Raw genomic sequence first — 144,179 nt, forward strand, 5'->3', positions numbered from 1 at the left:
TCCCAAACTATTCCCAGGCATGGTTCAAGCTTCCTGAAGCATGAGTCATCGTCTGCCAGCAATGGTTACTAACAGGTAGCCTGCACGTAGCCACACTGTTCTAGAGGGTCAGAGGGAATAATATGGGCATGTGCCAGGACCTCAGTGTCAAAGAACAGTCCTGGGTAAACCTAATGTACAAGTATGTTTTGGTGACAAAGGGAAGACTAGGAAAAATACAGGCCCATTGCTCAATGAGATGGAAGCCCTGGTTACACAGGACATGGTAAAGGCTGAGGTACTGAAGGCCTTCTTTGCCTTAGTCTTTACTAGCAAACGGGCCTTCAGATTCCCAGGTCCCAGATCAGGAGGAAAGGCTGGAGCAAGGAATATGTACCCTTGGTGGAAAAGGTCTGGGAATACTTAAGCAAACTGGATGTACATGTGTCCACGGGCCCTGATGAGATGCACCCATGAGCACTGAGGTGGATGTCATTGCGAGGCTACTCAATAATCTTTGATCAATCATGGTGACTGGGAGAAGTGTCTGAAAACTGCAGGAATGCAGACGTCACACCTGTCTTCAAGAAGGGTAAGATGGACCCAAGGAACTATAGGCCAGTCAGCCTTACCTTGATCCCTGGGGACATGATGCAGCAGCTAATCCTGGAAACCATTTCTAGACACATTAACAACAACAAAATCAGGAGCAGTCAGCATGGCTTCACCAAGGGGAGTCTAACTTGATGAACTGCTACAATGAAATGACTGGCATGGTAGACAAGGGTAGAGCAGTGGATATTGTCTACCTGGACTTCAGCAAGGCCTTTGACATGGTCTCCCAGAAGACAGAATCACAGAATCATAGAGTCATTTAAATTGGAAAAGACCTTTGGGACCATCAAGACTGACTATTAACCCAGGACTGCCAAGTCCATCACTAAATCATGTCCCTAAGCACCACACCTATGCATTGTTTAAATACCTCCAGGGATGGTGATTCCACCACCTCCCTGGGCAGCCTGTTCCAGTGCTTAACCACCCTTTCAGTGAAGAAATTTTTCCTAATATCTGATCTAAACCTTCCCTGGCACAACCTGAGGCCATTTCCCCTTGTTCTTTTGCTTGTTTCCTGAGAGAAGAGACCAACACACACCCTGCCTACAGCCTCCTCTCAGGCAGCTGTAGAGAGAGATCAGGCCTCCCCTGAGCCTCCTCCTCTCCAGGCTAGACAACCCCAGCTCCCTCAGCCGCTCCTCACAAGACCTGTGCTCCAGACCCTTCACCAGCTCCGCTGCCCTTCTCTGGACACGCTCCAGCACCTCAACGTCCCTCTTGCAGTGAGGGGCACAAACCTGAACCCCGGATTCGAGGTGCAGCCTCACCAGTGCCCAGTGCAGGGGGACGATCACCTGCTGGCCACACAGTTTCTGATACAGGCCAGGACGCTGTGGGCCCCCTTGCCCCCCCGGGCACACTGCTGGCTCATGCCCAGCCGGCCGTCACCCAGCTCCCCCAGGGCCTTCTCCCCCAGGCAGCTTCCCAGCCGCTCTGCCCCAGCCTGCAGCGCTGCCTGGGGCTGCTGTGACCCGAGGGCAGGGCCCGGCACTGAGCCTGGTTGAACCTCCTACAACTGGGCTTGGCCCATCGGTCCAGCCTGCCCAGATCCCTCTGCAGAGCCTCCTGCCCCCCAGCAGAGCAACACTCCTGCCCAACTTAGTGTCACCTGCAAACTCACTGAGGGTGCACTTGATCCCCTTGTCCAGATTGTCGATAAAGATATTAAACAGGACTGCGCCCAGAACTGAGCCCTGGGGAGCAGCACTTGTGACCAGCCACCGACTGGATGTAACTCCATTTACTGCCACTCATTGGGCTTGACGATCCATCCAGCTTTAAAACCAGCATAAAGTATGCCTGTCGTGCAAGGCATGAGCAGCTGTTTTCTTCAGGAGATGCTGTGGGAGATGGTGTCAAAGGCTTGACTAAGGTCCAAGTAGGCAACATCCACAGCCTTTCCTTCATCCACTAGGCAGGTCATCTTGTCATGGAAGGAGATTAGGATCATGAAGCACGACCTGCCTTTCATAACCCCATGCTGGCTGGGTGTGATCCCTCGGTTGTCCCGCACGTGCCGTGTGACAGTGCTTGGGATGACCTACTCCATAACCTTCCCCAGCACCGAGGTCAGGCTGACAGGCCTGTAGCTCCCTGGATCCTCCTACCTGCCCTTCTTATACATGGGCATCATGCTGTCCAACCTCCTGTCTTCTGGGACGTCTCCAGTTTGCCAGGTCTGTTGATAAATGATGGAGACCACTAGCTCCCTCTGTATCCTCTTGAAAGATCCTCATAGACAAACTGTTGATATATGAGCTGGATGGGCACCCAGCTGGGTTGTAAACTGGCTAAATGGCTGGGCCCAGATGGTGGCGATCAGTAGTGTAATTTCTAGTTGGAGGCCAGTAACTAGCAGATACCCCAGGGGTCAATACCGTGTCCAGTCCTGTTTAACACCTTCACTAACAATCTGGATGATGGGACACAGAGTGACCTTAGTGTGTTTGTAGATGATGGTGTTATTGTCCATCATTTGTACAGATATTTTTCCCGTGGTGTACGCACAGTTCTTATTGCTGGATTTCATCAGTCATTTTAAAATGTAATCCCTGAATATCATGGTATGTTTCTGCTTATCTTTGAAGCCAGTTTTACTTCTGATTGCTTTTAATTATTTTGTATAATTAGAAAATTTTGTTGCTTTATTATTGAGTCACTTAGGACTGTATTGAACAGCATGGATCACAGACAGATCATTGTGAATACACTACTATCCCATTGGTACAAAACCAGAGCTATTATTTCTATTTATTTTTTCTAGGTTTTATACAAGAAAAGTAACTTGCCTTTTATCCTATAGCAACTTAGCTGTTTTGGCTTTCCAGTTCTAATATTTTGACCAGTCAACCTTAGCCACATTTTTAGGTGACTTTTTCAAAGGACTCTTTAACAGATGCAGGAGGCATGACCCTCATCCTCAAAAATTATGGGGTATCCACCCCCATGTGTGGCATCCATCCAGTTCTATTTGCTATTGTAGTTTCAACTGTTTTCTCTGGTACCTAAGTCAGATGTGCTGGTCTGTAGTTTCCCAGCTCCTCCCAGCTGCTCTCTGTTCCTCACTTCCCCATTTGTAAAACTGTGATTCTACTATCCCTTTATCTTATAGACTTGCAATGAAGATTAATTAATTTTTATTTCTGAATCACTCAAATATGAGTGACATGAATGGCTATAAGGCATTTAAACTATTGAGAGAAGTCTACTACGTAGCAAATAAAAAAAGTGTGCACACAATGAACAGCAATAAGAAATAAAACACTATCTGATTTGTAGCGTGCTGAGTAGAAGCATAGAGAGTAAAGTTGAGAGGGATGATTATCACCCTGTAGTTTGTTTTACAGCTTCTCGAAAGCCTTGAGCCATCCTCAGTGGAAAAGGTCTCCTCTTCTGAGTGGAAAAAAACACCTATTCAGTAAAAAAATGGAGAATTCAGCATAATGCTTAGAAAAAGCATGTGCTTTCTTTCTATTCTCATTTTGTTGAGCTTGAACTCCCAGCTATTAGCTCTTTATATATATTCTTTCTACAATATATGAAGGTTAAGGAAGCCTTTGTTACCAGATTTTGGTTGCTCAGATAGCTTTTCATAGATGGTGATCAGATCGTCCAGTAAATTTCTGTTGTTGCATTAAACAGACAGGTTCACAAGTCTGGGGTCTTACAGAGCCCCTTTGGCTGGATATGCAAAGGGACTTAGACATCTAACTGCTGCTTTAGGTGACATTCACATAAAAATGAAGTCCAACATTTAATTGTCCCTTAGACACTGGACTCTCAGAGAGTCGCTGCATCTTCATGCCAGTTTCATGGGCATGATAGCATTTGGTCAGTTGTCACTCCTCAGGTCACACCTTACACAAAGTTTTCCAAGAACAGGACTCTTCAGGAGAAGAAATTCCTGTTTTACCTTGCAGTCCAGAAGAAAGGGCATTCAGCTGGTGGGAATTGCTTTCAACCCCTCTTTCTGCTTCATTGGAAATAAAGACTAGATTTCAGGTCCCCACACTTCCCAGGAGAGGGCTCCAAGGATTCTGCTGTTGGGTGACTGAGTGTATCAGGAAAAGTTCTCTGTTTCTCCTACAAATGTGTTCAATTATGTATTAGCTAATGAGATAGTAGTGTAGAAAAGCGCATAACTCATTTAAGGCACACATCTGGGATGGGAGAGAAGTAAGTCCAACTCCATACTTAATGGAATATTTCATTATTCATACAAAATTGAGGAGATTTCTGAGGGAAACTGAAAACTGTATCAACCTGGCAATTTGGGCCACTATCCTGCAACATGGAGAACATGGCTCCCAAACTATATTACAAATAATTTATAAAATTGTAAACAGGTTTGTTTCCTGGATGACCACACTAATTGGAGGCAACCCATTTCTTTGGTTAATTTCGGCATGGCAGAACCCACATTCATTCTTGGAAGCTGAGCTTTTCCTCTGATGCTATAACTATTCTATTGATAATTATTAGGTTAACTTTTTAAAAAGAATAAATAACAAAAATACCATCACAATGATATTGGAAATATGTGATTTTTCTCAATATGAAATGCATCATTGTAATTATGTAATTAAATCAGTAAATATGAAAATTGTCTCCCACAACACAGATGACAGGTGTTCAAGTGTAAGGACTCTATGTATTACATAGAATCATATTTCCAAGGACTGTATTAGAAAAAAACATCATACATTGTTACTAATCTTCAGTTAGAATCAGGACATGCACATATATATATATATATATATATATATATATATAAAATTATTATTGAGGTATGTGAGGATGTTAGAGTGCCCAAATTCAGTTTATAACAACAGACAATCTTTACCATACAGGAAATCTACTAATATTGTAGAATATAAATAAGGGTGTGCATGTGTGTGTGTTACTCTTCAAGGTCCCCAAACAAATCACAGCTTACCTCTGTCTTGTAATAGGGCCTGTTCCAAAGACCTCTGAAGTTTCCAATTGACTCAACAGGCTTTGGATCTGGCCCTAAAGTAGTAAAACCTTTGCTGAATTTTTATAGATAACCACTTAGTGCTGGCTTAAGAAAAGAAAAAGGAAATAAATTAAATGCATCTTCCAGTGACATAAGCCTCATGAAGAATTAACTAGGATAAGCACTTATTCTAGTTGGTGCACTGTCGATCTGAACAATGAAGACAAAAATAATAATTAAAACATAGCTTCATGCTGAGATGAAACTTTCAAGAGTGTCTACTGTGTTAAGCTTATGATTTTTCTGGTTTTGTATTTGCAAGCATAATTATGTCCCAGAGGCAACAGGAGCTAGTGCCTGTCAGTCCCCATTTCCCCCTCCGATAGGAGATTAATTTCTTTACACAGAAATCCAAAAGTTGATGCCAGAGCAATAATAATAATGTAAACAAGTCTTTTATTCTTTTAATCTGGAATGCATAATTTAATGGCATAGTTGTATAAATAATGAAAACACCACATCTACTTTAGACAATTAAGGGTAAACTGATGGTAACATTTAATGTAGTATTGATTGACTGTATCAACAATATGACGGCAGACATCTGTATGGATGATAGCAGTTAGGAAAACGCTACCAAGTCTATCGATACAGATTAAGTAGGGGTGGAATGGAGCAGTCTTGATGGCTCAGAGTACTGGTAATGGAATATGGAGCCTTTCACCCCCAGCACACTGATTTGAGCCAGCCTAGGTCAGTCTGTGACTGAAAGTCATTACCATCAGATGGTTCTTCAGTAAAATGTTTGTCCTAATGGCAGGCTGTCTATGTCACAAAATACACCATCTATCATGACTGACACCGTGTTGAGATTTTCAGCTGGAAGGCTGGAAGGAAAAGGATGGGGTCCGCATCCCTTCTACCCTTGCAGGGAGCAGGGGTAAGGACAGCTGTCTGGGGCTGCTCTGCTACAGGCTATGCTGCAGAGGTTTTAGGGATGTCAGATTTTAGGGACAGTGGTGCTAAATACTTACCAAGCAAAAAGCAAGAGGAAAGTACTGAAATGTAAGACAAGAGATAGGAACTAACAGACAGAAGTAATAAAAATGAGAGAAGCACAATAGGAGTAGGCTCAGCATACTGGCAGCAGCGTGTTACAGTAACTATCCTGCCATGCTTGTCTTTTGTATGGATTTGAGAGTAACAGTGTTACACGGGGAAAGCAAAACAGGTTTGTTAAAAAAGAATCATGAATAAAAGCACAGTGGAAGCTAGTATCCTAGGTTAGTCAGAGGTGAGAAGCAACATATCAAAGATAAGTGAAACAAGTCAGGATAGGAATAAAGGATTTCAAAATGAAGGCAAAAAGCTGGCACGGAGATGGGAAACACTGGAGAGATGCAAAATAAGGAATGACATGGACAAAGAGATGAACTAAGGAGATGCTTTCAGCAGCAGTTCTGGTTGGATACAAGCAGAGCAAGACTGTATTTATCAAAGCCACCAGAAACTACATTGTTAGGAAGCAACGGAGCATAAAGAGAGTTTTAGTGTCATGGTTGGATGGGGAATATTGTACCTTTTGAGGTTCTGGAGTAAGGTATTAATTGAAAGATTTAATGATGGCCTGAAGAGTAGCCCAAATCAAATAGCTGTTTCAGTGGCAACATTCAGGCTACAGGTGCAGATTGGAGATGAGGCAAAACTCTTGACTCATAGTGATGGCAAAATGAATAGAACAAAAATAATTAAGAACATTCTTTCACAACTTTGAGCTTAACCTTGTGGCTAGACATAAATGAGGAGACATCAGGTTACACAGTAGACAAGTTGTTGCATTTTTGATAGTGTTCTGTATGTGAATTTAATCTGTGTGGTCATCTTGGAACAAAGATGTTGAGCATTATTTTCCAATCTTTTATCTACTGAACTCCAAAAGCTCAGGGACTGCTTCTAGGAGCTCTGCAAAAGATAAATAAGAAAAGGAAGCCTATTTTCAGTAGGCTTAATTTAGCTTCTATTAAAAATTTTTTTAGAAATCATAAAGTTGAAAAGCACTGCATAGGAGAACAAAAATTCTTGTCAAATTGCCAGAGTAAGTTTAAGATCTTGTGAAGTAATGAAAAATAGGAGGAAAACCAGGAAAAGACAGTCACTGAAAACAACAGCCAATACCTTTTCTTCAAAATTTTGTGAGATAAAATAAAACCATGTAAGTTTAAAAAGCACTTTTGGATTTTAAAATTTGTCTGCTGAAGGGATATGGCACCAAATTGATGAGTGTGGCAACATCAATAAAATATTCCTCTCTGATTGATATACTCTTAATTTATAGTTACATATTTAGTAATTGTATCCTTTGTGTATTTATACCTGTAAGAGACAGATTATAAATATCCTGACATATATACTCCACCCAGGCTGCTTCTCATCCTACAGAACACATCAAGCCTGTCAGCTATACTTTCTATCATGTAAATGTCAACCGCCCTTCTGACCATTCCACCAGTATGCATGCCTTCTCTGCAGAAGAAACCTCACAACGGGAAATAAGCATTTTTCCCATAAAATGAGGATTAAGAAAGAAAAAAATATTGAAAACAGTGAAACTGAAAATGGTAAAAATTTCTCAGTGGTTGTACAGCTCCTTTTCATGAAGTCATAATTCCTTATGACTTCTTTATGGATTCAATATTGAGGCTGCTGGGCATATACAGGTTTATTACTTAGAAGAATATAACTTGGTGGTGAAATTAATATTGTCATTAGGTGAAATTAGGTGAAACTGAACTAGAGCCATATGTATTTTCCTACACGGACTCATAAGGACAAACTCCTCAGCAGTGGTTCAGATAACGCAAAATCTTGCAGCCAGGTATACGTATTCTGATATTCCTTCATGCTTGTTTATTTTGATTGTGATTACACAGTCAAAAATAATGTGTAAGAGCTATTTGAATGTGATTGAATGCTATTTTGCACATAACACCATATTCAAATATCCATGAGCATAATCTTGTGTTTAACCACATCCTATTAAAAAAAAAAATCAAAATAAAGTATTAAAATATTTTACATGTATATGGTTTCTGGCTTATCATTAGGAGTATGAATGAAATAAAACACTGTAAAATTCTGTTAGAATTTTACAATTAGAAAAATCAAGAGGTGGTACCCACAGTGGGTGTGACACCCCCCATCCCACAGGGGACAAGACGCCCTGGGAAGAAAATGAAAGGATGCGTCCAGTGAGCTGCCATGTTCAAAGCAGCTAAATAACCTTAATGTGAGATTTCTTGGCAGAAAAGGTACAAAAAAAGCTTTGGGTCTCATCATTCAAAATCAGGACAGGCTGTATTTCTAAGAAAGCTGTTTCATTTTAGCCACTCATTAAGCTTGGTACAGAAATGACTGGAGAAAATTCTGTGGTTTGGTACAAATGCCAGACGGAAACTCTGATTAAATCAACTTTGTTGTAGGCTCATTCTCCACTCTGTATGCATGTCATCTAGAAAGATGGGAAAGTTCAGCTGGGTATGGCTTTCACTTCCTAAGTTGCAGAGGTAAACAAATGCAAATATTTTTATGTGTGTATCTTTCCTTACAGGGGAGTGTTACACTTGGTTATCAACTGCCATTTTGCAGGAAGCAAAGCATGCACTTGCAATACTAAGCAGTGAGCTGTTCCAAGAGTCAGTAGCTTACTCCTTGCACCGAAGTAAATGAATTATCTGTTGCAAGCTATCATCACCTCAAGGTGGTGAAAAATTACCGGGCAAGGTTAATAACTTTCTGTTTTAGGACCTTAAATGTAAGTTCCCGCTGAAGCAGGCTTTTGATGGTGATGATGTAAAGGTGGCCAATTGCTTTTCATCCTGCCCATGCGGAGCAATAGCTCTGACACAGGTAGGACTAAAAACCGAGCGGGGGGTGCGAAGGGGGGATGCTGAACTGCTCCACGGCTGAACCTTCAGCCTCCCGCAACGCGTCTCCCCTGAGCAGCCCAGCCAGGCACCCGAGAGGGCAGGCCGGCGGGAGCGAGGCACACCGGCGGGCGGGCAGGCGCCGCGGGGCCGAGCCGGAGGCGAGAGCGGAGGCCGCCGCTGCCAGAGAGCCTCCCCCGGCCCACCTGCGGGCGCAGCTGCCGGGCTGTGGGGCGCGGGGCCCGGGCAGGTGCCGCAGGTCCGGGGCAGCAACCTCCCCGGTACAGGGCGCTGCCCGGCAGGGCGGGCGGGAGCGGGAGGCGGGGACGCTCGGGCGGGAGGCGGCGGCAGCCCCGCCAGCACAGGAAGTCGCCCCGCCAAGAGAGGAGGGAGGAGGCTGGAGGCGGAGCTCTGCCGCTCGGCCCGAGGTACCGCGCCGCTTCCCGGGGTGGGCGAGGGGCCGCGGGCGCCAGGGCCAGCCGGCACCGCCGGGCTTGTGGTTGTCACGGCAACCGCCCCCCCTCGGGGCGGCAGGGGCGCGCTGCCCCGCCGCTCCTCCGGCGCCGCCATTGGCCTGCGGGCAGGGAGCGTCCGCACTGGCGGCGCGCTCGGCCGGCCCGCTGTCCGCCGCGGGCCTCCGCTGCCATTGGCCGGGAGAAAGCGCTCGCCTCCGCGATTGGCCGGAGCGCGCTGCCAATCGGGGCGGTGCCGCGGGCGCCCGGGTGCCGCCCTAGGAACGTGGGCTGAGGGGCTGGCAAGGGTCAGCGGCCGCGGCCAGCGCGGCCATCTTGGGTGTGGGCGGGAAAAGCCGCCGCAGGCTTCTGCCCCCCGGCGGCGTGCGCGGTGCCCGGGAGGCGCGGGTGGGCGGCTGCCCCGGGGGCAGGGGTTGGCCGTGCAACCTGACGGTGTAACGGGGGCTCCTCGGCTGCCCGGTCTGTCAGCCCTGTGCCAGGCAGGGTCCCTCACCAGGCTGCGACTGGCCATTTTGGAGGGAAATAAACCCCTTGCCGTGGGGTCTCCTCAGCGAGGGCTCTGTTCGAGGCCTGGTCCGGCGGCTGTCAGGCTGGCAGAGCTGACAGAAGCCTGCAGTGCCTCAGTGTGAGGACACCCCACGGCTTTCCCTCATGAGCCCAACTCCTGACGTGCTGCCCGCCAGCTCAGTGTGGTTGAGTATGTGTGTGTGAAACCCTGTCTGTGTGGGGTTTCCGGGTGTCTGGGAGCTGGACAAACAGCTGCTCTCGTGTGTGTGTGTGTGTGTGTGTGTGTGTGCATGCGTGCGTGTAGGCTGACCCCCCACACAGCAAGACCAGGACACAGGGCTGCTGCACGTGCGGTGTGTAACAGGGCTGTATGGGGCTGGCCGGCTGTGTGTGTGCAGTAAATCTGATACAACCTGGCCTTGTTGAGCTGGCTGTGTTTACCTGCAGGTGTGGTGTGTTCCGGGTACATTGGACTCCTTTGTGTTTTCTGTAGAGTGTGCTGCTCATGCTTATGCTCTGAAAAGCCTGGACAGAAATATGGGAGCTGCAACATTTCAAAATGTGAAGTGTTGGCAGGGATTTCTGCCAACATATTCGTGTGGCTCTCAAACTGCGCTGCCTTACATCAGCCTACATACTTAGGAGGATGGAGTGTCGTACCAGCAAGTTCCCTTCAAAAAGCTTATGCTATAACTGGGCTGTATGTACAGCACACACATTCACACGCAGTAATAAGGCTCAAGCTCTTTGCTGTTGGGGGCCAGGCTCATTCCTAAAGAGCTAATCAGAATGGAAGGGTACCTGTTACTGAACACATGTTGACTTTCTTCCAGCCTTTGCTGCTGATAGGTGACTTCTGTAGTGGAAAGCTGAAGAAAATTATGTGTAAGGGATACACGTAAACCTACAAGTATGGGGAAAATTGAACCATTTCTTAAGTAGTGCTATTTGGCCTGTCTTCCTTGGCTGAATCACTTCACCTCTTGGTACAAAATGGGCTAGGGACAAACTTTGTTGTTCAGAAAATAGTTTGTTTACTAAGGAAAAGAATTGGGAGATGCTTTTGTTGGCATGATTATCTTTGATCATGAATTAGTAAGATTACCCTTCTAGGACTTTTTTTCTGTCTTGATGTAAGCCTACTTCAGTCAATACTGTAAGTGTAAGCATAGAGAAAACAAAGAAGAAGTGTTGACTTTGAAATAAATTAATCACATCAATACAAGCAGTTGACATATTTTTTTAGGAAAGAGCAATTGCTAGCTTTTTTCTGTTATTGTTGGTTCAACATGTAAATTCTTTTTGTAATTTATTTTGTAAGTTATAGTTATATAATTTATGTATTGTCTTCTAGCTGAACCTGTTTGAGCATGGGTAGATGAGCCCAGGTAGATAACTTCAAGAGGTCCCTTCCAGCATCAACATCCTGTAATTTTGTGAATTTGATTTATTAATTTGACCAAGTAGGGGTTACAACAATATTCTACAATTGCCCTCTTAACCTGTCTAAAATAGTATTTTGTATCTGCAGAAGCGATATAGAAAATACTCGGTTGTTTCAGCACAGATGTGGAAGTTCTTCATACATGTTGGGTTTGAAAGATTACTTCAGATCAAATGACTAAACCAGAGGTTCCTGTTAGCATTGGTGAAACTCGTTTTATAATTAATCTTGTGTTGATCTACATACAAGCACACATACGTGCTTCTGTTAAGTTCCATAAAACCAGGACTAACTCTTCCATTTCAGATGCAAGCAGCTGAGTTCCTGAATTCAATTACTGCATCATACTGAATGAGCAGGATTTTTCAATACATCATTCCTTAGAAACAGACTTTAGCAAAAGGTGATATGCAGCAAGATACATACTTTTCTTTGTAAGATCAACAATAAAGGCAGTGCTTTTATTACTCTTTTTTTTTTTTTAAATAAATTTATGAACTTGAACTATACAGTGTAAGTTTATATGCATTGGAAGATTCTACACGCAGTTCTGCCGGTTCCCTGTCTTCATAGCTCTTGCTGTTACACTCTGCAGTCTCTTCAGAAAAGGAAGCCAGTTTGTGTGCCAGTTTTATAGCATAGGTATGGGAAAATCTTCTAACTCACTGTTAGTCACAAATACAGAATGAATGCTAGTCATATCTAGGATTTACTTTGGTCAAGTATTTCAGCCAAATCCTGCAACCCAGTCTTAACGGATGACTCAGGCTCAGTGTACTTTATGGCAGTAGTTCCAGGAAGCATCCAATTTTAGTAGACTACATAGAGAAGAAGGTGAGGGTGGGTTTTTTGCAGTGCAATGAAGACATTTTCTTTGGATTTTTCTGTTAAATTTGTTTCTTGAGACCATGAATTAGATTTGTTTCTTATATAGTTTTAAGTCTTTCAAAAGAAACCAGATATGATAAATATTAGTTTTAGTTAATTGCAGTTGTAATTGTAGAGTTTCTGTGAGATTGTTGGTTTTGTTTTCCTTTGGTATATTTCCATATTAATCTGAATTTTTAATTAGGCAAGACAAGCTGTGAATTATCTGCTAGGGTAGGATACTTTGGAAGGTCTTTATACATTGCTAAAGCAGGCTGACATTACAAAATGGGGTTACATGTTAAAAAACCTAAACCTGTTTAATATCCCCTTGGCAGAGCCAAGTCACTCTTAATTCTTCATAAGTAAATTGTTACATTTACATGTTATGAGATACATAAAGAGAACGAAACATAGATGACTGTAAGGCCTAGACAAAGAAGCTAATGATTTTCATTTATAGTAGAAGTCTCCCTCAATCCTCCAACTGTCTTATGATACTATTGTTGTAATACAGTTGCTCCCTGGAAACAGGACTGCAAAAGTATATGTTTTCTGACACAAACTCTGCGTCAAATTTTTCTGCTCTTGCAGATTTTTTTGATTTGCTTGCAGGTTTACTTTTTATTGAGGAAAAAATGTGAAGAGATTTACAGAATGCATACTAGCTGATCATTTTTTAAAATAAAAAATGAAGTGCTTTTCAGTGAATGGCTATCCTCATTTCAAATGAAGTCTGCAATGATTAAATATTAAAATGATCGATGGTTTAAATTAATGTAAAAACTTTTCAGGAGATTATTACAAAGATTAACATTTTTAATGTTTTAATACTTCCATAGTTTATCAATCACAGGCACAGTGAAACTGTTTTTAGTTAGCAAGCTGATGATCTCATATATCATTGCAGTATTATGCACAACATAAACATCATGGTATCGTTGGTAGAGGAGATGAAACACAATTTGTGTTAAGGCTCTTTAATAATCAGTTTCAGTCTCAAAGTATTTTTTCACACACAGAAGAAGCAGGTAAGATATTAATATATTTTTTCCTCTTTGGAAAGAAGGTAAGAAGGAAAGATAGTTCCAGGAAAACTGTGGTGGTTGCCATTTAGGAAGCAACTCTGTTTCATATAATGGCAAACATAGATGGTCAATGGTACTGCTACAGAAGGGAGGAAAAAAAGCACTTGTATGTGTTTTTCCAAGTAGGACTTGCATAATGCAGCTTTAATATCCCAAAATTATCTGCAACAGTCTGTGATTCCTGATAGATTTTTACTCATTATAATTATGTTTTGAAGGTGAACAGAAAATGTCAGTACAGTGCTTTTGTATCACTAGATACCCCTGTAATTCAGTGGGCTGAGTAAACAGTTCCTCCAGGCACTCTTAACATGGACTGTGCTAATCCCTTTGTTTCCCATTTCTTCTGCTTTTTTTTTTTTTTTAGCAGCAAGGCTAAAAATCAGCATTAGTGATTCTTAAGTTTGATTTTGCCCCTCTAACCACGTATTGCAATGATATAATAGAGCTTTATACAATACACTGTATTGTGTCCTAGGATTTTTTTGCAGTTACATATGATAATTCATACATCAGCAAAATACTCTTTATTCATGTGTTGCCATTGTTCTTGGTGTTGTCCTTCATCCAGTATGTTTTACCGTCAAAAACAAGACAGAATTGGAAAGACATGGTGTGATGAATTAGCCAATGTAAACCCAATGGCAGCTGTAAAGAAGGATGGGAGATAGTCAGGAGAGGAAGGGTGAAGTAGAACTCCAGGAATAGATGGTGAACTGGTGAAGTGAATAAATGGGCAAAGACTGTTTTGACAGCAGAAGCTTACAGTGGAGAAGTCACTTATACCAGAAAGGGCAGGTATGAGAGAGGGAAAGAGCAAAGGTTAGCGCTGGGTTAATGTTGAGAATAGTATTGGGAAGTTAAAATCCAGAGGGCAGACGGAAGGACACCATTTTGTACAGAAGTTTGTTGTTGGCTACTAATGCTGTTATTTCTGTTATTAAGACAGACAACAAAATAAAAGATGGGGTTACATTGCCTCTAGTCAGAAATCCAAATTTATCCTCATGTATTTCCGTGGAAATAAAATAATGGAACAAAATAACCTTTTATGTTATGAACTGTTTTTTATAGTGAGGAAACAGATTGGGTTGGAAATGTGGTAGATTTCAAAGTTTCAGTTGTTTTCTTTCTGGTTGTGCTGTGTGGTGTAAATGCAGAAAAGGTTAAGTTTACCCATGATAATTCCCTCTCACATTTACATTATCAATCAGCCTTTGTAGCTTTTTGTGCTTTTATCTATTGTGTTTTCATTGTAATCTTTACATATGAAGTTCTCAATTCTACAAACTCTTATGCTCAAATTTATTCACGAATGGCTCTGACAGATGTGCTCTGGAAGCCTTAGATGCTGTGTTTTAAGATGCTGCCAGCTGGTTGCCTTCTCCCCACCCCTCAGGCTGCAGTCTGTGTGCAAGAGCCAGCAATATCTGCACCTCAGTTCACTTCCCTCACCTTAACGCACGTTTATTTTTGGGTGGCTTGTGCTGATGCATCAGCTGGGAACGGGGTCCTGGGGGCAGAACATACCCCCTGTTGTTGCCCTTTCTTACAGGCTTCTCACCCTGGCAGAGAGGTGATTAAACATCTGGGGTCAGCAACACCTTAAAGCCTCTCGGATACCCAAAGCTTGTTTATGAGACTCCCCTGTAGTTACAAGTCACAAGCTGAACAGGTTTTAAACTTTAAAATAAAAAGTACTATGTTTTTTTCAACTTGTTACTGTACCCAGTCAGTGTGGAGAACATTTCACTACTTGACTTTGCTGTATCACCATCTCTACATAAACTGTAACTTCATGGTTTTGCCTACTCTTAAAAGTGATCATGACTAAAGGCTCACATTAAAAAACATAATCTTTCTTTCATTTAGTATGTATGCCATAGAAATTTTCCAGTATGCGGTTTTAGTATTGTAAGCATTGTGTGTGGAGCTGATTACACTGCCTGCAACTAAGATTACATCACTTACTTTATTGCTAGACTGGTTTTGTATGACTTATGTTCTTGCCAAAATGAAACAGTTAACCTGAAGCAGTGCATTACTTCTTTTGGTTTTGTGTCATGGTTGTCAAACTGAAAGTACACTATTTGTATAGCTAACATTTACATTTGATTAGGTCCTTGATTTACTGTTGCTCAACTAAAATTAATTTAAAAATTAGTACTGTACAGTACCAATAAAACAGATAAAGAGCTGGTGAGCTGCCAGCGCTCAGAAGTAATGGCTGGAGGCCACTGTCAATGGAAGAGAGCTTGTGGGGACTTTGCCCAGTGTTTATGTCAGGTGTGATGCTTTTTGCTGTTTTAGTCAACTGTGTGGAAATAGAAAAGCGATAGTGACAAACAATGGATGGTTCAGTGATTGCTGGATGATGAAGAAAGGATGGAATTTAAAGCGTGGCTGAGATCATAGTAACATGAGTCCGTTAAAAACTAGTTTGCATGTGTTGAGGAAGAATGAATGCTCTGTGTGTGCAGAATGGAAGATTTTTATTTTGTAAAGCTGTGAGTGCGGGGAGACACAGGGTTTGTGAGGAAGCTCCGGTAGCCAAAGGGAATTCAAGTGCACTGTAGTGTCAAGAAGGACTGGTGCTGCCTGGTAGAGGTGCGGAGGGGAGAGGTAGGAGGGTGATTTAAATCCCTTGAATAAGACCAGTGCTGGAATGTTGAATCTAGTTCTACATACATAATGTTGAGTGTCCTAGGTAGGGGTATGTTGAATCTGTGTGAATTTGTCGTTTCTTCCTATCGCAGAGGGCATGGAAAGCATTGTTTCTTTTTTGTTGTATATAAGCATCATGGAAAACTTTCTATAATATGTTTTCTTAAACTTTAGACTTTGGTGTGATTAAACTTAAATTTGGTTTTAATGGAACCATAAAGAATTGCAGCAGCTAATAATTTGGGGGTTGCTTTCGTTCTGCAGTCAAAATAGTCAGAGCAAAGATGGATGTTGATTTCTTTGGAATTTCTTTACTTATGCTATTTAATTTATGAATATATCGTTCTGTAATTTGCAGTGAAAAGGTTAACAAAGCATTCTTAGATTGCTGTTTACCTTTTTATTCTGAAAGACAGGGTAATTTGAAAGCCTGGATTATTTTGGTGTCTTTCTGGGTATACAAAGCAGCAGACCAACAAGCTAAATAGGAAGAAGGTATTCTGGTAAAATGATTATTGTAGAGACAAAACCTATTTTAAAAAGCTTCAGACTGTTTTCATTTTAAGTATACCAGTGGGGTTAAATAATATTAGTAACTTCTGTTAGAGTAACAGATCATAATAATTTAAAACAAAAGGTCCCAGCGCACTTGCTAATATCCTTTATGGCTTCAGTAAAATACATCTGAAATGATTTACAAAGCAAAGCTTCTGGATGAATTCTTCTAGTTCTACATGGGAGGAGGGCCTGTTTTTCTTCATGCATGTTTATATAGACCCATGGAAATTATGATCTAAATGTGGGTACCATACTAAAACATAGCCATATATGCAGAGCAAAGAATTCAAAGCCACTTGCATTTTGTCATTTATTGCACACAAGTAATGTATATTGTATAGGCTTGGTTCAATTCTGTATCCTGACCATAGAAGGACTCTATAGAATATGTACTGTACCTTGAGGAGACCTTCAAAGGGAGGGAATGGTGTGTATAGGAAAAAGCTCAGGGCAATGGCTCTCTGACCAAACTTGTCTCGTGTCTGGTTTTGAGCCTTTGTAGATGCTTAGTGCTGGAAATACTGAAAACCTGGAAAGATGTTTTCCCTGTGCTATGTTGGTATACATCTTCATTAACTCACCTTATAAAAAAATAAATGTATCAGTATGAAAACAACTGGGATGGCTGTAAAGCTGAGTGCACGGGAGAGTGTATTTCGAAAGCTAAAAGCAGAAGCAACTTAGCTAAAGTCCTTATCAGAGTTGACCCAGCTCTCTTTAAACTTAGTAAGTTTGGTTACAGGGTTGTACAGTTTTGGTACAGTAGTGGCTGCACTGAGCAATTGTAGCAGGAAGAGAACCTGCACCTTCTTGTGATGTTGGTGTTGGATCTGTTCTTACAAAAACCAGGCTGACCTCATTTTACTGTATGCTCTAGCAGGTTTTTTTTGTTGTTGTTGTTGTATTCAGTCTACAAGACTAGATTTCAGGTGGTATGTCCCCCTCCTGCTAATAAAACTTTACGGCAGAGCTGAGGCACACATTCTCCTTTGACTCTAGCCATGGGCATATGTAAACACCTAGTGCTTAAGAGAGATGCATTCAGGAAATTAGAGTGAATGGGGTGGATTGTCATCTGCCATTTTATCTCAGGTTAGCGTTTCTGAAGAAATGCTTGCAAGCTTATACGTACTTAGTAAATGATCTCTTTTAGGAGTCTCATAACTTCCATTCCATTCCTAATTAGTTTGAATCTCTCATCAGAGGTATCTCTTAGGCCAGAGAAGGCCAGCCTTTCACATGTCAGAACCCAGGGTCTTAAAAATCTGCTATCTCCAAAAGCACCAACCCATGAAAAAGTGTTCTATTTTGTATTTCACTAATATTTATTAGTAAATACTAACCTAATTACTAATCTAATCAGTAAATAGAATTTCACATGTACTGTGTGACTTGAAACATCCGAAGGAGTACTTTTTTTCAGTGCGTTAACCTCCATTGGAATTTCCTCTTAGTGATGCAGGCACACTGTTCAGGAGCAGTGTGAATAGATGGGGACACAATCTCTTTCAATCCTGTGATCTTATAGGGAAAGCTGTGAGAAGAGCCCAAGCACACATTTGCAGAAATGGGTGCATCCAGGACCTTCAGACATTCACATGACTGTTATTTCAACTGATAACTTTTCTGCTGGTTGACAGCTTTTCTTGCTGCCTGTTCTTCCCAGCTGCGCTCCACATTTGTCTCATCTGCCTTAAAATGAGGCAAGGAAACAGTTTGCCACATTTTCTGATAGCCATCAAAGCTTTTTTTTCTTTTTTTTTTTTTTTTTTTTTTCATTTGGTGCATATGAAGGTTTTAGCCTGATTTTGATCCATTCCTTTAATTCAATTTTTGTTTAAGATTCAGATTTTTGATAGATACCAATGATCTTGCATTCCCTTTTTGCCCAAATAGAACATAAAGCTCCTCAAGAGATGGTATCATGTACACAATTACTTTATTCTTTATCTTAAAAATCATTGCCTTTAATGGAATCTCTAGTTAGGTTTCAGGAGCCAAGGCCCGAGTAATTTAGATACAATCTGCAGAGAGTGTGCTTGGCCTATTGTTTTGAACTACTTTGGAAACTGGTGAGCCGATGCTGTTTAAGCCGTATTAAACTCTTCACCCAATTATGGCCTAATCCTTCAAAACCAATTGAGTAGGACTTGGTTTTGAAAATGCTGCTGCTAACATCTATGGGCCTGTTCACTAAGCCCGACTATTAAGCTAATTATTAAGTGCTGTAGGGCTGAACTTTACATTTGGTATGTTAACGCCAAGTTATCTACCAGTTTATCTACTGGTTTTGGCCTCAGACAATTAAAAAAAAAAAATACAAAAATTTGATGTATTTCATTAAGGCTAAAGAAATGCATGTCAGCTTTATCTTCTTATCTTTATGGGAAGTATTAACAGGTCATTCTGTCTTTAAGCAGTTATTAAGAAATAGAGAAAATGTAAATGCCAAAACCACCAAATTAAAACTCTTTACATATATTTCTTTTGCCCAGTGACTAGTATAGATTATTTTTTTTTTAAGCTGAGTTGCTTTCCTGAATGCCTAATACAGCATGTGAGACAACAAAAGTGGCATAAAACTATTTTTTTTTCATTCATACATCAGTCTATTTAATACTTATCGAGCTGCAGTAGTTTCAGAGAAAGGAAGAAAAAACCCACATTCATTCTGAACGCTGGATGGAAAGATTACCTTTTAAGTCCTTTCGAACAGCAGGTTTAGTAATGGAACTAATAATTCAGTTTTGCTGAAGTGTTACGATTAGGTGTACATGTGCTGAAGTGTTATTTGCTGCTGTCATTTGTAGCCTGCTTTCAACTTTTGCATGCTTGTGCAAGGTAGAGAAATACGGCAATCATTAGACTATAAATGTGGTGACCAGTTTTAGCAATTACTATGACCTGAAGTCATGTGATAGGACATCGTATTATACTACGGTGAAATATCTAACAGAGGGGAACATTTGTCTGACTCCCGGCTTTGTGCCTGTGTGGCTTATTTGTGACTGTTTTCTCTTCTTCAGGTTTTAAGTTTTGTTGGTTGTCCAGCAGGAAGAGATTGTTTGCAGAGAGCTTCTTATCTTCTTGAATAATAGACATTTAAATGAAAATGGAGTCAAAATAGATTGGCTATCAGTATTAGAATTAATGTGGGAAAAATCAAGCTGAAACCTAGCCTAACATACTTTAAAAAGCATTTTTTTTAAATTGGGGTGAGACGAGAGAAAAAATTCTAGCAGTTTCAGATTTTCTTGTTTGATATATTACTTCAAAGAAACTGTTTCAATTTTTAAATAATTCACTGAAAAAATTTATATTTGTTATGGTCCAAGGTAATGCAAGCAAAAAAAAAAAAAAAACAACCCAAAAAAAGGCACAATAGAAACAAACAAAAAAAAAAAGAATATGGAATTACTTATTGTTCCTAATTAATTTTTGTTGTTGTTTGAATAACTTCAAAAGTTACAAAATTTATTCTCACTGGGGGTTGTTATCCCATTTTACAATATTGATAATGTGAAACAGACCTTGTGTCCTCTGGATGGTGTTGAACTGTAGTTTAAGATGGATATGCTAAAGGAAAGTATAATTACTCCCTAAATATTTCTTCTCACTTAGGGAAGAAATAAGAATTTAATATCTATCAAAAATGAGCCTAAGCTTAAAATCTACAGATGAGGAATTAGCAAGTGTATATAATTAAAGCACCCAGGCTTATAGCAAGCTATGTCTTGCAGCAGTCCCAGGAAAGGAGTGACATCTGGAAAAAACCCGAATTTTGGTCACTTCCCAAAACTAAAGAGAGGGGAGAGTAAAGGGGTTATTTTCTGATTGAAAGAAGGGAAAGAAGTCACTCTTCCTCAGCTGTAACACCTACCAAGGCAAAACAAAGTTTCTGAGGTTTTAGAGTAAGACCTCGGTGAAACCATGTGGCACTCTATTACAAGAATTGTAGCTTCATAACATACTAGAGGTGAAGTGCTTAGGCAGACTAAGCTGATTTTGAAATGTAAGGTCTATGACCTCTAGCTTTATACCTGTTATTTAAATTATTCCCTACTTCATTAAAGGAAATAAGTGCAGAATGGGCATGTGGTGGGGATCAAAGACGGAATAAAACTGCCTGGATTTAACTGAACCGCAAAATGTTCACTGCTGATGCTCCAGTTACTGAAACAGAGCAAATAAGTGTTTTCTTGTGGTTGCTCTTGACTCGATGAACTGTTAATTCATGAGGCAGAGAGTGTGTTTCTGTTTCTGTCTTGTGCGGTTGTCACCCTGGTGGAGGTGTCCTCCGTACAGGCCCTCCGAGGGCAGGGGTGGCTGGACAGCATCTGCCGTCACTCCTGTAGAAGCTGCACCCATCCTTCATGATGCACCTCCGGGCATCGGGTAGTCTGGATGCCCATTCTCTTCCCACCCTCTTTAGCTCTGATTTCTACCAAAGTGTTCCCCCCACCTAAAAAAAACCCCAAAGTTTAAACAGACTCTGTTATTTTGAAGAATGTTATCCTGAAATACTGCATATGGTGTCACTTATCGTGTAATTTTCCCTTTAGTGGCTATTACTCTTTCCTCTGGGAAATCCTACATTTTTAAGTGTCTGGCAAGGCAGAATCGAACCACATTTATGCTTTTCTCCTTCATTAACTTCTTTAAGGATATTTTCTTGACACACCAATGCTGTCATATATTCATAAAAATGAAAAAAAAAGTTCATCTTTGAACGTTTGGTATTTTAAATTTGTTCAGATGAAGATCTGTCTTCATATTAAAATGAATGTATGTTTCACAGATGGTATAGCTCTACTCAGCTCTGAAGTGAGTAGGGCATTTGATTCTGAAGACAAATAACAAACCTTAATAATGAAAAGTAAATGTGAGGTGCCTATAATTGCTACATTTAGGAATATTCTGCAAAATGTCGTACTGTTTTTGTAAGAAGTGTAACACCAATTGGTAAACAGCTATCTTCTGTGTAAGTAATGTTTTTATAAGTGAGTCTTCATGTAATACATTTTTATTCTTTTTGCCATAGAAGCTGTAACAAACTGTACTCTACTGGGAATAGATGGAACCTTTGACGTTTTTAATAGTCTCTTTTTGTTTAAAAACCCAAATTTACATAATACAAAGTTAAAAAAAGAAATCTTAGGTTTTGCAATCCTTGAAATTTTCACTTTTTTCCTGGCTGTCATGAATACACTTCATGATAATCTTTTCAGCTCTTCAGATATTTAAAAACGTTTTACATCTAGTAAAAGTAAGTAGTCTTTTTGCTAGAGGAGTAAATGCAAATATTTTGGCATAAGTAATCCCATCAAAATTTAGGTACTTAGGGGAGGTTTAGGAGCATAGCGAGTAAGAGCAGAGGCAGCCTCCTGTATAACTTGGGTGTCTCACCTTCCTGAAATTATGTGGAACTGATTGGGTGGGTGCTGAAATTTATTTTTCATAATATATTGCCTCAGGATTTTGAAAGATCCAAGAGAATATGCTGAGTATTCATATGGACTATTACCTGTGTACTACTTTTAAATAAATTTTGAGCTAATTTCATGGGTTTTGTAGGCACTGTATAACTAACAAACAACAGTGCAGCTCCTTTCCCTAGAGTGTAAAGAGCACTTACTAGAAGTGACAATGTGTGTTTTATTCCTGCTACTTACATGAAGCTATGAAACAGCCTGATATTTGTCATTATAAAAGTTGTAATTCCTAGATGGTCTTGATGATGGGATATGGTGTAGTGTTTGTTATCCTTACGTGGAAAGTTAAGGTTATTTTAGAAATATTTGTTCCAACTGGAGTTAGAGATCTGGTGTTTTGATTAATTTTCCCAAATTTAATTCAATTTGAATCACCCCTGATGTTTTCAAGGTTAAATCAAGTAAAGAAATTATAAAATCCTTTATTAAAAGAAAATGAAATAAATCCCCAAAGTAGACTAGATTCTGCAGGAAGTACCATGGGCAGGTACTTTTTCCTTTAAAATAATAGTCTCATCCTTTGAAAGGGATTTTCCAGAATGGTAAAGACTACTGTAAGACTTATCAATAGGACATGAATGTATTTTTTTTCAAATTTTTTGTTTGTTTGTATGTTGTTTTTTTTTTAATAATAGTAGTAAAAGTTTTAAAATTCTTTCTCATGGCTAAAGTATAGGTAAAGAATTCAGCTGCATTTTTCTTGCAATTTTGGCTGCAGGTTACTTCCACTGCATTTCTTAGTTACTGTACTTCAGCAGTACACTTGAGCCAATTAAACTAAGGAACAGCAATGATTTCCAAAATACTTGCATGCAGACAGCTTCCCACTCTAAATGCAGTGGTAACACATTTTTTGCAGTAATGGGTAGTTCGCAGGGGATCTGATGTGTTCCTTGGGTTTTACCCGAGGAGGATAAAAGGCTGGTTTTGCTACCTTGTACCTTGTAAGGGTTTTAGTTTCCATTATTTATTTAACTATGAACTATGGAATTGACTGGTAAAAGAACAGCTCTGTCACTACCATCAGTAAGCTTTTAATCATATTAAAAAATAATTTGGGTTTTGAGTTCAAATTATCAACCTTCATTGCATCCAAAGAACAATTCCCCCTAACCCCTCAAAAAAAAAATTAGAGTTAGATATCCATTTGCAATTAAGGATAAGGTAGTTCTGCATATATACAGATACTCACTGTGTATTCACCTGAGTTTTCCATTACAGCTGAAGACTTGGTCAAGTACTTCCCCATTCTGTAGTGGTTCTTTTCTATCCTGAAGTTTTACTTACTTTTCTCTCAACCAACTAGCTGTATTTCAGGTACAAACCCAGTAATTTTATTGATTATTTCTTTAACGTGTCCTCTATTTAATATTTAGGCAGCTTATTGTTGAAGAATACAGACATACAATCGAATATCATTGCTAAGAAAGTTTGTACGTGTGCACATACGCATATCTTTTGAGTGTTCACTGGTTTACACTTTAAGCCTTTTCACTATTATTAACCATTTGTATTGCACCATCAATGCACAAAGTGCAGTCTTTGTGCTATGTAGTCCCTGTACTTATTTTTTATTAGTATTTCCAAAGTCATTCATGGTGTGTTTCCATTTCATTAAAGTGATTGCTTTGAATTGTTTTTTATTGATACAAGCTGCATATGCATCAAGAATAGTGAATTGGGATCTAAACACTCCTGTCGCCAGACCTTGAATGGACATTCAGAACTGATTTATATTTCATAAAATACTATTGACAGTTGGAAGTGATAATGGGCAATTTATTGTGCATTTTAATTATTGTCAGTCACGGCTTATGAATAAAAGAGGAGGAAAAGAAAAATCATGTGTTCTTCTAAGGGTGCAAGCCTTCAAAAGTGAATCACTAGATGGGAAGAGAAAGAAAGTGAAAAAAACAGTAAAGAGGACCACAGAAACAAAGACTTATTTTGACCTTGCAGTATCTCTGAAATAGCAATAAACAAAAAAAAATATTCCATTGGGCCTCTCTTCGTTTTCTTAAAATCTTCTTTTGTAAAAGCTTGAAAGTTGAAGAGGGCTTGTGTTGCCTTCAAGTGATCTGAAATTACTCTTGAAGAATTTTTAGTAGCTTGTAAAAAGAGCAGCAACAAACTCCATGTTTTTTAAATGGTCATTTAAACAGTCATTAAAATTCGAGGGACCTGAATGCTGCTCAGGGTGCATTTGGCAAAGAAATATAGGAAAAGCCAGATTGTCTACTTGCTGATGTTGGAGGCCATGGAGTGGCCAGAGACAGCTGGGAAAGACTTGAGTGCAAGTTTTGTTTACAGTAAACCGATGATTCTAGGACAACCACTGCTATTTTAAATGGGGAAAAGGCACTTTTCAAATTGTTTCATGATTCATAAAGATTCCAGGCTTTTCCTTTATGGAAATGTGATCAGAAAGTTATGTTGGAAACCACTCCTCAATAAGGTTCATAAATAATAAATATTATCTCTTATTAATCCATATTTTAGTTTAACTCTGGCTCATGGCAAGTTGCTTCCTCAGGGAATGCAGTATTCTTTATAAGAGAAGGTGATGAGCCACAGTCCCCAAGGAATTAAATTGTGAAAACAATCTCGGTTTCGTACATGCTAATATAGATCTGTTATTCCCTTTCCACATCTATCACAACACATTCTAAATTGTGGCTGATCTTTTATGCAAATAGCTGTCTTATTAGACATTGCGGCTGTATGTGCTAATGTCTCCATGGGTTTCTTGGACGTTTGCTATCTAACCATCAAAGCGGTGGAAATGAATGATGATTACTGCATCCCTTTGAAGAACAAAGAGGAGTCGAGGTTCTAGATGCGGGAGTCAGTGATACCGAGCCACACAGGCAAACGTGAGCATCTCTTGTGGCTCATACGAAGTCGGGAAGTAATTTTTGCCTGTGTTTTCTTCTTGTGTTTTATTGGCACTGCTAAAACTGCAAGCATCTTTCACAGCTGACGTTTTGTTACAAAAGATTAGTAGGCTGTTGAAATTGAAAAAAGCAAGTCAAAGAGTTTCTAGCAGTGGCATAAAAAAGCCAAGAACTAGTATTGTGGTGTAAAAATGTATCTGTTATTTCCTCAACTAGCTGAAAGTTCAAATGAGACTTTAATTTTTCACTCTTACGAAGTTATGTGAAAAACTCATGAAGTTATGTGAAAAATACAATTCAGTCAGGAGAATAGCTGGGAAGCATAATGGGCGGGGGTGGGGGGGTAGAGGAACCCCAGTGGGTTACAGTTCACTGCTTATGTGTTTTACGTAAAATGGGAATATTCTCTGAATTAAACAAAAATAAAGTATGAAAGCATTAGAATACTATAACTGAGTTTTCAATTTGGGTTGAAAAATATTGGTAGTCTTCTATACCTTGTTATTATTCCTGAATACCTTTAAGAAAGGTTGAGTTTTGAGCACCTAAATTCATTTTATACCATATCCCACACTTTAAATTAGGGAGCCTGGATTTCTCACTTTACATTAAATGCCAATAATTCTTACATGACAGATAAATACAAAAGAAAAAAAATTTGTGGTTTTAAACTGCACAAATAACTGGTGGGATCATTCCTGCAGCTGTACCTTAAGCCTTGTTTGAAGGTAACAAAGCAAATAATGGTGGATGTTTAGGGCTGGGATGCTGATGTTAGCCCATCCAGCAGTGCCTTGGCATGCTTTTTGACCCGTGGTTTGGCACTGCAGTGCCTTTAAGGGCTGCGCTTCCCAGACAGAGTGCCTTGGCAGAGCCTGGGGAAGTTCATCTTGCCGTAGCACAGCTGGTTATGGCTAACAGAAAAGTAAAACTCCTGCAGATACTCCAAGGCCATATGTGCACAATCTGCGGGTGGTTTGTGGCTACCCACAATGGTTCAGCCAAAGTTTGCCCTTGACACTGTGCTCACCAAGGCTGGCTGGAAAAAGGCAAGTGTTGGCTGTTGTGTGTCTTCTGTGCTCAAACGGTAAATCTGACACTTCTGGAAAATGTCAGTCCTCTTGTGAGCGCGGGGGTTGGTGTCGTAGAGGTGGTCAAATGGTGGGGCTTATCATCATTGTGATGGGTGATGCCTTCAGCCCAGCCAAAATGGTCAAAAAACTGTTTTGAGCAACAAGAGTGGCTATAAAAGTCAGGTGTTTTTTTACTATGGAAAAAGAGATGAAATTAGCACATTTGTAGAATCTTAGTGTATCTTTTGAGTGGCAGCTTAGTGAGGAGATGAATAAAAGACCGTAACATTTTGCACATTAAATGGATACTTTGAGAGTTTGCTAGAACACTACTCGGATTATGCTTGTTCAGTTACACAGGTAGTGTGGGAGCACCAAAGAACCAAAAAGAGCATCTTTGGATGAGTGATAGTGCAGCTCCCTTTGCACTCCTAGTGTCACCTGTTTGTGTTGTGCATTGTGAGAAGCCCATTAAAGAGGCAGGATGGTTGTTACCTAAATGCATTGAAGGTGGTTTAAAGTCTCGATATGTTGGCTGAGAGGTGTAAAATGGGCACAGCCCCAGCTCTCATTTTTATTTTCCGCTTCCTTTTCATTCGCAGATCTCTAGAGCCCATGCCAGGAAGGTAGAAGAGTGTGGGGTTGCTGTGTTTTAGGTATCTGTTTCTCTCTTTTGCTCAAGGTGGCTGCAAGGCTGCATCTGCAGGTGGGTTTTCTGAGCAATTACACCTGTAGGTGCACACATGCCTAATCCTGCCTCAGACTCCTGCGTGTAAACATGTTTGCCAACAATAGAACCTGCTCACAATACTACATTCACTCCCTGGTTTACTAAAGAAAAAAATTATATAGGAATGTAATTCAATGGTACCAAATGCTGAATTACAGTGCAATCAGTTTAAATACTTTTTTTTAAAAAAAATTATTCAAACTAACATGCATTCTGTAGTGTTAATAACCCATGCAATGGGGAAGAAGGTATGTTTAGAATTTATCTAATAGTCTTCAGAATAGTGATGATTAACTCCAGTGTCTCATTGTACTCTGGGAAAGCTTTATGTCTTTGTGTATAATCATGTAAATGTTGCTTGTTACAGTTTTTTCTGATGTTATAAGTCAGTGATTTCCTTAGTAACTTATATAGGAATAATGCATTTATTTATTTTTTTTTCTGATACTGACAGTGATTTTTGGATTGAAAACGATGGGTAGAAAAGATGCCTCTACAGCAAGGACTCCTGTTGATCAGTACAGGAAACAAATAGGTAAGAGATATGAAGAAAAGTTTGTGTGCTTCAAAAAAATCCTTTTTTTTCAGTGAGACCAGTTTGTGTAACAAAATGTATAATTCCTCTTCAAAAACTTTGTTTCGCTGGTGAGTGGTGCAAAATAATGAGCACTCCAATGAAACTTTTTTTTTTGTATACTGTTGACTAATTCATTCAGCAAAACCTTTTATGAAGACGGTGTTTCAAGTAACTTGATAAATTCTATGTTCTGTGTTTGGAAATACTAGTGGGATACTGCAGTGCAGCGGCTCCATGATGTTTCTGAACTGTTGGAAATTTCCTGATTTTCTTGTTTGTCTCCAGTTTAAAATATGGGTATTTCTGACAAAATACTCTTCCTGCTTGTAACAGTTTTTTATACTGAACATTACAGACCTTTACACTGTATAACTGCATTTTTTCTCACACTAATGCAATACTTTTAACATGTGTAATAATTTATTTTCCTAGGTCTTTTTCTGTTCTTACCCACTGTATATGTAGGTAACTTGTATACAAAGTCCACACATGCACACAGATGAATGCATACATGTACACATGCACACAGATGCCTACGTAGCAGACTCAAATCCCTATTTCTTTGCTTAAATGCAAAGGTAAGTGACTTATTTTTGGAATACATATGTGAGCATTCTGTCTCTCTAGGTGTTAAAATACTGTATTTTTTCTATTATTTAAAAGTTCGTATATAAGATGAAGTACCTTAATCTATACTCAGTTACTTAAGTAGATTACTTTGTTTTACAGTTGCTAAGCACCCACATCTGTGTTTAAATATGCAGAAAAATAGCAAGTGTCTGGGAAAAAAGGTTGTTTATAATGTACATCCTCATGGTGAAAGAGCTAGGGCTGTGTGAACAATCTTATTTTTATCATGTCTTAATTCTTTTAGTGCTGCCTTATTATTTTGATGTAACTGCTTTAATCGTCTTTTCTGCATTTAAAGTTGGAAGTAAGGGACTACTTTGTCTTTTATTTGTTTGGGATAGCTGTGGAATGCTCTGTGTTTCCTAATCTTGGCCACTTTGTGTGGCTGGCTTCCTCGGTTCATTCTCTGAGATAGAAGTGTGGCTGAAAACTTCTGAGTTCCTTTGTGGATGAGGAGCAGATATGCTGGAAAAACGTTTACATAGATGTGCTCTGTGCTTTTGTGAGATTTGGGTTTTGTGCAGAAAACATTGCAAGGAAACTATTATTGAGCAGAAGATGACACCACAAATATTTCACCATGGGACATTTGGGACAACTTGTTCCCTGTAACTGGATGTTTGGATAGAGGATGATTGCATCAGCTTTCTGGCATTTTCTCCCCATGTTTTTCATTGCGGTCACTTCTTTTTCAGCCACCTCCTTTAGGGTTGCTTTTCTTGCTTTTGTGAAGCCTTCAGGTGGCCATGGTGGGAGTTGTTTTATGAAGTCCTCTGCAGGATGAAAGAGACTGGTGATTTCCAGTGGAATCCCTGGAGAGGAGGCTGGGCTGCTGGAGGACCACAGGGGTATGAAGCTGCATCTGAGACTCACAAAATTACCTCCTGCTCTTCCACAGCTTGGGCTATTACTTGCACATTTGTACCATGGGGCACCAGGGTTGCACATCTCATACCTGTGAGGTGCCAGGACTGATCAGCTGTGCCTTGAGCAGGGGAGAGGGCACTGTGCTGTAGCGAGGGGGCGAGAGTATTTGTACCACAGCCCAGCACTCAGGGGGATCCTGCTATATTGCTGACTCTCCAGTTTCGGGCTAGCCTGTAGTCTGAACAGTTTGACACCTTCCCTGTTGTTCAATGCAGCACTGTGATCCACTGAGTACTGCAAAATACAGTGTCTGAGGGGACTCATAATAAGCTCATTTTCCTTAGATGCAACGCATTGCTCTTAACTTGGCAAAAGCAAGCGTTAAAAATTATTGTAGGGAAGAATGTCACACTGGCAGGCAAATGAACTGTATAACCCGGGAGGTGTTTCTATGATTGTAGTATTCCTTTGAGGACAGAGCGCGAGGACTAAAATAGACTATCCACTGCCTTTTGCTCTGGTGATGGTTGTTTAAGCTCCCACTTTGGTCATTCACTGATATAGCCATAGAGTTTGCCAATGGAAATTAATTCTCTGAACTTAATGAATCTGAGGGGGTTGAAAATTTATGGATATGGTTTTATACTTTAATGTTGTGGGCGTGTTTGGGTTTTATGTATAAGCATTTGGGACTAGCTTTAGGTCTGGTAGCTGAGCTTAGTGGAGCAATCCCTCTGGTCTCATTATGCCTTTAGGTGTATTATAGGACAAATAGGTGTATTACTGAGAAATATTGTCCAATAAAGAACTTTTCTTGCCATAGTGAATATGGAAATCTTTTTTTTTTTTTTTTTTTGCCATTACTTCTTGATTTTTTCCTACTTAAATAGTTTTGCTGTAAGTGATAATAAGTCACTTTATTACTTTATTACAGAATCACAAGATGGTTGAGGTTGGCAGGGACATCTGGAACTCCTCTGGTCCAACCCCCCTGTTCAAGCAGGGCCACCTAGAGCCAGTTGCCCAGGACAGTGTCCAGATGGCTTTTTAATGTCTTCAAGGAGGGGGAACGTCACAACCTCTGTGGACAACTTGTTCCTGTGTTTGACTACCCTCAGAGTAAAACGTTTTTTCTTACGTGTTCCGGTGTGTGCCTGTTGCCTCTGGTCCTGTCACTGGGCACCACTGAGAAAAGCCTGGATCCATCCTCTTTGCACCCTCCCTTCAGGTATTTATATGCATTGATGAGGTCTCCCTTGAGCCTACTCCTGGGTAAACAGTCCAGGTCTCTCAGCCTTTCCTCACAGGAGAGATGCTCCAGATCCTTAATTTTAACTCCTCTTGATCTGGTTCTTCATAATCTGATTTCACTCAGATACTTATTGGAAATTATGCAGAAAGAATTCCAGTTTTTTTTCTTAAAATTCATTCATCAAATAATCCCTGGATTTGGCAGTTTAGGTGCTTTTGCAGGGATACTTTTGTGTGAGGCTGTTCAGTAGAAGACCCCCCAGAATACAGAACACTGTCATGCTGCAGGCTCATCTGTTTTGGAGGTGGATGTTTGATCGCCCTTTCCCAGACAGGTTATATCTAGAAACAATGGGCAAAGGGAGGATACTTGGGGCCTGTCTTTAAATACGTTTGATAAATAAATGTTTTTAAAGTTCTAAATTCATGCTTGGAGTGATTGCGGTCCTTCCTTTCCAGGTGTTCAGTATTTATGGATTCTTGAAAATATTATGATGGATGCTGGTTGAAAAGCTCTCTCTTGCTGACTAATAGTGTGGTGTTATTCTTTAGCTTATGATTTAATGTTTTCTAGCCTTGCTGGATAGAAGGTAACCAGATTGAAACATTTTTAATACCTTTTTTTTTAATGGAAAATGGCAGTCTTCAAGGAATAACATGTCACAAAGTCATGTCAGCTTCAGCACAATTTTCGGTTAGATGTTTGGTGGAGTAATTTGAAATAAAAGCAGATTTTTAATTTAATTTTGTTCCAAGCTTTCTGTTTTGTTCCGAGTTTCCATACGGCATGCCACATGTTTGCCCTGTGCCACAGTTCAAGTTCATGTTGATCACTTCGCTTCAGCTGTTTGCCTTTTTCTCTCCTCCATGAGTGCAGGATCGCTCATGTCTTGTTTGCCACTGTGCCGTTAGCGGTTGCTTTTCGCTTCAGTAGCATTTTCAGAGATTCCCCCAGCACAGAGATTGATATTGCTCTTCTTTGTCAGTTGGCTTTCAGCCATCTCTCCAGCCACCAGCCAAAATTTCTCTGTAATGCCTCTTGTTCAGCAAGTGCTCCAGTATCCGACAGTGGCAACTGCCTTTTCCGTGGGGAACAGAGGCAGCCTTTTAGTTATCAGAACAAACTGGCACTAGCTTCGTGAAGGCTGTCCCCAAGTGGGACAGGGAGCAACAGCAGAGACCTTTTCAAACTGTCTTAGACTGTGCCTGGAGGAGGGAGGATGGCACTAAGGGAATCTCTCCCTGTTCAGTTCCCCATGAGCAGCCGAGGCTGTGGAGGAGGCGTGAGGAAAAGTAATTTTTATGCTCTTTATTCAGCTCTCTCTCACATACCCAAACATATACCTGTAGTGCAACAGCAAACAGGGCAGCTCTTCTGCATAGCATTTCCTTCTCACTGCTGCTGTTTGTGCTGCTGTGCTTAATTTGCTGGGATCGGAGGAAAGGTGTGAGGCAGTTTGCGTCTTTCTGCATTTATGCAGCTTTGCTCAGCAAATGCTGTGAAAATAGCAACAGGTTTTGCACCATATTTGCTTTGTTTACTGTTATGTGTGCTTTAAGTTCCCAGAACAATTCCACATGTATATTTTCCATCCGTCTTCATCTGGTGTGTCGCTTGCTCGGCATGGAAGCCGCAGGATTTGTGGGTAGTGTTCATGACTCGTGTGATTGCGGGATCCTAAGCAGGCATACTGAGAGGATTATAGCATAACTAAAACCTGGTCTACAAATCAGGAATAGACATACTTTTGGCTCCCGTTACTATTGTGTTGCTGTAGCATAATTTTTCATGAGGAGAGGTTGTTTGCCAATCATTCAACCTCCAATTTGTAGACTTAAAGGTCTGCTTATTGTCTGCTCTGTATCTTGACTTGCTGGCTTGATCCTGTAGGGGCTGGAGCTTGTATAGGCATAGCCCAGGGTATCTGTGGAGTAAATGAGGCTCCTCACATCCCCTAGGAAGGAGTAAAAGTTATGAATGAAAATAAATTCTCTTTTTGTTTTGGAAAGCACAAGGTGCTAGTCTGAGCACAAATGGCTGGTGGTGGAGGTGGAGCTTGCTGGCACAGCACACGCAGAGTGATGGGGGGTGGTGAGGGGGACTGGGTGGGTGTCCTGAGCCCCTGGCTGTAGCAGCGCAGGAGAAGAGAGAGAACTGCCCACCTGAACTAACAGATAAAACTGTGGGTAAAACTCACCCCTTTTAAAACTCCTCGGTGTGAGGAACTGGTGACTTGTTCAGAAGAACAACACCTCATCCTAGTGCCAAGGGTTACGGTCCCACTGTAGCCCTGATGAGAAGGAGAAGAGCTTGTCTCCCAGCGTGAGCATGGTGGCCAGAGCTGGGCTCCGTTGCCTCCCAGCTTCCTGCACAGAGTAGCTCAGCTGGGTGATTGCAAAGGAAAGCAGTCCCAGTCGCCCAAACCAGGCACCGTTTGTGGTAGTACCGTTGCACTGGCAATATGAAGGAATAGACCTTGGATGGACGGATGGGTGGGTGGGTGGATGGATAGATGGGTGGATGGATGAGGACTAGTGGCAGCAAGAACATCTCTGGTGTTCCCACCTTCAGCTACAAGCTCAGGTGTGAGCATGGACCTGTTGGCTCCCTGTCTCCAGAGGGAAGCCCTTCTTGTGGCAGATTGCCACTTCCACTTGCCCTGCTGCTAAAAGAAGCATCTTTATTTTCTACCAGCTCACCTTTTTCTCTCTTTTCTGTTATTGCTTGTCTTCTCTTTTTACAGTTAATATCCCTCCTCCACCTTCCTTATCTTAAGCCATTATATACTCAAAGCAAACTGGCCACTAACAGTCTTCCTTTTTGGCTTAATAAAAGGAATAGTGTTACATTTTGATACTTTCTTCTGAAATATATTACATACTTTGAAGTGAAATGTGATTGTTTTGCTTTGGATCAGGAAATGTTTATCAGCATGAAAATTTTAGATTTCATTGCTGAAACAACAGCAACAGCAGCAACAGCAAAAAAAGTTTCGACTGAGTTTTTGCTGAAAATTTCAAATTTGTACCATTTGTCACAAAATGGGAATTCCTCTATCTTTTGTCTTTTAAGAAAAGGCATAGGACCAGAAGGCAGCATTTGTATCATCAAGATTGTTCTCCACTGCCACAGCCAAAGATGTAGCAGGACTGATGTTAATGGAATGAAAATTCTCCAACCTATTTTTTTAATTAGTCATCTCCACCCCCACCTCTGTTTGATGTCGGTCACCTATTTATTGGAGGAAAGGCAGAGAGAGGAAAAGTACAGAAACAAATTCTTGTTATTCCAAGTTGAGACAAAAAGGGAAGAGTCCTCTCCTACTATTTAGTTAGAGTGTAAAAACAACCCAAGGAATAGGCAGTTCCAGTGCGCGGCATGCCTTTTTTTTTTTTTTTTTTTTTTTTGCATGTGGAATATTACATTTAATCTCTTGAATTCTTCTAGTAAAAATGTACTATTAAGCACATAATAAAGAGAAGTAGGAAAAAACCCTCCTTTTGCTATTACGTGTGACTGTTGACAAGTTTTACAATCTTTTCCTATGCTGAACTTCATAGAATTTCAGAGTGGTGTGCTACAGATACCACGTGTAGTCCCTTTTCTTTTGTTTGGGAGGAGGTTTTATGAAGAATTAATTTCTTTGCCACAAAAATTGAACTAGGTATTTGGTCAGTGGTTGCTGTTTTGATTTCAGTTTTGTGCCAGTGGCATCACTTCTTGGAAACTAAAGCAGGAGCAGCTGAGGAAAACACTGCTATGAAGTGAAGCCTAGTCTGGCTGTACTAATTTAATCCACATTTTGTGATGATTGGGATGTCTTCAAATATGTTCTGTGAAGGCTGATGATGGATTTTAAGCACATACAGTATGTGATCACTTATTTTTTAAAGTTCAAAGCAGTAAAGCTGTATTTTATTGCCTTGGCTTGAAGCGTAAAAGGTGGTGGTAGATCTGGATATGTACTACTGTTTGCGTGGGTATTATTTAGGTTTTGTTTGCTGGACAGATGCAGCCCCAGCCTGAGCAGGAACAGGAGGGGCAACTGTAGAGCCAGGGGGCTGTGGGAGCATGTGCACACACCATGCAGAGATGCTGAGGAGTAAGGTGTTGTATCTAACCCTTGTCTGCCATCTCTTCTCCACAGAAAAATCCTAATTTCTTTGAACTTGTTTGATTATACTACTTTTACTATATATTTATGCTACGGTTGTTTAGTACTTTTATACAGATGGAGGTTCATAATCTGCTCTTATTTTAATCTCATCAACAATATCACCATTTCACTCAGTGGAGTTGCTACAAACTCTTTATAGGTGTAAAAGAGTGAAATTCGACATGCTGTTTCCAACTGCTGAACTGCATTTCAGCATGGTGTTATTTCAAGCACCTGCAGTTCCTGTAAGGTATGCGGTATCTGCAGGGCTCTTGCAATGATCTATGTTTGTGCTTGTACTTTCAGGTTCTGATCAATTCTTCAATGGATTCATTTCTGCAGTCAAAAAAAATCAACCTAAACCAACTTTTTTGCATCCTCTCCAAAATACATAAAAAATTCATTATAGACACATCAGCATGTATAAATTACATTCAGAGGCAGAGCAGTTTAACATTTTTAGAAATTCATCAAGCTTTGAAAATCTTAGCTCGTATGTGTGAAGGGTGGACTTCAGAGTACTCATATCTCAATGTGAATCTGTAAATCTAACTTTAGACACCCATTTCTAAAAAAATCTCAGACCTAATTCTTCTGTGTATACAGTGTTCATATATATGCATTCTCTGCATGCGGTGCATGTGCTTATATATGTAGTTAATATTATGTCAATATAAATGCAAGGAGAATTGGGCAGTGAACTACAATCTGATTTCCTTGTATTTCATCATAAGGCAGCAGTGCAGAAGGCTAAGAGTGAAATGCCCAGTGCACATGCATCTATCAAGATGTGCTTGATAGATGTTTAAGGTGGACATAATGCATAGTTGTAACTGTATTTCTCCAGTTGCAATGCTATGAGATGTAGTGCTTTTTTTTTTTCCCTTTTGGTGCAGTTCAGTTTTGTCCAGCCATTGTCCCCCAGCGGAGGGTGGCAGTCTGTTAGACCTGTGCTGCTCATCTGCTGTGTGGACTAGCAGAAACGAAGACAGCAGGGAGTCTGGCGAGCATTGCAGGGGTCGCTGGTCTAAGGAGAAAGACATAGAATCCCATTGGCTCAATTCAAGAGATTCAACTGAAGGAACTTTTGTATTTTCAGGATATGACCATGTGCATTATGTAGTTCAACAGGTATTGCACCTATTTATGGCCTTAAAAAAATGCGTTGGATGTCTGTGTTCAGGGTAAGCATGATCATGGAACAGTCATCTGGCTTTTGTAATGAATTTGTTCACATTGGTGATTGCTATCGTGTGGTCCATTAACTGCACATTGTCAGGGATTTCTGTAACTGGTTTGTATTAAAAATATTTTTTTCAGTGGAAGTTTTTGCTTCTATTATGCCTTATTTTGGAAGAAAGTTAGGAACTGGCTACATTGTGGTTTTCGAGGTCTCAAGCTATTTATGGGATTGTCTGCTAGGCTCAACATATTACTTGCAGGCTTTAAGTGTTGGATGGGAAATGAAGTAACGGCAGCAGGAGGATGATCTCAGTAAGATCAAACTGCTAGAATGAAAATATAAAAAGGCGGTTGCTTAATCTGAATTAGAGTTACAGAAATCGCAAACATCATGTGACTAGCTTTTGCTTTTGCTCGATGGTAAAGGCTGATTAAAAATAAGCAGTATTGAAAGTATTCACACATTCAAAGTTAGAGATTTTTCATTTGTATAGCAGTTGGGTCAGTACAGCAAAGTACCACAAAGTGAACAAAGAGCTCTACAATAAGAATTGGAATGTGGGAAGTCAAATACACTGCTCTGACTGAGCGCTCTGGTTGCAGTTAATTTACGGATAATATAAGGCAAGTAACTAATCTGTTGTTTAATCTCTGAAATGCTTTACTTGAAATCTGGTCCTTGTCATCATCCCAGCTACACAGATACCATATTTACCATGGGACCAATTGAGTTTTGTTCTGCTAAGCTACTGGTACTGTTCTAAAATTACTCATATATTAAATAATATTTTTAGAATTTTGACTGCCTGTTAAATAGGAAAGGTGGGAAAAGCCTGCCTTTTCCTTAGTTTATTTTCTGTGAATATCTTACCATTATTGCCATATCTGCATTGGTGCTGTAAGATTTGTAGCAATGGTGATACCCTTGATTGTGATATTTGATTTTTCATTAACAAAACAATAGTAATTTTAGAATGCATAGTTTTTTTGTTAGAAATAATTTTCTTATGGTATTTTAATCAAATACCGGTGAGCTTTCTTGTTCATAAAGATTGGGGTTTGGATGATCAAGGGTGTGATAGGTAAGAGGATGTGATACAGCTCATCACTAAATCACTTGTTCAGGTTCAGCCTAGGTGATAGTCATGGGAAGATGGTAACTGCCTGGCAGATGTTGGGTGGCATTTATGATGCAATGTTTGTGCATTCAGTTCCTAGTGGAGAAGTGTTGAAAAACATCATTATTTGTTGGCAGTCAAAACAGAGAGGCGCTGAATAATGAACTAGCATATGGAGTGAAAGTGTCTCAGCATTAGCCATGGTCCCTTCAGCTCAAGGTTACAGCACACTGGTGAGAGTGTGCCCCAGATTCACTGAAGCTGTTGTAAGTCTAAACTCAGAGGGTGCCTTAAATCCCTCAGCTTTGGACCTCCTGAGCATAGTGCTCGTGCTGACCTGCCTCTTAGCAGTGCTAATTAACTTTGCCACAATGCTGTGTGTTATAGCAGTGCATCTCCTGCTTTGAAGCTGGCTGCTACCTAACCAGTTCAGACAGAATGAGCGTGCAACTGTTTGTGTAGACATGACCTGAGGGATCTTCAGGCACTGTCACTGAAGAGCTGGAACAAGTTATAAATTGAAAATAGAATGCAAGTGGGGCCTCCTAGGAGTTTCACAGGCATTGAGGGAGATGTGTAAGAATAATCTCTGCAGGCTTCTGTTCTAATGGGTGAAAGGTATGAGTTTAGGCTGGTGATTCACATCTTCACTTGTAGGTTAAACAAGGTTGGTACTGCTTTCTGGTACAGAGGCCAACTGGCATCAGTGACCCTGAGCATACTGTTATATTCTTTTATCCTTAAAAGAGAGTGGCTGCTGGCAAACTGCTTGTTGAAAATTGTTCTAGGTGCATGTTAACTCTTGAGCCATGTGTAGGAGTTGCTTGGGAGAGGGTTGCTCTGGACACAGACTGTGCCAGGGACTGTTCTAACAATTGCAATGTGCGTGCCATTGATTTCCAGTTCCTATTGGCATGGTAGAATACATTTGGACACCTACAACCAGATAGCCAGAGGGTACAGTTTGACATTACAAAGTAATCTCTAGCAACACTTACCTGTCTCTACTTGTTCCTGTTGCCATGTCGCAGTGTATACTATACCATCCTCTGGGGTGGCACAGTGGAGCAAATATGCATTGGAGAGCAGGATGGTGCACTGTAGTGTGTGGTAAGACTCAAGTCAACAAGTGCCATAAGCCAGTATTGCTGTTGAACATATTGCAAAGCCAAGTGTGTCACACAACCTTGAGTGAGTCTAGGAAGAGTCTTTATTCCATGTAACATGCGTAACGAACAGATTACGAACTGTAAGAAGGGTTTGCTTCCTGTGTGGGTTTCCCCCGGCTTCTTAGAATCACTTTTGATTTCAGTCCAGTGGCCTCTGTAGGTCAAATCAGTACTACTGCCTGAATTACTTTATGAATAATAACTATGATAGTGTAAATCTGTCTATTTATACAGGTATTTTACGCTGTCTGCAGTGAAAAATGATGTCTTCTATAGTTGAGGAAGGCACACCAAAACCTGAATGCAGTTCTTTTTTTGGCACAGCCTTTTCCATAACGTTCAGGTATAGGTACAGTGTCTTTTGCCTACTGAACATTAGAGAGAAATGGAGTGAAGTAAGTACTGGTATTATCTCTGAAGAAATAGTTTTCCAGAAAAGATAGGCTGCGGTCTGCTGTGTCTTTTCTGGAATAGACGGGGACTGTGCAAACTGGAATGCACTGCACAGGGAGAAACATTGAATAAATTGCAAATCAAATAGAACTGAAGGTACAATCCTTAACATACTTCATAGTGTGAAGTGTCTCAGAAAATCAACCTGCTAAGTACAATACCAGATGGAAACGATTGGTAGAGTTACAAGAAAATCAGACTCATGTCTGTAACACAGGAGGCTCCATGTATCTTGATAGGCAGCTTGGAAAACCACAGACTCCATAGCATATATTCCACGGAAGAGTTTCTGTCCTAATGGCTTCATGGAAAAAGTGAATATGACCTGTTGTGTTTGTGCAGAAAAAAGTATCAAATTCTAATGAGGAATTGTCATGAAAAGGACAAAGAGGGGAGTACTTTCATGTACTCCTCAAAGAGAGAGATTAAAACATTCTGGTTGTGGGCAAAGCAGAAAGAATGTAGTCCACAGAGGATTGTCTTCCCTATCTTACTTCTGTCACTGATGCAAAAAGAGAAATTAAAAAGCGTAGTTCATGGTTGACTTTTTTGCTTTATCCAACTACCTTTCAGGTAATTTTTTAGTCTGAAGAGAAACAAACACTTCCTACAGTCAGGAGGCCATGGTAGGAAGGTTGGATTTTACGGTGGTGGAGATTTGGACAGGTGTCTGACACTACTGAATTTAGCAAACTTACTTCAGATGCTTATCCTTGTAACGGGGAGCAAAATCCAATCCGTAAGTATGAAGATAAAACAAATAACATTTAGGTACTGGAAAGGCTTATTATGGTTCTTCACGATTTGTTTGTTGACTATTGTCAAAATACTATCAGAGAACCATGCATGCTGCTAACTTATAAACATAATTAAAAATTATATATTAATAATTTTGGAAAAGTTTCACAATAAAGGAGGCTAAACACCAGTGGAGGTTGCCTAGAGAAGTTGCAGAATTTCCATCTCTGGAATTTTTTTGAAACTGAACTGTATGAAGACGTGAGTCATGGGATCTAGCTTTGAAGTTAGCCTGGCCTAGCTTCTGGTTAGAGTAGGTAACTTCCTGAGGTCCCTTCCATCCTGAATTATTCTGTTAATTTGTGCTGTTGTTCTCATTTGTTTCTGAAATGCTGGGAATATTTGCTTAGAGTGGTACCGGCATAGAGTCCTACCACAGAAAAAGTTCTCAGAGCTGCTCAGTACACTCCTGTGCGTGGGCAGGTGGAGAAACAGAAAACTAATTATATGGTACTTGTTATACATCACTCTATGGGAATATCACGGTGGGTTGCATCAGCATCTTAAAATATGGCTTATATCTTTACTTTGATGACCAGATATCTTCCTACCAATGCTGTCATTTCATCAGCTGAAAACCTTAGAGTAAATGTCCCCTTGTTTCTGATTATTACCTATGGTCATGAAAAAAATGGGTGTTTTATCCTTGTATGTATTTGAAGTAGAGGTAAATATTAAAGCTATTAAATAGTGGACTGGAGACTGCATTTGAAGTACAGCTGTGCTCATCCACATTCAAGAAAGATGAATTGAAAGTGAAAGAGGTGCTGAAAGAACTGCTAGGGTGACCAAGAAGAGCCTTGTTTAGCACAGCTGAACACTAAGACAAATTCGGTTCCTGTCAGTGAGTGTTTTGGGGGTAAACATTTGGGAAGGACAACAGTCCATATATATCCAGTCTGTAACTGTGTATAACATGTCCATAAAGAAACATACCTGGAAATTAGAAGGCAGTTTCTTACCAGTAGGATATTGAGCTTCTTGAGTAATGTCCTACTGATAGGGCTGAAGATAAAAAAATTCCCAAAGCTTTAACTTGTTTTCCAACTGATCGTTTTCTATGATCAGTTTTGAACAAAACTGAATGATGTGGGTGCCTTCACTAACAGTGCTGGATTTCAGTTCACCAAGTCCTTTCTAGTCATATGTTCCATATGGACAAAGTTTCACTGTGAAGTGGAGCAGCTTTCAGAGATATTTAAAGCTAGAAAATGCATTTGGAAGGATTATCATAACTTTGACTGTAGTTTTACTTGTGGAAAAATTAATACTGAGTATTTTCACCAAAATCAAGATTTCAGGAGAACTGAAAACATAATCTTGAATTTCACAGGCTCTTCCCTTTTTTGTTGAAGAGAATATGAAATTCCTGTTGAAAGTCCAGGCTGCAAGGAGGGAGATGAGGGAAAAGAGGTACATTTCGATTGTAACATTAACCTTTGTTTTTCAGTGCCTGTGCTGTCAACCTTCAATGTGGTGAAACTATCAAAACATTTCCACAGCATCATCTTCTCCTGTTTGTTTTGGGGATTTTTTAATAAACTACTGGGTGTACATTTGGTGTTGCTGCTCTTTTTGTTCTTTATATTAAAGAAGTGCAGTACTTAGGAGAATCTAGTAGTAAGTATAGTGTGCAATTTCTCAGGGGATCCCCAGTTGTATATCTTTGACAGGGTTCTCCTGTGTCATCCCTTGTCTCTAGCTGTTACAGGATGTCCTACTGGTACAAATAGGATGTGACTCAGGCATTCTTGTCATCAAAAATGTCAATGGAAAGCTAAAAAATGGTTCATACCAAGTACTTCTAGCAATTGGCTCATCTCTAGGGGCAGGAGGGGGGGACAGAAAAGAGAAACACATGGTATTTGTAGGTTGTCAAGGAACCTGGGGTTGTATTCAGTGTGTGCATAGGAAGAGTTTGGAAACAGTTTACAGCAGGTGCCAAAGGTGGTGGAATAAGGGCATAGTAATACGGGTTGTCTCCACTGCATACATCACTGACTGAAGGGCTTTCTAAGGGAGTTTTCCTGCTCCACCTATCTATTTATTTATTGAACAGCATATGCAAGATCAGTCATTTACCAAGAATTATTTTAACCTAGCATAGCACATTTTGGAAAACATTCATGTGGGTGTGCAGCACTAAGCATTACTGAAGTCTTCAGCACAAAATTACTTGGATCTTGGAAGTGCATGCCAGTACAGGGCATATTGGAAGAGCTTCATTCTCAGTAAATCTTGGAAGAAGTTGATATGTTGGCTAGAGTGGGTTATACTTGAGTAAACACTTGGACTAGAAAGTGGTCAAGGCACATGTATTTACGTGGACTGTTGGTCACTAAAATATCACAGGGACATATCAGCTAAGGCTGCCATTTGGTCATGGTGTGGGATGCTGGCCTTGGAGAAGAATGAGGTAAGACTGTTACCATGTTTTATCTCATCAAATCTCTGCAATTTTCCTAAGTCAGAAGAAGGAAGACTGTTATCTAGGACTGCTTGCACATTTGATGAATCAAAACTTGAATGTCTTGTCCAAGGTCATACTCAAAACATGTGACTGAGAGAGGAAAAGATATTCTGGTCCTCATCTATTATCCTAACCATAAATGCACTTGTCATCTTCCATTGGTCTCTTGGCTCATTTACTACACATCATAAACTTGGTCAATGAGTCTTATTGTCCATATTTACTTAGCTACTGAAAGAGGAAGGGGCTTCTGAACAACATACATTATCATAAAATAACAATAATTCAAGAAATTCTGTATTCTGGTACACATGTTAGGACAAGAGAACTTTGTATTTATTCCTTGACTTCAGTGCTTGCCTTTGAACTTGCTAGCACTATATTAAAAGTACAGGTGGATACCTAAATATTTTTCCTATCATATTTCTGTGGAGAAACACAGTAAAAATTAAATTACTAGAACACCATGGAGTGAACTATCAGTGAGACCTTTTGCCACACTCTATAGCCCTTTTATCATAAGAGAAAAGAATTACAGATTAAGACATGAGCATTACATTAGCATTGTACTTATGCTACAACTTTGGGGGTTGTACCGAAAGAACTAAAGAAGTAACTTGATGTAAATCTTCATTACATGCACGTTTCACTCAAATGTTACTTGCAGTAATTTTTTTTTTAATAATTTAGTGTCCTCTATTCTGCATATGCAAAACCCCTTTGCTAAGTTCTTAGAACTTGGCATAATCAGATCTACGGGCTTTTTCTTGATCTAGGAAAAGTGTGTCTGTCATAAAGGACTGGGTTGTTACTGAAAGTGAAGTCGTGTCTCTTTTCTTCTGAGCGACTGAACTGTTGAAAAACAGGCTTCAGGGAGGGTGCGTGGCTTTGCTTTGTTCTGTGTTTCCATATCTATCTATGAAATGAGACGTTCAGAAAAACAATTCACTCTCCGAATGTGAGACACACCTCTGGGTTGTGAGGAAATGAAAAATCACTCTGAAAATGGAGTGGATTGACTGTTTTTCACTCTGCATGCTATGTATAATAAATGTGGCCTTTCTGGTATGTTTAAAGAACAGAATCAATCAGAGCAAGAAACGTCAATAGAGGACTGTTCAGACAGTTTATAAATAACCTCTCTCATCTGTCCTGAGCAATGCCTGTCCTGTCTGCTGGGAGCCCATCACCACGGGAGGCAGGGCGTTCTGTCTGCCGATGGCTGCACATCAGGACTCATCTGCAGGACATGCACTTGGACTAGGACCACTGGTCATCTAATGGTGCATGGCTGAAGTTCTGTGTCCTGTATCGCGTGCTAGACCACACTAGGTGACCCTAGGCACAGGGACTTCTTCAGCAAGGGAGGGGGGTGTGGGGTTATCAGATCAGAGCAGTATCCATGTAAACAGCTTGTGAGGAAACAAGCATAGCTAAAAGTTAGTTTTCTGTTGAATTCTGTTGAATTTTGTATGCTGTTAATTCCAGAAACTGAAATTGCTTTGTGCATGGGTTTATAAATATTTAGCATGCATTTTTAATGAATAAGAAATTGACTTTAAGGGTCAGTAGAAGATCCGGTTACTTTTTCAGGTACTTTTTTTTAATTGTTTCTCATTATATTTGTAAATGTAATTTTAAAACCTTTAAAAAGAAATTAATATAGATCATCAGAGAATCATCTCTAATAGATAACACTCATGAGTGTTTTTCACTTCTATTATACTGTTAGACCAGGATCTCAGAGTTTTTGATGAATACCAAAGTCTTGCAAGGAAAAGAGATTTCCCAAGGTCATACAGTAATTTTGTGGAAGATTCAGGAATAGAAAACAGCTCTGTGCTTTATCTGCTCTATTCAAATAGTTTTCCAGATGGTAGACTATTTTCCTCAGCAGTCTCTCCAGCTTTTGTATGTTTCCTACAAGAGACAGGGTACTGAAAAGATCATCCTGTGGAGTAAAGTTTCGGAAAAAGTGATGCTGGGAGCAATCTTTGTTTCTTTTAATAAATTGCCCTAATACATGCCTTTCACTATTTAAGTTGTTTATAATATAGTCATGTTCAAAATAACTATTGCTGAAACCCACTGACTTTGATTTATTAAATTATCAGTAGAGCACTGATGCTGGTGCGAATGACAGAATAAAATCAAAAGGTCTCAGGTAAACTTGTTACCATCACTCTGAAGGAAGAGTGATTGGTACATACAGCATTTAAGTTACATGTCAAATTTATATGCCTAAAAATAAGGTGAGAAGTAAAGCCTAGCTGTTCTTCATTATATATTGAAGATTGCAGTATTTATGAATTATACCAGACATTTGCCTGTGAGGCAGCAAGTCCAGTGCTGAAGTCAGGAGTAAGATGCCATTATTTCACGTGTTTTAATGCATGCACACATGCATAGTTCCTTTTCTATGAGCCTTCAGAAAGGGAAAAGGATAGAGTAGTATTTCTGGAAAAATAAAAGATAAATTTAAAGTTACTCAGGCTCCTCTATCCAAACACGAACCTCATGACTGGCTGTAGCTCAGTTTGACTTTTGAAGGTAAAATTGTGTCTCCTAATACGCCTTCAAGACAATATTGCACCTTTCATTCTGAGGTCTGTAAACCATTACTCTGGGTGCTTATAAATATGCATTTCCTTTACACTTTTAAGTAAGCTGCTACTGCTGTCATTCACTTTTAGTTAAGACCTGTCAGGTGGTGTTTCTGTTGAAGGAAAGCATTTTAAATTATGGGCTAACTGAAGATAGGTACTTCTTAGGAGTGCTAAAATTGCGAGTGGGTTGGAGAGATTATTCCTCACAAGTAATTTTAGGATCCTAAGGGATAATGGTGATGTGTGCAAGAGATGTTCCCTTCTCCGCTAATTCCATTAAAAGCCTCTGATTTCTGCATTGCTGGAGTGAGACTCCAAAAACCTGCTTTTCCTTCTTGCATAATCACTTTCACAGTATCTTGTAACATCCACCTCTGCTAAGACTGTCAGTGCATTGACTCCTGGAATGACAGTGATATATAGGTCTGACAAAGCATCCTTCGCAATATGCTTCATTGAAGTGAGAACTGCAAATGCTGACAGTATTACTGGAAACCTTTTACTTAGGCAGAATTAAAAAATTACAACTTGTGTTTTGGGATGGTCTTGTAATATACAGCTGGTCCAGAATGATACGACTTACTAGTAAGGAATTACTGCATCTTGGCAGACAGCATCCGATTTATTTTCAATTCTGAGAAAAGCATTAGCCACTGGATAAGACACTGGATCAGGGGTTAAGGCATTCATGATCACGGTTGTGCCATTTTTCTGGTGCCTGACCTCATGCCAGTCTCTTCACCCAGATGTCTTTTCTTCCTTCCCCTAGTCTTTCCCTTTTTGAACATGGCTGTGATCATTCATAGGCTGTCCCCATCTCTTGCAGCTTCTCCACTCGTAGGTGAATGCCATGAATCCCATACTTAGACTAAATCGGTAAATTTGGTCTGTTACCCACAAGTTATAGCTCTGTTTGGTTCAGACTTTGGAAGCTTTTCTTTAGCAAGTTGTGACCAGTGGCGAATTAATGGTGAGTCAGTCTGAAGCAGAGAATGTTTTTAATCCTGACAGCAAGGATGCAGGCTAATGTTAAAAGGGATTTCAGCTCATTAGAGAGAAGGGACTCCAGCTTCTCGTGAGCTGCAGTCTCTGAGGCTCTGTTCCTGGTTCATCATGTGACTTTGTCAATGTTCTTTCTTTGAGCAAGGCTTTTTTTAGTTTGTCATAAAATCATTCCTAAAATGATTTAATGCTGGGTGATGTACTAATACTGTTCAAATACTGCTATCCTATTGTGTGTGAGAACAGAAAACTGTGAAGCTGCTAGAAATGGATGTGAAGTGGTATCTGCGGTGGAAGTCCTGTGCTCTGTTTCATATGGCCCCATCTTTTCCCTGAGTTGCTCAGGTTTTATGTGCTACCCCCAAGACCTCTCTGTTCCAGCTGGGGAAAAGGAACCTGTGGATGACAGGTTGCATCCTTCATCCTTCCCTTCCTGGAGTAGCTGTCACCATCCCTCCTCTATGCAAACTGCCACAGCGGGACAGCTGGTCAGCTTTGGTTGGGGAGGTCTGTGGCTCCTGGAAGGGTGCATGGAAGAAGGGGTGACTCCAGATCCATGTGGTGCCACAGTCCCACTGTGACATCCCCCAGGGGCAGACCCTGGTCACCTAATAAGGTTGGACACATCAGATAATGTGTGGTTGACTACAGCAGAGGGAGAGGGATCCTCCTCTCCTGAAACCCCACCGACCCGTTAGCCAAAAGGTTTGATATTTTTATTACAGTACTTGGTGATATTGTGGTGCTTATTCAGCTGCCGCTGCTGTGAATGATTCAGTGATGTTTTCTGGCAGTAGCATGATGTACACCAGAGTAATTGGGAATAAATTTCAAATTACTGGTATTGAAAACATTTTTCAGGCCGAGGTTGGTTTGGTCCTGTTCTTGTGCTCAAGAGGTTAAACTTACTGCCAGAGATGTGATCTGGAAGAATTTCTCGCTGGTTCAGACAGGCTCAGGCTGTTGAAGGGGTTTTCTTTAGCGGGGAAAGGGGAAGGGGGTAATTCTTTCCTTTTGATCATGGTCTTAGATTAATTTACACCTGTGTTGTATGTTTTCCTAAAAACATACCCCAGTAGAGTATCTTTGACTTCTGTAACCTCAGTTGCTCCTGTTCTTTAAAGCCAAAAGAAAGTAATTTGTGCAAGACAGTGGGAGAATCTGGCTATGTAGTGGTAGATGTAAGAAGAACAGAGAAGATGGTCTGTGGAACATCTGTTACATGGATATGCTTTATTGTGGGCAACTGAGTTGCATGACCTGGTCATCAGTCTCTATATTTTCCTTTATTGTCTTTAAGTGTTCACTGTGGAGAACTATTAGTAGTATTTTCCTACCTTCCTGCCTAAGCACAGGCTAGCTTTTATTGGAGCTAACCTCTAGTAATTTTAAAGGCAACATCACAATAACAAGCAAACAGATGGGACATATAATACTCATAAATTATTGAATGCAGCTTCCTCATCCTTCACAGTAAGCTCTTCAGGACAGGGACAGGCAGTGTCTTGTAAGCACCTACAGTAGAACAAGGAGGTAAGCAACAGCCAATGTGATTTGTCAAGTCAATTCAATTTTCTTCTCTGACAGAGTAGCAAACCTTGTCGATGGAGAAGAGGAAGAGGTGCCATATGCCTTGACCTTGTCAAGGCTTTTTGACAATGTATTCTGGTAAACAAACAAGAGACGCATGAACATGAAGCTACTGCAAGATGGGTACTAAACTGGTATGAAAGCTGTTCTTGGTAGTTATTAATGGTTTATTGTCTGTTTGTAAAGGTGTAATGAGGGATCAATAGCAGTCTGTCCTGGACCCAATATTCTAATTGCAAGTGGGATGATGAATTTAGTTTGCAAATTATGCCAGTATGGGAGGCATAAAGAGTTAAGAGTTTAAGATTAGAATTCAAACTAAATCTGAGAAATTGATGAAATGACCTGGAAAAATAGAATATAATCCAGCAGGGAAAAGGGCAGCATTCTTAACTTTGGTATAAATAACCAACCTACAGACTGAATATGGGTAAGAAATGCTTAGGCAATAATTTGGGGGAAAGGGTTTGCAACAGTGAGTAGAATCACAGGCAGACTGTGACTGAATGTGTAAGGAGAATATATACATAAAAGATACCAGTAAGCCCTCAGATGAAGCGCTGTGTTCAATTTTGTGCAAAGATCAGAAAATAAGTCCAGAGGAGAACAAGAAGAGCCCAGAAAACAAAGGCTGAAGGGCTGGGTCTGAGAACTGTTCCATCTGGAGAGCAGAAGGTTTGAGAGATGTCATGGCAGTCATTAAATAAGTAAAAGCCTTATGCAAAAAAAGAAGGGAATAAATCAAGTGTCCTCCAAGCCTGTGGTGGATATGACAAAACATAATGTGCTAAGAGTTCAATACAGGAGATTTGAGTTAGATATTGGACATGAGGAAACTTTTCATTATAAGCCTAATGAAGCACTGGGGGAAAGCTAGTGAGTGTGTACCAACTTTATTTTTAAGGATTTGCTTTTCTGTGATTCTGTTGTCCCTGTGTGGAACATGGTTGCTGGATGTGTCCTCCAGGTTGGTATCTGTGACAGCAATGTAATCATCTCTCTTCCTCTTCTTGTCTTTGCTACTTAGCTTCTATCTGGCAGATCGTTTCCTGTTCAGCTTTTTCCCCTATTAAGTGAGCTGTGAGTACACCTCCAAATGGGATATATTAAAAAAAGTCTGAGGCCTCTAGGGACAGAGATGGCAAAGACCAGAAGAGCACGCTCAGGGCTGGCACGGCTCTGGAACAGTGGTGTTGCATGCCACTTCGGTCTTCCTAGAAAGCTCTGACCACAAGCCTGTTTCCACTTATTTTGAGGTATATCACATTTTTCTCTATTTGCGGCCAACAAAGTTAATAAAACCAGCATAAACCAAATTGGAGCTGGGTGCAGTCTATTTCAGAAAGGCAGAAAGACTCTGTGTGCCGTGTCCCCCTCACCATGCCTTACACTGCCTTGTTCGCACCTCTCAGCATCAAAGAAATAGTACAATAGTTTCTGTTGTCTAAAAATCATCTAATCAAATGTTAGATAAAAATATGGCTTTTGATTGCATTAATGGTGGGTACTTCAATCATGTTCAATAGTGTTTTTATTTTGCTTTTCTCATTTTCAGAATTTATACTACAGCATGGTTGTATATATTAAAGTGCAACTGCTAGTAGTTGTTCCATAGCAAAGTAACAAAAATGTTTTTAAAACTACATGTGCACATCAATGCATGTATATATTATGTAGGTGGAGAAGAAAGAAGTGAAGCACTCACCCAGTGATCTGTTTCAAATTAATTGTGTTAAATTGTTTTTAAGTAAGGTGTTTAATGTCTTCATAGTTGTCTGTTTGAGTAGGAAATGTTAAGGAGAATATTGGAAAGGTTAATTGAAGAACGTCATCCTGTGTGTTGAAGATACCCCTTTTACATGGAGCTGTTACTTATTAATGGCTATAGACATGCACCTGTTGGGCTTGAGCAAAAGATTGTAAAAGGTGATTTAGCATTAAAAGCCATGAAAGAGGACTACCCACCAAATAGCATCTAGTAAGCTTCAATATTTTTAGTGCTGTTCTTCAGATCTTTTATTATGACCTTGCAGTTAATTGAGTATATTCTACAGGTATTGAAAACAATGAAATTACTTAACTAAATAGCTGATTTAAAGTATTGATGTTATTTTTTGTTTTGTACATTATTGATAACCAGTTTTCTGATTTTTTTTCTTAAATGCTTATATAGACTTTTAAAATATTCCTTAAAAGAAGTATCAGAAAAGGTGCTAATTTAAATGTGTTCTTAATTCCTCATTAAAATCAACATATGTCTAATAGAAATTTTAAATGTAAAGTGTTTCTTTAATGAAATGTTGCTTTTCATGGCAACTCATATCAAACTCTGAGGGATTTTCTGAGGGATTCTGTTTCCAGTCAGTATATTATGTTTATATTACCAGACTTCTGTCTAGGAATCAGGAAAAGATAGCAATAATTAAATGGGTATATTTTGGTATACTTAAGAATTCTTTATATTTTGGGGTGGTTTTAATCTTACGTGCAGCATAAAAGGAACTTATTCATTTTAATGCATCCTTTTTGTTGGCTTAAAGCTGAAATATAGTTGCTTGAAAATTAATTTACCCCTCTTGAACGACTCGCTGGATTATCTTTGTAGCATTAAATGTCAACCCTGAGCTCAGAGCACATTGTGTCTACGGTAAAAAGTTGTCCCTGAGCACTTAATGTTGTGTTAAATGATGATGTGTCCTTTGCAAATGTATTATTAGTGTCAAGCTGTTCCGTTTCTCAAGATTGAAAAATGGTCAGTGATTTGAGCTGCTGTTAAACCTGAATAAAATAGAGAGGCTGTGGGGGGGTTTCATGCCTTTTCTGAGTACAGACATACTCTTGAGTAGGTATAAGACATATCAAAACATTTCTGTTAACCTAAGACCCCAAAAACTCCCTTTGGAATCACACTAATTAAAAAGAAAAAATCTCACTTCTGCTTCTCGGGAAAAGAATGGTCATTGAGTACATCTGAATGACACTAAGAACACAAAACCCAATAATAAATACTTGAGAGCTTGTTTCTGTAATGTGAACTGGACTTCTGTTGCCAATTTTCAAACATAGATTATAACACTGTTATTGATGTGTGATTTGCTGTCTGATTTTAACTGAGGTTAGGCCTGAAATTGCTGTGGAATTTTGGTTTTCAGAGGTTCTGGTAACATCCTAAATAAATAGTTATTTCCAGTTTTAGAGTTACAGTGTAATGGATGAGGCATGCATGCTTACGATGTGTCACGTGGGAGCAGAGTTTCACAGAATTTCACTGGATTGAAATTCTGTTACTCCAGGAATACACAGTGACTGGTTTAAAAGTCTCTCAAAGATATTTAATCATATACTTCTGTACAGCTTAGAAGATAGGTGCCTAGGTACCTTTATGGATCTAGGTGGTGTTACAGAGCACTTGAGAAAACACTTTCCTCGTGCCAGACACCTTAACTGCTGGCATTATTAAAGATACTTGAAGAAAAATTCTGCTACTGTGTGTGAAATGATAGAGCTCAGTTTTGAGGAGTCCCAGGACACGCAGAAAAAAAAACCAAACACATATTCTTTCCTGTTACAAAACAACTACCGTAAATTTATGGAATTGTTGAAAGTACAAACAGATTTGAACTTTTTAGTCCATTGACTTGCTGTTTACAGACCCTACGGAATTCTTTTGGTGCACATTAATTACATTACTATAGTTACATTAAGGTATTTCAGACAATAAGATTTTATGGCCAAATTCTTCCTGAGTTGTCAGCCATTTAGCTGATTCCAGGGAAGTGTTCCCTGATGACTGGAAAAAGGCAAATGCTATGCCCATCATCAAGAAAACTAGGAGGAGGACATGGACACAATAGAGTGTGTCCAGTGAAGGGCCAGGATGACCATCTGGAGCACAGGTTGTACAGAGAGAGGCTGAGAGAGCTGGTTTGTGCAGATCTAAGAAGAGGCTCAGCTGAGATGTTACTGCTGCGTACAGGTATTTCGTAGGAGGCTACGGACAGGGCGAAGCCTAACTTTCATCAGAGGTGCACAGTGGTAGGACAAGAAATGAGTTAGAACATGGAAATTCTCATTGGGTGGGAAGACAGTGTTTTTGCCAGAAGGATGGTCAAAGGTTGCTTGGAGAGGTTGTGGAATCTTCACCTTTGGAAATACTCAAAACTCAGCTAGACAAGCTCAGCTAGACCAGCTCCCAGAACAACTGGATCTGATTTCAGGTTGGATTCAGTTTAGAAGTTGACTCTGTTCTGAGTGAAAGGTTGGAGCAAATAACCTCCAAAAATCCCTTCTAACCTAAACCGTTCTATGAGACTGTAGCTTAAAGCCCCAGGAGCCATAGCTGGTACACAGGAACGGTTCAGAAGAAGCAGTGTAATAAATATGGTACATCCTCACTGTAGAAGAATGAAGCTGGTTAATTAGCATTGATAATATACAGCTGTGGTTGGCTTCAGGGGCGGAGGGTTCGCCGATGTAGATAAGGGGCAGCTGTGGCTGGTTCTGTTAAGGGGTTGAGAGCCAGTGAGGGGAGAGCAGCTGAAGAAGAAGCAAGAGAAGAGAGAGGGGGTCCTGGATGAGGTGAAGGCAAGGTAGCGCAGCAGAGGGACTGCATGAAGAGTGTGCTGGTATGAGATGGTAAAAGGTCTTGTTGCAGCTTGATAGTTTGGAGAGTGCTGCAAGACCTCACAACAGTGGATCTGTAGTACAGGCATAGCTAAGTGGCTTGGGAATCACCATGTCATAGCTGAGCAAGGGTGGAAGTAAAACTGTGGGTTTTAGATGCATTTTACAGTCCCTTTGTGGTTCTGTGATATTCTCTCTATAGTACTAGTAATACTTAAGATAATTACTTCAAAGGTAATTTGACTATATCTGCAAATGTCCTGAGTCCAGACAAAAGCATGCAGAAAACTGATTCTCCTTCTCCACTTGTCCTTTAGATACAGTTCCTTGGCTCAGATTAATTCTGCTTAACCTTGGAGGTGAAACCAATGCACCTGACTTGGGTACTGAATATCTAGGCTCTCTCTGTTGTTGATGACAATAAAATAGGCACTGATAGTGAACGCTTTAGATCAGGGGTCCTCAAACTACGGCCTGCGGGCTGGATATGGCCCCCCAGGGTCCTCAATCCAGCCCCTGGTATTTATAGAACCCCCCCACCCACCTAACCGAGGGTCGGGGGGGGAAACCAAGCAGCCGCAGATGACTGCCTGCCACTGCATCCGCGCGCCAGCCCCCTGGTTAAAAAGTTTGAGGGCCCCTGATCTAGACTGTACTAAACTGCTGTCACTCCCTCTTTGGAGAAGTTTCTTCTATGGGAAGAAGAGACCTAAACAAGCAGTCACCTAAAGCTGAAGTCAGGTGCAATGGCTGTGACCTTCTGTATCTTGCATGTAAGGAGGTTGTGGATGATGGTGTGGCTGAATCTGTCTCCATCCTGGATGTGCGCCTCTATCAGCAAGATCTAACTTTTCCTGTTCCCCTGTTACAGTGGGGAAAAGGAGGGGATGCTCAAAATCAGGACTGTGGAAACCCTAGAAAGACAGTAGAGCTTGCCACAGTCTCTGTAGTTTCTAATTAGTTATGTATACATTTTAGTAAGGGTTTCAGCATCACTTACATTAGTGTACTTTGTTTATACGACTGGTAACTAAAATTTACCCAGTAGCTGTAGTTTTATTACACCTTAAACAATACTTTAACATATGAAACGGATTGCTACTGTATGGAAAATGTCTTACTAATGTTTTTATTATGACTATAATACCAGCACAGAAAGATTCAGGACAGCAGTTTGTTGGTTGTTATGAATTATAGTGAAAGTGTTGAAAGGAATTTTAAATCTGTAATGTTGATTAGCGAATTTTACTATCTGTCAGTTTTTTTGGCATGCTGTAAATAACTCATCTTCAAATAATTTGTCTGAGTAATTAAATTTAGATTGCATATTTCTCATTTCAAATATTTTGACTCTTATCTATTTGCTTTTCCATTGTGGCTTAATTGGTGTGGTCTATATAAACGGACAATAAATTTATATACCTTTGTTATAAAGATCAGTCAGTGAATAGAACTTGGTATTCATCCCAGACAGAATTATGATTGAATGTATTTGCAAGATTAAAGCACTGAATTTACTTTTTTCTAATTAAAGGCAATTAAAGATTTGCAGACACAAATAAAAGACAATGAATTGAGGAATAAGTGTAGGAGCAAGTCCATTTGCAGGTGAAAAGAAGTGCCTTTGAAGCAGAACCAGCTGTATTTTCATTGAAAGAATAACAGTTTAGGAAGCTTTTCTGCATGTGCTTGCTTGATAGCATAATGTACTCATAAGCAGCTTACGCAGTACAGTATTCAGAAAATAGCAGTGCATTAATTTTTAAAGTAGCAAATGCAGGCAAAGAGCAATGCTGCCACATGATGATAATGAAGGTGGATATTGTAAAGTCTGCTGAGAGAAAAGAAAGCGGGGAGCTCCTGAAATGTGAACATTTATAAAACAATAACTAGATATTCATATGATAATAAGCTTGGACAGGAGCATCAACAAAGGCCAAAGATGCAGTCCTGTTTCTGCTTAAGCCTGATGAATTGAAAAGCAGAGAGGTAGCCTAGGCTTTAGTCTCTTATTCAATTCCAGTAATGAGCTACTGTTAGAATGAGAGAGTAAATATCTAGAAGGGATTGGATGGGAATCAATTTTTTTTTCTCATGAAGTTATTCTATAGATTTGTTTAGGTTGTATCTTAAATGGCAGCATCTTTAAACACAATCTTAAATGTAGTCAGTGTTCTTAAATACAGTTCTCAGTGTGTTGTATTCACATTTAATTGTACAACAGGGCTTGGTATGTATGTGAAGGTACAGTGTTATGCATATTGCTTGGTAATGTCACAACATTTCTGTAGGCTAAAAAAAAATGGTCACCCAGAACTAATGAACTTGTCTAGCTCATATGTATTTAGTTTAAGTTTTGCATTAATCATGCTGTCACTGGAGGTTTAGTTAAAAAGAAAACTGAATATACAAGATCAGGTAATCTCTAATCTGTTATTAAGATTATTGAATAGAAGATATATGGGATCTCGTTTCCCTTGTGACTAGAGATAAATCACAAAAATTCTTGTGTAACCCGTAGATTTTTAATCCTAGTTACATGAGGAGAAACCAACTTGTTTTGCATATGGTATGAATCCTTAATATTCACTCTGAGAGAGACACTGGCATTTTTTACAATACAGCTGTCTTTAGTAGCTCAAAAAGTCCCTGTATTTCACCCTTATCTTCACCCCTTCCTAATCCTGGAAGCTATTAGAATAGTCTTGATTTCTACCTGTGAAAAGTTTTCTAAGCAGATTTGTAAATAGGGCACAACTCAGTTCAGCTGCTACTGAGGTCACTTTTCCACTCCTTTGGAAAAAAATGTGCAAGAAAGTGAAAGGAAGGGGTGAGGTGAATGGTGACCTCTGGAGAGCTTCCAAAGGGCAAAGCAACTTCAAGCACTGAAATGGAAAGGTGGATGATCTTGGCACCTGGTCTTGGGAGGGACTGGCAGGAGGCAGGGCAAGCAGAGAGGTGATGGCTGTAGTCATTACGCAAAGTTGCCTTATCATGGACTAGTTCTTTGGCCTTAAAAAAGGAAAGTGATGGACTTGGAACAAGTTATAAAGAAAGAAGTGGCAAATTTGTTTAAAAAAAAAAAAGTGGAAATTGGGGTAATTATAAGGAAAAATTAAGGAAGCCTGACACGGGAGTTAGAGAGATGAGGTGACGAATTCATAAGAATAATGAGAAGTAGAAGAGGAAAAGATTTTGCTTAAGTAATACAAAAAGTAAGATTTGGTGTGGAAATTTTCCAATTCTGTCTTTTTGTCTTCATCTTCTTGCCTTTGTATATTCCCTCAGGAAAACTCAGTGCCTTGAATAGCCATTGGGTAAAGCAGACAAACGGGGCTTTGTCTGATGAATCTGTCTTGGCAGGCTTTGACGGTCACTTCCTGGGCAGAAGGAACAGCTTACGCTGATGACTCTGACAGATAAATGTACAAGAAATCTTGCAGTATAGGTGAGATAAAACTAGAAGACATTGGGAGTGTGAATATACATATTCCAACTGGTTGAGTTTGCAGGTCCAAAAGAACGTAGGGAGCCTGTATTACTTATCTCTGCTTCTTTTCCAGGTGGTAATGATCAGTATTCACATGGTAGGGCCTTTGCATTTCATAGTTCTTTATAGTCCTGTAGTGCAGATGTCTTTCCCAAGGCCTCAGAAAGTTCAGATGTTTTCAGAGTCTGTCAGTACAATTGCTGAATCTGGTTTTCATTACAAAGAGCTCCACAGATGCCCTTTTTAAACTTTTGCACTTGGTGGACTCAGACTGTTTCCCCACCATGTTTTTTTTTTCCTTTTGGCTATCACATTTAGCAAAGAGAATGGTAAATTAATTGCAGGTGCATAGATTCAGAGAACTACCAGCTCTAGAGTCATTACTGAAATAGCCTATTTGTTATATACATGGGGTGGGGAGGGTGGGAGTGTTAGTCGTTCATAACAGATTTGGTATAAATCTGGAAGTATTCTCTAGATAAGTAGAATCTGGTCTTAGCCATAGCCATGACACTGGAATAAACAGTAGCAGAGTTCCTGAAACCAAGGGAAAGAACGCCAGTAAGTTTTTTTTTTTTCTGGGAGTAGCCTTGGTCCTGCTGATAAATGGAGTTCACAGACTGGGTCTCCTGTGCAGTATCTACCCCTGCTCGTGTCACCTTCGCAGCTGAGCCTTGGAGAGGAGGAGGGAAAATGGGCAGTGGAAGGAAGGGGAGGTGGGTTTCAGTAGCTGACTTGTTTCCCATTCCTAATGGGCCTTACAGAGCTTTCCAGTTTTCATTATCTACTGTTGTTGCATCACTGGAAGGGAAAGCTCTGGCTGTCCTGCTTTATTTACCCCAGATGAGAGAGCAGCAAACCTGAATTATGAGAACTGAAATTGAACTTAGTCCTTGTCAGTTATGTACTTTTAAACAAAGGTATCTTTAATGCTTAAAACATCTTGGATAAATTTCTGTAGTTTGTTCACAAGTAAGTAAGAACAGCTGCATCACTTTATTGAGAGTTGGCTCCCAACAAACAAACAAAAAAATTCAAGGCTGGGGTATATCTGTGCCAAATTTCAGCCTGGAGTGAATTTTTATAAGTTATAAACTCCTGTCATTAATAATGGAAATTCTGACAGCTCTTTAACTGTTTCATAGCAAAAGTACGACTGCAGTACTTTAGGGAGAAGAAACACGTTCTCTTTCTGGCTGGCTTCATCTCATGACAGCCATTTTGGTGGTTCCTGCCATTCTTTCCTTAAGTATTCAAAAAAATCACTGTACTCCAGATGCATCCTATTATCAGATATCATTGACTTCTGAAGAATAACACTGCAGTGGTCCTGTCCTGCAAAGAAGATATATTGGACTGGATGAATATGTTGGAGCATCTGACATAAATTGTCATTCTGTCATCTTTTCTTCTCTCCACCCTTTAAGAAGGTTCCTTGGATATTATTTTTTTTTTCCCCAATAGACATGGTTTCAGATATTTTTCCTTTTGTCATTGAGTATTTTCTAAGTTATTTCAAGTCTTTTATGAATAATATCTGACCAGAGGATAATATGGGGACCTTCACAATATATAATCTCTAGGATTGTGGAGAGATTATACAATAAAAGTAAATTGGTAATGTGAGTTCAGCATCCACGATATGCTACAGAGAAGAGCTCTGCATTGAATATGAGCAGAGTGATAGAGCAGACAAAGGTAGAGGCATGTTTCCATTAATCCAGTATATCAGTGGAGAAGATCTTTCTTTCCCAGTTCATGTTGCAGAATTTCACTACTGCACTATAATATCCCAGTTTTGAAGGTGACCATAAAATGAGAAGATTGCATTTTGTATTATGAATGTAAGATCCCATCCAGTTGAGCATATGCGAGTGTTGCATGCACAAAACTACTGGGCACAGTTTTATAGGAAAGGTTAAATTATTTGAATGTAACAATAATGAAAACTAATGCACAACTAGATAAAATTAGTTGTTTAAAAATCGTAGAATAATAGAATAATTTAGGTTGGAAAAAACCTTTAAGAATATCAAGTCCAACCATTAACCCACGACTGCCAAGTCCACCACCAATCCATGTCCCTAAGCACCACATCTGTGTGTTTTTTGCACACTTCCAGGGATGGTGATATCACCGGCTCCCTGGGCAGCCTGTTCCAGTGCTTGACCACTCTTTCACTGAAGTAATTTTTCCTACTATCCGATCTAAACCTCCTCTGGTGCAACTTGAGGCCATTTCCTCTTGTCCTTTTGCTTGTTATCTAGAAGAGACCTACTTCCTCCTGCCTACAACCTCCTCTCAGGTAGTTGTAGAGAGAGGTAAGGTCCCCACAGGTCTCCTCTTATCCAGACTAAACACCTCCAGCTCCCTCAGCCGCTCCTCACAAGACCTGTGCTCCAGACCCTTCACCAGCTCCGCTGCCCTTCTCTGGACACGCTCCAGCACCTCAACGTCCCTCTTGAAATGAGGGGCCCAAACCTGAACCCCGGATTCGAGGTGCAGCCTCACCAGTGCTGAGTACAGGGGGACGATCACCGCCCTGGTCCTGCTAGCCACACAGTTTCTGATACAGGCCAGGACGCTGTGGGCCCCCTTGCCCCCCCGGGCACACTGCTGGCTCATGCCCAGCCGGCCGTCAGCCAGCTCCCCCAGGGCCTTCTCCCCCAGGCAGCTTCCCAGCCGCTCTGCCCCAGCCTGCAGCGCTGCCTGGGGCTGCTGTGACCCGAGGGCAGGGCCCGGCACTGAGCCTGGTTGAACCTCCTACAACTGGGCTTGGCCCATCGGTCCAGCCTGCCCAGATCCCTCTGCAGAGCCTCCTGCCCCCCAGCAGAGCAACACTCCTGCCCAACTTAGTGTCACCTGCAAACTCACTGAGGGTGCACTTGATCCCCTTGTCCAGATTGTCGATAAAGATATTAAACAGGACTGCGCCCAGAACTGAGCCCTGGGGAGCAGCACTTGTGACCAGCCACCGACTGGATGTAACTCCATTTACTGCCACTCATTGGGCTTGACGATCCATCCAGCTTTAAAACCAGCATAAAGTATGCCTGTTGTGCAAGGCATGAGCAGCTGTTTTCTTCAGGACATGCTGTGGGAGATGGTGTCAAAGGCTTGACTAAGGTCCAAGTAGGCAACATCCACAGCCTTTCCTTCATCCACTAGGCAGGTCATCTTGTCACAGACAGAGATCAGGTTAGTGGCCAAATAGCCAAACATTTCTGCTTTAAGCATCGTTGCTCAGCTTTGGAAGTAGGCAATAAGGACAAAAAGGCTGGAAATGCCAAAGTGGTTGTACTGAGGCTCTTAGCCCTCTGAGCAGTTTCTTCACAGATTCCTCTTTTCCTTCTTCTTTTGTGACTGTGTCTGTACCTTGACTTCTGTTAACTTAAAGAAGCTATGGCTAATAGTACATAGCACAGCAGTAACAGGCCCTTCAGAGAGCAAAAATATTCCTGAGAGATATCAAGTGTTTTATGCTTTATTATTATTAAGTTGAGATAAATGATTTATGCCATTTCTAAGTATGTCCTCCTCTGAACTCAGTTCTTGTGGACTCGCAGTAATCCAGTACTTTTCTGTGCTCTTTATGGCTGCAAGGGCTAGTCCCTCTAACTTTTAAAAAGTCTAAGACACTTCTACAAGATTGTGTGTGACATGTTTCTACAAGCAGATGGTGTGAAGCAGTCATTTTGTTAGTGCTTACTTGGACTGACCTGCATGTCTCTGAGTTCTGATGCTTGCAAATAACTTCCGGTTCAAAATGATGAAACACTTACACTCACCATAATGTCCCATATTACACATTCATATATGCATTAGGGATGACTAAACAACAAAAATTATAATGAAAATTTTGTTATGATTGAAATGAGAGGGGAAAAACGTCATCCACTTTTAATCTACTTATTTGCTGTCTGATGCTTACTGAACTATTTAATAAACATTGTACTAGTAGGTGGTTATCCGTATGTGTGTTTTGATGGCCCTCTGGAGTAATAGGCTCTAGGCTGCTCTGTCGGCTCTTGCTTGTTGTTATCATTGCCTCTGTTAATGACTCTTGTTCCACGGATTAAGCCCCTGTCTGACAGAGTTGCTCCTGTTTCAAGTGCTGGTCTGTGGGATGTTTTCAAAATGTTCGATCTGACTTGTCAACTGAAATAATTGCTGACATTCTTTATATTCTTTTTGCATCATTTTCATTAAATGTGCTTTTCTCCTCTAGGAAAACAAGATTATAAGAAAACCAGGCCTATGTTAAGAGCTACAAGATTAAAAGCAGAGGCCAAGAAAACTGCACTAGGCGTAAAGGTAGAGATCTATTTGAAAGCTTATACCACCTTTGTGTGTACTTTTCCCCATAGATGTACTGTGTGTGAATATTGATTTCTGAGAAATATTGTTTATGACACTTCAAAATCTAAGTGCAATGCCAGAATATGAAATATTTATGATGGATTGCTTTTACTTAACCCTAAAATAACTAGAATAGTTGAAATGCTAAAAGATTTTAAGTAGTCCATGTCCTTGTTATGATGCATACTTACTTTAAGGTCAATGAAGTACTGTATGCTTAGAAAACTGATCTTTTCAGGAAGCCTTTCTGCACACAGAACAAATGCTTTAACGATTTCATATAGTTATAAAAATGACAATAAATGTCTTCCTTCTTCCTCTTCCTATCCTATACCCAGGAGTAATTTAAAGACTAAGTTTGTTAAGTATTGTAAATTCTCAGCATTATTATCTCAGTCTACATCCTTGTGTAGTACCTCTGACCAGCAAAAAGTAGGCTTAACTAAACAGCAAAACACATGGAAAGGTACTGAACTTTATTTTGGACTCGTCCATTTTTCAGGCGTGTATGCATTATAATAATGACTATTTGATCATGGCTGTGCATATGAGCAAGGAGGACAATTGGGAATATTTTGTGCTATTTGCTACCCCGTGTGTCATCAAAATGGGATTTATGTGAATGCACGTTGTTTATTTAAGTTGCATCTAGTATTTTTTCCTCAAACTTATATTTGAATCAAATTGATATACAATTAGCTTAGCAGCAAGAGTAAAAACCGAGCTATAAAAAAGTGGAACAAATACCTGGGTATTGTAGTGAAAGAAACTTCATAAATGTTAAAAGGAGAACATTTTCTTGTTTCTGGCAGATGAGAAATCAATTTTTTCAAGTTACAGCTTATAGCAAATGCCAAGGTATTACTACCAAGCTGTAACAGCTGTTGAGCTGCCAGATGATGTATTTGGTTGTCTTCCAGAATTTGCTATTATAATCACGAAACAGTGCTTTCTTTTTGCTCCTGATTGCTGATCTCGATCAAGCATTACCATGCGATGCAGTATGTTTTCACAACATAATCTCCTCCGTTAGTGCTGTGTGTCAAGTTTTAATGAGAAAAAGTAGATTGCCTTTTTTGTTTAAAGGATAGATTATTAACCTTTTGAGTTCAATGTTTTTTCCTTCCTTTCCTATTAAATTTTACTTTTTCTTTTCATTTTACTTTAAATGACATGACCTTTTAAAAGTGATGTTCTACTTGGAGACTTCTACTGTACAGCCTAGTTCTTTTAAAATCTGCATGTTTATTACATGTGTTTCACAAGTGAGAAAAATAGGAACCTTGGTCCTTCAAAACCTGTTCTGTTTCCTTGTTTTCCTAAGTAATTGTTAGTTAAAAATGAGGGAGAATAGGAAAGCATATGTGTAATCATACGTATAATGAAGAATCAAGTATTAGTGAGTAAAGAAATTAAAAGCAGTTTATTTTGTAGAAATCTGTCCCTGCGTGTTATAGCAGAACACTAGCTGACTTCTAGGTAAGAATGAGTTTTACCATCAAGGTGCACACATGCTCTGCAGGTCATGGGATGTTGTGTTTCTGGGTTCTGCCAGTTTCAGTGTCCAGTGTCTGAGGTTTGCAATTCTGCCTGTGCCTTTAGAAGAAAAGGGGGAAAAAAAAGAAATTCTTTAAAACATTGTCTCCTGGCTGTAATATTTTTTGCACACCTGGACCTTAAAATGTGACTCTGGATGATCCCCAAACAGATTACAGTCATTCGCTTTGCTTCCCAATTGCTGAGAAAAGCTGACACAGGTGGAGCAAAAGGGAAGGTAAGTTGGGCACCTTTCCCTCCAGGGATATATGCTTGTGGGGGAAGGAAAGCAGGGCCTTTGCATGCATCCTTCTCAGGGAGCCTGCTTAAGGCCAACAACCTCAGGCTTACTAAATGTTACAATACTTCTACCAGAGAACGGGCAGTCCCTGTAGAATAAAACTCTGCACTCCAGCTGACAGACCCTGAAGTTCTCACTGTGGAAGCATATTTAACGTCTTGGGGTAAACTTGCACCTCCTCCTGTCTTGCAGTGGCAACTCTTCACCTGCTCCATCCCGCCAGGTCAGCAGAGCTTCACCACGGGCAGTGGATGTTCCTGGTGTGCATGCAGGGAAGTTGCCCTCCCTGCCCCAGGGGAGGCTGCTTAGTTGTGAAGCGCTGGAACCTCTTCCTCAGGCAGGGCTTGTTTTGCTCAGTCCATTGTTAAGTTCCAAGTTCCTCCAGCTGTCCTAGAGCAATCTTCTTATGTTCATTCTCCACACCTATCCCAGATACTCCTGTTGTCTTCTGGATAAATTTCGAAATACAAATTTCCTGAAGTCTCCTGCTTAGTGTGACAGCAGGATATTAAACCACTCCTCATGTCTGTGGCTGTCAGAAGAGTCAACAGAGTTGAGGTCCCATCAGGTTATGTATATTCGTGAAATTATTTTGAGGCTTCAATGTGCATGCCTTTGATTGTTTCCCAATATTCAGAGCTTTTGAGTGTGCCCAGGTGCTTCCTTTGGGAAGGGATCGTCACAGTTGTTGCAGAGTTTTCTGATGGTGTTAAGTGACATGATTCACCTTCCAAAGACTGAGATTTTAGTCTTTTTATATGATGTAGGCCCTGATTCTGTGCTGTGACAGTTGATTAACTTCAATCTGTGTTGAGGGGAAAAAAAGTGGTGTAACTACAGTGCAATGAAATAAATGGTCAGCACTTTAAATAGAAATGTCCAGAGTTCTTGTAAATCTTTGAGAAAACCCACACAATATGTGTATTTACCATATATATTTTATTTGTTTATCCAGGTTTCAGTACATGACGCGGCAGGCAGAATTTCAAAATATATTAACATTTTCCTATAAAAAGCTAAGTTGCAGTTAAGACAAATACTGTAGAGGAAGGATATCCTTATCATACATGTAAAATTATAAGCTCTCTGAGAAAGAGGAATATTTTTATAATTCTGTGAAACACCTAACACAGTAAGTACCATACTGCCACTTAACATGACAGGATTTTTAGTGCTTATTGATACTCCAGAGTTGTTTTGCACTAGTGTCCTAAAGGGCTTATATTCCTGGCTGTAAACTAAGACTCAGTGTAGTATTTGGGGGGGAGAACTGGAAAATAGCGAAGGGATTTTAGTCCTTAATTTCTGTGAAGATAATGAAATTCAACTGTTGTGTATTTCACCATGAGAGTTGACAACATTTACTTTTAAAAAAAAGGCCCTACAAATGACATCAAACTTTTCAGAACCAATCCCCTGGAGATCCTTCACATTTCATCGCTGGCATACTAATTAGCTTGTCTTGTCAAATTTTGATTGCCTTGTCATTTTAATGCAAGGTTTAAAGTAACAAAGTTTCTTTCAGTTGCTGGCATTTAGTACTTTTTAATTTCCCCAATGAGAGATTTTATCCATGTTGATAATGTCAGAGAAGCAGCTAAGCACTAATAACTATCAAAAGTTAGTTCAAGCAGGGTGACCATGTTAGTATTGGGTGTCTAATATTTTCTCTTTAAACATGCTTAAAAATTAAGTACTGTAGCAGAGCTATTGTGCTGGTTGTGTATATGTGACATTAATGCCGACAGTGTCAAAATAGATGGTGCCTCTTGGAAAAGCAGAACCCCTGTCTCGAGAAAAAACTCAGACAGAAAGCAGTATGCCGTATGTCTCCTGGTGTTTGGATAAGACCAAATTCTTTGTAGCTGTAGCAAAAAGGGAGCCACTAACCTTTGTTATCCCCCCAGCGGGAGCTCGTGCTGGTGGAAGCCCACCAGCCCGTCCTACCAGGTGAAGCAGCGATGGGTCTGCACCTTTGGTGCTAACTCTGCCCTCAGTGGGTGAGGAAGAGGTGTCAATAGGAGGGTGACAAGCAGAAAATGGTTTGAGGAATGTGGAAGCTCAGCTCCAGATAACTGGGGTTTGATATGTGGAGGCCAAAGGTAATGGGATTTCTTGGGGAGGGATTTTTTTCAGACACTGCAAGAATGAATCAGTGGTCCATGGGATGAATCTTGGAATTTTTCTCTCTTGTTGAAAGTTAGACACAAATCTGAACAGTAGTATTTTACACTCACTTGCAAAGACATAATCAGCTGCAGAATACCACTCCATAGAGAATTATTAGCCACATAGTACATCGATTGAGCTAAGGAAAAAATGTTTCCTAAAAAAGTAGGAGCTTAATGTCTGTCATTCTTTTGCATATCTACTGAATCTAATGTGTAGCTAGCTAGCTCACTATTAAGATTTTATCTCATCTGGAACAAGTTATGTATGAATAGATAAGAAGACATTCCTAGTGTATTTTGGCAAAGGGTATTCTCTGATTTCATGCTGTTCATAATTTGCTAAGTTAGTGAACTACATTTGCCAAGTTAGAAATATAGTTTCATAGCTTTGCAGAAATTAAGGCCACAAGGGACTATTAGATCATTTGATCTGGCCTTCTATATGTTACAGATCATGAAATTTCATCCAAATACTTTCTAGGAAGTCCAAGCACTTTCTAATGACCAAAATACTGGGTCTTCAAACCAGCTTATGTGCCTCACATAAAGAGCAGGGCAGCTTAATGTGCCATCAGGGAACAAAGTGTGATATTCCCAGTGATCCCGGTAGTCAGGCTTTGATCCCTGACCTTGAAATGCAGGGAGGGGGGAAGAAAACATACAAAGAGAAAAACAAAATCAGATTGCTCCCATCTGACCCTGGCCTGACCTGTATACATAAGGACAGTAATCATGGTGGTTTGAGCATGTGAACAAGATGCACCAAGAAGGAGCTTAGGAGGATTTTCTGTACGATCTTGGAGCAGTAGTCTGTATTTCTCAGGCTTTGGTCTCTACTGATGACCAACATAACACTTCAAAGAATAGTTGACAACAACAAAACCTCAAATCCCAGAAATCAGACCAGTACAGTTGGAGAAAAATTTCCTGAAAAATAAAGAAACTTTTTTTGTTCCTATGTAGAAAAGGCTGAAGCACTGAAGTATGAGGTGCCATTACTTTTTAACACTCAGGTACTTCAGAGGCTCATAATATAGCACTGACCATGTAAGTAATCCCAGTCTTCCCAGCACCCTGGAGGAGGAGTTCAGTCTGGAGGGCTGGGTTTGCCAGCTCCAAGGCTGGCAGTTGGGCTTGTGTAGAAAGGAGATCCTAAGCTGAAGTTTTCTTCCCAGTAGCTAAATAAAAATGTACTTTTTTGACACATCTGACCATTAAAAGCACACAGCCATGGAAGTCCATATTTTCCCCAAGAGGTAACTGGAATTGTCAATCATTCTTGCTCCTAGGAAATGGCATCTTGTTTCAAGACTGAGCTTATCTAACAGCAGCTGGACCTTGGGAGGTTCTTGTAAACAAGATAAAAGGACCCCACACTGTGAAGCGCCTTACTTAAATACGGGTGTATGGCACATATAGTTATATGTTGTAACCAAACTACATCTTATTCTTCTCTATGATAAAACAAATACCAGTCATCTCTCCGCCTTTGCACATCCAGAGATCACACTGAGGGAGTGGTTACCCCTTAAATCCAAAGATCTTTTCAGAGTCACAGTCTTTCAAGAAGAGTCCTCCACTTCCTAAGTACTATCTACATCTTTGATACCCGTATGTATTATCTTGCATTTAGCTGTATTAAAATGACTCCTGTTGCTTTGTGATCATATAGCCAGGCCTTTTAGATGACTGTAGTAGTACCTTGTTTTCATTATTTGAGACAATAACAATCTTTCCTCCATCTGAAATTTTTACAATAAAAAATTGATAATATAAAAATTGCTGATAAAAGTTAATAAATTACTTTTGTTACCTTGTATTAAGTGTAGGTGTCCTGCAGTAAGGAAGTAAACATCCATTTTTGTATATGATTTTGTTGAAACTAAAAACGTATCACAGTGAATGTCCAGATAAAGTCTTCCAGTTAGAAATTATATGGGATAAAAAGGTTGATGGCCAAGTCTACGTGTGTTTGTTTTATTTTGACAGGTATCTTTAGTCAGCATGATTTTCTTTTCATCTTTTTTCAGAAATAGCTAGGGGTGGTTTAGCATTTCAAAGACAGCAATTGTGGTACTTTTTCACCTAGTTTTAAGCTGGTTTCATATTAAAAATGTACAGTTCTCTTTGCAGGAACATAAAAAATATGTAAAAAATCAGAAATTTCCTGAAAGTGTGATATTTCTCTGTACATGTAGGATAGGATGCTACCCTACACAGCGTCCAAATTTGTGCTATTATAGCCAGCATTTTTTCCTCACCCCTATTTTTTCATGTCCTAATTAATCTTGTTTAGATCACAACTCTGCAACTTGCTCCACCAGGGTGAATCTGAGGACGTTATCCCTGTATTTTGGCATGAGACACATAAAACTGACAAAAAATAAATCAGTAGGGTTCTGCAGACATTATTCTAAATATAAGAGAATATAATAGAAAATTCTGTTCCTTTTAAAGGCTCCTTTGACTGTAATTTGGGATTTGAGAGCAGGGATGCTATTTCCTAGCATTCTGTATCATGTTATAAAAGAAAAAAAAGGAGAAAAAGCCCTGTGATCATTTTAAGTTTATTTCTATAGGACTTTTTCTATATTGGTTAATTATTCATGGTGAAATCCTCTGAGTAAATGGATTTTGCAGAGGGATGATGGGGATGAAGTGCAAGAGAAAGGGAGCTATATATGCCAAGCGAAGAGTATTTTAACATTTCATTTCTATGCATGGCTTAAAATACAAATAGCTAAGCCTGATAACTATAAAACAAATTAAAATGACAATATATACTGTTGTTACAAAGACAGTATAGTGGTGTAGCATCTCATTTGCTATTTACTTTGCAAAATTTATGTGTATAAAAGTTCATAAACTGGATGCAATTCTTAAGAGACTCTCTAGCTGAGAGCCAGGTGCCCTTTGTTAGGCCATTTATTTTAGGTTTTTGTTACTCTGCCTTCTTCAGTAACTCAGAGTTAAGGTTCTTGCATAATTTTCAAACCTGGAATTTCAATAAGTGTTTTCATTCCCAGAGTTAATAAATACTGATCCAGCCACCCGGTTCCTGAAGCCTGTGTAAGGGAAGTAGCGTTGTTGTATATCAGTGTTATTCACTCTAAAACTTAAGAGGAATTAAATAACTAGGCCCCTCAAAGCAGTTACTAGGCAGCCTGAGAATAAAAATCAAGATTTTCCCAGTTCTGTTTCCTGGAAAACAAATCTTTAATGCAAACATTCCTCAAACTTTCACTGCTGCTACCACAGAATTTCATAAGAGAGGGCAGAAGGGGGAGGAAAGGTGAACCTTGTGTAAAGCAGAAAGTGTGGCAAGCGTGGCACCCAAACAAGGGGGAAAACTTTTTAATACTGGAATGAATTTGCTCTCTGTGTCAAGTGTGAACGGTGCCTGCATTGTACGGTTTTGTTGTCCACTCTCCTGAGCAGATGGAGCTTGCAGTTGTATGTCACTTGTTTATTACATCCTCTTAAGATTAGTAGCTGTGTGGCCAGATGGGTCTGGGAGCACAGCTGTGGATACAAGGAAATAAATGAAACCTGTCTGATGCTGCCATGCCCTTTTGTGAGATACTGACGTGTTGCAACTGCAACAAAGCGAAAATCACTTTCCTTTAATATATTAGTGAATTAGATGTACTTTCTTTTTTTTTAATCAAATCATATGAAATCAGGAGGATGAGGTTTGGAGGATAATATAATTCTAAATTTACAGCAAATTTACAGCAGTGATTTTAATATGGTAAAATAAATTTAAAGCACATCTCTATTAATCATCCATATAAAATGTAAAGCAAAGGTTTCTGTAGAACAAAGACTCCTATAGAGCATATGCCAACTCGGCAGTAGTATTTCAAAGTTTATTAGATGGCATATGTTGAATTATTGATCCAACATTCTGATAAACTATATAATGCATTCATGTAAATGCAAATGAAATGCTGTTCTATAGAAGAATGCCAGAGTATGGGCTAGACTTCAAAAAATAAAGCTAACTCAACTTTAACTCTTTCATGGCAGCAGACACACAGAGGTGGTCACAAAGCCACCACCAGTCTAGAGATACTGGATAGAATTCATCCTGCAGTGCAGGTCTCCATGCCAGAGGTATCATCTCCACTCCCCTTCTAGTCTAAGAGGACAAACAGACATTTTAGGAAGAATTCACCTGACCTACGTGACTTCTTTTAGAGGACACAATGAATCTTACACCAAAGAGGGCCAGATTCTCTCCTTGAACTGTAAAGGGGGACTGATTGTCTGGGTGTGGTATAGGCATCTTCATTCAGTCCCACTGGCAGAGTAGGTCTTCTGTACCAGTTCAGATTAGTTACAGTGTCAGCAAACTCTTTTTCTTCTCTTCTTTTAAGTGTACAGCTGGATTGTTCTGATGTAGATGGTTTGTAGGTTAATATGAAGCTGAGATTTGGAAGGGATGTTGTTGCTTCTTTTTGTAGTGGGAAGATGGTTTGGGGAGTGCTAACTAACCAGTGCCTTTTGAGCACCTCAGTGCATAATTTGAAAAATACATCGTGATGATAAGGAATGAACCAGTGCACGTTGTTAGCTGTGGAGGTTGCACTTTCTGTGAGCTGAAGGAGCATAAGGATTTTTCTCAAATTTATATTTCTTCTTTCTTTGTCTACCAAAATGAGAGTCAACACTATAGGAATTTTACTGTGCTTTTTAGGAAAATAAAACCTAAAAATGGGAAATACTGTGACTTTGAAAGAAGTAGTGTTATAAAGAGGATGATCGTACTATGATTTATTATATCTGAGATCCAAAGTTGAAGCTTAACAGAGTCCAGCCTCAAGACAGAATATGATGATAGGCAGTCACATAATGAGTATGACGTGTAGTACAAAAACATTTTTCTGCTTCTGAAAGCTGCTATAAATCATGTATACTTTGGAAGACTCTTTTATGTTAATTAAGGAAGATGCAGCAAGTTGCAATATTTTATGGGAAGAGAGGCAAGCGCAAGTGCAAATTGTTGTGCTTTTTGCCTTATTGCAGAGGGGAAGGAAGAAAAGTTTCGTCCAATTCTGAAGGATTTTGTAGTTCCATATTGTAATGCATGCCAGGAGGTTGGGAGGTAGAGGTAGCAATTTTCATTGACTTCCACCATACTGTGTTTGCTTCATTAAAAAATTACAAATTTGTTGGCAAAAAGCAGTACCATATTGCTAGAAAACATCAAAATTCACAGTGTAAATTCATAACTGAAATTTGTGTTCAAAACTGTGGTTTGTGAATTCTGTCTTTCCTTTCCAAAAAGAAGGAATACCATAATAAAAGGATATAAAGCTCCTATTTCTAGGTCAGAACAAAGATCTTTAAGCCAAATATCCTCTTTCTGGCAGTACATCAGACTCACCAAAATCTTTATTATGTGAATGGATTTTGTAACATTCTGAAATGGTAATCACATAGAAGAAAACATTAATGTGTCAATGCCTTATGCAGTTATAGATGTCTGATGTTATTTTGATGTGCATTATAGAAAGGAAATAATATTTATTCCTGATTAATCTGAAAATATGGTAATGTTTCTAACAGGTTTTGTTTCTTTTTTTTTTTTTCCTCTTACTTCTACAGGAAGTTGCCCTTGTCCTTGCAGCTATACTGGTATTTTTGTTGGCTTTCTATGCTTTCTTTTATCTTAATATTTCCGATGAAGTTGACCTTGATCTGGATCCAGATGAAAATTAGCAGATGCAATGAATCTATCATCAAGATTTCTTCAGCTTCAACAAGACTACATAGGAACACACAGTCCCTTCACTGTGAGACAGTAAATGATGCCATTTCTTGCAGTCCAAGTTCACAGGAAATTTTTGCAATACGTCAGTCACTTTTACATTCCAGATCTCCAAAATAAGAGAAGAACACTCATGCCCGGCAAGCATATTTGGTTAACACCAAAGCCAGGAGCATCAGTATATGAAGTTTATTGTTTACACTATTTTTTTCTCAGGCAGAGAACTTTGATGTCAAAAGACAGGTGCTATTATTATCATGGGTATTGATGCTGACTTCACAGGAGGAGAGTCTGCCTTGACTAAATTTAGGAATCAAAGCTTCCTAATAGCCAAATTAGTTTCCTTTTCCTTTCTCAAAAGAAAGCAGAAATACCAAATAAAAAGTCTTTTATTAATTTGTATTTAAAATATATCAAAAAACCCTCATCCTTTCTCTCTCTTTTAATCTTTCTTGTGCATGTCACACGCGCATGCACTAAGATGGAAGAAATTGTAGGAAAAAAATATCTTTTTAGAAGCAGTCTGTCACCTCCTATATGGACTTAATTTTATGTCATCCCAGATTCTGTGTGCCCATATATCTGCAGTAATCTTTTTCATTCTTTGCCAACTGTTCAGCACACATGTGTTCTGTCAGAAATGGCACCTGGATGACAGAAGCTCTAACATTCGCATATGCCTCTGAAACACAGTTCTTTGCCTCCTGTGCTGTCTGAACTAGTGTAAATAGAAAGTTCAGTCGATGTTGGCTTTAATTAGTGTATTGCTCTATTATTAATATAAAGTCGAAATTGTATTTTAATTATACTCTTCCTGCTGGTTGTGGTATCAACTTGCTCTACCTATTAGGGGGATATTGTAAAAAAAAAAAAAAAAAAAAAAAAGAAAAAAAGAAGAAAAAAAAAAAGAAAAAAATGCTTTCCAGTTATACAGTCATTTTAATCATCAAACTAATGTGAGAATTTTTAAGTATTACGAAACCATTTTTTTAATGTGTACTAATATTTGGGAAAATCTTGGCTCCGTGACATCCTTCAGTTCTTGCAAAGTACCTTTCAGAATAAGCACTGTAGATAACATTTCCGATCCCTTTGATAACCATAAGCCACTTGATGAAGTCGGTATGTCAAAGCAGCTGCAGGGAGCTGTAAAATTCTGGCTTTATCCTGTTCTGCTTCAAGTTTGGCATATAACTGAACTTGTGGTTGTAAAGGTTCAGTTCTGACCCTTTTAAAAATGTGGTCAATCTTTCTTTAGTTCGGATTCACTTTGATACCAAGAAAAGCATAGAGCCATTGGTGCAGAATGTGGCAAGAAGCGTAGGCAGATTGACTTCCAGAAAAGTTATCATAAAGTTGTCATTCTATTAGCAAACTAGCTTGGCTTTATCAATGATACCAGTTTCAGGGCTGAATGTTAAGTTTAGTTGCAACTGAGATCTTTACTGACTTGTTCCAGAAATGCCTGACTAAGATTTTGAAGACAAAGGGATACAAATTATAGCAAATATTATAATGGAAAATATATTTATTTTAAATTGACACAGTCCCATTATCACCACTTAAGGAACTTAGATCAATACAGTTTATTTTTAAACCATACGGTAATTATGACCATATACATTATGAGTCTCTAAGGATCCACTTTTTATCTGTCATACTCCTCATTCACTTTATGCAATGCAAAACAACTCCTCTAGAAATTCAGAGTACAACAGTCTTCCTAGAAGAATGTGAGAGTGGCGTAAACATATATGTGCAAATATTTCTCATTTTCTAAGTATGACTGTTACAGACACAAAATCCTACCATTTATGCATTCGTATGACTTATAGTCAGCTAATACATAAATGACCAAAAGCTTAGCAACGTGTTGCATTTATGGTGAAGCATTATCTGACACATGGCCCGACTTTCAGTGGAGTCAAAAGCATATCACAAGCTGTCTCCTTGGATGTGATGTGCTTTTCACTTCACCAGTGCTGCACCACATGTCACAGAAGCTGCAGACCTCTTCTCTGTTACTTTGCATGAGCAATTTTCTTGTTCCATAAAATGCTGGAAGGATTGCTTTCTTAACGTCTGCACGTAGCAATCTGGGTGATGTGTAGCCTGAGAAAGATGTGTAGTTATCCCTTTCATGCAGGTTGTCTTGTAACCTGCTTTCTGAATCAGTTACATTAAAAAGAAAGCTATTCCACTGTCAAATTTATGAACATCAAGTTCCTAGAACAGGAGGATTGCATTTGCCGTAATTATGACTCACAGACAAAATCCAAAGCGTGTATGACTGAAACAGCTTCCCCTGATTTGTGGCTTATGAGTCCATATTGCCCACAAGTGCCATAGTTTGCAGTTTCTCTGTTGGGCCTTCTCATTTACATGAAAGATACTCTCATGTAACAAGAAAATTTCCTTTTGCTTAGATAAACTGGGTAGACTTCTGTTCAGTGTACATAGAAATACATGGTAGATACTGCCGCAAATAAACTTCTTCTCTTATCACTACAATAATTTCTAGGAGTCATATGTCTATATTCTTTAAAGCTAAAAGCCCCCACTTTTCATCAAATTGCTCATCCTTGGTTTTCTAAAAGGCACAAGCACAACAATATTATCAGTGAGGTCTGATTCTCATTTTACTAACTTGTGATTCCCCTCAATTCACTGAGTTTACAACTGATTCACTCCAGGGGGAAATCAGAATCTGACCTGGTTATTTCTTCTTTCTGGAGCACTACATTGTCCATGTCTGCTATTTTAAAGTAGAGACTAATTTTAATCTTGCAAACATGTGGCTTTTTTTGCCCTTATCATATCTGAGATTGAAATATACCTCTTGGGTTTTGGACCACCTATCTTTGTATGAGTTGCTCAGTGTCTGTTTTATTAATAAATATATTTTGAGTATTTTGGTGCTTTTATTAATTTTGGACACACTGAATTATATATACATTTGAAAGGACATTAAAGCAATCTAACCTGCACAATGTTCAAATGTGAGCAGTGATACTCACCAGTTTTAGAATATCTGGATTATTCTAGGCAGTTCTAGCCCCTAAAGTCCCTAAGCTCATGTTAAAACGAAGTGTAGCCTATGAATACTTAAAAGATAATAAAGAGAAGGTCCCTTGGCATCCTACCCAATACCAATAGAGCAGATCTCTTTCTGCAGACCAAGTTGTTCCATGTAGCTCCATCAACTTCAGACAGATTGACTTCGCTATAAAAGTAGTACTTTTATACACTTGTTTCAAAGAAAGATTGCTGATCAAACAATTTCCAAAGCAAACCTGGCTTAATGGGGCAGGTTTTTTAAAGGATATTCACATCTGGGGAAAGGGTAGACATCGGTATTGCTGTTGCCCTGTGCTTGTGGAGTAAACAGAATTTTTTCCAGCAGAGGTTGTGAAGGAGATACCCGTACTGGGTCCTTGTGCTGTGGGTGGGAGCAGATGTCCTGTCTGGAAGAGTCTCTGGCTAGGAAGGCCTAACAGTCTTCCAGCAGTGACTTTAGTCGGTAAATCTTTCCACAGCAGTTTTCTTTTTCTCTTTGATCTTACAAAAGCAGAACCAGCAGGTAGACTATCTCAGGACAGAAGCCTCAGTATAGTAGTTTTACTAGTGCTGCTGCCAAGGAAAGACTTTAACTCTACTTCCTAGAGTCCATAAATATATTTTACTGGAAGCTTAGGACGCATGTTAAGCATTTCCCTAATAGACCCTAGAGATATATTTAAACTTTTCTTGAAGAACACTTTATTTAAAGTTCACTGTTGCATATCATATGGACATCATGTGATTCAGGATCTGCCATAGCTCCTTCCATGTATCAGACCAGCTGTAGCAGAGACAACAGGTAGACTGCAAGATTATGCTGCAACATGTAACTGCAAACATCCCCAACATGAGCAAAGTAATGTTTGCTTAGGTGTCATCTAGGGCAGTTGACCTAAACGTTGTGTTTGAAAACAAACAGTTTTTAAACAACCCTACTAAATAAGGCACAGTAAAAGCCATACAAAACCACTCATCCCATTTCCATGAAAATTGCTACCATAGAAGAGGCTTATCTGCTGACTCTAGGGCCAAGTTTTGAATGCTGCCCTTTCAGGGAGGAAAATGTTATTAGCAGCTCCCAGTAGAGAGATGATTCATTTTGCTCTGATACAGGATTGTGCCTGTAAGGCACAACTGAGCCAGTTAGTGAAGGTCAGATGCATTCAGGACAATTCTCAGTAAAGGACTGTACTTGAAATGCAGACTAGGCAAGTTAGAGTGCCAACAAACAGGATACTACAGATCTTGAACGCATTTCAAGTTTTACTTACAGTAGCATAATAATTAGTGGTGCTTATGACTAAGAAAATAACAATATGGCACATCAATAAGACGGCAGCAATGTGATGTTGGAACTGCTTCTTAAAAAGACTTTGTAGTGGATTATGCCTGCACTTTGGGAAATGAAGCCATGAGATAAATAAACCGGCAAAGATTGTCTGTGATCTTACGCTTACAGTATTTTTCCCTGAAAGAGCCAACAGAGATATTTTGCAACAGTTTTCCCCATCATCCTCTTAGTTTGCTGTAATGCATTCTTTTGTAGATGTATTTCTACACTTTTCCAAGAGTAGAAAAATATTTTTTGTAGTTCATCAATGCATTTAATTGACAGAATCCTGTACTCTTCCTTTTATCCCCCCTTAATCACAACCAAATCGATGGGGAGACAGCCAAAATGTTAGGTACCAATGTCTCTCAAGCAGATGTCACACCAGTATTTTTTAGCTCGTTTAAATGAATAAACATGTTAAACTGTGAAGTATTACATTTTAGGTTTTTTTTTCATTAAAAAAAATGGGACAATCTGTTTACTGTCCTTAATTGAGACAACAATCCTGGTGGTTGCCAGTTTTGGCAGTTGTAATGATGAACTATAAATATTGGGACAAATCAACTAACTGGTGATTGTGGAGGATAGTTCAAGTCGAAGCCTCATTCTGCATGAATACTTTTTTCAGTGCTATATTTTTTCTAACTTCTCTAATTGTTATACTGGTTTTGCATGTTAAAACCACAAATAAATACATGACTAGTCAAATAGGCTTGATTCTGTTGTCTTATTCTGAATCACTAAAAAAGCAGATAAAAGCTGACAGCCATGCAGCACAGTTCGTGCCTTGCCCAGTTTCTTCCTAAAAGGCATCTGCTCAGGTCAGTTATAAATGTGAGCTATGAAGAGCTGCTTTTTGCTGAACTCACAAAGAGGTTGTAGGAATTTTTAAAGAGTGAAGCCACAGGAGGTGAGTATGGAGTTTGGTGACAATCTGGTGTCATTCTCCTATCACAGTTCTTCTGGAAATGAGAGTGGAAGAAAACTGAAGTAAAATGGCCCATTCTGTCAGGAGACAACCACCTCATAGCTCACTCTGTTGCTCAAGAAGAAGAGGGTAGAAGAAAAGAAAATTCTGATACCTCAACTTCTAATTTTTCGTAGGGCAAAAAAAGGGCCAGGAGGAGATAAAGATGTCTGAAACAAAGCAGCTTCTCGTTGGATCAATGGTTGATTTATTTACGTAAGGAATAAACAGGGTTTGGGGGGTTTAGAGAAAGCATAAGTCAAGGCTGATTGCTGGTGCCTTCATGTATAAAACAAGTCACATTATGCCACTCTAGAGTAGCTTTGTCTGTTACTGGGTTAATTGTAAATGTACTGATACTGGCAATGTTCCTGTTTCTCTGGAGACACCTTCTTCTCCTGTGATACTATCAGCAGAGAGAAGGGACAGGGAGGGAAATGGCAGGGGAGTCCTTTTGCTGACTCTGCACTCCTAAGGCATCACCCCTGCTCGGTGGGGAGCTGCTGGTGTTTAGAGTAGAGCTGCGCTCCTGGGTTGCTTTGGACAGGCTACAAAAAAGAACAGAGCAGAGCTTAACCTACAGGGTGAGCCTCCTACCATCACTGGTGCCTGATTTGTTACCACAAATAAATAGAAGCTGAGATGCTCAGGCTTTTTACTTTTATTTATTAGGTTCTCAGGGAGGTGCCAGAAAAACTGTGTTTTGTTGTCCTTTTGGGACTTGTTTCTGCATTGTTGTTTCCCTTAGTGTCTATGGGACTGCTTTCCAGTCGAAGAATGTCATGCTCATGCCTACTGCCTTTGATAGGAAAGTTGTAGGCATCATTCTTTTGCAAGGAGGGGCTGGGCAGTGACCTGCCATCTCCCCTGCTCTCGCCTGGCTGAAGCTGAAGAGGCCTCGAGTAACTATTACTGTGTAATATAGCAAGACTTGCTCTGGTTTGGGAAGGACAGAGAATTACAAATTCAGGGCAACTTTAGCTCTTCCTGCTTGAGGAGCCTTCAGAGCAGCCTGCACGGTGAAAGTCAGGTTTTGCTTTCTTCCCTTTTGATGGCTTCCTTCAGCTTCTCACTTGAAAGATGAGCTGTGGTTGTCTACTTAAAGCAGGGCTGTTTTGACAAGTGTCCTGGGTTCTCACTGTCCTAATGAGCTTGTAACTGTTCCTTCTTGAAAGGCAAACAATCATATTGGTGGTATCTGTTCATTAACTGTAGCCAGTCTTGAGCTGCTCATCTCAGGCAGAACTTTCCCTTTGTACCACTGTGTCTCTGCTGCTCCAGTAATAATGGGATGTGCTGAGCAAAGAAGAGAGTAGAACGGCTTCTTCAGATCATTACCAAAGCCACAAATTCATTTAAAGTTAGGCAATGTATGTGGGGAAAATTTTCCCAGTACGCTATATAGATTTTTATTTTAAAGAGCAACCCATTAAAATCTGCTCTGTTTTTGTGAATGCCATTTGACAGTCCTTGTCCTTATACGTGAAGGCTTGTGAGTTCACATTAAAATAAGACAAGTTATAAACATGATTGTGTTATTCATGAGAATATGTCCACATTTTTTTTTCTCATAAGCCAGTCATTAGCAGTTTTAATTAATAGGAGAGTGATTTTGTTTGTGGATGATACAGCCGGGTCAAATGTAGCTTCTCATCTGAAATGTTACAGAATGATAATTACCTCCCTTTGGTAAAGGATTGCCTCAAAATAGGAATTCCTTGTAATATGTATGACTTTTTCCAAAGACTGAGAGGCTGAAATTTGGTAAATTCTCCACAGAAATATCAGATGTATGACTCTTAACAAGAGCAATGGTTTTGAATTTTTTCCTTGTCAACAAGTTTTACCTTCCGTAATAGGAAATTTTCAAGTTGATGTCATGATGGAGTGGGTAATGCCTGAAGGACAACTGAAAAGAACAAAATAAATGCTTAAGAGACTCTTCACATGCATTATTCAACCTCCTGTATACACACTGCTGTGACTGGACTATGTCAGCGTTACAGGGTGATGGAGAGGCAATGCATCTGAGACAATCTACCCTCAAATTCACAGGCACAAGTGTTTCTGCTGCACTATGTTATGCTCTTATACACAGAAGAGTTGTCTCTTACTGAATGAATTCCTACCTACAGAACAAGAAAAGTTCTACTTTGTACATCTTAATGTAATATATACAGATGGAAGAAAGAAAAAGTGCCCGCTGTGAGCACGGGCATTTGGAAACAGCAATCATTCCTACAGCACAGGGGTTGTGCATAGGCACAAAACATGTTAAATTTAAAAGATAATACAAAAACGAAGCTTTCATTGCACTGCATATTTATAAAGGATAAAAGTATGCCTCACTCCTCTGTCCTATATTCATCATTCCTTATGGTACAGATCTCTAGAGTAGTTTCCACTTTAAAGCTCTTATTCCCCCTATTCCACTACTAGTTGGGGGACCGTCATTGCCATCTCAGAATGAAAAATGATCTGGTATTTCCCAGAACTTAAGAAAATTAAAGTATCCTGGTTAAGCACTGAGTTATTCAGTTGCTTTGAAAGGGTCTACCAGAGGGTGTGTACAATGATGTATAACACCAAATGGTGTAGAATAACAGAAAAACATTAGAACTTTCAACTGATCACCTTAACTATGGAGCTGTCCTGGGGGCCTTTAGTGCTTCCTTGCTGCTTCCTTGCAAAGCTTTGAGGAACAGATCTGTCACATCCACTCATCAACATTTATCCGTTACCATTTTAGTTTTCACGTCCTTTGTAAAGAATTGAAACTGCAGGGTCGTTGGTCTGGAGTAGGCTGGGTTTGATCTTTTCACCTAAATTAGGCCTTCCATCCTGCTCACGTGAAGGGTCTTTAGCTGACCCCTTCCAGATTGCAGTGAGCAGTTTGAAAAGAGACTGCATACTCTTCCATCAGGTTAGCAATAAGGTAACACAAGGTGAAGGCACTGGAAAAGTGGCTCAGCCTCCTTTTGAGAGAGAAGTATTTGCTGAGCTTGTCTGGCAGTGTGGTACCAGATATGTCACGCTCCAAGCAAAGGGAGGAGTGAGCCTGGGCAGATGGATCTCAGGATGTCAGCAGGGACTGGATGCAGATGTATTGCCAGATGCTGCTTCTTATGCACTCCCTCCTCCAATGGCACAAACCCAAGAAAACTTACGAGAGGACCCAAGTGCAATCTTGCTCTTCAGGAGTAAGAGTTGAGATCATGAGAAGTATCTCTCGTGCTAAGGGTGATGAAAAGTTAGTCAATTCATTAACAACTCAGGATTTTAGGAACTGCAAGTGCTAAAATAAACCTTTCCTAACCTAACAGTAGGGATTCATTTGTAAATGAACCTTTGCAAAAGTCTAGGCACATTACGGATAACCAAACAGTTTAATACTTGTAATGGGGAAATCTCTGCAGCTGAATATGAGAGGAAAAACATTTCAATGAGAAATATGCTAATTCTGTTCCAGAGGAACTACAGAGGCCCTAGTTCTGATAGGGTCTGAGGAAGGAGTCTTGTACGCTAATGATATCTGCCTCCTTTCATCATGTGCTAGTAACAGGGTAATACATCTCTCCACCCATCCAACAGGAATACTTCAATTAAGTAAAACAGGATTACAAAACACCAGGCTACCTAACTGCCCCAGTTCAGAGAGCTGCAGAAATAAAGCTCTCGGTTCATTAAATTATAGCTTATATAGATACCCCACTATTGCATGCCTCACAACCAAATATCAAACCCACATCCACTAGCAACATGTTCACGCACTGTCAAGTTCTCGTGTGTCTCAGAAGTCTTGAGGAATGCAGGGGCTGTCACGTGTGAGAGATTTTATCTTATGTTGCCCCTCTCGCAAAGTGTTCCTTGACCTTAGCATAGGCTGAGAGCTGAAGTTGGCAAGCTAATGAGGAGGAAAAAGAGGATATTCTGTAAAACCTCTGCTATATGCTAGTCTTAACCATTTAGAAGCAGACATCATAGCCATCCTTGGAGGTGGAAGTGGGATAAAGTACTCCAGGAAAGACACTGTTGTTCCTCTTTGGAAAGAACAGTGGAGAAATCTTTGGGCCATCTATGTCCCAATGGAGGAAAAATCAGTGATGTGGCAGGCTGAATAAATGGTCCTGAAATGAGGACAGCAACCAGCAACCAGAGCAGCCCATTCTTCCAGAGCCTGAAATCCACAGCAGTGCCATGGCCCAAAGGAGCAGCATTGCCGGTCCATCTGAAGCCCAAGCCTTCAGTGAGTTCAGTCTGCCTTGGAGCTTAGGAAAAACAAACCTTGTGTGACCCTTCAACAGCAATTACACAGGGTATCTCTCCAAGAATGAAAATTTGCTCACACAGGAGAAAAGAGCCTGAAAACCTCTGCGTAATACTGCTGCCCACCAACACCCACTGTTTGTGAATTGTATCACTGGCTTTCATCCCTCTGAAAAACAAAGTTGGTTTGATTAATATTGTAATGTTCCTAATGACTTGTTTTTTGGATATATGGCAGCTGCATTTTTTTAAAAAAAAGCCCACGCAGATAGCAGCTTGATTCACTGAGGCTGGCACAGATTGCCCTTGCTCACAGAGATGGGTGCAGCACCTTCAGCAAGGCAGGTTGTTTTGGAGAAGGCAGGAGTCTATTCATGGTTGTGCCCTCACTACACACTTCTCCCAGTGGTATTCCCTGCTCTGGGAGTCCTGAGTCCCTGCAGGGCCAGGGGGGCTGAAGGTGCTCCCTGCTGCTGCATCAGCCTTTCCAGCACTTTAAGTATTGCCAGGGCTTATCTGTGCAGTAGACCTAAGCAGGTAATACCCTGGAGGCAAAACCAAGGCAGGAATGCACGTGGGAGGATGAGCAGGAGCCCCAGGGGACACAGACCCTATAAGCTAAATTGTCAGGAAGCCCATGTCTGAATCCAGCTCCAGTCAGAAATGAAGGGGGGGTAGAGGTTGGCTTGGATTAGGGTTGATTCTCAGCTGATCCTGAATGTACAGTGAGCAAGTGCCCACACCAGAAGTCTCTGGAGAGCAGAAGGCAGTCTGGAGTTGCAGATGCATGAACATGACTCCGAAGGGCTGCTGCCCTCCGGGCTGTCTGCTCCCTCTCCACAGTGAGACCACAGGTGACTTTTGCAACAGCCTGCCTCATAACACACTGACCCACTGCATGCCGTGGCAATATTGAATTTACTTCTGGGTGTGCTTGTGTTTGGTTTTGTTGGACATCTTTTCAGACCCGTGATGTCTGAAAGGCTGTCCCCAGCTGCCCCCAGATAGCCCGTGTTTGTTGCCGGTATGAAGGGTGCATATGCACAAATGTGTGTGAATATTGCATTGAGAAAGACTGGGGGCACATGGAACGTAATTCAACTTTAGCGTAAAGGTTCTAAATTTGCTCTGGCATAATTATACCCTTTCTGTTTATGACTTGTGACTTGTTTTATTCTGATGTTTTTCACGCAGCTCTATCTCTAACCACCACTGAGATTTTAGCATAACTTTAGGAGACAGCATCGCTTTCTGTCTCCCACATACATGTGTGTTTTCTTGGGCTGCATTAAATAAGATATTTTGCAGGAAGCCAGTGTGGCAGAGTTGCAACTTCTGAATAGCTCTGAATTGAAAATATAGGCAAAGGAATACACCTAGACTCTTACTTCCAAAAAAAAAAAAAAAAAAAGAATGGTTGTATACATTATTCAGTCATGGATTAAAATACTTATTTCTAATTATTAAATACTTAATAATTTAAATGCTTTTAATATTTTAATTAAATCCATCATGCTGAATAATACCAAATTCATTAAGATAAAAGTGATAGGTTGGGATGAAAATAGGCATCTTAAAGTGTGGTTCATTTCGCTCACCGCATGGGGCTTGCAGGCTTCATCCTGCATTTCACAGCCATTGGGAAGCTGCAGTGCTGGTCCAACACAGACAGTTTTTTTTTCCTCCAGTATGGTGTTGGGATAGCTGTACAGTTTAGGATTTTGCTGTTAGGATGAGGCAAATCTCAAAAACCTAATAATTACTAAACATCCCCATAGGACTTTTCTCCAAAGGGGTTTTAGCTGCGGTTTTCCTACAAACCTCAACTCAATTTCCCTTTCATTGTTACTTAGTTATAGTACTTCTCCCTTCTAGTGATCCTAATCTATCACACAGCATTGACGTTATCCGTGTTTAAGCAGATGTTGTGATTCACTCCAGAGGTGGCTGCATTTTGGTAGCTGGGTAGAGTGGTCCCACTGCATCATTTTGCGGAGTTCGTAGAATGATTTGAAAGGAAACATTGTATTTAAATGTAAATTATTTTACTAGTATTATTATTAACATTATTGTCAACTACTAGGAGTGAATAATAAGAATTTATTTATCCACATTTGGAGTAGAAAGAAGAACACAGAGGAATACAGCAAAGGTATTTGTCTACCTATTGCTTAATGTGAATAGGCTCGTAGTTTATTATCAGCTGTGTATGCTTTTGCCTTGACTCAGATAGCACTAAATGTAATGGAAACAGTTTGGAGGTATTTGTCTGAATTCAGTGAACAAATTGTTTTAAACAGTTTTGAACATGAATTTCACATTATGGCTTCATTTTCCTGGCAGGCTTTATCGTTCCTTTGTAGGACATCATTACACTGACTGTGTGAAGCACTTGGAGAAATAGTTTACAGGTGCATCTCACCTGTTGCTCATTCCGACAAGATTCGTACCATTAAGAGAACGGCTGTGAAAATTTCTACATGGAAATCTACTTACCTGATTATCTAAACATGGTGCATACGATTAATTGCTAATAAAATCTGGATCAGTCTTTGTTAACGTAGCCTGTTCTCCAACAATGGAGAAAAATCTGTCCTTTGTACCTCTGAAGCATGCTGGCTGATGGCAGAAAAATATTTGGAGCTTCCCAAATGCAAACCCCAGGGTTTAAGAGGATTCAAGACCAATAAAGGTTTTACCCATCACAACACTCCACCATTGCAGTATGCGATTTTTCAGTCCCTGATCACTGGAGGTGCCCAAGGGTGGAGCATGCTGCCTTACCTTGATCACAGGACATGGAGATTTGGAAGTCAGGAACCTGTCTGAAATCCCATGCCCCTCCCTACTTTTTAATGGCTTTTTGATAAGTTTTTGGATTTCTGTGCCATCATGAAGAATTGTCCCTTTCCCCATCATCTGAATGCTCTCTTAATGGTAGGTGCCTAAACCATCTCTGTCAAAGGTGGAGCAGCTGTCACATTTCTAAATCACAGTCCTGATGGAAATTACCACCCCTTTTCTGTGAGAAGGGGTGAAAAAATCTCATACTGCCTTCCAGGGAGATGAAGTCTTGTGACTAGAGTGCTTCACGGGAGGAATGAGCTCTGACTGGACAGAGTGAGGCATTGAACTGTATCTTTCATATCCCATTCAAATAATGCAATAGCTTAGAAAAGGAGAGGACTCCAGCGACCATGTTTCAAAAGAAATTGATAGCTGCCACTGTGTTTTATGAAAAATCCAATTTCAGAGCTGTTTGGTAGGAATTTTCAGAGTGCTCAAACCAGCTCTGGGGGAAGATAAACAGAGGAACTTATTTTTTTAAGTCACAACTAATCTGGTGCCCAAACTGGATGTTGGGCAGCTTGACATTCTTGAGACTGAGGAGCTCTTTGGTACGACCAGAATTCAAGATGTCTGGGGAGCTTTTGTGCTGGCAGCTGAAGTCAGAGGGAGTTTTGAAATCTCCCGAATTAGACAGCAGAATCTCTGTTTTGGATGTAAGCACATAAATTCCACCTCTGCCACGTTTTAAGCACCTAAGTCCTCTTCTGAGCATGAAGATGTGACGGACATATGGCCACCCTTCATTCTGAAAGTCAAGTGGCATTGTCATTCTTGTTGCACAACTCAGAAAACTTTTATACCTTAATTTATTCTCAATGTGTATTGAACAGCACTTTTATCCTGAGTTTTCCTTCCACCATGTGCTGAGGTAGAGTTAATTTTCTTCATAGTAGCTAGTGTGGGACTATGTTTTGGATTCATGCTGGAAACAGTCTTGATAACACAGGGATGTGTTTTTGTTATTGCCTAGCAGTGTTTACACAGCATCAAGGCTTTTTCTGCTCCTCACCCCGCCCCACCAGCGAGCAGGCTGGGGGTGCACAAGAAGCTGGGAGGGGGCACAGCTGGGATATCTGACCCCAACTGACCAAAAGGATATTCCATGCTGTATGACATCATGCTGAGCATATAAAGCTGGAAGGAGGGACATTTGAAGTGATGGCGTTTATCTTCCCGAGTAACCATTATGTGTGATGGAGCCCAGCTTTCCTGGAGATGGCTGAACACCTGCCTGCCCATGGGAGGGGGTGAATGAATTCTTTGGTTTGCTTTGCTGCCGTGCCCGGCTTTTGCTTTACTTATTAAACTGTCTTTAGCTCATCCCATGAGTTTTCTTACTTTTACCCTTCTGATTCTGTCCTCCATCCCACTGTGGAGGAGTGAGTGAGTGGCTGTGTGGGGCTTAGTTGCTGGCTGGGGTTAAGCCATGACACACCATTTCTTGCTGAACTACCATGCAGTGGGCATGAAAACACATGAGGGGTTTCTATAACAACACTGTGAAATAATAAATACCACAAAGCAACTCTGCAATCTCCAAATAATGTAAATGCTTTTTTTATTTAATTACTATTCACATTTCTGTCCAGCGTCAGAATAATACAGCTGCAAAAGTAATTAATTAATATAGGAATGCAGTTTAATAACAGCACAAGGGTTCTGTGTTCACCCATTGGCTATGGGCACTAGCTAGCATGCTGATAACAGGTTGTTGCCATTGTTGTCACCTCATTAGAAAATTAGCATTTAATTAACTTCGGGAGATATGGAACAATTTTGATATGGGAAATATTTGTACACATTGTCTATTGGAATTAAAAGCTCCCATCCAGCAAAAAGCACAGCAGTCTCTACAGCTGGTGGCTGTTGGCCCACAGAAACTAAACAGACTCGCTGGTCTGTGCAGCTGCAGTTGCTGCCTTTGATTTGGAGGGGAAAGGGAAGCTGTGAGATGCACTCATATCTGAGGCATCAGATGAAAGGAGTGATCCAGCAGTGGCGTCAGCACTCACCTTGAGGGCACTGTAGCAAGTCCCCAAAAGTCTTAATGCATGGCCGCTGCCAACCTATGAACTGTCAAGTAAAAATTTTGAAGGGAAGGTGGATGTGCTTCAACCTGAGCCTGATGCAGCCTCCTCCAAAGCCAGTGGGAGTCTTTCCACTGACGTCAGTGGGCTTTGGATGGCCCCGCTGGGGTTTCTTGGTGAGAGCCCCCATGCTGCCATGAGCCAGATGCAGGGAGAGGGAGGTCAAGCTCTGCAGAGGTTAACCACTGCTCATCTGGGGTGGGGGCAGGGGGCAGAGGGTGGGGAGGAGGAGACAGCAAGAAAGGGAAGGGGCTGCTGAAAGGCAACGATTTTCTTGCAGTTGCTTTCTCGCTGTTGACACTGGCTGAGTGGTCTGAAGTATGATTTAGATGCTTTTGTGGATGAAAAGATCCTTTTTAAACTACAATGTTGAAAAACAGTCTTAAATCTCCTGCTAGGAAACACAAAATAGAAAAAAAATCCCTGGTTCCTAGGGTGATTTGTTATTCTGACCGGGTACTTTTATTTAGGTTGGTGCAAAACCAGACGAACAGTCAGACAACGTTGAGCCTTGCTCCTGCGGGGTAAGGAATTCACACCTACACGTGCCAGCACCACCATGCACATCCATGGGGGATTCCGCTAAGCAGGGGGTAAATGGTTGTATCACCTCTGTCATCCCTCAGGCTCAGGAGAAGATACTGCAAACCCTCTGCACGTGTTTAATGTTGCACATGCAAAGCCGTGGAGCCATGCCAGCATCCCACAAGTTTCTCCCACTGATGTTCCTACAAGCTGCAGCTGCAGCAGCAGGATCCGTTCTAACCTCGGGCTGAACCAGCCCTCTGCAGCAGCCGGCCCGCCTCGGCTGCTCTCGCAGCCCTGCTCTGGAGTCTCCAGGTACTTCTGAGAGAGATGTCACTGCCCTTGCCAGCAAAAACAGAGCTCCCAGCTCTTTGCTTGCCCTTCCCCAGCCCCGCCAAGCAGATTACCACCTGACAGGAGCGCTGCAGCAAGACATTAGGGTCTCACCGAACAGGATGGGTGGGCTGTATTTTGTAAGGCTGTCTCCCCTGGGGGGATCTCTCTCCTGTCAGTGCAATGGACTGACAGGTAGGGACAGACAGCACCCATCAATCACACCTTTAACATCCTGAAATGCTGCCATTTCTCTTGTGGAGAGCAGCAGCCAAGCCGACAGGCTGCGCGGGGCTGTCAATGAGGAAAACATCCTCTGTGACAGAGCTGCTCCTGAGGGGATCTCCCACGGTTGTTCATGTTTACCCTGAGCAACTGCCCCCTATTCTTCCTCCTGGCATGAGGTGAACAAATACCAGAGCTGGAGGGATTAAGAATAATTGTCTTGTGATCGGTACAGATCCTTTTTGAGGCAGATGCCGAAGTGCGTGACACTACTGTATGCTGTGTGTCAGGGCGCGAGGCAGGCAGATAAAATGCAATGGTATTCCTTCAGCGAAGGACAGCCAGACCCAGTACTGCAGGGCCGAGGCATGTATGCCTGCGTTACACGCCTTTAATGGGCTGCAGCAATTAAAAACTCTGTGCATGTGAAGCAAGCAATCTAGATGAACATAAGCACCAAGGCTTCGCTGTTTCTTGAGAGGGAAATGATCCCAGCCTTGGATAACGCAGCAGCATTTTATCATCCAAAAATCACCCAGTGTGTTCAGGGTAAGATCAGTGCTGAAGGTCAAAGGTGGAAGTAACAGCTCAAAGTCCTTTCAGTGCCCAGCAGCAACAGTTAAATACCTCAAAGAAGAGACAAATAAATGAGGAAGCAAAGTAAAAAGCAGCAAACCAACAAAACATCTCATTAAAATCTCACTCTTTGTCAGCATTACATTTTCTCGCAGCTGGTTCAGAAGAACAGGCTGCTTCCAGCTCCCAAATCATGCCACAAGCCTGTTGCAAGGCGCACAGGTTGGGCCCTCACTGACAAGTGACGGCTGCTGTGTGAGTGGCTCCTCTGTAGGGAGGACGTAAGGACAGACATCTGTCCCCTGGGGCCTGATGAGCCACGGTGTCATGCAGGCTGACTCAGGCCAGGGCCTTCAGAAGAAAATGCTAAATAGTTATGTGGTTTTACATTGGCCTTTCCATTTACATTTTCTTGTGTTTATGCATTGCTCTCAATGCCAATAATTTATCTTCTGTGAGATTTAGACCACCTACATTGGTGCTAAAATCCAATAATATGATTTAAAAACCTACAGGCCACCGCAGTTTAACTTTAGAGGCACCTACATCCATTTTAGACCCCATAGCTCCTGGGAGCAAACACCTCTTGGTCTCAGAAACGTTTGGGCATCTAAAGTAACTGGACTCAGAGCACTAAGCTTGTGCATAGCAGCCAAGAGGCAACCCAAAATCCCATGGCTGGGATCTCTGACCCATGAGCCTGTTCTGGCTTACGGCCCAGTGCCAGTGGCAGGGTGGTTGCATCCCTGCTCTGCATGCTTTGCTCCCCACAGGTTAATCCCATACTCGGGAGGAGACTTGTGGGAAACATCTGTACTAGCACGTCACACCAGGCCAGAACACGGCTGTATCTCCCACAGTTGCCTGAACTGTTTTCTTGGCAGGTGTCTTCCCAGCAAGATTTGGGCCCGAGTCCATCTTTTATGGCCATTCAAGGTCTGGTCAAAATCCGGGATGCTATGTCCATGTCTGCCCATCCTTTACCTAGCAGCCACTTCTGTCATCTCTGGGCACAGATGTGCAGCAGTGGAATCCTTACAGCCCCTCCAGTCCCTGCTCTCAGAAAATGTAAGGAGAGTTACACAGCTGAACACTGAAGAAATTTCAGGTAGCACTAAGTTCTCCCCCCTCCATGCTACCTACATTCTGGCATTTCACTAATTTGAATTGCTGATCTATTTAAAATGTAAATTGCTGATCTATTTAAAAGGCTACAGCAGGAGCACAGTTTACATGGAGATCCAGCTGGGATGGAGGGTCAACATTCAAGTTCAGTGTTTTCTTTCTAAATAACTTGGCTGCTAGAACAACACCTCAAGGATTTGAATTTAGTAGATCAAATTTTCTTCTCAGTACATCCCCACTGACACCACTTAGGTCAATGGACCAGCTTGTGATCTCAGTTAAATCAGCATGTATTGGGAGTAACATTACAGACTAGTGGAACTATTCCAGATTTATATTGGTGCTAATGAGACCAAAATCTGGTCCAATGTACTTGCAGAGACAGAACAGAGAGCAAAGCATTCATTTCAATCCTCAAGTAAAATGTACTGCACTGCAGACTTTTAAAAATCTTTGAACACAAGTCTGTGTGTAACAAGGAGAATAGAGTGAAAACTAAAAGAAAAACAAATTAAAATTTATCCACTAACCTATACCAAAACTAGTAAAACCTAGGATTATTCTTGGGTAGATGCAAAAAAAATATTGATCATATCAGATAAGCTATATGAATGCTCAAGTTATGAATTAGCAATTATTTTAAAAAACTTCTAGTTTAACACAATATTTTGAGATAAGAAGAATAATTCAAGGGTCCAGCCTTGCAGAGACTGGGGTACATTACTTTTGTTAGTGGCACCAACATCCCATTTACTTTATTCGTGTTTTAGTAATCACCCATATGATTTGTTGTACTACTATTCCCAAATACCTGCCAATTCCTCTCTTTTTATTCTTTCCACCTTAGCTTCTTTGTAATTTATCAGCTTGTTCAGAGAAGATTTCAGAAAGCAAACTTTTTTTTCAATATGTGCATGGAGAACATTATGAAAATGTGATATGAGAATGATTCCCAAAATCAGAAAAGATTGGTTCAAGTTCTTCTTTAATGCCTATTACAATAGAAGACCCCTCCCCCTAGACAGCTTATTGGGAACATCTGAATTCTTCCTGTTTGGATGATGAAAAGTGATAACTAGCGCTCTGACAGTCAAGCTCCCAGTGTTAATACATGTGCAATGCAGTTGTAGAAACCAATATGCCATCAAAAATAGAAGTATGAACTGGAGAGCAACCAGAACAGCTCCTCCAGCATTAGTGAAGCTCAGGAGGTCCTGCCCATTTGATGAGGGGAGCAGAAACTCTATAAATTGTGACCCACCAAATTGTCTCCCTTTTCCCAGCTGTGCAGAATGATTGTCTGGAAGTGTGGGTGAAAAAAACAGCGGGAAAGATTTTTTGTAAAATAGCAGAGAGATAGAAAAGATATTTCTCAGCTGTTCTGTCCCTTTCTTTTCAAATCAGGTGAGAACAGGGGAAGGGGCAGGGGGTGGGGAGGGAAACAGGGAGATTAGGGTAGGGCAATAGGGAGAAGCTAAAGAAAGATCAGGGGTCCCCCTGAAGGACGATGTTTCCTGTCTCCCTGCTCTGGGAGTCCCATTTCTTGCGCTTTGCTCTTTTTTTCTTCCTTTCGTTCTTCCTTCCTCTCTTCCTTCCTCTCTTTCTTTCTTTCTCTCAGTTATATCTACATGGACTGGGATCCAGCATAGAAAAATGTATATACACACGCTGGAGGCTCAGCTGTGTAAACCACAACAGTTTTTATGGGAATCAGTGGTGCTGTGCTGATTTACATGACAAGAGGATCGCACCTTTCTACCTGCTATTTAAACTGAGATAGCAAACTACTGCTGTCATAATTTGTGCAAAGTTTGTATTTCTGTTTTAACCAGTTTCTGATATGGACTAGGGAAAAAAAGCACACGGAGATCTTATCATCTCTAATAAGAATCCAAGCTCCAAACTTGATAGTATGTGACTGTGCATAAAATTAGCTAGATGTGTCGGTTAGCAGATCTGGCTGAAGTTGTGTGTGATTATATTCTGCATGCATATTTGTTTTCAGTCATATTTACAGGGGTGCCTCTATCCTGATGCTTCAGTTAACTGTTACTTTAAGGAAATAAACAGAGGTGAGGGTCCAGTCACCTTCAGCTGTTGGAAGTTAATAAGGTGTTAATGAAACATTGGCAAATAGCAGCAGTTTAGCACTTGGTTGACACTTGATTTTTAAAAGAGGCAGAGTGTAAATAAGCTGTGTTTGCAGTGAAAATTAAAAAAGTGGGAGGTGGGGGAACAAATAACACTCTCACAGCTTATTGGTTTTAAGCAGGAAACACTTGATAGACCACATCAGGGAGAGTAACTCAGATCCTGCAGTCACTGGCAGCAAACAACGTATGATTGCAAAGGGCTCTGTTTTCATATCTGCCCTTTTAAAAAACTCTTCTAATGTAAGGCTGGCTGTTGCACACACAGAACTACTGTAAGAGGACACTTGGAAGAGGACTCCAACCCTTGGAAGTGTTCTGTGTGAACATCTGGCCTGTTTCAGACCACAAATCCTATGAATCCTGTGGCTGTTCATGAGGGATGGCCTTTACACAGGGCACCTAAAGCCGTCAAGGAGCATGAGCTGTGTTCTCCTGCTGCATTAAGGACAACACAATATGCCTTGAGAAATGGTAGCACTCTGAAGATATATTAACTTCTGTGTCCTGTAGCAGGGCCATGGAAGTGATCTCTGGCATGCAAGAAGCAAGTAATTTGGGCTTGATATGTGTCAGGCAGTTCTACATAAGGTAGTACAGCATCATCCTGATTTTTCACCACTCACAGTACAGAAGTGGGTCCTGGAGATGGTATAACCAAGCTATACCTGGTGTCCTGTTTCTGGCTCTGAAGGAAGAGGAGGATGGTGATGGAGCAGGAGCTTCCTTGGTGTGGGAGTCAAACTAAACAAAGGTAGCTTAGTATTTCAGAGAGATCTGGGAAGAGTATTAGCAGCTTTGTTCCAGAGTGGCTTCTTAGAATAGGGATCATTGACATTGACACCCAGAATCTAGGCTTAATAGGAAGATGCACATTTGTGACTAATGCACTGAGGATTTTATGTTTATGCGATATATCCAGAAAGATTCCTTGATAAAATGTTCTACAACAGAAAAGCTAATGCCAAGGCAATTAAAAAAGGGAGATATCCTGGGAACATCACTTTTTCTGCATAGTTACAAAGACATTGTTTGTTTTGCAGGTGAGTATTGTGCAAGTGATGTTTCCTTGCCAGGCTGGAGAGATTGGTGGGTTCTAGCAGATTATCAGCCATGTCTGAAATTACTTTAGCAGCATGGAGTTGTTATATTCAGTAACCTGAGTTACTTGATTTATTTTTTTCTCCCGTTCTCATGTGTCACATTCATTCACAGCAGCCCTTACTACAGTGTACCTTACCAGCATAAGGCAGCTCCTTTGGCACACATACTGTATAATAATCTCTTACAGTATATTACAATTGCAAATTAGAGTTAGCTCTAATTTAAAATGTAAAAATTTCATTTTCCTGAGGTAAGGATTGTCAGAGGAATAAACCTGTGGGTGTAATATACCCATGGGTATTAGCAATTCTGAGGTGTTGAATAAATGAAAGAGACAAAGCCTATATTTTTTGTGTAGGGTAAATAATGCCACACATAAATATTGAAGTATTGAACATAAAACACTCTACGCAAAAATATAGACTTTGTTTGCTTGATTCTCCCTGATGTGTTAGAAAAGCTTTAACCCAAGGGGGACTGTAAGTGCAGTCTTTAAAATGAATTCAAGTGTTGTATGTTGTCTATAAATTTCTCTATTGAATTACTGTCTTATTTTCAGTTTGAGGCAATATATTGTTTTGTTTATGAAGACTCCAGCCTAGTGGGTATCTTTTTTGTATCAGCATACTGTGAGATAAACATCTTCCAATATATTTAAAAGAATCTGCAAATTCATGCTTCCCAAATGAGACAGAATCCACATTCTTGAATGTCCTTCCCAGTAGCACTGGAGTTTGGCGACAGTCAGTCGGGATGTTGGGCAGGGCACGGGGGGTGTCCCAAGTTGACTGTGAAGCAGATTGGGTACCCAGCTGCTCACACACGGAGAACTTGGGGTCAGGATTTCCCCTGGTCAAGCTGGCAAAGAACATTGAGAGCCCTTTTCTGCCTTTGTAGTATATGGTCCATTTCCTAGGATAATCCATTTTTTTCACTAGCTGCTATTATGAGCACATAAGACACCAAGCAGTACACTTTGACCTCTCCTGTTCTCTTCTGTCATACACAGACTATTTGAAGCTTTTGGCCTTTTGTACCAAAGGTCTAGTTTTGTTGTAGGATGTCAAGGCTCCTTTTGTAAGGGGCACAGAGCATAATTCCTATGATGCTTTAGTCACAACAGTGTATTTGTTTTAATGACAACTAAGGCACCTTTAGCAAAAGCGATTGACCCTTAGTGATGGACTGACTTTCTTGCCATCAGAGCATGGAACATTTGTTTTGACATTAATGCAATAATACCAGTACTGCTGTTTTCTCTAAGTGTTGTGCTCTGACTATGTATCCGAAATTTGTGAATGCAAAACATGCATGTTCAGTAGTTAGAATATAGATAACCAAGTGAAGAATCTTTTGCAAATAGAATTTTCATCTTTTTTTCTCCTTGTTTCACATTTAAGATAAGAATACAAGGTCTGCTTTCTTCAGATCCAGGTCAGTGCCGCAGAAGATTGTGTAATCACTTATAAAAGGAGTCATCCGAGGTTGTAAAACAAGGAGACAGAGAAGATAAAGCAAAAATGCTATCATCTGTGGTATAGCAGAGAGGACTGATATGAATAGAAAGAATGAAGGAAAGAGCACTAATATTTCTAGAAAGAAATTATTTCCTCTAGGATATTTTAGAGGAATAACAAAAAGTAGTAAGGGTTTAACACCTGAGGAAGAACTGCTCTGTGATTGTGCTGAGAGTTGCTCTTTGTTCATAAAGGTTAAAAATCTGAAATTTTCGAATTTGAATGAGTCAGAAGCTAAAAAATCTCTGCACAGATTTCTGCTTGATTGCAGATCTTGGGGAAGATTATTCCAGTTGTAGCTTCTCCTCAACCCATGTAACCAGTATTTTCCTAGGCTGGGCTAGAAGTTCAGGTCAGGATTCAGTCTGAGATTAAGACATGCATATTTGTGCACCTAAATGTGTCTTTAATTTAAAACAAGTCTAAGCAGTCTGACACTCCATGGCTCTTCTGGACTATTGTTTAATTTCCATTTATGTTCATTGAACAGGAATAGCCCTTTCCAGAGGAACTGACATCCCAGCCTGTGGTCAGGACACCTAAGTAAATTTGATTGTTTCTACCTCTAGCCTTTAAAATCTACGTTTCATCTATTCCAGATTCCTGTTAGCCCATCTTTTAAAAACAAGTTGTCCTCTGTTAGCATACGTTTTTCATACCACAAGGGCACTGGTGGTTTACAGAAGCAGATGATGGGCAGGATGCCACACTACATTGGGCACAGATTTCCGCTTGTGAACAATAGTGTGCTGGACATGCCAGGATTTGAGCTTCTGGTCTGGGCAACTCTGGAGGAATTTATGGCCTCACCTTGCTGAATTGCCACTAGCTGGCCTGCAGTGTGCATTGGAGAGTGGTTGTTTTCCATGCTCTGATGAAGATATTTTTTGGACCAGTATCTAGAATGTACTGCTTATTTTGCTGCCCTTCTATGCTCTCTGTGGAATTAGCTTTAGAGTACTCTTGAAGGTGGGATGTTTGTAGATCAGGGTCCCTGTTAGCTGTGGCACATGGATTGCAAATATAGCCTGCATTCAGGTTGAAAAGTGCCAAGGGTTGATTATAGGCCACTAGCCTCTTTGGGTAGCTTGTTTTGGGCTTATAAATGTCTTGCGCAGGCCCAGGATGCCCATGCATAAATTGTCATCTCAAACGAGGAGAGGAAGAAAGGCAGATCTGGACAAATGGGCCAAGTTCCTAAACTGGCAGTGAGGCAAACAATGTTGAGACCTTTCTCCCCTATGTAATAATATGTTGTGATTTTTCTAACTGTGGCCAGTTTGACATTTACACAGGTGATTTTCTGATGGATAGCTGTTAGGGTACTCTGATCCCAAGCAGCTGAACCGCTAAAGTTGGAAACTCTGTTTAACTGCATTCTCCCTGTCCAGATCAATAGTCATTCTATGACGAAGCAACAAGCATGACCACACACAAAGGGCTGAGTCCTTTTTAATTAGGTGCTCCCATGACGATTATTTTCCTGACATACAAAAAGGGAAAATTAACCTATGCATAGTTCGCCTCTAAGCACTCTTCAAGGGTTTCATTTAATTTGTCAATGATACAGAACGAGGAGTAATTTCTTGGTAGATATTTATCTGCAGGGAAGAAGGTGGTAGATAGTTACCCAGGCCTGTGAAGTGCAGGTGTTCATTAAGTGTACCCTGACATAAATCTCTTCCTTTTTTCTTTTGTGTCTTCTGTTTGTTTGTTCTCTCCTCTTTTATTCAGGAGCAGCCGAGTGTTACCCAGCAGGGATATCCACCTGTGGTGACTGGGGTAGATATGTCATAAATGTTCCTGGAAGTTCATTAAAATAAATCTAGCTCCCAAGCAACTTTTGTTTGCTTTTGAGCATTATCTTAGAAAACTCTGTAGCCAACTGTTTACTACATCAAGATATGACTTTTTTTTCATGGGCTTATCTTTTCTATCACTTTAAAAAGAACTGGTTGCGCCCTTTATTAGAAGTGACAGAATTTAATCTGAAATTACAGCAAGACCATACTTCATTAATAGGTTGCAACTAGGGCCTAACACCTCCCCCCCACCCCCAAGCAAACAAAAACCCCCCAAAAAACAAAAACCAAAAAACCCAAAAATCAAATCCCAGAACTTCAGAAAGCTTGAAACTGCTCTTCAGTTTGCATTACTAACTTATCGGTCATTCAAAACACTGTCCTCTTTTATTCTTTCACTTTTTTCTCAGTCTGACTGTCTGGCTGTGTTTTTCTGGGTCAAATTTTTTACACTTTTACCTTTTAAATCATTGGGAAACATTACTGCAAAAGCACGTTCACATCAAAAAGGCCTTGACTACAGAGTCATATTCTGAAAATAGTTGCACTTTGCATTTTTCTGCCCTGTTTCTAGGAGTTGGTTTCACAGCTTCCTCCACTTCAAATATTTTACTTCAAAATTTCAAAAGCCTTCTTTATGGTCACAACCATTTATAGTAAGCTTTAGCACACAGATGTGCAGCTACCTTGGTAGTTTCTGAGTTGAAAGCAGTTATTAGTATGACAATGATGTTACCTGTTGTCTTCTCTGAATGTTACAATCAAGGCACTGACCTCATGCAGTTAGATTGGGAATTAGATATGAGTTTGGAGCACACAGAAACCCCAGCTTTTTATTGTCTGTCTCTTGGTTAAAACTATAATTCCTGTATTTCTATGCAATTTGAAGAATATTTTACGATTCCTGATACATGAAGATTTACAAAAAATGATTTGATTTGTTAAATAATTATAAAAATTATAGAAAATATAAAAATATTAAAAAATAATTTGTTAAAGATCAAAGATATTATGTAGTAAAAAAATTGTTGTTGTGTTTTATTAAGATTGTTGCCATGTGCAATACAGTAATAAAATCTAAACAGTTCAAACTGAAAGCTCAAAATGTTTCTTTGCCATGTTCAATTTTGGAGAAAGGTGTTGTCCAGGGACTGAATGCCATTAATTTTAAAGCTTTTTGGTCAGAAGAGAATAATCATGATTTTGTTTAAATATAGATGGTTGTGTCTATATTTCACTGGAAAATAATACCAAAGAGAAGAATAGAAGCAGCTGTGACCAACTGTGAGAGAAATTGTTCAAGGTGGCTCTCAAAGGCCAGCAAAGAAGACCACAGAGACCAAGAGAGCAGCCTCAGATAAGGACTGGGCAGACAGACTTTATCAAACACATCTTTGAGATAGTATTCTGCAAGGCCTGGAGACCAAATGAGGTCTGGTGGTGGACCTGGAGAACCTAGGCAATGTTGTCAAGTGGAACTCAGCTGGTGATGCAGACGTGCAGTCTGGAGAGTTTCTGTACTCAAGCCATGACATAGCATGCAACTTGTAGTGCAGATCTGGCAGCATGACCAGTCCGTACTGTAAATTAGCCTTTGTCTGTATTATGTCATTGCTCTTTTCTTCCTATAATAGGCAACTTCTATAGCCATGCTTAATTCATAATGGAAAGTTTGGTCAGCAAACAGATATTGGAAAAGAATATTTGTCATTTGGATATTCAAATAATTAGTTTTCAGCATATGTTATATTCCAGTGGGGCATAACAGGCTGGTGTGTTTGGGGATGAATGCATAAACCATTCAGGAACTGTTTGAAAATAATTAAGGAAATAATATGCCTAGTGTATATAAAGTGGGGTTTTAATTATAATAGAAAAGAATTCTTGAGAAATCATTTTTAACATAACTTATTTCTCAAGTGTGTTTTGGCAGGGTTTCAAATAATGTATCAGATAGTGATCACATGTTGTGTGACAGGATTACAACTAACCCAACACATTATACAGGCTCAGCTGCTGCAGCTCCATCCAAAGTTAGTGATGTCCTGAGAAGGTATTGGAAGAGTTCAATCTGTGTTCAGGTACTTTTGTGTGCAAGATGTTCTGATATTGCATCAGAGGTGGAGAAGCATGCTGCTACACTGAACTAAAACATGCCAACCAAGGCGGGTTGATAGGGTGGCCTGCACCGAGAAGGTGAGAAGCACTTATTCCCCTTTGCAGGACAGTGGTGGCTGCATGGTATAGGATCTGACCTGTTAAGTCCAGATTTGATCTGGATCAAAAATGAATATGTGAACATTTCTGTTGAATCAGCCAGAGCATGCATTACACAGTTTAGACTTCATGCTTTCATGCTGGCTTTACTCTTACTCTGGCAGAAGAAAGAATATGGCATTAAGGCTGTCAGAAAGTTTTGTCAGAACTTTTGAATTAATTTGGACTGGAAAAGTGAAGTAAACAGCTGGATTAGCTCTTTTTATTGTATGGCTACTGCAGGTTTTTTGTCCCATCAGGATTTACAGGAAGAGATTTGTCCATGTTCTGTTTACCGAGCTCTGATCTAGTAGAAAAGTTCATGCTGTCACCAACGCTCATACCTGTGGGGAGAGCTGGTGCTGCTGTATTCTTTACTTAGGGTGTCAGCAACTGGAGTATAACCCTAAGGGAAGAGGGTCTTGGATTTTTCCTCCTTGTTCATTTTCAGGGATATGACACTCTATCAACAGACTCCCTGTGGGATCAGGAGGTGAGATGTTGGCAGTTACTGGGACAAAGAACAAGGAGGCTCAGTGGTCCTGGCATTATCCAGGGAAGAAAAACTAAATCCCCAAGTTCCAAACCATTTTGCAATACATATTTTTGTGTTTCATATGATATCGTAATTGTAGCAAAGGCTAATGTTTGTGTGTCTGGGCTTTCTACCAAGCACAGGAGGCCCACACTCTGTCTCTTCTCTTACCATGAATATTCCATTAACGCTTACAAAGAAGATAGGAATTCAGAACATATCACCCTACATTACAAGCTGTTGATTAAGATGTTTTCACAGGAAGATGAAGGTGAAAAGGAAGATACCTTGGCTGTGGTACAGGAGCTACCACTTGTGACTGTGAGAAGGCACAAGGCTGTGTACCATAACTGGGCGTATGTCATAATTGCATGACCACCACTGAGAAGGTTAAGCTTACTTATTAGAGAATCACAGAACAGCTGAGGTTGGAAGGTGTCTCTGGAGATCATCCAGTTCACCCTGCCCCCAACTCCAATTCTGGAAATGTTTTTATAGAGCAGGGAGTGAGTCCCAACATAAAGACTTTATGCTTTTGAAAGCATCACTCTAAACCTGTGATACTCTTGACAGTACAAACTTTGCATATAATACATTGAAAGTAATTACACCAAAATTTCCCTCTTGAAATATAAGTGTTTTTTTTAAAAAAATTCTCTGTCTGGCTTTGAAACTAGTGTAATGTTTGTGGTTTCTGTAAACTGCCCTTTGCAAACAGCTTCTTTTCTTCAATTGTGAATCCCAAGCTGTATACAAAGCCAAGGGTATAGCCCACAGTTTGCATTAAGTAGCATTTGATTAGGTGGTAATAACATTAATTGACACCCAGAATCAGTTGGCTGTAGGTGATCTGAAGCGATAATGCACTAGAGCTTCTAACATTCCGTTTTAAGTCAAAATGCTCCCTCAGCCTGGGGAAAGATGCAGGTGTTTGGGATAAAAGAGTGTTTTGTAAATGAAGGACTTGAACACACTGTGGTTCCACTTCATTACTCTTCTGCTGTTGCTTTATGTAAAACGATTGCTCTATTACCACTTCCCTTTTGTGTTTTAAAAGTATTAGAAAATTAAGCAGAAACCCTTAAGAATAAAATCTAACCCAAATATTTTTTTTGGAAAAAAAATATTTCAAAGCAAAGAAGGAAAGAGGTATTGAATAACTACAAAGTAATTTAGAAACATTCCTGATTCAAACCAGCGTGTCTATTACTAAAAGCTCTGATTATAAATGACTAGTTCTTTGTCTTGCTTGCCTTTGTAATGATGAACCCTCAAAACATTGGCCTTCCCTGAAAGATTGTTTCAGCTTTGTGGATTAGAGTCTTCATGGAGATAGAATACATGTATGCAGCTGGCAAAGCAAGTGTTTTAGTGAATTGTGATTGTTCCCCAGTTCCCACAAATCCTTTCATAAACTATAGGCTCCATTCTTTTTTTAAGGATCTTTCTTACTTTCATTAACAAGTGAGACATTGCTGAACTATATTTGATATACTCAGGAGTTAGGCTTTAGCAAAGAGTGTACTCAGCAAGACTGAGACTCACTAAGACTGGGCGAGTCTTAGTGCTCTAGTAATTTTGCACCCTTGGGGAAAGGAAAAAACCATGAGCAAAAAATGCTGAAAGCCTTTAAAATTGGCATACACTACATGTGGCTGTGTAGAGTATAGGCATAAAATACAGTTTGACTTTGCTGTGAAATTACAGGTGTGCATGTCTTGTCTTACTACCTTCTCTGAAAACTTCCTTGTCCTGTATTTTTCAAGGGCCAGGACCATGAAGCTGTGAGAAATGTTCCACTATCAGTGTGCACACAGTAACAAAGCCAGAGCAACAACGGCAAGACGAGGGAGGTCTTCTGCAACTAGAGACCACAGCATTTAGCCCCTGCCCCAGGAGCTGGTGCCTGGCTTCAGGCAGAGTACGGCACGGGATGGCCAGGCGGTGAGGCAGGGGATGCGATGGTAGTACCTCCAGCCGGCTGGTGCAGGGGTGGAGGTTGCAGCTGGTGTTGTACCAATGGACAATGCCACTAATATGACATGGGGACGAGTCATGTGATCTGTGGGAATAAACACATTCCTCCTCTTTTAAACATGTGTACCGTATTTGTCTATGGTCTAAATGATTCTTGTGGATAATTCTGAGAAAGCTTTTGGTGTCCTGAGTGGTACCCAAGAATAAAATCGGTTTTCTTTATTTTTAAATAGCAGGGAAGAACAAACATTATTAATGAAGAAACACAAAGTGGGTAAAGCTGCATTTAGACATGTAGATCAGTATTTCTTAAGTTATTCTATTGGAACGTCCATGCAGTTTCTATGGACAAATCATTTGTATAACTCAAAGAAGAGAAATGTGTAGCATAAACACAACAAAGATCCAATTCTTTTCTTAAAGACTATTATGCAGTTTACATAGCTTGCCATTCCCAAACAAAGAGGGGGTTTGTCAGACAGGGAACAATGTGCATTGCTGCAGGCATGAGAAAGGAGAGCTGCATTTGGAAAGTATTACAATTATAAGGGGAGTAGATTACGAAGCAGATAATTAATGGTATGGATACAGGATCTTCCCTTCCCACTGGGATTCATTCTCACTCTGTTGGTGTAACTTATAGCCCTGAGGAACACTCTTTTTAGTTTCAAGGCTCTCTTTCTAATCTCTAGGTCTTTTAGTGTTTTATTGCATTGGTCACAAAGGTTCAAGGAGTCACTCCAGAAGATATTCTCTCCAAGGGATTAAAATGACTCAGAGGAACAAAGCAATTTGGAAGAGCTTTTGCAGAAGCCTTCCTCCACCTTTAAACTACAAAAAGTCGCCTCTTCCACTCCTGCAAGACTATTTCCGTGCTTCGCTCTTCTGATTTTTATCATTCTTCCTTCAGCTAGATCAGAAAAGAGTATGTAAATCTAAATTGACTTCATAGCTATATCCAGTGGAAACAATATATTTAAAAATGTGTATGCTTGGAAGAGTATTCTGAATGTTAAAACCAGTTATTTATATTATTATTGATTACAATGTAATTGCTTTTTTTTTATTACATTAAATAATATAATTTTCTCTTCTGAAGTACTTTTTGTTATAAAAAATAAGATTTTGGATGGAGAAAACTAGTCTACAAAGGATGACGCTTCCACTAACATTTTTTTTAAGTCATTCCAGTAGAATAGGGTAGAACAGAAGGTTGGTGTGAGATTTATTTCTGAAACACTTTGAAAAGTTGTTGTGCATAATTATTTACAAAGAATTAAGAAAATAACACAAACACTGCCAGCAGAGAAATCATTCTTAAATTTCAAATCATTAAGCTGGCTGGTCAACTATATAAACAATGAACAAGAAGCATAGGTTAGAATATTCTTTAGATTATCTGATACAGATTGTTGTTCATTTAATGTGTGACCTGTAAATAGAAGCCTTCCTATTTGTATGCTAAGCACATATGTAAGAACAAGAAAGGACTTGTAAGTGAAACACAGCATCACCTTGAGGTGCTTCAAAGTTACACGGAGCAGTCAGAACAGTAACCAAGGTAGCATCAAAGCAGTAAAGATCTTAGCCTCCATACAGTAGGAAGGGTATATGCATATTTACAATATGTAAATAATTAGAGAAGAGCCTTCTGTAATGCATTATGAACAAGTGTGTTCTGGGTGTTGATCTATTAATGCACACATATATTAATGCATTTAATGTGTTGAGGTATGTCATGCTGTACATACTGCTAAAGTAAAACTATATTTGAAGCATTTAAAATTTGTGGGTTTTTTTCCTATGTGTACTCGAGCATCTCTGCATTTTCCTCTTAAATAATAGTAATCAATTTAGCCTTTATTGATTATATTTATGTGAAGAGGAGTCTTTCAGTAGGCCAACTGATATAGGTAAAAAAGGCTTTTATCTAGTCACTCGACCCCTTTTGGTCTAACATACATGGATATTGTTCATTCAATTAATGTATTTCAGTGTGGAGTGGAAAAAAATGGAAAATTTTGTTAATTGCTGAAGTTGCTGGAAAAAAAGGTATATATATATTCATGAAGCAGGTCCTGTAGTTTGATGTTTTGCATAATATAAGCCCTAGAACACCACCAAAAGACAGCTCTGCTTAAAGAGAAATGCTGACTGTATTGTTTAATAGGAAAACAGAGAATAATACTGATTTTATAGTAAAATTATAACACAGACTTACTTAATATTGAATCATGTTTAATTCATATCTGTTTCTATTTATTTTGCAGAAGGTTTTTTGCAGTTCAGTATTACCAAAAACCCAGTACTTCTACAGAGTCAAGCTTAGGGCTTGTGGTACGGTAAGGTTGGATAGTGTTGGAATATATAAGTACTATCTTAATGTACGTACCATCTGTGTTTCATGATTAGCAGGTAGATAATAGTTTCACTGAGTCCTCAGATAGTTAGTGTTTTTCTTTAGCCATACTAATAGATCTCTTTGGAAACAATATTATGGTAAAGTTTTGCATTCAGATTTCTTTAACCTACACATCGGGGGGCAGGGGGGAGGAGTTTATGAAAAGGAAATTAAATTCAATTTTGATTATTATAGAGATAGAAAATCCTTAGTAGGATAGAAAATCTGCATAACAAGCATTATAGAGGGAGCAGCTCCCTTTCCAGTGCTTCTGTGGATGAAGGTGAGGAAAGAGGACAGGAAGACAGGAAGAGAAACAGATATAAGTATCATCATGACATATATGGGAAAATAACATGGAAAATAAATTGACCAGTACAGTTAAATAACTGTAGGGAGACTTCAACATAGCCAAGAAGTAAATCACGTGCCTGATCCCAAGTCCTATTATAGGTTCTTAACTACAAGACTAGTCAATTTTCAATTGCAAATTAATAATAGCATTCTGAAATTACAATTTCATTCAGCTTTGTTTCCTGTTGTGCTGGCTGGTGGTTTGCAGTGTATCTGGTATCTTACCCCTTATTTTTCATTAATTGGTTGGCATTTGATTAGGCATCAGCCTCCTGAACAACAGGGAATTTTGTATTTGAGCAAGCTGAGGTGAGAATTGAGTCCAATGTAAGTCATTTGAGTGCAGCTGAGCTGGAGATTCAAGGTGTTAAGTACTTACTGAAGACTGTTCTTATAAATCAGGCCAGTATGTGTATATACAACCATGTAATCTGCATTAATACACTTAGGTGTGTTCTGTATTTTAAGAGACCTGGACAAAGAAGGTACAGTAAGGACCCAGTGAAAACCTAACTGCCCTAATGCCAATGGGACAAAAATATCTGCATATTTACCTACAGTGTAGCCACGCTATTGTTTGTGGGTTTTTTTCTTTGCACATTCATCTAACCTGAATGTGAAAATGGAGAACTGAGGTAATGTGGAATATTTGGTTTGCTGCTGTGCTTTTGCTTCTGTTCAGCAACTGTCATCTTGCTTCTCTCTCATCCAAAATAGAGCTGAGGACACTTCATAAGAAAAGAAGTTCTACAAAAGCCTGCCCTGTTCCCTAAGGAAAGATTTTTGAAAGTTTTTTTTCTTTATATATAGTACAGGAAAGTGCTCCAGTTCACTTCTGGCTGGTGCTGAAAAGGGCTTGTTACAGTCTCTCTTTTTATGTTTTGCACCCTCTGCAGTACCCTTTTACCACCTGAAAATTTACTGCATGGCAGAAGAACACAGATCTGTAAATGTGAAACACAGAGTTTGCAACATTATGGAATCAAAATACTTTAGCACAAAAGCTTCCTGTTTTTCTAGCATTATAGGAATGAGAAGGGTCCATAAATTTGTAAAGCAAGTCATTAGCTTAAATGTCATATGTGCTGTACTTGTCATGCAAATTTAAAACCTGATTTACAGGCTTAAAATGTTATCAATTGAGCTAAAGTATTATGTAATACCTGAAGTAACTGCTCTCCCTGAATTATTCAGAAGCACATATTTATTAAAGAAAAACAAATCGAGCTCAAGTTTTTCTGTGTTAAATTTAAAAAGGGGAGCAAACTGACAACTAATCAGCCATAGCTTGCAAAAATAACTTGTGGCTATAAAAAGGAAGGGAGGGGAAAAAAAAGAGGAGGGGTGGGAGGTAAACATTCTACTGTGCGGATTGGTTGTGCTTTATTCTGGAGCAAACTTGTCCAAATGAACTATAAATGTGGTAGCTCAGTAATAAATGGGGAGCAGGAGGGTACAAGCAATAAAATCAGGTGAATGCATTGAGTGCTCTGTATTTTAGTTCAGTGGGTGGTGTAAGGCGGTAATCGAAATCTGTTACCTACATACCCTGTTTTAACGAACATTACTTCGTTATACTGCTGTAGTGAATGTTTCTCATTTTCCAGAAGATAAGAGGGTATGTTACTATGGGAAAAAGATATACTCATTAAACTGCAAAGTTGCCAGCATGCCATTCTTGATATATATATACACAAACACATATGCATACATATATATATAAAATGATTAAAATGTTGCTGAACCCATGCATACAATTTCATTTTTGCAATATTCATTTCATCTATTGCAGAGAAATGCTGTTTAATTTGAATGAGACTGTGAATTTTGCAAAACGAGGAGGTAATAGCATTTTACTTAAACTTATGGCATCTCTATTCATATTATATGGTTCAGGAACAGTTTCTTCATAATTAATGTGTCAAAACCCCACATTTGAATCAAGAATGATTAAATTCATTCAGGGTGATTTGCTAGAGAGTAATAACTTTAAACTTTCTCCCTTTAAACAGAATTGTTACGGCTCTCTCATCACTTGTCCAGAGTCCTCTTATTTCCTTTTCTTGTTACCCTTGGAAATGCACTTTTCTCTTATAGTATTTCTTTAATATTCATGTGCTTTGCATATTGTATACATTTTATGTGTCAATTATTGGAGACTGTTGTACCAGTTTTTTATCTGAATATTGGTAAAAATTTTTTAAAACTCACTGAATCAATAAGAAGATGTAAAATATTACACCTCCAGTATGAAGGGTATAGTCAGTGGAAAACCAAATTTTTACAGTAACGTGGAGACTTCCAGGAATCCGAGTTGAGAAATGTGAGTTTGTAGCATGTCAAACTTGACTCCACAGTATTTGGCTTATTAGCTTGCTGCTGAGCACAGGATGGTACCTCTGGCCTTGATTCATCAGTCTTTAAATAAATGGATAAGTGCTCTGTTGAATCGGGGCCAGAGGAGTGCACTGCCTGTACAGGGCATGTTGGGCGAGAGAAAATGAGGACCACAGAGTTTTGATTTCTTCTTCCTTATAGGGGAACAAATTTGAAATAAGTCAGGAGAATAATGTGCATACAGAAAGAACAGCAAGAAAGGAGATGGACCAAACATCTTACCTAAATGTAGCTTTCAGTTTTGTGTTTAGAACAATAGTGCTTGTTCTGTGAGATGGGAAAGATTTGCTTGATCCTCATTATTTTTCTGGCTTTTTTTTTTTTTTTTTTTTTTAAATTACTCACTGGGGTTGTATATAATAAGGGTGGGATTTGCTGCACCTTAATGGCTATCTGAAAACAGTCTAGTCTGAGCTTCTTTATGTAGAAAAAGACAGGCTGTCTCTAGGAGCAGATTTATCCCATCCTAGGGTATGTGTGGTGAATTACCCCCAGAGATGCTGCTGTGAAGAGGGAGACTAGTGGACTTTCTCTGGTCAGACAGAAGTTAGGTGAAATGAAGATGATGCTACCTGACTAAATGTAAAGAAAGCTTATTACACAGGTGTCTGTCTTGTCTCTTGCCCAGCAGAATTAAGACATGAAATGAAGAGAAAAAAAAAAAAAGTTTACAATTTACCCCCATGCCTGCGTGAAGCAGGTGTCTGAATGCAAGCCAAATAGCTAGCCTTTAGATCCAGCTTAATTTCTGGAGAACGACTGCTGTAGAAAAAGCTCCCAGTGTTCCTCACATTGACCTAGTTTTCAGTGTTATCTAGTGACTCTGTGCTAATGTGACCCAGTATTTCTTTGCTGTTCGCTGCCTGGTGCATTCAGATTTTTTCCTTTTTGTTTACCATTGGTGTCTATACTCACCAAGCACCTAATCCTGCAGAGTGCTGAGTCCCACCTGGGAGGTATGGGCTCTTTTCTCATCTAGCAGGAGTCAGGCTGCCCCATTTTTCCCAAGATTAGACTGTATAAGAAGCAGGTAACCATAAACAGCATTGTAGCTGGTCTTAGGATTTTACCCCGGCAAAGGTCAAGCATAATGGTTCAGTGAAAATAAAGCATTTTGAGTCATTTATTCCTTTAAAAAGGTTTGTATCATCCATGCAGCTGCAAAGCCATAATGCTTTCATTAAAAGTCACATCTGTGCTGAATTAAACCAGGAGTCTTTTCCAGCCAAGGAGTATTTGTCAGGGTGAAAGTTTTTCTCTTAGCTCCTGAAGCTTTTTTCCAAAATCCAAGGGCTAAGACAGAGAGCAGACCTTGTCACGAGCTGGTACCGAGGTTTAAGTACATTCCTGCTATGTTATTCACCGTCTGGCTCCAATTTGGAGGTACATCTCCCTTGTGTTCACTTTATTAACCTACATATGACTGGCTCTTTTGTTTAATGTGGGAATGAAAAAATAGACGCTGGGCCCAAGAAAAGTAGTCTGAAAACATCTTTTTCCAGATTTTCTGCTCATTGTGGCACATTAACCACTTGCATGGAAAATTTGGTGGATAAAATATCTTTTAAAAGATGTTTTTTGAGACTAGGCATTTTTAACTTTATGTGAAAAGATTTAAGCAATCATAAAATCTTAGTCGTCTTCTCCCCCCTAACTTTTTGAGCCCATTTACTAATTTCTACCAAAACTGACTTCAAAGATAGGAATGTACCAAATCTATGAAAGTCACCAAGCAGATAGAAGAGGATAGCCAAAATTAATACCTCCGCTGAGAGTGCATCTGCAGCATGAGCCCAACAGCTGTGTGCTGTGTAGCTGACCAGCAAAATAACAGACATGCATTCCTCAACAAATTGCTGGATGCCTATTTCACAAAAAGCCCCTACATAAGCTACTGCTGGTTCGTCCATCTGATGGGCATGGGACCTTATAATAAGTGGGAGGACTTGAATGAGGAAGATCTGTGGTGGATGTAAGTGTAAGTGTGGGTTGTTGGGCATGTATGTTTAGGACAAAAGGCTTTGCTAGTTCTGCTGCTCACAGGCCAGCTGACTTAAAGAAATGCTTACTTCAGGAAGATTCAGCACTTGTCTTTTTCATGTCTTCACTGTGACCACTCCAGTTAGAAAAGGAAGACAAGCAGTTGTCTGTATGACAACCATAAGCTGAGACTCCAATGGAGTTGTGTTTCTAAAGCACTGCATATTGTCTTCATTAGTTTAATGATTTATTTTATTTTTTTAAAAATTTGAATGCAAGAGCAGCAAATCTTTGAGAAGAAGCTAGGAAGAAAAGGATGGGCATGCCTTTACCAACACAAGTGATAGGAAAAAGTGCAGCTGGACAAGAAAGGTGAGCTACCTTGTATACCACTGTGTTTCCCAGGAATCTCTGTTATTATCCAGAACTCTCTGTGCTAAACTTTTGTATAATTGAGAAGAAAAGTCCCTGCACTCAAAGACCTTACTCTGCTTTTTCTGGGTAACATAAACTTCCACAATTATTTAGGCTTTTAATACCTAACATATATATTTGTTTAAATTATCTGTCTACACACGTGCATGCATAAAAATATCTGAGCTGTTTCGCTTCTTTAAAAAAGGCCAACAAGCAAAGAGACCAGTTTTTATTGTAGAAACAATAACATTTCAACTAATATTTTCCCTTCCTCAAACTGACTCCCCACATTGCTGATGTCAAGGTCTTTCCCAGTCACAGAATTATACTCTCCTATTTCCGCAGTAAGGACTGTCATCTCAGAGGGGAAGTTATACCAAAGTTTTCTCCAGGTTTTTGGCTGAAATGCTTCATGACGGAAAGATTTTGTTTCAAGAAGATATCTGGATGTATTACAAACAGTGCAAAGAGCTTCCCTCCACTATGGAGGAGAAGGGGGAAACCACCTCCAACTCTTTTTTCATGAGAAGAGGCAGATTTTCAGGATGTGTTTAACAGTGCCGTGCTGGATCTCATATCCTGGGGAGAAGTTCTGGCTCTGTAGAAGCTGACATCGACACTCCTGCCAGCCCCTGCGAAGCTGAGTGGGGGCAGGACTCATTTTGTGGAGGGAGGAGCTCATTTCTTCCTCAGTGTTCCAGGGTGAGGTTGGGGGTGGGGAGTGGTCCCTCTGGAGCCTGCATCATGCCAGGTCTCTGAGCTCATACAGCCACAGCTCTCCCTCTATGTTGCGGAATGGATATCTTGTTTCCATTGTATGTTTTCATGGAAATAAATTTAAGGAAAATACCCCTGAAGGTAACCTTTGATTTACGTTTTCCCTCAGGGTTGATTGCCTAACCTCCTTCCTTCAATTACTTAAAAGAAGAGGATGGAGATAAATGTGAGGGAAAGTAGTACTTTTATAGGCAAAACCAGGGGAATTGAAAAAAATACTGTTGAAAGAGAATTTCTGACACAGTCCAAGCTGTCTTTGCAATCTTGAACTTACCCTGTAAGGTTTCACTGCCCCATATCGCTCAGGACCAGGGAAGGAGACGGGCAGACTTTGCCTGTGTTTCCTCCAATAGATATTCTTGGGGTGGTTCTGGCAATCAATATTGAAACATGCTTTGTTACTTCCAGGTTCCAGCAATTGACAGTTTCTGAATTTCACTGTCAGGTGCAAACACTAAAGAGGATGAAGGGATTTCATTACTGCCAGTTTGCAAAATTGTTCAGAACGTGCTGTCTCTGGAGGATGACTGGGCTTTTGTTCTGGTTCCTCGCAAATTAAAGGAACGAGAGCTTCGGCAGTCTTTCCCGCTACCTGAAATTTACCAGCTGATAACAAGCAAGTAGGAAATTAAAGAGAAGTAACATGCATTAAACACTCTGACATCTGTATACTCATAGCAGTGGAAATTTGTATACGGAAAAGCTGTTAATTCAGTGTTTGCTTTATCTTAATGTTTATTGGTTTATTTTAATTTTCAATATCTTTAACCTTTTGAGCATCTTAACCCAGGAAAAGGTCGTTATTTAAAAGGAAAAGTATTTTATTTGTGGCCATCTTTCCCTTTGTGCCTCATCATACAAGAGGGGTGGGTTCATGGGGCAGGGGTATCACTATAACCATTGCTTCACTGAAGAGGAAATACAGATGATCCGGAGCTGTTCATCGTTATTCATTGCCTTGACTTATGAGTCACTGAAAATAGATGCAGGGTGGATGCTCGTGTCTAATGCAAGGTTAGATAACGGAATAAAGTTTGTCGGTGAAGACTTGTGTGAAACATCTTCCTCCTGGCAAGTTTACCATGAGGAAAACACTGGGTGAAAATCTTCGTGGGGCTTTCCTTGTGGGTATTCAAGTGATAAGTCATTTCCCTACCTGAACCCCTGGAAGGGATTTAAGTCTGAGAACCTCTAGCACATGCACATGGGGTTAGATATGCAGATATCTTTATGTGTTTGCAGGACCACAGGTTCAGTGCCTAAAGGATCTGGAAGGTGGAGGTAACGGATTCTAGTAGCCCCAGCCCTGGGCACTGCACACCTCCCTGGGGACAGGGACATGCCGAGGCTAGGCCAGGACATTGACCTGCAGGTAGGCCTGGCTCAGCAGGCCCCGTGGCTGAGCAGGTCAGGGCTGCGGGGACCTGAAGACCAGCCCTGCTGCAGTGTCACTGAGGCAAGGACTGATGGTCCTGGGGGACTGAAATGGGGTCCTGGGCCATGGGTAGGATGGGGGCAGCCCTGTGAGGCTGGGCAGGGCAGGAAAGCCCGTTAGTGCCCAGGACACTGGCAGTGTTTTGGTTAGCTGGCCAGGAGGTCAAGCAGAAAGGGGAACCTATGAACTTGAACCCCAGCTTTCCTTTAGGTGGGGATGTTGGTTTAGGTCTCTTTCCTCTGTCCAGTCACCAGCTTCTAGGTAGAACTTCACATATTTGAGACCATTGGTTGTCAGTTAAAACGGGTTGAAATTGGTCAAGTTGAAACTTACCTGGCAGCAAAGGTGGTTGGGTGGTTCAGGGATGGTGGTTAGTTGCCTTTAGGTGCTGGTAGTGCTTGGGCAGGGTTTATGGGATTGCTGGTTTTAGTAACAACATCTAGACTTACCTAGCTGATACCTTTGAGGTTGGTAGCACTTGGTTTTCCAAATAGTATGTGTTTTTTCTGCATCTCCAAGCACAGGCACAGATTCCTCTCCTCACACAGAAATGCAATGATACATTCACTTGCTTTACAGTTCTCCTTCGCTGTCCTCTTCTAAAAATGGCCCTTGCTGTTTGTATGTATGTCAGGCAGCTGCGTTGTGTGATTACCGTTCACATTTCTAGACAGTACTCAGGATGCAGAGAAGTGATGGTCTCCGTACGTTTCTGTATCTGTAGGCTGTACTTCACCGCTGGTTTTCTCATAAGAATGTTTTTGACCCCCATTTAGTTTTCCTTGTGATAAATTTTTATCTCAAATTACTGCATAACTAACAGTTTCCAGCAGCCTGCTTTTTTTAAAAAAAATACCCTCCCCCCCCCAAAAAAAAAAACAACCATCCTAACAACAAAGTAACTGCAACAATAATAATAAAAACCCCCTGTTCTTACTAGGGTGCAATCTCAAACCAATCCACTTTGACTGTAGCTGTGGCAAATTGCTGTCTGAAAATGACTGCCCTATTCATCTGTTAATATTGTTAGAAAGAAAGCTACAACTGTACCTATCAGTGTAACTAAATTAGAGCAGGTTCACATAAGGCAGGCACACATAAAAATGTACTTATGAAACAGATGTATCCCTCAACAGGAAAATGACAGCAATTCTGATAAAATGCTTTTATTATTTACTTTCAACAAGTATCTATAGCTGCAGCTTGACTATTGTTGAATCATTTCAATAATCTTGTTATAGTCCTGGCAATAAAAGGAAAAGCACTTCAGCGCAGTGAAATGGCCTAGCTTCTGACATGTTCAGTGGCATGTCAGTGATACGGTGATATTTTTTTTAAGCTGTCGAAATGAACAGCAGCATTGTTTATCCAGGCGGTGAACTGCTTCGAAGCAGAGCACATCCCTCACGTGGAAGGCAGCAGCTGGCACAGGTTGAGCCCTGCTGGTAGGGATGGATGGCCGCTGTGCAACGGAAGCCTTGGTTCTGCTGGCTACAGGGGCTGTGCTTGTGTCTCTTGGAGGTAAACACAGCAGTGTGAAGGATTACACCTGGAAATTATAAAAGAATTTTGGCCTTAAACTGAGCAAGTGCAGGTATCTCCAGAGTTCTGCTTATTACATAAAGTTTATGATCTACTTCCAAGTTCCTCTAAAACTAGTGCCCAGAGCATCTTCTATTTCAAACCTGTAGATTTTTGGACATGGATTGTGGGCATTTGGAAAGCGGATGCAAAAGGAAATGGACAGTTAACTTTTTTTTTATTCACTATCTTTCCAGGTTTTCGTAGATTTTGGAAGGGCTCTGAGATGATAACTGACTATATGCCCAAAACATTGCAGTTGGCAAGTATGGAAGTATCTTTCGCTATCTATGGGAACACAGGAAAACAGACTTAGTGACTTGAATATAGTAATGTACGATGTTTGTGGTGAAGTAAGGAATATCTTCGGAGTATTTAATTTTAATCTGCTGAAAAATAACATTGGTTCCACTCCAAAAATGTGGAATAACTTATTTTTGTTTGTTCTCAAACTTCCAGAAATATTCAGATCTGAGCAGAGAATGAAGCATGTCAGAACAGGACCTGAAAATGTCTAAAAATGTTAACTATGAGAAGTTAATATGAAATGCAAAATCTAATGTCACAAAACTATACTGATTCTACTGGTAATTGTTCCAGGTGAATATGAAGAACTTGTTCTTCAGCAGTGTTAAATTACTACTGGTCTAGTAGTGAAAGAGTTAAAGTTTCTGTAGCAGCATTGCTTTACTCATATTGTATATATTATTCTATATAGTGAAAACTTTATTTTAAAGTTTCTGAATGTCCAGTGTAACAACATACTGTGACTAAAGTCTTAAACTTTTTACTGTTTAATATATTTTTTGGATCTTGCAGTGAAATTGGCTACATGACTCTTGCTTTTTATAATTGTTTAAAATTTTTTTTCTCTGTTATGTTAGTGTCTCTTTTTTTTAATAACTGTTTCTTTTTACAGTTTGTTTTAGTATATATTCATTGAGAGGCAAATAGCTATATTTGAAAACTATTTCTGTTCAGAATTCATAAGTTTCTGAAACTTTCTCCCCTTGCTCTGAAACACACTGTGACTAGATTCCACCCAAAGGAAAGTAATTATTCTGAAAATTAGAAATCAATCTCATACTCTTTTTCTTTTTTTGTTTTCTTTTCATTTCAGACAATGGGAAACAAAAAGTGCCCCATATGTTAAAAATGTAAAATATTAATCCCTGCTATTCCAAGAAACAACATAAATCGTTGGATTTTGAGCTGCTGCTTTCCATGAGGACCATGTACTTGGATAGTTTGAGCAGAAGTTAACAATCACAACATCTTAGGCATTTGATTAAGCTCTTCCCGTGCATGCTCAATGAGTTTCTGCCAAAATATTTCAGGCAGCAAAAGAAATTGCTTCTCTTTTGAGAGCTCCCATTGTCTGGTTGCCCTGCTCAGCCTGAGAGCCCCAAAGGGGTGGTTTGAATGGGGAGATAGTAAGTATCTCAGCAGAACAGACATAACACAGTGTAAAGATGGTGGTAGAAGGAAGGAGAGAGGCAGGAAATTGGGAATTTGGGAGGGAAAGGTATTTTTTCCGTAGGGAATTGCCTTTTAGCAGGTGCCTGACTGGTCCTGACTCAGCTTACCTAAGGTTTCTGTCTACATCTTTTTTTTCTAAAACACGTGTAAACTTCATCTTCAATTTTACCTGACTGATAGTTCAAAATACTTTGAGTGCTATAAAGATGTTTTCTTCTAGTGACAGGAAAATTGATTTCTGGTCAGACCAAATATTCTGAAATGCCTGTCCAAAGCCCATAAATAGAGAAGCCGATATTGTATTAGTGAAGGCTGGCAAGCATAGGGGAAAAAGGTTTATTCATTCTGCCTACAAGAGCTATGTAAACAAAAACAAAACATTCTTTCAGGAGAGAACATGAAGAACTGGCAAGGAAACAGAAGTGTAATGGAGAAGATTTCTAGCCCACCCAGCTGCCTAATTACTGGCAGCATCTCTGGATTTTTACAGCATGCCTCTCTAACACAGTTCTTTGGAAACAAAATGCCATATTATTGGAAAATAGTTACAAATCTAAAGCATTTTGTATCCTTAGACTTCAGTTTTTACCTGCAGTGGAATTTTTAAGAGACTTATACTGCACGTTGAACTACATAGAACAGCCTACTGTTACCTTTTCATAACATATTAAAATTTAATTTACCAAGATGAGTGAACTGAAAGTCTAGTTTCATTTTCCAACTTGATCTGGAGGACAGTGATGGCATTATTCACAGTTTCCTAGGGACAATAATGAAAAGCCTGGGTTTTTTACAGCCTTGCACTTACAGTCTCCATACTATGCTGTTGTGAATGATTTAGCCATTCCCGTGAGTATTCTCAGCAATATTTTATATCTGATTCTTTAACAGTATTATTAAGACTTGATGGGATGGAACTAGGCTATTTTTGAGCTCTGCTAGCAAACTGTAATAAGATGAAACATCAGAATTTTTTTTTTTAAAAAAAAAGGGCAAAACAAAAACCAAACCAACAAACCTGCAGGGACAATAAATAGGTTTTATTCAGTTTCCTGAAACCATGGCCCTGCTTGCCTGTAGATAGAAAAGACCTTTGCTTGTTCTAATAATGCATTCCTAATTATAAACATCTGTATAAAATAATGCAGATGTATGTAATTATAAAAGTATTTAAGGCTTATTTAAGATTTCTTGTTTTGAATCTTTGCAGTCTTTCTGGGTTTAGAAAACAATGATGAAAATACATTTCTTTATTAGGAAAAATATTTTCTTTCCAGATCTGAACAAAAAAGCATTATTTTTTCTCAAGTTACTGCTCTCCCATGATGCATCGTTGATGCTGTTAATACTTTTTCTATGTATTAAACTTTGTTATCACAGTATTACTGGAGGAGTAATTGCAATCCATTTTGAAAAATAATAAAAAAAAAGGTGAGTTAGTTACTGCTGTCTCCAGTGACTGGTGCTAATTAACTCTGGCTTCATCCGCTCTATAAAAATGAGCACTTTTTAAATGGTTGTGAAATAGTCTTGTGGCTCAACTATATTTATAAAACGTATTTCTGTTTTTAATCCAAGAAACTGTCCAGCAGTTAGGACATCTGGCACATCATGCCAGTTAAGTAAAAAAAATAAATCCTGTCAGGTATGTTACACACAATTCTGTTTACAAGAAAATACCAGTATCCTGTACCATGAACACAGGAGGATCAAATGACCTCAGATTGTTTGGGGGGTTTACTTTGTCTTCTCTTGCTTGTATCTTCAAGCCTGTCCTAGACAGCACCCTCTGCTCTGGATGGGATTTTCCGCAGAGCCTCACTGCAATCCTAATTCTGGCTTTAACCAAAGCTGCCTCCTCTGCCTCCAAGCGAGTTCTTTCTCTCATCCTCATCCACTCCTACACACAGGGGTCAGCAAAGCTTTGGCATCCATGTAAATTAGATTCCTGAGGGGATTTGCATATTCCTGTATTTTGGGTTAGGAAGCAGTTTCATTCATCCCCTGTTTGCCCGAGTATGCTCCTTGCCTCCTCCCAGACATCTGAACATCAGGTCAGTAGTTCCATATGTCAGCCTTAACAATGCTTAATCCAAACTTTAATGGTATTTTTTTTCCTGTGTTCATTGACAGGTAAGAACACTTTTACTACTGCTTATAAAACCGTATTTAGATCTTTTAAAATGTCTAGTTTCAGTGCATAGCAACTATATATCAGAGTCTGCAAAATGATTGTCATCTGGTCCCAATGCAACTGGCTAGTTCAGCATGGGGAAAAATCTCTTGTAAAGAAGAAAAGAAAGTCAAGCTAATGCAGTGTCCTGCCACAAAGCGTATCCTGCTGGTGTGAACTGTCTTGTTGTATATCATTTCTAGATACAAGGCACCACACCAAACCCCTAGCAGTGTGCACTTTGTGGTGAGCATTCCAATATATCGACAAGCCGAACTCTGGCAGGTTCCATCATCCTCAGAGTATCAGAGAGATTTCAGGGCACAAGCTAAGTCCAACAGGAGGAAAGTTTGACATTTTGGCTGATGATACTCTTTTTTGTTATTATTTTTTTCTTTTTTTTTCTTTCCTGTACCTGATTGCCTAAATACATTATTCTGCCAAGGTCACGGCATGGTAGTCACTGCATATTTCAGAGAAGGCACTCTGAACTCATTGTCTCAGGTGACTAAAAATGTCATTTTACTCTGCATGCACATATTGATTAGTTATTCTCACCAACTCTGATTACAAATAGTACTGCTGTGGTGGATGCCAGATAAACATATCCTAGGGTGATCCTTAGCCTTTAGCCTATTAATCCAAGAACCTGACCCAGTTCACATGTGATAGATACATCATTGTCATCCAGATGTCTCATATGTATTTCAGTCAGATCAAATGTGGGTAGGTGCGTGGTGACATTACACCAAACCTGTGAACTACGCTGCTATGTGTACTGCTCAAACTTTTGCAATGCTGTAATTGTACCCTTTAGTTATTTTAAACCTTTTTGGAATGTAATGGACAAAAATGCTTGCTTGCAATAAGTAATGTTGCTTTGTTAGTTGCTACTCATTGTGTTACATCTTTGGTATTTGTAGATTGCTTGCATAGAGTGGGTAGTTTTATTCTGTCTCATTCAAAAACAAAAGCCAGGAAATATTACATTGTTGCCCTACAGTACTTGTATTATCTTGGGTTGCTATGACATTGCCACACATAATACAGCATAATGGCAACAGAAAGCAAAAAAGCATTCTGGCCTGTGAGAGTGTTGATGTAAATAGATAATGAAGCTTTCTATTGTGTACCATGATAATAGCATAGGAACAGAAACAGAGCTTTATATGATAGTAGTTTTGATTTATATATTTACTGGGATTTATATAAGGCATTTATCATGATTCTGTCCTCCTGCACAAATAATTACATATAAATTTCTCATGCCAAGATATCAGAGCTGCTATCTACAGCAAGATCTTTTTCACTTGTCCAACCCATTTAGCCACTGAATTAGGATAAAGCTATTTTAACTGCAAACCTCCTCATGATCCCAAACCATTTGGGGTGCTGACTTTTGGACCCTTTTTTGGTCAGGTGAGGGGATAATTTCATTCAGGCTCTTTGAATCAGGAGCACTGTATCTTTTCATGTGAAAAGTACTGACAGGCATCCTAGAAGCTGAGTGCTTTGTTGTGAGCTCTCTGCAGCAGTATGACACTAGGAGAGAGATACTTTCCTTTGGGACTCGAGTTGGGTCAATTTGAGAATAATTTTAGCCCACACCAGCCAACCAGCAACGCAGTCACCCAGTCAGCACAAGCTCTGGTTGACACATACTGAAGGCTCCACGGATAATATGAATGTGCTGAGAGACAGGTGAATTATTTTTTCTGCAGGATTTTTAGAACTGACCTGATCCCCTGGGCTCAGGCATGCAGGAGCAATACCACAAGTCCTCTTTCCTGACTTCTGGCAGCTCTGCATCTGTCGCCTCTCTCTGCTATCCGTAAGACAGTGACAAGCAGACTGATTCCTATAAGCTTCCTATGCCATGAAAGAACCTGGGTTATACTTCAAGGTTACCTTTGAGAATTCAGAACTGCAACGTGGGCAACTTTGCTGGAAGCTGTAGGGCATGGTATAGATGGAGTTCTGTGTGAAGGGAGCTGTAAGGTTAAACTTATATATTGGAGTAGAAACCGCCTAAGTCTGCCATCAGCTGAAGTCAGAGGGGCTTGACAGCATGTTAAGTCTCCACAGGGAGCAAAAAGGTTGAAATAATTTGAATTGGTAGCCCTCCCCTTCCCTAACCGGTTTCAATCTTAAATAGTTTAAGACTCAGTAGAGCAATAGGAAGGCTTTGCATTGGCCTCCAAAACAAACTGTAAGCTGGTGCAATTTGAGAAGCTCTGCTATGAGTATATTCCCTGCCTGTTGCAGCAATTGAGTGCATGGCTGTTCTCCCCGCCCCCACACCACCAAAAATTTGTGAATAATATAGTCAATTAGATTAAGAGAAAAAGTATGCAACACCCTCCCACCACCATTTGACCACTGGACTGAAAATCCATTATTTGCTAAATTCAGGTTAGCAGCAAAGAGAAAGGCATCACACCAGCTGTCTTGTGCACGGGACTTCAGGGGTGCTGCTGGGAAACAGCTTATTTGTGTCTGTTGTAGTTAGACTATGTCTTTCCATAAACATCCTATATGTTAGACTGAGAAAAGAAACTGATGCTTTAAGGTGTCTTCTTGATTTATTTGACATAGGTCAGCCAAAAAAATAAGCTGGCTCTGGAGCATGGTACAAAAAGGAAGGAGAAGAAGGTGATAAAGGTACTCAGGAGCCAAAGCTTTTGGTAACATCTAGCCAGACCTTGGCAGTGCCCTGGGGCTCTGTCAGGAGCTCTGAACCCCATAGGCACCTCTGATCTCCTGTACCACAGAGGAAAAAACTGTGTGGGTTCACCAGGACCCAAAGAGAGTCTTTAATTACATAGCATATTAAAAAAATAGAGACAGTAAAAGAAATCAGAAAATATTATCCCTTATAAGCTTAAAAATGTTAGTATATATATTTTCAGCCCTCATAAGCAGTCCGTATATTATGCATGTTAATATGTATATTTGAGTGATATTAAAAATAGCATTCTGATCATATGACAAACCAGTTGCTATAGTAACTACATTTTTGCTGTAGAACAGCAAAGTAATAATGTGTAAAATGTGTAAATTATCAGTGTGTAAGAGCAACCGGTGCGTCTTTGTGCTGTTATCCTGCTTTAAAATGACTCTTTCTATGAATATACATATCTCATTCATGTATTCTCATGACACTCCTGTTGCTGGCTCCATCTCTTCAGTTGGCCACCCTTGTAGCGCTTAAGTGAGATGTGACATTTCAGCCAAAAGAAAAAGGAGGAAGAGAAGCAGAGATAATGGACTCAATCCAAAGTAAAAAGGCTTATACTGATTTCAATGGACTTTGCCTCCGGCCTTATGCAAACAAAGGTGATTTATGAGGGATAGCATAAAAAGGCAGAGTTCACTCATTTCTGTGTGACTGTTACCACATTCTCCTGCTGAAATCTGAAGAAATCTTGCTTTTGACATTGGGGAGAGGTAGGATCAAGCACTAACATGTTGGAGATTCCCACAGCAGCCTGAGAATATCTCGGTGAATGTGGAACCAATTTTCGAGAGCTCATCTCCCTTCATCCCAAATTCCAAGCTTCTAGATTTACATACATGTCAAATGTGGCGGGTTTTGCCATTGAAATTTCTTAGGATAGATAAATGTTACTAAAATTTAAGAGTGGGTGAAACAGATGGAATGAAGTCCTGGCTTAGCTGAAATCAATAGCAAAACTCACATTAACAATATTTCACCTTTTCTGTTTAGTGTCACACTGAAGAGGGCAGTGACATACTGACCTGCAGGAGATTGTAACCCCCCAAAAAGCAACAGAGATACTTATTTTTGATTCCAGCGAAAAGAACTATGTTTGTAATGGTGTTCGCTACAGATGAGATGTATTCTCATCCAGGGGAATTATACAGTTAACCAGTAAATCATTTGGCTCACTGGCTTTAATTATACTAGGTGACTGTGCTATTTTATTTTATTGGGCTTTCTAGTTTTGCTGTAGTCCATGTTTTAAAACAAGCTGGTTGAACCTGAAGTCATTCATAATTTTCAGATCTCAGGGCACTGTGTTTTTCTTGTTGCAACCACAGCATAGATGTAATTATAATCTGCCTTGTAACAGCACCTGCCTAAGTGGAACAGTTAGTTATTTACTAACTCTCCAGGAGGGACTCCAGATTGAAGGAGATCAGCTGTGTCTCTGACCTCATGGGTAGCCCAGTACTAAAACATGAGTCCAGATTTACTGTGTCTGAATTTCATGACACAGCCCACCCCCTGTTCTGTATAACAAGGCAAAAGCTTTTTGATCAAATGAGACGAAACCCATTTTTTAAGCGAATATGTGTTCTAAAATAGAAAGTCATAGTTTAAAACCCAAATTTATTTATTTTCTTAAGTCATTATCAAGAGCTTTCTCTTGGAACATCAGACAAGCAGAACTACTGCTGCCTTAAATTCTGTTGTAAAATTATATTATGGGACTCAGATATTGGTACAAAAAAAAGTGCTTGTATCGTAGCCTTTTGGAACAAAGCTTTTTTATAAATTCATGCTCTGAAATCTACATGTGGAAACCATCAGACTTTGTATCAGACTTGGTATGTGCAAAATATTGCTGTTAATAGTTTTGTGTGACACCAGACTTTTTCCTGTCTCCTGTGTCATTGCTGCCATATCAGTTCTATCACTCAATGCCAGATTTTTGTATCTCCGCTGCCATACTGTGAAAAAAAGAATTTTGGTGGAGTTACTTTTTCTTTGTAGTGGAAAATTTCAGCTTTCAGCATATATCAGAAATAGTTCAGTTGGAAATGATGCTTTGTTACCTCCATCTCTGTTCTTGCTCTATGGACTCAGTGCCCACATAGATTCTTGTGATGCACGGTAGAGGTAGCAAGAGCTACCTGATGTGGCCCAGACTCCAGAAAAAGTGTGGGACTCCATCTGGATAGTATGCTGTAAAGCTTCATTTACTCCTACGTTAATCTTTCTTGGGTATTTCTATGCTGTCCTGCAATATATTCCTGCTTTCTTACCTGTCGTGGGGTGGAGGCAAATATGGTGATGGAAATTCAGCCTAAACAAAAGAATGGCAGCATTAAGATGTCTGACTACAGTTCTTATGATGTGCTGCAATGGCATTTCCAAAGAGAAAACCACTAGTTCAATTTAAAAAATAAAAAAGGTCTTGGGGTAAGGGGTTTGTGTTCACCTGGAAAGCTTTTGCTTTGAAACTTGAGATCTCTAGGTGGAGATCCAGGGTTTTCTAAGCAAAGGAAAATTCTTCTTTCTTGTTTTGGTTTTGTTTTTTTTTTTTTCAAACAAGAACCCCAAAAGAGAACAGCCTAAAGGAATTATTTTTTGAGAAGTAATGCAAGCAAAATATATATCAATAATCAACAAAATACATATTTTATAAATTATTTGTGGTAGGAAATGGTTAGGAAAGCAAAATTGTGCAAAATGGTGTCCAAGTGCATTATTGTTCATATTCCCACACTGTTGTCATCTCCTCAAAGGCTTCTCTTCCACTGACAATAAAGGATTAAGTAATATACTACTTTGCCTTTTTTAAGCAGAGTGGGAAAGTGTATTCTGCTATATGTCATCCTACACTTCCTTGATATTGAAGTTATAGATCTTATTAGTGTGTCACCTTTAACTTGATGAGTCATCTTGTGGAGTCAGAATGCAGTCATTTAAACCCCTTGTCCTTCCAGCAGTATGTTCATTACTGATGGCTATGAAATAAGGCTTATAATTAGGAGCTGGTCAGCAATTCATTGACAAAATAATTTTGCCAAGAAACAATTAATTGACCTTGAAGTTGTGAAGGTATGAACTGGTTACTTCAGAAGAGAATTCTTGGGTTCAGCCTGGTATTCCTGAGCAAAACAAAGACATAGTTGGCTACTTTGAAGTGGCCAATTTCGTTATGAGGGATCACAATTTCACTCAGTGATTAGGGTGTTCCTTGTCAATCCCTGGGCTATTGTAAGTACAGCAGAATTTTACTTTTCTTCTCCTTTACCATTGCTTCCTCAAAGCCACACAAACTGATTTTGAGCTATCATGAGTTCATGCCAGTGTGGAAGGGATCCCTTTTCAATGGAGAAAATCTTTCTGATATTGGAAGAACAGTCCAAACCATTTGTTTTTATCCCAAGGTTCAACTGTCTGCATCAGCTCCACAGGTATGGGACACTATATTTCTCAAATGGGAAGTGGGCAGCTCCTGGATGCACCCATTTTGTTATAAACCCCTTCACATGTAGCTTACATATGGTAACTTAAGTTATGCAAGGCCGTAGAAATCTATAGGAATGTTAAGGGAATAGTTCACAACTCAACAGAGGTAAAGACAGCAGAATCTAGCATTCAATTTGCCAAATATTCTGGACAGAAGCCAGAAGTTCATTTACATATAAATATATAATTTATAATGTGGAAATGCTTCAAGACCTTGCATGCAAATGCTTTGGATTTTTCTGAAGAAAAAAAAATTCTTTTCATCCTCTTGTCTTTGTTTGAATTAAATCATGTTTCATTGTTGCATGCATTACAATAAAATCAAAGGGCAACCTTTTCTGTCTTTGCATACAACTGGCATATAAATGACACTTCCTGCATGACATAAAAACTCAGATAATTGTTTTATAATTAATTTACCTAAATTAATTTAATAGAGAAAAAAAGCATGATTTTATTATAAATGTGTCCAATTCATTTAGAGAAAATAAACAGAATATGGCTTCTGATTCCAGTCTCTTCGAAACACTATTCCTCCCGAACAGATTAGATGTTGGGGTTTTTCAGCTGCTGAATTTTTTTTTCTCACTACTGTTTCTGAGTGTCAGTGCATTCTGGATGTTGGCTGGATCAAAAGAGATAAGTATAAAAAATCAGATCTGAGAAAATGCTTCTAAAAATATTTTCAGTAGTTTTCATTTTTTAACTAAAAATTTGTTTCTTGTTTATGTTCAGCTGCTGGTCTTGTGTATTTACTTTGCTGGCAATACTAATAACAAATAGCTAATTCATCTCAGGAAAACAAATTCTGGGATTGGAGCAAGAGCTTCTGATCACAGGAATTTGTTTTTCAGACTGTGGAACTGAATATCTAATTTAGAGATGTTTTGCAATACATTGTATTGTAGTCATTTATTCAAAACCAAAAGTCATTCAGCAAATACTTCGATGAATGGATACGTAAGAAAACAGTTTTGCTGATGGGTCAACCCCAACTAGGAAAAGAAATCCCAACAACTTCCTGCCATTTCTACAAATTCAAAAATAAAAGCCATTCTCATGGGCATATAGATCTCTTGAATGTATAAAGAAACAACAGATTTTAGAAGAATGAGCAGTAATAACAAAAGGAGCATTTATGCAGATGAAGTAGCCAGGGAGCAATACAGTATGTCTTTTAACTAGGAAAATATCTGCTTTTTACAAGAAATAAGTATCTGAATGTAAATGCAGGTGCCTGGGCAGGAACCTTGAGAAATATGGTTTGCTATCACAGATTGTTAAAGCAGACAATACAGAGATAAAGGAAACCTGGTCAAATAGAACTCGGGCTTGGAATGTGGTAATCCCTGGGAGTACATGGGAAATTGCTCAAGGAAAATTAAAAAATAAAACATAAAGAATAAAGGTAATGCAAGGCTTTGAATACTAACAATGTGTTAAACTGCTAGGAAAGAACAGAGCACGCAGAATAATATATTTGGAATAAATATGTTTTTGAGAAGGCTTATAAACACCTTATTTTCCACATGGCAGCAATAGTAAAGGTGGTAATCAGCACACTTAGATTCAGAATGGACAAACAGCTTATTGAACAGAGGAAGCGTTGCTGGCAACTCCAGCACTGTGCCATTAAAGCAGACTTCAGCTGCAGCTGAAGGAGCCAGCCTAACACGAGGATTTTGCCCAGTGCATCTCTTTCTGGATGTGGTAGCTACCTGACTGCCACGTAATCACTGGACCAACAAGAAGTTATGAATTGGTATGAGTAATGACAACGTTACAAGAATGACGGTCTCGGAGAATACTCTTCTATCCTGATTGATGGTGGTTTCTTTTTAAATTAAGTTGAAGCTAAATAAAAGCAGGTTCTTAAGTAAGGTTTCTTTACTGCTTAAGACATTAAAGAAACCAATTAGTGGAGTCAGCTGGATTGAAAAGTTAATTGTCCTGAATACGGATGAGCTTTGGAATATTTTAAAGTCAAAACTGCAAAATTTCTCTAAAAATTTGAAGAAGTGTAGAAAGGATATCAGGTCCAAATACATTGAAAGCAAAAAAGACTCAAAAAAGGACATAAGGAATGAAAAATGAACCCACAGGGAATGGAAATAGGTATCGATCAAGAAAGCAAGCTACTTCAAAGGTGAAAAATTGGGAGAGGTGAGAGAACTACCTTAAGTCAGACTGAATTAGACATTGCAGAGAAAATAATAACAGATAAACAAATCAAGTGTACCCTGATGAAGTGTGCTGGTGATTCCAAACTGAGTGGGGAGGTGGCCACTTTGGAAGGGAGAGCCACCCTGCAGGAACACCTGGATAGGCTGGGAGGGTGGGCTAACAAGAGCCTTAAGAAGTTCAGCAAAGACAAATGTAAGGTCTTGCACCGGGGAAGACACAATCCAGGAGCGCAGCACAGGCTGGGATCTACCCGGCTGGGGAGCAGCTCTGTGGGCAGGGACCCAGGCCCTGGTGGGCAAGAGCTCAGCGTGATGAGCAGTGTGCTGCTGCGGCAGAGCAAGCAGCGGGGTGCTGCGTTGCATCAACAAGGGCATCACCAGCACACAGAGAGAAGCCACTTTACCACCCTACCCAGCACTTGCCAGGTCACACCGGCAATACTGTGCTCACTTTTGGTCCCCGCTGTGCTAAAAAGACATGGACGGGCTGGAGAGGGTCCAGAGAAGGGCCGTGAAGATGACCACAGGACTGGGAAGCCTGCCATGTGAGGAAAGGCTGAGAGAACTGGGTTTGCTCAGCCTTGAGGAAAGAAAGCTTAGGGGAGACCTTATCACCATGTTCCAGTATTCAAAGGGTGGATAGAAAGAAGATGGAGACCCCCTTTTTACAAGGCGTCACATGGAAAAGACAAGGGTAATGTGTCAAAGTTACTCCTGGGGTGATTCCTATTGGACACAAGAGGACCATTTTTCACCATGAGAACAATCAGCCATTGGAATAATCTCCCTGGGGCATTGGTGGATTCCCCAACATCGGAAACTTTTGAGATTCAGCTGGGCAGGGTGCTGGGCCATCTTGTCTAGACCGTGCTTTTGCCAGGAAAGGTTGGACCAGATGATCCCTGAGGTACCTTCCAACCTGGTATTCTGTGATTCTGTGAAATAGCAGAAGGTGTATGGGTAGTAAAGTTAACAGAAGAGTGATGAAGGAAGCCATAGTTCTGTGCAGGGGGGTTGGGTGAAGATGTAGCTATGGCTCAAAAGCAAAATGATTTTTTTAAATTTTTTTACAGTTTTTGGCAAGGGTGAAGATGTTGAGCAATGGTTTGTCTTGCTAAACTAAGCAAGTTATCCAAGGGCAAAGAAAAGAATCTGAATCCAAAAGGTTTAATATCATCAAGTATAGGGAGAAAACACGCACATTATCATCAATGCCACATGAAATAATCAGTTTGTTAGCTATTATTTTTATAATTTTTTTTAAAAGGTGCAAAGTGGGACTGGAGAACAGGAAGTATAAACATACATTAAGAAAGAAGAAAAAGTGATCGGGACGATTTTACCTCAACAGTGCATATAGTTTTGAATAAATTTGACAGGCAAGTATATATAAAAACATGAAGCTAAGTGATAACTTAGTGCAACTTGTATTTACCAGAACTAACTTGTTATCACTATTCAGTAAAGCAACTGACTGACTTAACTAGGAAGCAAGGTAGGTCAAATCTGCTTGGACCTCAGTAGGGCATCTAATGTAGTGCTCCACTGAAGTTTACTAATTGCACTAGAGAGGGTGGGGATTAGCACAGAACTTATAAAATAGGTAAAGAGCTGACTGAGGGCAAGATAATCATGCAATGGCTTGTGCTTAAAGGGGATCATCAGGCTGGAAGAAGGTACCCTGAAGTCTTGAGGGATCATGGGGGACTGATTAAGGAGACCTAATCAATTGTCATGACTGTCATGGGCTAGAGTGTGAGTTTACAGCTCAAATGCAGTACCTATTTCTCTGAACACACTTGCCTCCCAGTACCCCATGACTAATAGGAGACAGCTCCTCTCTTTCACTAAAGGTAGGAGTTGCACATGGGCAGTTGCTGCACGGTAAATGATGTTTTCTGGCTTTCCCTCTGGAAACCAGTTACTCTGCCCATACCTTTCCTTAATAGCTTTAGTAATGACAAAGGCATAAAAAGTGGCAGTGTGGTAATAAGACAAAATTGGAGGTTTTGTCAATATGGAGAGGATCGAAGCATAATACAGGAAGATCTGTGTTACCTAGAGGACTGAAATCATAGAAAAGAGCTGTAATTCAATAGCAAAATGTGCAAGGTCAGTCACTTAGAGGAGCAACTAGAAAAGAACTTCTCTGATAAGATCAATGGCAGGAAATGGCAGAGGAGGAGAAGAACCAAGGTACCTCACCAGTTTCAGGATACGTCTGAGCCATCTGAGGGATGCTTCTGAGAAGGTGGCAAGCCCAGTCCTCAGATATATAAGCTGAGCCTCATGTCTCAGACTAAAGATATTAATATGAGCATACAGAATGTTTTTTTCAGTTTTGATCACCTATATTAAGAAAAGCAAATTCAAAGTGGTGTAATGGTTTTGGGGGGAAAATGTGGATTGTTTTTATGAGAAAAATTTAGAAAATCTTGGTGTGTTTGCCTCATGGGGAAAAAGGACTGGGATGGAACGTGTTACTGTCTAGCAAGGTAATGAAAAACCAGCAACATCTTTTCGGGAATATGACAAAAGTGGTTAAAGGCTAATAGTTATGACCAGATCAGGTTGTACATGAAGTTAGAACTGGGAATGAGAAGTTGTAGTATAAGAGTAACCAAAAAAAAAAAAAAAAAAGTTTTATTTTTAAAAACTATTAGAGCCTTTAAAATTTTGGAGGTAAAAAATCACTTTATATGACATGGTTCTCAGTCATAGCAGTTGGTAAGACCTGATGAGTTGGTAAGAGGCCTTACAGACTTACTGAGGGTTTTTTAGCACTGACTAAATGAAGAGGAGAGAATGGTTTGACTTGATAGTCCCAAGGTCTTGTGCATAGTGAGTATCTGCCAGTTTCTTTTTGTTATTCTGTTACGTTTGATCTCAACCCTGATATTCATTCCTGTTCACTGAAATACTTGGCAAGGGTCTATAGTTAATTGTGTGCTAAAGTGCTGTGCTTAGTGTGGAAGGACTAAAGGGCATGCTGAAATGGTTTGCAGAATTAAGACCACAGAAAAGTCTGGGCTGATATTTTAGCTTTGCTTAACTATCTAATATTTGCAAGAATTTTGTTCTGCCCTGTCATTGTAAGATGCACAGCAGAATATTTTAATGCTGTGTTTTTATATGGTGCATTTGAAATTTTGTTGTTGTTGTTTACAGAATTCAGTGTAAAAATCAGAAAGATATAGGTCCTCAATGTGGTGTAGGCATAGTTCTTTGCAGTTTCTGGCAGCACTGACAAATCTGCTCCTTTAATTATTAGCAGATTAAGTGTGTTGGATGTCTATCTTCTAGTAATAATATATAGATATTCTTGCTGTGTAATTAGTGTAGGTAAATCTTTCTCCGCTTTAGGTGTAGTACTCAGTGGAAATTATTATTCTGAATTTTTAGTGCTTCTAGCCTTACGTGGAATGAACGCCATACAGAGTTCCAACTGTACCCAGAAGTAAAAATCACATTAACTCAAGTGATCCATAGTCCACTGGAAGCTATCAATAACTTGTAATCTTTCATGTTTGGAAATACACTTCTTTCATCTCAAGGTTAGTGCCAAAAAATCCTTGATGACATCAGCTGAAAGTTGAACAACTGCAATGAAAAGTTAAATGTAAGATCTGAAGAAAACAAAAAATAAATAAATGCACTTTTGTGGTTACTAGCCGTGAAATACCAATGAGATCTCATGGGTAATAACAAAATTTCAGTGGGAGTCACCTGTGCTGAAAGGCAATTGTAGTGGAGGAAGGTGCATGTAGTAAAATAGTTGGAGGCTTCAGGGTGTCTCATTACATTACTCATACACGATGATAATTTTCAGCAATTGGAACACTGACAAGTGAAGATTTAAAAAAAAAATTACATGTAAACAATTTGTCACATTGCATAGCGGCTGAGAATGTGGCCCTCAGCAGACAAGAGCAACAAGATTAAAACTGTGCAATGATCCCTAGGTAAAAGTGTACAGTGGCCTTCCCCCTGAATCTGTCTGAAGGTGGAGATCTGCCCCCGTGTCTTAGGCAAGTGTGGCATAGACCAAGAGGTTACAGGACAGCAGGAACTGCAGGAGACCCACAATTTACAAAAGTCAGTCATTTGACATAATGGAATGCTGGTAAGTGATAAGTGCAATTAGGTCTGTTGTAGGAAATAAGTTCTTTGGAAAGATCCTTTAACTGGAAAATGTTGCTTTCCAATGAAAACTGGAGACGTTAAAATTTGCAGTTGTAAAATTTTAGAGGATTTGTGTAACTTAATCTCCTCTTCAGATGTCTAAGTTGGCATCCAGTCTGCTGAGTTTAGTTTTCAGAATTGTGCCTAGATTTTGCATGTCACATAGAGCATCACTTCTGAAACGAACACTAAATTACTACTGAATTACAGCAACAACATTTAGGGCAGTATGAGTGCAGTGCACATCAGAAAACAGAAAGAAGTGGTTTACCTTTTAAAGTCACTAGAGAAATCTTACCAGCCTGTCTCATCAAGAGGGTTAGGAAAGCTGGGCCCTTGGAGGGTAGCTGAGCTGAAGAGCTTTGGGAACAAGAAGAGGTGGGAGGTGAAAAACAGCAGATCTCAACCTGGCATTAAGCCATTTAGAGCAGGGCAGAAATGGCAGTGGGCTGGGCTGAAGAGCTCTGGTGCAGCACAGATGTAGTGCAAAGATTCCAGAAACTGCGGAGGACTGATTTTATCCACTCTTCTACCCAGGACTGCACCTCCCAGACACCCTAAATCCCTGCTCACACCGTGCCCTCTCTGCTGTCAGGAACGGGGTAGCTATGCTCTTGTCTCTCTGCAAGAAACATTGCGCTATGTTGCATGTGGGGGTGCCTGCCAGCTAGAAGCCGGTGAAATTCACTGACCCCAAGTTTTCTGACAAAGTGAGTATTTACATTCGTTGCCCTTAACACGCAAAAATATTTTAAGCTTCAATGTGAATAAAGCTATTTTTGCTAGATGCATGGAGTGTTTGCCATTTTTCTATGTACCTTGTCCCATTTAGTATGTAAAAATACTCTCAACGGAAATACCTGGATCAAAACCAATGAGGAAGCTGCACACATACTCCAAACACCTGCATATCGCAAAAATTGAACAGTGCCAGCACCAAACAGTTTTGATTTATCTCAGAAGAATGTTTGCAGCTAATCCGCTCTTGTGGACATAGATAAACATACTGCAGCTAATACATACTTATCGTAATTCAGCGGAGACATTTCAGAGTGCCCACTTAACTGCTTTTCAATTTCTTTTCCTGTTTTGTCATTATCATTGTTGGTTTTAAAAAAAAAATAATAATCATTTACAGGTGATTGTTTGTCCCTGTCTTGGAACTACACCCCACAGTGTAATTCAACTTTCTTTTCCTCTCACTGCTGCTTCTCTTTGGATAGAAATCTACGGGGCTGTGGGAGAGGTTTGCATAGAGCACCTGGCTGCACTGCAGGTTTCTCAGGCCCTGTACCAGCAATGCTAGAGTCACTTTAGGGTTTGAAATTTAAATTGCAGGTACGTGCACTGTATTTATTCTTCTTTGGGACAATATTTTTTTTCATCAGATTTCAATTTTAATTTCATTCAAACCGATGAAATGCTATTTATTCTTTGCCTTTCTTTTAGATGTAGTATCAAGTTCAAATCCAGAGCTGTTATAAATCAAAGCAGATTTACCAATGTACCAGTTCGCACTAGCTGGGCCAGTACTTTCCTGTCCTTGTGTTCTTGCTACAACTTCAACTGTGCTTTTCATCAGTTCTCCCTCTCAAGATGGTATTCTTCTCCTGCATGGCTCTCCTGAAGTTCTGTTCCACATACTTCAGCTTGTCCTAAATGGTGTTGACCCTCTGCTCATGTATCTTGCCCCCAGGCTTTTCATCTGCTCAGTCATGCTGTTGTACTCTCACTGATATGAAGCTTCTACTGCGAGGAGCAGATACTTTGCCTCCTGCACCTTCCTTGGAAGTACATTGTAAGAGGGTTAATGCAGACCTCCAGTAGGTAGGTGGGAGAGAAGGCTGAATTTTGATGCCATTCCCCTAATGGACCAAGCAGTACAATTGCAGAGGTGAATAAAAAAGAGTGTGTTTGCCAGTTTCCTCATCATCTGGAGATTTTTCTGATACATAATTATCCTGCTGTGCTTCCACAGTGTCTCTCCTTGCATTGGACAAGCTCTTACAATGCAATGAAGAGACTTTTTCTTGTGTGTGTGTTCTTTGAGACTATCCTGGAGTTCCAAAGTTGGGAAAGACAAAAAAGGGTGTTCATTGTTCAGTGTAGCAAACTTCTGATCTGAAGAAAAAAAAGAGTTATTGATTCCCCTTCCATAATGTGGAGCTCTCTGATCTGGTCTGTCTCCACTGCCATGGTTTATGTCCCATGCTTCAAGATGTGTTTTTATTCTTTATAATGTTATTATTCTTTGATTCCATCCATCTAAGAGCATACCTGTATCCTAGGGGTGTGTAGGGTGATAGACCAGCTAGTCCTTGCCACCGTGTGTGTTACTATCATGCAGCAGGTATTTTGAAGTTGCAGCAGGACAGAGTTTCCTTTCAGTTGCTTCACCAAAGGTCATGAGGGTGTATCTTGCAGATAAAGAGGCAGGGTGTTAATTTGTCACAATACTTCAACCATCTCCAAAAGAACTGTGTTTCACTGTTTCCTCAGCCCAAATCTTGCCCTGTTCATGCATACCAGAAATCAGTCATTTGCCTCTGTGCAAGCGCCTTCTACCGATCAGCCTGACCTTTGCATATTTACTCATGTGCCTCCATCTTCAGAGTTTTCTACACAATCTAGCCCAACCTGTGCTGCATGGGAGGCCAGGAAAATGCAAACTTTTGTGTATTCTTCTTTGAAAGATGTGCATTTGAAGGAATGGAGATGTGCTCTTGGGAGAATGGGAATCTACCTTGTATATAAATAGGTTCAGTCTGTGCTTTTCAATGATTGTCTGAAATAGTTCAGTAGTGCAAGTGCACTTCAGGAACTCCACTTTCTTTGTGAGATGCACTCCTCACATCAAGTAACCCAGGGTGGTTTGATAGCCATTATTCTTTTGGTGTGGGGACAGAAAGCATGCAAACAGAAAGCCCACAAAAGTGAGGCGCAGTTATGAACTGAATAAGCAGGGACTGGTTTTGCCAACTAGCAATGATGCAACAGCGTCATCACACACTCTGATAAGATCAGTATATACCTGGTTGTCTAAAACGTGACAGTGGTTAAACATCTCATGTGCTAGGACACTACAGCCTCTTCTGGTACTCTTGCTTATTGGCTCTATCTTTCTTTTGCCTTTCGATTCACAATCCTAGTATAAACTCTTTGAGAACAGAGATTATATATTTCTACAGTGGTTAGCAACTGATCCCATTCAGAGCTGGAGTTCTACTCAATAAAAATAAAGACTAGACTTTAGATGCTGGTGGCTATTCCTTCTCACAGATAGGCATAACGTGTAATATTTGAGAGAGGGCATGTCTATATGATTTTGCATTTGCATTTAAGTGCATTTGAATCATTCATAGGCTTTAGGGAAGTGCCTGTAAGCCTATTTCACCACCATGGCAGCCCTGAAGCAAATGCAATGCTAATACTCCTGCTTAGTGATTTTAAATAGTTTGTAAGCTGCTGTAAAAAATGTGTTGTCAAACTCTGCAACTAATTTACTTCTTCCAGTCTATAAAACAAGGAAAGGAAACATCTGTTTAAATGGGAGTGTAATGGCAGTGGGGATTATACTTTTCTTGTCTCTGTTGTTGTTCATTGTGTTTAATCAGTTTAAACATACAAAAATGAACGCCACTGATTAATAAGTAGTAATATTTATTAGAGCTTCAGACCCTGTACAAGCCTGTGTAGATGAACATTTCTGTGACTCTGCTGGCATTTCTGAAATAAATTAAGCAGATGTGGGAACATTCCAGACATTGCTGAAGACATAGTTCACTCCACATGGATGAAGTTATGGCAGAGTTAACACAGACGACTGGAGCTATCAGCGTAACTTCTTTGTCCATAAATTCTCTGCAGAAAGGGTTAACATGTTGCAAAAGGCATGTCCTGCATGGGAATTTTCATATTTCTCTGTGTGATTCATTTATTTATATGTGCTCTATGTCTGTCTCCCAGATTATTCAGCCCCTGGTGCGCCACAACAAATGCCTCAGAGAGGTCAGCCTTGCTTCCAGGGAGCCAGCCTCGCTGTCCTCCAAACTCACAAAACACAGAGACTGTTTCTTGTGTGTGCTTTATAATGCCTCTGAAGAAAATACACCAGAACAGAATTCAGCAGAGTGTGAAAAACGCTGAAGGGTTTTACCCAGGCCATTGTTTACTATGGAACACCAGCCTGGCCGAGGGGCCATTCCTTGTCTGCTTTATTCTTCTTGGTTTATATGGGGTGGGTTTTTTTCATTTATAAGCAAAGACGATCCAAGGTTAAGCTGTTGCTGACAGAAAAGAAATAAATAAATTGATATGAATGTTTTGACATAATCAAGTGAGATGAACAAAACTACTGGGGGCACATTCTATTGATCATTTCTTACTCTGGCGCTCTGTTACTGAGCCTCGAGGACTCTGGTAGCAAACTGGCCATGCCATGAGTGTCACTTCACAGGTTCAGATATAGATTGGTATTTGGATGGTGTAGACATGTATGAATAAAATAGTGAACGAAAGTTTTTTATTGATTCAAGCACTTCAGCACTATGTGTAAGAGCATCCAGAGGAAAGTTCAGGAGCAATCTCAGTAGGACAAAGAACAGAAAAAACCTCTTTAGAAAAAAACAACTGTTTGCTGGTGCCCACAGGAGTGCAAGGAGAGGAGTGTGAAAGACAGACTTAAGCCAAAACAATAAATAAAGATGTCTTGTGGGGGAAAAACCCCAGGCATTTTAGGAGATGTTCAGTAAAGAACAATGAGCAATCAGTATGAAGAGCTGGCAGCAGTTTGTGTTGGAGCTCCTCAAAGGAGGAACAGAAATTTTTGCAGGATTTAGGCCTTAGTGACATGTAGGGCTGGGATCCTCCAGAGACATGGTCCATCGTAGCTCAGGGTAGAGGGTCTCTACTCTCTGTGGAATAGTGCATGTACATTTCTTGTGGTAATTATTAGAAACAAAAGCAAATCCAGGTGCATCCATGTGTTTAGTCTCCACGTAGAAAGGAATAGCAATCATGGTTCCTTTCAATTCAGCTTGGGTAGCTGGAAAGGGCAACCAGAGCTCTGTAAAACTGCATAGATGGGTCAAAGGTTGGGTATTTAGTTTCTAATTACCTTAACTCTTTTTTTGTCTCTAACCAACATTTTCTCTTCATCAAAACTGTGTGCTCCACTAATACTTGATTTGTGAAGTGTCATTCCTCTACCACAATGACTGACAGAACAAAATCAAAGGTGGAGCATGGCTAGTGGGCAGTGAGGTAAACAATGAGTAACATACTAATAGTAAATGCTCAGTGAAGCATCAGGACATTAAACTCAAGACTTAAATCTACACAAGGCACACTAGAAGCCTAATTAACATTTTTGTGAAAAATAGATATCATCTAAGAGATAAAGATGGATTTTTGCAAATTTGGATTTTCTGAATGAAGACTCAGGTAGCATTTCTTGGAGTTAAAATGGATCTTCTAAGGCCATCATCTCTTTAGGGCTAAGCAGAAAAAGGCAGCTTAACAGCCCTTTAAAACACGGGTTATGTACTTCATTTTTATTTTTTAGGTATTTGTATGCATTTTAATCAGCCTTCTGGAAAGTCTAAGTCAGGTGCTGTATTGTTAATCTCATAATGTCCAGCAGCTACCCTTGGTCAATGGATGAAATTCAAGACTGAATGAATTTACGTCAAGAAAAAAAAAGTTTTTTAACTCAGTGAAGACACTAAGATGAAAAAAAGGAACTTTGTTGTTCTCGTTTTAAAGTGCTCCTTTATTTCCTTGAAGGCTCACCAACCTATGTAACTTACCAACTGGGAAAGGAGAAACAAAAATGTCCATTTAAATATGTCCTCTTCATATGAGTAATGAAATGAAATATGAAGTTCAGCATATGCAATGCCTCATTAGGAGATGAATGAGCCTTTTTTTAATGTCTCTGAAAGGCAACAATCACTTTTACAAAACCAAATAATGGAAGGGCTTAAAAATCCTGTATGCAGGCTATTTGTAGCACTTGAACAATGTCAGTCAGAAAGATTTGAACCAGTGGGAAATGATTCCATTGGTTTTCTAGCTTTGATCACAAGAGGGAGTATTTGCAAGTAATCTTTCCTTGTAAAAACAAAAATGCTGCTTAACAGTGCAAGCAGTGGATTTGGGCAATTAACTGTTTTCGGCAATGCACCAGCAGCATCCATATCAAGCTTGCAACAAGTGCGATTTTTTTCTTATTTGTCTGTTTCTGGAAGTGCACATGATGACGAGACCTTCAGAATTTTCATGCAGATTGTATGCCGGTCATGGTGAACTGTTTTAGAGGAAGAAGTTGTAGTCTAACACTCAGAAACAGATTACCATGGCAGAAATTCTTTGTTAATGTATCAAATGAATAAATAAATAAATAAATCTGTCTTCTACTTCTATGTTTCTGCCCAAAAGAGACTGGCCTTTCCATAACGGAATTTTTAATTTCTACCAGTTATAATATTTTATTATAATTTTTTGGAAGATAGAATGTCAAGGAAAGGAACATGTAGAGTTTAAAAATAAAAAAAAAATGCAGTTTTGGACTAGTGTGATTTAAAGGTCACAGTTTAAAGCTATCTGCAGGTTCATAACAGCAACAAAAAAGTCCTCACTTGTTACCAGTGGCATGACTTGCAGCTGTGTTTCATGCTGATCAGTTATCTTACACTAACTACAGGGAAGACAACCTGGCTGATAGAATTAAAATTTAAAACAGTAATGTTGGCATACTTTGTTACATGTTCTACCCAAACGTCTTGCAACTAAGACATGAATTAGTGCAGATTCATAACTTTCTTGCAAATTAAGTATAATTTTTGCTCCCATAAGCAGAATTTGACGCAGAGAGAGCTATACCATTCATGCAGTAGGAGGGCAATGGCACTAAGGGGGAAGGAGGGGGGAGGCCACCTTGTCGCAGGGATAGAGAATTGCTTGAGGTTTCAAAGGAAAATGGCAGCAGGCTTCATAATTCCCAGAGTGCTGGGTTAACCTTTTCCTGTTTTAAAAATGTTACGGAACTATTTGGGGATCAGCAACATGGAGCAAGGGAAGAAGGATTTGCTCTAAAGACACACTGTCAGGTAGAGTTATGCTTTATATAAATGTGATTTTTTTTTTAAGACTGCTAGATCAGTAGAAAATTTCCATGAAATCAAATGTGGAAAATTATTCCACTGAAAAAATTTTTTTTTTTTTGTATTTAACCATTCTACTGCAGTGTCTGCAATCCAAAGAAAGCGGCTTTGTTCAAACTCTTCGGTGCAAACTTTTCTGGCCTTCTGTGAGAGCAATTAATCATTTTGCAGTAAGGAGAGCTGCTCTTTGTGGTCAACGTGTACTTTTCCTGACCGCACAGAGGTGTTTTGATGATGGTTGGCAGAGCAGCGTGTCGGGATCTTGCTTACTGACGTTGGTGATAGGTGTTAACGTATCAGAGCCAGTGGGAATGTCTGGGCAGCCAAATTATGAAGGAGTGGAAAATGCCAAGCCAATGTTCAGAGGTGTGAGCAAGGATGGTGCCTCTCTGCCCTTCGCCTTCAAACTGCCGTACACACCTGCCGGCTCTGCTCTCGAGGATGTGTGTCAGCAGGCAGGGCAGAAGAAAAGAAGAGGCATCAGCTGGCTAGGGCCCCATGCGCTCCCCCATCCTTGCACTCGGAGGGAGGTATTGATGCTCTCTAACAAAGAGAAACTTAAACTGGAGAGCTGGGGAGTGAGTTTCAATAGCTTTGGGTTTGCTCATCGTTGCACATGGGTTTATTGTTTCATCCCCTACTCCATGTCAGTGGCCATACTCCTTAATGCCTGGAATAAGAACCGAAATAGCTGTGCTGGAGCTGTCCTCTACCTACCCTGTCCCTCCGACCTGTATTCTTCTTTATGGTACCACCTCCTGGAGATGAGCCGGTAGGACAGCATCCATTCCTGCCAAGTTGAAGTGTCCAAGTCTCAGGGTGACTGCTAGGAAATGAACACATTTCATAGCCCCAAAAGCCAAGATACAGTGATGATCTGGCTTTAACTACACTGGGAAAGCTTTAAGGCAATGACTTCAGAGGGTTTCCACAAAATTATCATTTTTTTCCAACTGTTACTTGATTTCCCCCAGTTCCCATGCCTGATTCCTAAACTGCTTCCTCTTTGAAAGCTGTATGTTCCCTTTGTCCTGGAATTGTCCTTTAGAACAGGAGCACAGAGGAAGAGAATATCCCTTCAGCTTGATGTGAATTGCAAAGCAGGGCTCTCTCCTTCCATTCTTAAACACGAAGGGTGGTACGAGTAGCAATGCTGACAGTGTACATTTGCAGATGCCACCATATGGGTCTTGAAAAACTAGTTGCACCGATGATTCCCTGCACATGTAGGAGACAGTTTGCATTGTTGGCATCGTCCCTGCACAGAAACAAGCACAGCTTAGCAAAGCTAAGCAGATGGCACTAGATCTGGTGCCAGGGAAGCACTGAATTAAAGGTTATACCCACCAGGTTTGATGCGGTGCCAGTTTGAATTGGTACAGAAGCTTCGGCCCACCTGCTTATTGGCCCCGTGACATCTGGCATCTTTTTTTTTTTTTTTTTTTCCCCTTGGACTAAGCTAAATGCAGCAAAGAAAAAATGTCATTTTAAAAGCTAGTTACCAATAAATGGGATTAAAATTCTCTAAGAAAAAAGAAAGCTTTACAAATGCATTCTGATTAACAGTGCTATATTAGAGATTCTGGAGCAGCTTTGGGAAGGCTATATGATGGAAAATAAGGATCTGGGTAAACCCACGTTTTACAGAACCACTTAATGGTCAGGGTGGCATACTAATGAACACACATAGCTGTTAGGAGTTTACGGCTATCAGCTGCCTGCACATAACGGCTCACTGTCTCAGACTGTCACTGTACATATGTTGTCACTCAGAGCAGGAGAGATTTTTTATGCTACACCACCTGAGTGTGGCCAGTGTAGGTGCCCAACAATGCAATGCACCCCGCTAAACTTATTGCCCTGCTCCACTTAGCTTTCTCCCTCGCTAATTTCTCATCCTACATGTTGCACCATTCACCTTGTAAAGATTATTATTATTTTTTTTAAATCAGTCCCTCCTTCCTCTCCACACGTTCACATGCCATATACACAAATATGCTGCCATGGGGACTGTGCTTGTTGCAGAGACTGAAACTGTTTATATGCCTTCTCCATTAGGGATTTAATCCTTGCTCCCTTGGTGTGAAATGAAAGCATGCAGCTGTATGGCACTCTGGAGATGATTACCATTAGAGCTAAGCCTGAGTTTATACACACCATGAGCCAGATTAATCAACAACTTATTGACCCAAAATTGAATCCATACAGCATTGGGGTTTTTTTTTTGTTTGGTTGGTTTTGTTTGTTTGTTTTTTTATAAAGAGGGACTCAGGCTACCTGAATAATTTTGGTGAGGAATTGTCAGAAAATCATTGAACCCGATTTATTATATATCAGAAAAACAGTGACAGGCATTGTGTGATTTCTAAGGCTCCATCACAGAATGGCAGGGAAGTCGATTTGCTTATAAACCATAGACATACATTTTTAAACCATCAGTGCTGGATCAGAGTCTTCATTACAAAAAGAAAGAAAAAATGATCAGCTTTGGAAACTGCCTTGAATTTTCTTGGCTTCTGTATAATCACCACCAATGTTTAGAAAAAACAAATGAAAATCTGATAGGAATGGATAAATAAGGCAATATATAGCTGAAGAGATAAATGTACTGGGGAACCAGTTATAGCACAAGTACATTTTGCAGCAAAAGGCCGTTGGTCTCCTCCACACAGCAACAAGAAAAGCACTGTATGCTTGGAAATCTTTAGCCTGAGAATATTAAAAAAAAAAAAAAAAAAAAAAAAGAAGAGAGACTAATATTAAACACCCAAATGTTCCACTGCTGACCTTTGAGATAGAACATATTTGCAAGGGACCTTATCCAAAACGCACTGAAGTCAATGGAAAGACTTTGTTGGCTCATGCCTGTCTTTTCTTGACCTTGTTGCTGGTATCTCTGCCTCTTGCTTTCCTCTGCACAGACAACTGCACGGTGTCTCCGCTGCAGGAGGCTGCCTCACAAGTCCTTTCCCAGCACAGTTACAAGTTGGCCACTAGCTTTTTGAACTTTCTTACAGCCCAGCTTTGGGATGTGCCTTGGCTATTGATTGCCAGCGGCAGAAGTTCACGGCTTTGAGCTCTAGCCTTCTAGATTTGCTGCTTGTAGACAACAGCCTCGTCACCATAAGTGAAGACTCAAGAGCTGAAACTTTTTTGGCAATGTACTAATGAGGATCAAAGCCTTGGAGGTAACTTCCTTCTACAGCTGCCTCTGGAGCAGGCTGATCTGTGAACATCTCTATGATTCTCCACATCTTCAGATTTGCAGAGATGCAGGTGTGCAAGGGCAGCTCTGTTGGTTTTGAGGTTGAATGGGGAGAGCCAGGCTGGCTTGTTTTTTTGTGTCTCACTTTAAGTGTTGCCAAAGCAATATCTGGGTTATTTTCTTGGGTTTTGCTGCATATCAACACTGAAATATAAACAATAGGCCAGAGTTTGAACCCTTATTCACAACAGAACCTCCTCCTTATCTTCTCTGAGCTCGGGGAATTTATCATTCAGTCTGGTACTAATAGCAATTGAAAAGTGTTTTGTTTGTTGTTGGCTTTTTTTTTTTTTAAATAATTTGACAAATGTTCTATTTACATAACAGATTTGTAAATAATTTGGAGACAAATTGCTTTCACTAGCTCCTCAGATTTCCTCATCTAATACTGCTTTCTCAGAATATTGTCTATAAAATTTTTGCCTAGAATTTTCAGGCTATAGACAATATCTCATATCACCCAGGGACAACGATGCTGAACTTAAAATGACATCCCTAAAGAAAAAGGTTATAAACAGATAAGTTTATTATGTATCTATAACCAACATACAATAAAGTTAGAAACTTTTCACTAATGATATGCCTGAATTTAGCCTGTGTTCTTCTCTTATGGTTTATTACTACTGCAGTTTAGATTTTTCATCTGGCACCATCATTTCCAATGCTGTCACTCTCTTCACCATCTTCAACTTCTTCCCCATTTTTAGTGTCTTCACCACTCTTAGCTTGTTCTTTGAACTCAAATCCTCATTGGCTGTGATGATGAAATTTGCAATACAGTATTTCCTAAACCTTTCAGTGACAACTTCTGGATTTATCTGATCCCATGCTGTCTTAATCCAATGACAAAGCAGTGCTGCACTAGGACTTCTTTATCTTCCCTGTAGGAGTTACAGCAGGATCCCCTGCCAAGAGCCATAAGGGCTACAAACACTCTTTAAAGGGCTTGTTCTCTACTACATCAGGCACCTGCAGTTGTGACATTCCTCCTGATACAACTGCAAGAACGGCATTCATTTCTCCAATGATATTCTGCATTGCTGGTGTTAGATACCCTTTGAATCTATTTAGGACAAGCATACTCCTTTTGTGTACCTACACACCTGGTCTCCTGTTCCAAACAATGTTCAGCCAATCCTTCATTAAGTATGTAGACATCCATCCTTGGTTCTGACACCTAACAATTATTCCAGTAGGCAGCTGGTCCTTCAGCATTGTTTTCCGCTTCAAGATCACATACGGTGGCAATTTTATACCATCTGCTAACACTGCCAGCATTACTGTAATGCACATTTTTTCATTCCCCAAAGTTTTGATGATGACGGATTTTGTGACTATTTCTTCAATGATGTTATTGGATGGCTCATCAAAGGAAACTGGTGTCTCATCTGCATTTCCCATTTGGCTCAGCAGATAATCATGACCTTTATGCAATCCAATCACGTATTGCTGGAATGCAATGAATTTTTTGGTGAAGTTGGAAGGTAGATGTTGGCAGAGCAAAGTCCTTCTCTGTAGGCAAAAACCATTATGACACATCATCTGTATGCACCAGCCATTACTGGTCTTGAACTTTTGCCATGTAATTTGTGATGCTTCTGCTATCCCTTGATATTTCCATTTAATGATTTCCTGTGTAACTAGGATCTATCTTGTTGTTGTTGTTGTTGTTAGTGCACACATTCTGCAACTTATTGTTCTACTTGAGCAGGAGGGCTGAACTAGATGACTTCCAGAGGTCCCTTCCAACTTCAGCTACCCTGTGGTTTTGTGATAGTTCATGGAAGTGTCCTTTTTCAGGCACAGAATAATTTCTGCATTGAGTTAGTGCATAACAGCTTCTGTTTTGATTATTTCCATCTTGGCACGTTTGCCTCAGTAACATTATATTTCCTCTTGGACTCACAATTGTTAGTTTTTTCTGCATACAGTACCACCATGAGTTTAAAATCTGCGTTGTAACTCCTACTTATACATTTTCATATGTTCCCTCTTCTACTGTCCCTCTCATCTCCATATGTTTTGCTATTTCACAATTTACCTAAAACTAACCACAACAAAACAAAAAAACCAGCAAAACTCACAGTGGAATTCTCTGATCCACCCCACATTTCTTCTCTAGTGAGTGAGAAAACCAACAGTAAGTCACTGTGTTGTCTTGTTCAAACTTTGGGCTGCTTTGGGCGTATTTGTGTTTATAACTAAGGAACCTTCCACAGTCATAGTAGCATAATAATGCAAAGGGAAGACAACCTCCAATTTATAAATTAAATTTTTGGGCAAAACCTCCTAGTTTGGTTTTTGCATAAACAGAGCATTGCTGGAACTATGGCCAGATTTAATCAGCAGGTTTTGGTAGTCAGGAAGCCATCACCACAGTCTGTGTATCCACTCAAGAATAGCTAATTTTATTTATTAAACTACTTAAAACAGGTCAGCATAGCACATGACCTGTGAAATCATCTTTTTTGGCCAGCTGGTCCACCAGACACAGCATGAGCGCTATGGCATGGGCAAAGGGTGGCTGAGCACTGACCCTCGCTTTGGCTAAGCCTGATGCCCCATCAGTATGTACGTGTCCCTGGTGTGCTGGCCAGTCATTCAGTTAGTGTTTGTGCACCTAAAGAGAGATACCAGGTCTCTTGCCTGGCATTTCTTTGCTGTAGACCATGGGACAGTTATACTGGCCCTCTACAGACTTTTCAAATGAGTAACATACAATAAATACTGAGTACATGAATCATGCAGTGCCAGATGACAAGTAAAATGCTGTTGTTCATAACAACCCCAAACCAAAGTATTTTCAATGTATAAAGGAAACTATTCAGAAATAACATTTTAAGAATGAAAACATACTGACTTGAAATATTTTACCGTATTTTTATGTTTTGAAATACATAGGAGTAATACAATGAAATTATCTGCATTAACAGAAAAATCCAAGCAGGCAGCTCCTTGTCTTTGCATATAATTACTTGAAACTAATCACTAGCACTGTTTAAAAATAACAGCAAAATAAATTGGTAGCATCCTACACTTCTACTACCTTAATCCATAACAGTAAGCATTGAAGTTAATTTTTTTTTTTTCACCGGTGACTAATTCCAGATAATAAATTGTGTGTTGCTGTGAAGTGCCTCATAGCAATGGAATGTATTTAACTTCTTTAATTAAGCTACAACCAGATCTATTTTTAAAAGAGCGTTGTTCCTTCATTATTTTGGTGAGTTGGATTTAACTTCACAAGTTACAGAGTAGAACTCTTTTATAGACTTTCTTTATTATTTGAATGGTAGACAAATAAAAGTGGACATAAAAAAGGTCATTTGTTTTTGAAAGTTTTATTGCTCCAGTTACAGATAGTACATATAAGTGTAAAAAGACTGTGGCCCATATTAGTTCCGCTATATATTTCTGGTTTTGCTCTTTAAATTAAAAAAGTGTGATGGCATGAAAAACAGATGCTTTCAACCCATTTTCCTCCAAAGTGAGAAAAAGTATGTTTGTTTTGAGGCGCTAGGAAAATTGTATAGAAGGATGGATCATTCTGAAACATTCTCTACTTCCTAAACAATTTCTTTGCAGTTGGCATAGACCACATTGCAGTTCACAGGTTCAGGTCCGAATTCTGGAGATGAGTTTTTGATGCCTAAGAAAACATGGATTTTGTTTGGTGCAAAATCTGCCCCACCATGTAAAGCCTTAAAAAAAGACTGTATGTACATCTGTTGCGTCATGCTTTCTGGGAGGAACCTTGAAGCTGGAGACCAGCTGCAGATCTGCTCCATGCTGAGTACTTCTGTGGTGTAAGAATGCAATGTGCTATGAAGAGGGAAATGACTGGAAGTCTTCACTTGGCAGGTCTGCATAATCTGGCTGCTTATGATTTTAGTCATATAGCAGTACAAGTAGATTTTAGATTTTAGTGTTCATATTTCATTGGATATTATCTGTATGTTCATAATAATGAAATAAACCTAGGACAGCTTGCGAACTCCTCTGTGGGTGTTCAGATTCCTCTTCTTGATTAGTTTCTTATTCATTTGTATTAATATCATCTCTTTTCTGTGGGATAATTTGCTAGTTTTCCCCTGGTTATCTCTTAAAATGTTAATACGTATTGATTCTTTTCTAATTTGACTTTGCACTAAGATTATTTCATTTTCAATTTATTTCATTTTCAATTATATTTCAAGAGACTTCAGTAATGCAGTGCTGAAAATGAGTAGTGTTAAGGGCATCAACTAGAGTAAATGTTAGATTATCAGCAGAACATCAGGCTTCTTGTTTAATGTGGTTTTGCACTGGCACGTCATGTACATATGTCATTTTTAAGCGCTGGCACAAGTAGACAGTCTTTGAAATATCCAGATACAAAAACTGGTTTGTGCTGGATTTGCATGTAAAAATGGGATTTTGCCTGTAAAAATACCCCAGTTTTCATACAACCGACATTGTCATGCTCAAGTCTGATCCCTGTCAAAATCACAGGGATCAGAATTTTAAAATTCAGGCTTCAAGATCGAGTTCAGCAAGGTCCATATTACCTCCACTGATTTAGTGGTGGTGTGTTCCAGGGCATCCTTTGTCTCTGCAGTGGATAAAGCTTTAATACAATTTGCAGCATGCTCTTCGTTTTGAAAACAAGGACATTATAGTGGGAGAGACAGACAGGGAAAGAACTTAAAGAGCTGCATCTTAAATACATCTGGTGAATAATTAGAAGGTAATACTACAATGCAACATGCAGGAAAGAGAGTCAGTGTGGCAGCCTGTATTAAAAATCAGTCTCCCTCCCAGAACGTTCGTACTATGGTATGACATCCGCTGTGGTGAGCTTCTGCTTTATGTATACAGAAACATCCCCTGAGGATGAGCAGCATTTGTCTTTGAGGTGATTTAAAGCAAATGAATAGCTGTCTGGGAAATCAAGATGGGAAAAATGTTGAAATTAACAAAAGTTAAATAAAGGGCTAGCTATTACTATGTTTTATAAGAAGGTTTTTAAAAGAAAGTCTTAAAATCAGGGGGGTTCCTCACATCTTACAATTAAAAAAGAAACACAAAACTGTCTTCAACAAAGATTGCCTACAGCTAAAGAAGAAATTATACTGCTACACCCAACTCAGCACTTGAAGGGAAGTACCCGCCCCTACGATGTGTAGGATCAGTAACGAAGTCCAACTGTGGAGCTGGGAACCTGGGACAAGGGCCAGTCTTCATATGATGAGTCCCAAGATTATTTGGACAGGAATATGGAACACTTATAGAATCAATAGTTCATTACAGTATCAAAGACAGGCAAAGAAAATCATTTGGGGGCAGGTGATTTTTTTATTATTATTTCTTCTGCACTGGGAAATTTTATATAACTAGAGAAGGGACTTGCATTGATTACCTGGTCCTAGGGTGAAATGATTTCAAGGTGATGAGTTCTGATGCAGATTTGAATTAGAACACAATTTCCTTGCTGGTGTGTAGTTATGGAGATTTAGGGAAAAGAATCTTTTGTAGTATTCAGGTAAGTATACAGTATATGGCAATACTGTGAACTCCATTGACACAAATGTTTAAAATCTCTCACTTAGACCGTATATAACTTCTCTCCTTCTTTAAATATACTTGTGATATAACAGCTGGAAAAGGATTACTTTTTAGAGACATGTGGGGGAATGTCTCTTTAAAGCAGTTAGACTTTCCAGTGCAATATTTTGCTAAAAACACTGAAGGAACATTAACAGCAGTGATGGCTTCTCCTTGGACTCATCAGTCAATGAGTGAGCAGAAATACATCATTTTAACGGTATTGATACAGAACTTACATGTTGCTTATTAAATACGTGCAACACAGTAGCCACAAAGAGTTACAAAGTTATAATGAGAAATTATATGAAAAATGCTTTTGAAAAAAAATTATTCTTTGTTTGTGAAAACATGCAAACAGAATTATATGCTTAATTATTCACATAGCTTTAATAAGGATAACAATTTAAAATTCAGAGGAAATGCCTATGGTATTTGAACAGTAAGATTAAGAAGCATCCATAAAATATGGAATTGGCTGCAAATATAATTAGCTCCTACTTTAGTTTGACATTAAAGTGGTTCTAAGGACCCAAGACTTGGTGTATAGCAAAACCTGACAACTTTTCCATGGTTCTTTGCCTAGCAGAAGTGACTACCAAAAAATGTTTTTGTCATAACTACAGGTAAGAGATAACTAAGCAGTGAGTGCCGCTATCAGAGTTTTCCATGCAAAAGATTCAGTGTGCTCTAAAAAAGTATCTGTCGTGTGACTACAGTGTCGCTAAGTTATGACAAGGAAATATCTGTGATATGACAGTGGCATCGTACAACTGTCAATATAAAGTAAGTGCGATGGGATTGCTCTGTACTCTAAGGCAACTGTCATGTAACAGGGGCTGTGACTAGGCTGTAATAGCAACGTGACTGCAACATGCCAGCGGAGTGACTGATAAGTAACTTCTAGAAGAGATGACTCCCAAGTAAAATTGGCTTTAATAGTTTTGAAGTGCTGTTGGCCCTATTTGCAGTGACAGCACTGCCCATCAAATCTGGCGGGCTTTTAGTCAGTAGCTCATGTGAGGCCAGCCCAGCTTGTTTCTGTGTGTCTGGCAGCCTTTAAGGCCATCCTGTCTAAAATATTTTGATACCTGACCGGAGTCATGCTGCAGTAAGGGAGCTGATGCCTCATGAGCAGATGTTCCCCAAGCCAAAGGTGGGCAACACTGGCGGGTGGCCAAAACACAGGGTCGTGCTGGGGTTCCTGGCTGTCATGGAAAGAGGTCTCACCCCCAGGACTCCCTGGGATGGCATCACCCTGTGTTAAGCAGGACAGAGACCTCACTCTTGGGGCCACTGTCTGTGAGTCCTTTGTACTAGACCTCTGTCTAGGTTCGTGCCTCTCTACTGGTTAGCCCCTTTGGCTCCCTGGAATTAGTCCTCAGTGATGAATGCTATGGGCATTTGGCAAGGAAGGAGACAGAATATTATGAATTAATTAAAAAAAAAAAAATGGAAAGAATTATTATATTCATATCACAGATGGAGATATTGATGTTCAGATTAATTGATGTGCCCTGAAGCTATGCAGCATGTCATTAGCAGCCTTGTGATTACAGTAGTGTTGGTTGAAAAACAGTTTTCATGGATAGTCTTCAATTTTCCAATATATCAATGGAGAAACCTAATTCTCTGAAGGAGAAATATATTTTTTGCAAAAAGAAAGCTGTTAGGGATTTTCCGTTATTTTTAGCTTTTGAGATTCCATGTATCTTTTTCTCCCATTCCTCAGATCTCCTTATCTTTCAGTTCATCTCAAATAATACTTGGAACATTACAACTAAAATGAGGAAAAAACAGAAGGTTAAGAGTTCTTTTAATTTTCTTTTATCTTTTGGAAGTGCAATGGCCATCTTTGCTCTGGAAGAAGTTCCAGATGGAAAATTAAAAGCTGCTTTAGAACGCCAAGTTTGCCTTATTTAAGATGAAGGCATGGACATTTTTACATCAGTAAGACTGAAGAAAAAGTCAATGAAGCCGTGAGAGGCCAGATGACTAACTTGAATCCTCCTCTTGCTAGTTATTGTTTAACATATAGAGATCAAACTCAGTGCTGTTTTATATTGTAGTAATTAAGAAAAATATTCTATATTAAAGGTAACAATCATTAGCCCAAAACAATCTTTCAGTGTGAATTATTCTGTGTGTCATTTACCTCAGATTTACCCAATATCTCCAGTAAGTACTTTTGTTAAATTTGCATACTGCTGTATTTGGTGTTCTGATGATACGTTTTCAAGCCTGCTATTTGCTGGCTTCTGTTCTACGTTCTATGTATATTCTGGTTTGCCTAATGCTCACTGGATGCACCCCAACAGCTCTGTTGGAGTGTTGTTTGTAGCTTAGCAGGTATTTTAGAAAACATGTTAATTTGGAGAACATTTTCTGCTTGGGGGATTGTGCAAAGTGGACTTTGGACCCAGCAGACTGTAAAGGCTCGGGAGGAACTGTCTGTCGTGCTAATCCTCCTTACGGCCTTTTGGGTCAATAATTGAGCACTAATGTTTCCTCAGATCTATTGTGTCAGTCCAGCTGCCTTGCATTCATATTAACTTTATGTGCTTAATATCTTTATGAGATTTTTTTTTTTTTTTTTGGGGGGGAGGGGAAGGATGTGCACTTTATGCCGAAATTTGAAGTAATAATGTAGTCAAATTGCTGTCCCCTCACACACCCACCTTTAAGAATCCCAGATATGTTAGTTCATGTAATGGATCATTGGTATGTATGTCATTGTATTCAGGTCACAAATCAAACCAACTGTGTTGGAAAGGAATGCAAACATCACTCAAGTGGAGAATAATATTTCATACTAAACAAAGGAGGATGGGAATAGAAGTTTATCCTATCCGAAAATGGTTCTGTTTCTGCATACCAATGCCTTCTATCAGCAGAAACACCTGCAGCCACCATAAGGTCCACCTTTCAAAAGGAACATTTTAATCTTTTCCCTTTTTCTTTAATATAAAGGCACAAAATAAGTATACTGATGTGCAATTAATTGTAAAG

The 144,179-nt window shown here is 39.8% G+C and overlaps 1 protein-coding gene across 3 annotated transcripts; it reads left to right on the plus strand.

Annotated features, from left to right (window-relative positions):
• The first annotated feature begins 9,024 nt into the window (after window positions 1-9,024).
• TRIQK (triple QxxK/R motif containing) lies at window positions 9,025-107,802 on the plus strand. 3 transcript variants are annotated; one of them, XM_080381747.1, is made up of 4 exons: window positions 9,025-9,404; window positions 27,221-27,301; window positions 58,978-59,063; window positions 94,027-107,802. In XM_080381747.1, exons 2-4 carry the CDS (start codon window positions 27,241-27,243, stop codon window positions 94,168-94,170), a joined length of 291 nt encoding a protein of 96 aa, XP_080237873.1. In that variant the 5' UTR covers window positions 9,025-9,404; window positions 27,221-27,240; the 3' UTR covers window positions 94,171-107,802. The 3 variants fall into 3 exon arrangements, with proteins under 3 accessions (XP_080237873.1, XP_080237874.1, XP_080237872.1); XM_080381748.1 differs by lacking the exon at window positions 94,027-107,802 and adding an exon at window positions 68,727-73,992; XM_080381746.1 differs by lacking the exon at window positions 94,027-107,802 and adding an exon at window positions 61,138-62,811 and having other exon boundaries at window positions 9,353-9,404.
• The last annotated feature ends 36,377 nt before the right edge of the window (window positions 107,803-144,179 follow it).

This window comes from Falco punctatus, assembly GCF_963210335.1.
Source record: "Falco punctatus genome assembly, chromosome: 3".
NCBI lineage: Eukaryota > Metazoa > Chordata > Aves > Falconiformes > Falconidae > Falco > Falco punctatus.

Excerpts from the sequence above, each read along its gene's own strand:
- TRIQK (XM_080381747.1), top strand. The coding sequence starts at position 27,241 with ATGGGTAGAAAAGATGCCTCTACAGCAAGGACTCCTGTTGATCAGTAC. Across the intron at positions 27,302-58,977 it reads TCAGTACAGGAAACAAATAG|GAAAACAAGATTATAAGAAA; the intron begins GTAAGAGATATG and ends TTTCTCCTCTAG. Across the intron at positions 59,064-94,026 it reads AAACTGCACTAGGCGTAAAG|ATGGTTGTGTCTATATTTCA; the intron begins GTAGAGATCTAT and ends GTTTAAATATAG.